This window comes from Homo sapiens, chromosome 8 (genome assembly GCF_000001405.40).
Source record: "Homo sapiens chromosome 8, GRCh38.p14 Primary Assembly".
NCBI classification, from domain to species: Eukaryota; Metazoa; Chordata; class Mammalia; order Primates; family Hominidae; genus Homo; species Homo sapiens.
The window spans coordinates 30,675,309-30,816,603 of NC_000008.11; the positions used below are offsets into that span (position 1 = coordinate 30,675,309).

The window sequence follows — 141,295 nt, forward strand, 5'->3', positions numbered from 1 at the left end:
TATACAGCAATTTTTTTTTTTTTTAGACAGAGTTTCACTCTTGTAGCCCAGGCTGGAGTGCGATGGGCCTTCTCTGCTCACTGCAACCTCCACCTCCCAGATTCAAGTGATTCTCATGCCTCAGCTTCCCGAGCAGCTGGGATTACAGGCACGCACCACCATGCCTGGCTAATTTTTGTATTTTTAGTAGAGAAGGGATTTCACCATGTTGGTCAGGCTGGTCTTGAACTCCTGACATCAGGTGATCTGCCTGCCTCAGCCTCCCAAAGTGCTGGGATTACAGGTGTGAGCCACCATGCCCAGCCAGCAATACAATAATTTATCCAATCCTTCCTTCACTGTACTTTCTACCTTCTCTGGCCTTTTCCTCTACAGCCCCCACATTTCAAATCCTACCTAACCTCCTTTGTGAACCCTTCCTCACTTTTCCCAGCAACAGTGCACTTCTGGTCCTCTGAACCTGTATCCTTTTACCTAATAATGTGTAATGAGGATGGCAATCTCCTATTTGTTTAGGACAGTACTAATCTGTACCAATTGTGTAAATTGTCAAGGACACCCCTTTCACTCTTGAAAGTGTGCCATTTTAGTCAATAAATCATATGGTCATCCTGTGCTTAATTGCTTTATTTGTATAGAAATGTTCTCATTCTAGATTATAAGATTACTTGAAAGCAAGTTACATGTCTTTCCTTCAATAAACATCTACTGTGCAAGTACAATGTGGCCCATATTTTACAACGTGCTGCCTTGTATATCTTTTTTTTTTTTTTTTTGAGACGGAGTCTCTCTCTGTCACCCAGGCTGGAGTGCAGTGGTGTGATCTTGGCTCACTGCAAGCTCCGCCTCCTGGGTTCACACCATTCTCCTGCCTCAGTCTCCCAAGTAGCTGGGACTACAGGCGCCCACCACCATGCCCGGCTAATTTTTTTGTATTTTTAGTAGAGACAGGGTTTCACCATGTTAGCCAGGATGGTCTCGATCTCATGACTTCGTGATCTGCCCACCTCGACCTCCCAAAGTGCTGGGATTGCAGGTGTGAGCCACCGCGCCCAGCATTTTTTTTTTTTTTTTTGAGATGGAGTCTCACACTATTGCCTGGGCTGGAGTGCAGTGGTGCCATCTTGGCTCACTGTGACCTGTGCCTCCTAGGTTCAAGCGATTCTCCTATCTCAGCCTCCTGAGTAGCTGGGATTACAGATGCCAGCCACCACGCCTAGCTAATTTTTGTATTTTTAGTAGAGATGGGGTTTCATCATGTTGGCCAGGCTGGTCTCGAACCCCTGACCTCAGGTGATCCACCTGTCTTGGCCTCCCAAAGTGCTGGGATTATAGGTGTGAGCTGCTATATATTTCTTGGCACTTTCAGTAATAGAGGCTGTTAAGCCACAACACCTCAAGGGCTGGGCCAGTTCAAGGACCGATGAGAATGCAGACAGGAACTCAGATAAGGGTACTGTACTTTCTTGTTGGTTTACTATGGAACCAGCACACAGGCAGGATAAATATGAGATTAAGAACACATGATGTTAAAATAGATGTGGCTACTAGGGCCTCCCATTTCCCTGACAGAGGCACACCTCAAGGCTGGGGCCTGTGCAGTGAGAAATCCACCAGCAGAATGAAGCCTAGAACCTTGGTCCACTGTCTTTTAGGCTAGGGGAAGAGGGGAGAAGTGCCTACATTAGTCCATGCCCAAGTTTGGGGATCCTATTTTCTTGTCCCACCACAATACATATAACTTCCTTGCTAATACAATATTTTTCTTTCATTGACATTGGGCCTACTTAAGAAGTCAGTGCAGGCCGGATGTGGTGGCTCACGCCTGTAATCTCAGCACTTTGGGAGGCCGAGGTGGGCAGATTACTTCTAAGGTCAGGAGTTCAAGACCAGCCTGGCCAACACGGTGAAAACCCATCTCTACTAAAAGTACAAGAATTAGCCAGGTGTGGTGGTGTGCACCTGTAGTCTCAGCTACTCAGGAGGCTGAGGCAGGAGAATCGCTTGACCCCGGGAGGCAGAGGCTGCAGTGAGCCGAGATCGTGCCACTGTACTCCAGCCTAGGCAACAGAGCCAGGCTTGGTTTCAAAAAAAAAAAAAAAAGTCAGTTCAGTAACTGGCCATCACTAACCAGAAAGACAGTCAGTAAAAGCTTAACAGAACACACAGTAAAGAATTCAGTGGGTCCAGTGCAGTGGCTCACGCCTGTAATCCCAGCACTTTGGGAGGCCAAGGCGGGCAGATCACGAGGTCAACAGATCAAGACCATCCTGGCCAACATGGTGAAACCCCATCTCTACTAAAAATACAAAAATTAGCTGGGTGTGGTGGCGCGTGCCTGTGATCCCAGCTACTCAGGAGGCTGAGGCAGGAGAACTGCTTGACCCCGGGAGGCTGCAGTGACCTGAGATCACACCACTGCACCCCAGCCTGGCGACAAAGCTAGACCCTGTCTCAAAAAAAAAAAAAAAAGTATTCAGTAACACTGGATGACTAATGAAAATCCTGGAAAAATTTAACTAGCTGGTAAAACCTAATAGAAATAAAGTGTTAAAGACCTAAGTGATTTCTAGGCTTTTCTTCCAACTCAATCATTAATCTGCTAAATGTTTCTTTTATACCTTCGATCTTTATTTTTATACGAGAACTCTCTTTTCACCCCCGTAAGCACAGGCAACTGATTCTCCAATGTGAAATATCCTTAGAAAATAAACCAATTTCCTGTGTACCAATTAAAGCTCACAGTAACAAATTTTATAAGAAGAAAAGGCTGTAATTTTATTTTCAAATTTTTGGAAGTTTTTCAGAAAAAAATAAAATGACAAGAACACATACAAATATTGAAATTATTCATTGAACTATAAACACTTAGCAGAGGAAGGGACTTTTGATGTATTTGAATCCACCTCCTTCTGAAAGCAGGAATCACTTCTAAATGTCTCTCATATCTTTCTTCAAGGAGTGGTTTTCCAGGAGGTTCCCAGCCTCCTCAAATCTTTCCCAAGTTTGATGCACTTCACCTCATAAAAATAATATATATATATATATATATTTTTTTTTTTTTTTTTTGAGACAGGGTCTTGCTCTGTTGTCCAAGATTGAGTGCAGCAGCATGATCAGGACTCACTGCAGCCTCACCTCACCCAAGCTCAAGTGATCCTCTCACCTCAGCCTCCCAAGTAGCTGAGATTACAGATGCACATCACCACACTCGGGTAATTTTTTTTACTCTCTGTAGAGATGCAGTCTTGCTATGCTGTGCATGCTGGCCTCAAACTTGTAGGCTCAAGTAATCCTCCTGCCTCGGCCTCCCAAAGTGCTAGAATTACAGGCCTGAGCCACCGTGCCTTGCCACAAACTATTTTTAATCATTAAAAAAGAAAAAAGAAAATAAGGCAGGCCGGCTTCTCACATTACATGCTTTTAGAAAAAGGTCTCATCCTTGAAGCAGCTTTGTTATATGCAGAGCACAGTACTGGCTTCAAAAAATATATAAAGGTTCTGTGCACTGGCACTGTTTACATGTGAAGAATTGCCATCAACTTCTGTGAAAATTAGCAAGCTGGCACAGTGGCTCACGCCTGTAATCTCAGCACCTCAGGAGGCCGAGGTGGGCGGATCACCTGAAGGTGGGAGTTTGAGACCAGCCTGACCAACATGGAGAAACCCCATGTCTACTAAAAATACAAAATTAGTCAGGCATGGTGGTGCGTGCCTGTAATTCCAGCTATTCGGGAGGCTAAGGCAGGAGAATCACTTGAACCCAGGAGGCAGAGGTTGTGGTGAGCTGAAATAGCACCACCGCACTCCAGCCTGGGCAATGAGAGCAAAACTCTGTCTCAAAAAAAAAAAAAAAAAAAGTAGCAAGTTCTATTCATTCAAGTACATTAAGTTAATTGTACTTCACAAAGCTTTATATTTGGGATGAGGCTAAAACAGAAAAAAAAAACTAGCACAGAGCTGTTAATAAAAAAAAAACTTGAAAATATTAATTACTGTGAGATGTGATCAAATGAAAATCAATCCTGGATAACACTACAAATTTCTAACTCCATAAATAAGTTCTATTATGTACTAAAAATTTCCACTATCAGAAGATCCTGATTAAAATAAAGAAATACATAAAACTCAAACAGTAAGTCAATGTGATTATTTGTTTCATTTCAGAAGATCTATGGGTCCCACTGCCCGCCACACGTGTCTCCTGGTTCTCAACGAAGTGTGACCAGCTCTTCTGAAGAGGTAGGGTGAATGGCGACTGTGTTGTCAAAGTCTGCCTTCGTTGCTCCCATCTTCACTGCAACAGCAAAACCCTGCAGCATTTCATCACACCCAAGTCCCTGCATATGGATCCCAACCACCTGGGAAAAGAAGAGAAACATTTTCTTTTCTTTCTTCTTTTTTTTTTTTTTTTGAGACGGAGTTTCACTCTTGTTGCCCAGGCTGGAGTGCAATGGCATGATCTCGGCTCGCTGCAACCTCCACCTCCCGGGTTCAAGTGATTCTCCTGCCTCAGCCTCCCGAGTAGCTGGGATTACAGGCGCGCACCACCACGCCTGGCTAATTTTGTATTTTTAGCAGAGAGAGGGTTTCACCATGTTGGCCAGGCTGGTCTTGAACTCCTGGGCTCAAGTGATCCACCCACCTCAGCCTCCCAAAGTGCTGGGATTACAGGGGTGAGCCACGGTGTCTGACTGATATTGTGATCTTAATTGAACTTATAAAGAGCCTCTGGTGATGGCCAGCTCTTCATATTATTCCTCTCTATATAGCAGTTCTTAGTCTTGAGAAGAATGACAAATAATGTTTATCAACTGAATGAATGATAACTGGCATGAAGAAATAACTAAGTAGGAGCCTTCATGATTCAATATCCAGAAATCATAGGCTACTGAGGAATGTTCATGGCACCACCATGCCCGGCCAATTTTTGTATTTTTAGTAGAGATGGGGTTTCACCATGCTGCCCAAGCTACTCTCAAACTCCTGAGCTCAGGCAATCCGCCTACCTTGGCCTCCCAAAGTGTTAGGATTATAGGCGTGAGCCACAGCGCCTGGCCCTGGCCTCTCCTGTTTTTTTTTTTTTTTTTTTTTTTTTTGCTTTGAGATGGAGTCTCGCTTTGTCTCCCAGGCTGGAGGGCAGTAGCATGATCTTGGCTCACTGCAACCTCCGCCTCCCAGGTTCAAGTGATTCTCCTGCCTCAGCCTCCCGAGTAGCTGGGATTACAAGCACGCACCATCATGCCTGGCTAATTTTTGTGTTTTTAGTAGAGACAGGGTTTCACCACGTTGGTCAGGCTAGTCTCAAACTCCTGACCTCAGGTGATATGCCTGCCTCGGCCTCCCAGCGTGCTGGGATTACAGGTGTGAGCCACCACGCCTGGCATCGTCTTTATTTTTTAAAAGGAGTGGAACCTCCTTCTAGATGAAATATTATGAAGAACCCCAAAATGCAGGTAAGACAGATCAAAGTGGGCCTGTCCAGTTGAATCAGAAGGCTCAACTGCTTGGTCTCCCTCCTTTCCACCCCTGCAAAATACTGCCATCCCTGTCCATTTTGCAAGGCACTATTTAGTTTGCTGGATTTTTCCTTACCTTTTCTTCCTTGTTAGCACAGACCATTTTCATCACACATTTTGTTTTCCTTTTGGTAACTGCGTGATACATCGGGGTAAAGCTCGTTGAATAGGTCTTCACATTTTCTATTCCATATTTATGAATGGCTTCATCTACAATGCACATTAAAAAAAGCATCTATCAGAAAACTAAACAATTACACTGAACTATCAAAGAGGGAGATGACCAGAAATACATAACCTCAATCAAACCACGAGGAAATATCAAACCACGCCAAAATGAGAAGTATTCTACAAAATAAATGTCAGTGTCATATAAGACAAAAGAAGGGCTGAGGAATTCTGCCTCTAGATGAAAAGAAAGGCCAGGCACAGTGGCTCATGCCTGTAATCCCTGCACTTTGAGAGGCAGAGGCAGGTGGATCGCTTGAGCCCAGGAGATTGAGACCAGCCTGGGCAACACAGTGAAACCCCATCTCTACAAAAAATTAGCCAGGCATGGTGGTGGTGCAGGCCTGGTAGTCCCAGCTATTCGGGAGGCTGAGGCAGAAGAATTGCTTGAACCCAGAGGCGGAGGTTGCAGTGAGCAGAGATCGTGCCACTGCACTCCAGCCTGGGTGACAGTGGGAGAGCTTGTCTCAAAAAGAAAAAAAAAAAGAAAATGATACTCGGTTTATGTAAGGGCCAGTTCTTAGGAAAGATAGACATGTGTGTGTGTAGAGTGAAAAAATAAAAAAGCAAAAATATTAAGGTTAGAGAGGAGTCCTTTGTATTATTTTTAGAGCTTTTCTTTAAATTTAAAATTAGTTCAAATAAAAAAGCTAAAAAAAAAAGATCAAAGAGATAGGGTGGTGTGAAGGAAAGATACTGTACACTCAAAGTAGTAGCAGGGGAGAAAACTGGAACTGTGACAAGAGAGTAACCAAAAAGCAATGTAATCTGGGGCTGAGATAGGTTTCATCAGCTGACAGAGACCTAATTTAAAGTTGGGGGCAGGGGAAAGAGGAAGGAAACCACAAATGACCTTCAGTTTTTAAATACCTACCTTCCGTGAGTCCCACTGTCCCAATAGGGGGGTGGCTGAAGACCACAGTTGGGATGTTGTTATAATCTAATTTGGAATCTTCCTTATATTCAAAAAGTCGATGGGCAAGTTTTCGGCCAGCAGCTATTGCAACTATGGAGATATTTTAAAATCAGTGTTTATCTTACTGTCTGTTTTAACATAGCTAAATTGTTCCACTAGCCATTTATCCATCTACCTTAATGCCCTAGTTCTGACAGTTTCACACCATTGTTCATTACACTATCTAGATAGTTTAATACAGCGAAGATATGTCATGCCTCAGCGAACAACTCAAAATGATTGGCTTATGAGAATCCTATACATTCTATTACAGGTTGAGCATCCCTAATCCAGAAATTCAAAATCCAAAATCCAAAATGTTGGAGCACCATGATGCCACAAGCAGAAAATTCCACACCTGACCTCATGTGAAGGGTTGCAGTCAAAAACGCAGACAAAAGTATGCCTCATGCACACATTTAAAATATCGTATAAAGTTACCTACCAACTATGTGTATAAGGTGTATGTAAAACAAATGAATTCCGTGTTTCGACTTGGGTCGCATCTGCAAAATATCTCATTATATATATGCAAATATTCCAAAATCTGAAACTGAAAACACTTCTGGTCCCAAGCATTTCAGATAAGGGATGCTCAACCTGTCTGGCCCCACTCCCAAAAGACACATTCACAAGTTCTCACTTACCTGGCAGTTAATCTACTTAATGAAGATATTAGCTTTTTAATACAATATTTATGGAACAAGCTATATTAGTTTTCAGCATCTTTAGTTCTATTTTATAACCCTAAAGTGCTGGAATTACAGGCATGAGCCACTGCGCCTAGAATCTTTATTATTATTATCATTATTATTATATTATTATTTTTTTTTTTTAGACAGAGTCTCGCTCTTGTTGCCAGGCTGGAGAGCAGTGGCGCCATCTCAGCTCGCTGCAACCTCTGCCTCCCGGGTTGAAGCAATTCTCCTGCCTCAGCCTCCCAAGTAGCTGGGACTACAGGCGTGTGCCACCACGCCCAGCTAATTTTTGTATTTTTAGCAGAGATGGGGTTTCACCATGTTGGTCAGGAAGGTCTCGATCTCTGGACCTCGTGATCTGCCCACCTCGGCCTCACAAAGTGCTGAGATTACAGGCGTGAGCCACCGTGCCCAGCTGAATCTTTATTTTTTTAATACAGACAACATCTCACTATGTTGCCCAGCCTGGTCTCAAACTACTAGACTCAAGCGATCCCCCAACTTCAGCCTCTGAAAGTGATGGGAGCCACCACACCTAGCCAAGAGCAAGAACTTTCTAAAGGAGCTAAAAGGGTTTGGGTGTGTGACTGGTGTAGGTTTTCATCCTGATATAAGGCCCTGGGACACGCTGGAATCGCTGATGAGGTTCTAGGTACAGACTGAAAGTAGATCAAGTGATCATTAATGGATAGAGATGGGACAGAGCTTGCAATGGTGCTTAGGAAGCGGGCTGAGGTGTGGGATGCCGGAGAGAAGGAAATCAGTCTTGGTTGTATCAAGACCAGTCATACAAGAATGACAATCTAGGCCATGTGTGGTGGCTCATGCCTGTAATCCTAACATTCTGGGAGGCTGAGGCAGGCAGTCTGCTTAAGCACAGGGGTTCAAGACAACATGGTAAAACCCTGTCTCTACAAAAAATGCACCTGTGATCCTAGCTACTTGGGAGTCTGAGGTGGGAGGATCACCTGAGCCCAGGAAGGTTGAAACTGCAGTGAGCCCGTGATCATGCCACTGCACTCCAGCCTGGGTAACAGAGTGTCTCCAAAAAAAAAAAAAATGCCAATCTAAATTACTTCTTCCAAATGCCACTTCCTTCCACTGCCACCAAGCACAAGTCTGCTCCTAAGAGAGTTCCGCAACGGGTGATCATATTGTCTACATGAAAACTTCAGTCTGTGCTAAGCATTTTAAGTCTTTTATTCAGATAATGTCAGGTATCCAACCAATATCTATTTCAACACATTGTACCATTTTGACAATATAAAGACACTCATCCTTTTAACTTTGCTTAAGCAGACTGCAGATTTGACAGTGAAGAGCCAGATGGATCATGTAACACGCAGACCCTCCCTCACCAAGAAGGGAAGAGACCTTACCTGGAGTAAGAAGAGCTTTTCCACATACATCCCCAACTGCATAGATGCCTTTGACGTTGGTATTCTGGAATTCGTCTACGATGATATGACCCTTGTCATCGGTTTGAATCCCCTAAAATTACAAAGAGATATCATGTAACCACTTGGCCCACCTACTAAAAAAGGTAGATCAAACCTCTGGATCTCCCTTCCTCATTTCACATGGGAACTGCAGCCAGAATCTCCAAGAAACCATGAGACTCAGCTGCAACACGAAAGGCATTTACAGCTGGCAAGTTTCAAGCTGGGTACAGTGGGCCCACACCTGTAACCCCAGAACTTTGAGAAGCCGAAGAGGGAGGATCCCTTAAGCCCAGGAGTTTGAGATCAGCTTGGGCAACACAGTGAGACCCTGCCTCTGTTAGAAATTAGAAAAAAAAAAGTTGGCAAGTTTCATATCTTGCTTAACATAAAAGGTAGTATTTTATCCACTTTTGAGATGTTTTAACAGGATTTGACATTGCAATGTACAATTCAACTGGCCAGGCAGACATGAAGAGGATCACTCAACTATCAGGTGTGCCACTTGGAATCCCTCTGGAGTCCAGCTTTTCAACTTGTCCCATGGAAGCACTGCTCCTGAGGAACACTGACTCAAGCAGTCACCAAAAGCATATCTATGTTTATTTAGTTTTTTTTTAGAGACAGGGTCTCGCTCTGTTACCCAGGCTGGAGTGCAGTGGTGTGATCATGGCTCACTGCAATCTTGACCTCCTGGGCTTAAGCAATCCTCCTGCTTAGCCTCCCGAGTAGCTAGAACTAGAGGCATGTGCCATCACACCTGGATAATTTTTTAACATACATTTATTTATTTATTTATTTATTTATTTATTTATTTATTTATTTATTTATTTATTTATTGAGATGGAGTCTCGCTCTGTCGCCCAGGCTGGCGCGATCTAGGCTCTCTGCAAGCTCTGCCTCCCAGGTTCACGCCATTCTCCTGCCTCAGCCTCCCGAGTAGCTGGGACTACAGGTGCCCGCCGCCACACCCAGCTAATTTTTTTGTATTTTTAGTAGAGACGGGGTTTCACCATGTTAGCCAGGATGGTCTTGATCTCCTGACCTCGTGATCCACCTGCCTCGGCCTCCCAGAGTGTTGGGATTACAGGCGTGAACCACCACGCCTAGCCTTTTTAACATTTTTTTATAGAATAGGTCTTGCTGTTTCCCAGGCTGACCTCAAACTTCTGGCCTCAAGTGATCCTCACGCCTAGGTCTCCCAAAGCACTGGGGTTACAGGTGTGAGCCACCATGCCTGGCCAAAAGCACATTTCTATGAAGCTTACCATTTTGTCTTTAAAAATCCAAGCAACTTTTGCACTCTACTCTAAAACATACTGATGTTTTTTTCAGACTCCCAGAAGAAAAGTAAAAGCAAAACAAAACAAAAACACATATTGATGTTTCCCTTAACCAAAAATATTTTCCTATATGTAGTCAAATTTTTGCTTTAAGAAGACATGTTATGCTTATCATGTGGCTTTGCAAATCCTAAGTATATATGAGAAGTAGAGATATGGCAGAAGTAGGAAGTAAGTAGCCACAGAGCTTAAGAGTACAACTGGCCAGGCGCAGTGGTTCAGGCCTGTAAATCCTAGCACTTCGGGAGGCCAAGGCGGGCGGATCACCTGAGGTCAGGAGTTTGAGACCAGCCTGGCCAACATGGTGAAACCCTGTCTCTACTAAAAATACTAAAAATTCGCCAGGCATGGTGGTGCATGCCCACCTACTTGGCAAGTCCCAGCTACTTGGGAAGCTGAGGCAGGAGAATCACTTGAACCCAGGGGGCGGAGATTGCAGTAAGCTGAGATGGCACCACTGACTCCAGCCTGGGCAACAGAAAGAGACTCTGCCTCAAAAAAAAAAAAAAAAAAAAAAAAAAAAGAGTACAACCTTTGGTACAGACAGACCAAAATTCAAATCCTAGCTCTGCAACTTACCGGTTATGAGACCTTGTATAACCACCTGTTTATCAACAAATATTTAAGCTTCTATTACAAATGAGACTTTGACTTCATCACTGAGAATACCATGGTAAGACAGACATTCTCCCTACACCATAGAGTTTACAGCCCAGTAAATTATCTAGTATCTCTGTGCTCCTGGCTTCCTTATACCTTGCCGGTTGTTGGCAAGATTAAATTAGATTAGTAACATGTTGACAAGACCTAGCACATAGTAATCACTCAATTTGCATTATATAAATATATCTTAATGTCAAATGAGACTGAACCTTTTTTTTTTGCCTCATTCTTCAAAAATTTAGCAAATATAGGCTGGGTGCAATGGCTCATGCCTGTAATCCCAGCACTTTGGGAAGCTGAGGTGGAAGGATCGCTTGAGCCCAGTTCAAAATTAGCCTGGGTAATACAGCGAGACCTTGTGTCTACAAAAATTTTTTTTAAAAATTAGCCAGGTGTGGTGGACCACGCCTGTAGTTCCTACTACTTGGGAGACTAAGGTAGAAGGATGGCTTGAGCCCAGGAGTTTGATGCTGCAAGGATGCAGTGAGCCATGATGGCACCACTGTACTCCAGCCTAGGTGACAGAGCAAGACCCTATCCAACCCCCCCAAAAAAAGTTAGCAAATTTAGTTGAAAACTGGACCTATCAGTGCTTACATCTGTACAATGGCAAAATATCTCTTGAAAGGTGAAAAGCTGAATGACCAGTTTTTTGTTGTTGTTGTTTTCTTTTGGTGTTTTTTTTTGGTTTTTTTTTTTTGAGACGGAGTTTTGCTTTTGTTGCCAGGGCTGGAGTGCAATGGCGTGATCTCGGCTCACTGCAACCTCAGCCTCCTGGGTTCAAGCGATTCTCCTGCCTCAGCCTCCCAAGTAGCTGGGATTACAGGCATGCGTCACCATGCCTGGCTAATTTTTGTATTATTAGTAGAGACGGCATTTCACCACGTTGCCCAGGCTGGTCTCGAACTCCTGACCTCAGGTGATCCACCCGCCTCAGCCTCCCAAAGAGCTGGGATTACAGGTGTGAGCCACGGCGCCTGGCTGACTAGTTTTGTTAATATGAAAATAGGCAATTAATTTTACTAAATGTCATTGAATAAGATTACAAACAATCAAAACATCTCCCTGAATATTTTATAAGTTAACATGCAGAAAAATGACCTTTTACAGAAACAGAAAAGGAATCCACATTACAACAGGAACTTAGTATTAGAACATAAGTCAAAAGGTATACACTGCTCAAGCAGCTCTATCAAATATATACGCCTCAGGCTGGGCGCAGTGGCTTACGCCTGTAATCCCAGCACTTTGAGAGGCCACGGTGGGTGGATCACCTGAGGTCAGGAGTTCGAGACCAGCCTGGCCAACATGGTGAAATCCTGTCTCTATTAAAAAAATACAAAAATTCGACGGGCGTGGTGGTACACGCCTGGAATCCCAGCTACTCGGGAGGCTGAGGTAGGCGAATCGCTAGAACCCAGGAGGCAGAGGTTGCAGTGAGCTAGATCACAACACTGTACTCCAGCCTGGGCAACACGGCAAGACTCTGTCTCAAAACAAACAAACAAACAAACAAACAAACAAAAAAACCCAGAACAAAATAAATATATGCACCTCAAACATAAAATATCCTATTATTACTAATAGAGTAGTATAGCATATCAGAAAAATCATCATCATTATCAATAGCAGGTGAACATTCATTGTGTTCATAATGTAAGCTAGGGTCTCAGTTATAAATTACTTTGCATGCACTTTTTCATTTACTCTTCTGTATAACCCAATGAGGCAAGAACTTTTTTCATTCCCATTGTGAATATGAACCACTTGAAGCAGAGAAATTAAGCTGCTTGCTCAAAGCCATGCAACTGTTATGTTGTAAGAACTAAGGTTCAAATTTGGGTCAAACTCTGGGAACCAAACCCCAAGCTCCCATTCTAGATTTTACTTCAACATTTAAAAGAACAAGTAAGAATGCCAACTGTCCACAAATACAGACAGCACGGGTAGAGCCAAGAGAGACAGCTTCACATCTGTTCCCATCCCTGTGTACAATGTACAAGACAGTTACCCACCCAGCAATCTGGATTACCTACTACAGATGCTAAAAGATCAGCATAGGACTTGAAAGAGACATTCACATAGCAAAAACGAAGTCTGTAAGAGGGAGGCCAATAGGAAACTAGGTTAGAGGTGGCAGGCCGGCTGGGCATGGAGGCTCATGTTTATAATCCGAGCACTTTGGGAGGCCGAGGTGGAAGGATCACTTGAGGCCAGGAGTTCAAGAGCAGCCTGGGCAACATAGTAAGACTCCATCTCTACAGAAAACTTAAAAATTAGCCAGGTGTGGTGGCACATTCCTGTAGCTCCAGCTACTTGGGAAGCTGAGGCAGAAGGATCAGTTGACCCCAGGAATTCAAGACTGCAGTGAGCTATGATCATGCCACTGTACACTAGCCTGGGTGACAAAGCAAGACCCTGTCTCAAAAAAAAAAAAAAAAAAAAGGAAAGAAAACAAAAAAGAAAAAGGCCAGACGTGGCGGCCTTTTTCTGGGACATGCTGGGACATGCCTATAGTCCCAGCACTCTGGGAGGCTGAGATGGGCGAATCGCTTGAGCCGAGGAGACCAGCCTGGGCAACATGGTGAAACCTCATCTCTAAAAAAAATAAAAATAAAAAAATTAGCTGGGCATTGTGGCACACACATAGTTCCATCTACTCCAGAAGCTGAGGTGGGTGGATCACTTGAGCCTAGGAGGTTAAGACTGCGGTGAGCTATGATCACACCACTGAACTCCAGCCTGGGTGACAGAGCAAGACCTTTCTCAAAAACAAAAAGAAAAAAACAAAAACAGAAAAGAAAGGAAAAGGAAAGAAGAGAAGAGAAAACTTTTTTTTTTAATTTCAAAGGAAGAAGCAATGAAATTTGATCACAAACTGAATACATGGGAAAAAGAGAAAAGAATCCAATGGAATCCACCCAAGTTTTGGGTGTCTGGGGGGAAAATAAAACCATAAGACTCCTAGTAGATTCACAAATGTTTCGGGCAGACCAAGCCAGCTTACCAGTTTGTTTAAACTCAGGTCCTTGGTATTCGGGACCCGCCCAATGGCCCAGAGCAGGCAGTCAACATCTGGAATCATGGTCATGACTGGTAGCCTACCGGGAACTGCAGTAACCATGCTGACTTCCAAGCCCGACAAAGTCTTTTTAACCTCCTTGACCTATTGGCAAATAAAATGTGTTACACATGTGTGGAGGCTCAGGGAGGACAGGGGAAGAAGGAAAGCAAATACAGAGGAAACTAGAATTTTTAACATTAAAGAAAATCCCTACTGAATCCCACATACAAAGATAGACATAAACTTTTACCCAAAGGCCACCAACACTTGAACTCCCTTAAACCAAGCCTGTTCCCTGGGTTGACCCAAATCTTCCAGTCAGTGGCTGGGAATGTCAGCTCATGACACCATTGTAATGCCTCACTTTAAAAACAAAGTATTTTAAAGTGTACTTCTGGAAAAATGTAATAACATTTTAAGTGGTAAACCTAAGCATAGTGCTTTGAAAGTAGGCCACGGCAGCATCACTAGGAAACTTTTCAAAACTGCACAATTAGTGCCTCTCCCTGGGTATATACGTGTGTGTGTGTATATATATATATATACACACACACATATATATATAAAATAAATATACGTATATTTATATATAAATATATTTATATATGTAAAATAAACATATGCATATTATATATAAATATATTTATATATAAATATATGTATATTATATATAAATTATATTTTTATTAAATATATGTATTTAATGTTTTTATTAAATATATGTATTAAATATATGTATATTTTTATTTATTATATATATAAATGTATATATATGTATATTTATATACATATATTATATAATACGTATATTTATATATGTATATTATATATAAATATACATATAAATAAAATATACATATATAAAATATAAATATATAAATAAAATATACATATATAAATCTATTTATATAAATATACATTTACATATAAATAAAATAATATATTTATTTATTTATTTATTTATTTATTTTTCTTTAAGAGACAGGGTCTTGCTCTGTTGCCCAGGCTGGAGTGCAGTGGCAAGATCAGCCTCCTGGACTCAAGCTCTCCTCCCACTTCAGCCTCCTGGGTAGCTAGGACAACAGGCACGTGCTACCTCATCTGGCTAATTTTTAAATTTTTCATAGAGATGGCATCTTGTTATGTTGCCCAGGCTGGTCTCTAACTCATGGCCTCAACTGATTCTCCTCCTGCCTTGGCCTTGCAAGTGCTGGGATTACAGGTGTGAGCCACTGTGCCTGGGATCTCTGTATATTCTTAATTGGAATGAAGGAAAGTAAGACTTGGGTTTGGAGAGTGGAGAAAATAAATAGTTTACTGAAGGTCCTAAGGTGGTTATGATGGTAGCCTCCTCCACCAGCCGAGCATTTTTACATTCACAATTTTATTTGATGTGGTCTATACTGAAAAGGTGAGGCTGTGTGGGGGAAGGGAAGATCATTTTTAAAAGGCTAATTCTCTAGGAAAATACTGCCTGAAATTCAAGTGATTGCTTGAGGAATAAAGCACTTTGTAATTCTTTCTAACTACAAAATTCAAAGGGTATGATTTAAAATTAGATTCTAGGCTGGACATGGTGGCTCACACCTGTAATCTCAACACTTTGGGAGGCCGAGGCTAGAGGATCACTTGAGCTCATGAGTTTGAGAACAGCCTGGGCAACATAGTGAGACTCCATGTCTACAAAAATTTTTTTTTTAATTAGCCAGGCATGGTGGCATGCACCTGTAGAAGCTAGGTGGGAGGATTGCTTGAGCCCAGGAGTTGGAGACTGCAGTGAGCAATGATCATGGAACTGCACTACAGCCTGGGCAACACAGCAAGACCTTGTGTCAAGAAAAATAATTTTAAAAATGAAAGATAGAGGCCAGGCATGGTGGCTCATGCCTGTAATCCCAGCACTTTGGGAGGGTGAGGTGGGCAGATCGCTTGAGACCAGGAGTTCAAGACCAGCCTGCCAACATGGTGAAACCCATCTGTACTAAAACAAAATACAAAAATTAGTTGGGCTTGTTGGCAGGTGCCTATATTCCCAGCTGAGGCAGGAGAATCACTTGAACCTGGGAGGTGGAGGTTGCAGTGAGCTGTGACTGTGCCACTGCACTCCAGCCTGGGTGACAGAGCAAGACCCTGTCTCAAAAACAAAACAAAACAAACAAACCAAAAAACCCAAGAAAGATAGGCTGGGCACAGTAGCTCACTCCTGTAATCCCAGCACCCTGGGAGGCTGAGGTGAGCGGATCACTTGAGGTCAGGAGTTGGAGACCAGCCTGGCCAAAATGGTGAAACCCCGTCTCTACTGAAAATACAAAAATTAGCCAGGCATGGTGGTGCGTGACTGTAATCCCAGCTACTCAGGAGGCTGAGGCAGGAGAATCCCTTGAATCTAGGAGGCAGAGGTTGCAGTGAGCCGAGATGGCACCACTGCACTCCAGCCTGAGCAACAGAGAGAAATTCTATCTCAAAAAAAAAAAAGATAAAAATTAGATTCCATAATATTTCCTAAAAAATAAATATAAATCTAAAAATATTAAGGATGTGTAATAAGACACCTGAGCACAAAAATCAAAGTTTTAAAATCCAAATTTAAAAAATCAGGGGCCGGGTGTGGTGGGTCACACCTGTAATCCTTACACTTTGGGAGGCCAAGGTGGGCAGATAGTCTCAGCTCAGGAGTTCAAGACCAGCCTGGCCAACATGGCTCAACCCTATCTTTACAAAAAATACAAAAAAATTAGCCAGGCGTGGTGGCATGTGCCTGTAGTCCCAGCTACTTGGTGGGGGCAGAGGTGGAAGGATTGCTTGAGCCCAGGAGGTTGAGGCTGCAGTGAGCTGAGATTGCACCAATGCACTCCAGCCTGGGTGACAAAGTGAGACACTGTCTCAAAAAGAAAAAAAAAAAATCAAAGTTCATCTAAATTCAACTGCCAGATTTCTAATATTTTACCCTTGACTTCAAGGCTGAATGTAAAATACAGCTTTTTTTTTTTTTTTTTTTTTTTTTGAGATGGACTCTCGCTCTTGTTGCCCAGGCTGGAATGCAATGGCACAATCTCAGCTCACCACAACCTCCACCTCCTGAGTTCAAGTGATGCTCCTGCCCCGAGTAGCTGGAATTACAGGCATGCGCCACCACGCCCAGCTAATTTTGTATTTTTGGTAGAGATGGAGTTTCTCCATGTTGGTCAGGCTGGTCTCAAACTCCCAACCTCAGGTGATCCGCCTGCCTCGACCTCCCAAAGTGCTGGGATAACAGGTGTGAGCCACCACACCCAGACTTTTTTTTTTTTTTTTTTTTTTTGAGACGGAGTCTCGCTCTTGTCGCCCAGGCTGGAGTGCAGTGGCACAATCTCGGCTCACTGCAACCTCCACCTTCTGGGTTCAAGCAATTCTCCTGCCTCAACCTCCAGAGTAGCTGGGATTACAGGTGCACACCACCACGCCCAGCTGATTTTTGTATTTTTAATAGAGAGAGGGTTTCACCATGTTGGCCAGGCTGTTCTCGAAGTCCTGACTTCAAGTGTTCCGCCCACCTCAGCCTCCCAAAGTGCTGGGATTACAAGTGTGAGCCACCGCACCTGGCTAAAATACAGCTTCTTAGGAGGAAGGAAATAATAGGGAGTACCCTAGAGGTGGAATATATGGACCGGGGTAGACATAGTGTTTGTGTTTTTAAACTAACTGGGCGAAGCCACAAGCAGAAAGTGTGATTGACTGGGGGCCGCGTGCATGCCTGGGCTTGGCACTGTACCTGGGAGAACTTCAGCACCTCCACGCCAGCGTTCTCCAGCTCCTCCGTGCAGTTGGTGCTGATCATTGAATCAAAACTTCTAAGTACCTGCATATCAACATAGGGATGGGTAATGCGAGAGGAAGAAAACTTGAGCAAAGACACACCACAAACTTGGGAGGGAAACTTCAGCATTATCTCTCCCCTAATTATTTCCTCCTTACTTATGGCCATATTGGGAGTGGAGTATTAATAAATTCCCTATTTTCCTACATCACCACCACCATCTGCAATACATATGACTTCACCAACTCCTGTCCTACAGTTAAATGGACAGCCATTGTCCACTGTCTTCTCCTCACAAAGCTTGCTTCTCTTTTCCTTAAGTCCAGGGAACAGAAATTCTCTTTCCACTTTTCGTATCTCAAGGTCTGCTTTCCCTCTGATATGATTGAAGGGAAGATTTACTAGCAAAATCTTGTCTAGCCATAAATCTCAACAGTATGGCCTTGGAGATATATCTGTGACCATCCACATGTGGAGTTCAGGTGGGAGGTCATGAGTTATTCACAGAGTAGTTCTTTTATTTTTATTTTTTTGAGAGGGAGTCTTGCTCTACCACCCAGGCTGGAGTGCAGTGGTACCATCTCAGCCCACTGCAACCTCCGCCTCCTGGATTCAAGCAATTCTCCCGCCTCATCCTCCCGAGGAGCTGGGATTACAGGCGCCCACCACCATGCCTGGCTAACTTTTCTATTTTTAGTAGAGACGGGGTTTCGCCATGTCGGCCAGGCTGGCCTCGAACTCCTGACCTCAGGTGATCCGCCCACCTAGGCCTCCCAAAGTGCTGGGATTATAGGTGTGAGCCACCATGCCCACCCACAGAGTAGCTCTAAAATGGAGTTAACACTGGGAAAAAAAGGGAGAATGAACTTGGTGCATTTGGGATGGGAGAGGGCAGGAAGCCCAAGTAGATGTGGCTCTCTGCAAAGTAGCCAATTTTACAGATGCAAGAATTACCCCCTTTATTGACAGACTGCTGCAGTTTATTTACTTATCTATATATAAATTCAAGCTAGGAACTCCTCTACCTTTCCCCATCCTTCTAATTTGCTGGATATATTCTAGCAAAATAATACTTACCTATGAAAAAATATTATTCAGGACCTCAATCTCCTGGAGCTAATTATATAACCAGTTTCAAAGCCACAGAGAAAGTTCCTTAAAGTACATACTGCCTAGGATTCTCAGAATCCCTGTCTCCCTCCATCTGCTCACATAAGAATTAGAATCATAGCATCTTGGTAGTCAGGGATCTGATAAATTCTGTCCCTGCAGAACTAGGCCCCAAAGGCATTATGTGGCTTGCCTAAGTCACAAGTTTGTTAGGGACAGTCAGCTGCCCAGGCTAGAGTGCAGTGGCACAATCTTTGCTCACTGCAGCCTTGACCTCCTGGATTCAAGTGATTCTCCTACCTCAGCCTCCCAAGTAGCTGCAACTACAGGCGTATACCACTACACCTTGCTAATTTTTTAATTTTTTGTAGTAGAGATGGGGGTCTCACTATGTTGCCCAGGTTGGTCTTGAACTCCACCTGCTACTTGGGAGGCTGAGGCAGGAGGATAGCTTGAGGCCAGGAGTTCGAGACCAGCCTGGGCAACATAGTAAGACCTCATCTCTAAAAATATATAAAAAGTAGTCAGGTGGCGCATGCCTGTAATCCCAAGCACTTTGGGAGGCCGAGGTGGGCGGATCACTTGAGCTCAGGAGTTTGAGACCAGCCTGGGCAACATGGTGAAACCTCACTGGGTGTGGTGGCATGTTCCTGTAGTCCTGGCTATTTGGGAGGCTGGGGTGGGAAGATCGCTTGAGCCCAGAAGGTTGAGGCTGCAATGAGCCATGATGTGCCACCGCACTCTAGCCTGGGCAACACAGTGAGACTCTGTCTCAAAAAAAAAAAAAAAAAAAAATTAGTCAGGGCATGGTGGCCCACACCTGTAGCCTCAGCTACTTGGAAGGCTGAGGCAGGAAAATCCTATGAGCTCAGAAGGCTGCAGTGAGCTATGATCATGCCACTGTACTGCAGACTGGGTAACATAGCAAGACTCTGTCTCTTAAAAAAAAAAAAAATTTCAAGTGTATGATCTACAAGATTCCCTTTAATGTAAGCTCGTTCGACCTGCAGCCTGCAGGCCGTGTGCGGACCAGGATGACTTTGAATGTGGCCCAACACAAATTTGTACACTTTCTTAAAATGCTATGAGATTTTTTTGCAGTTTTTTTGTTTTGTTTTGTTTTTTGTTTTGAGACAGAGTCTTGCTCTGTTGCCCAGGCTGGAGTGCAGTGGTGCAATCTTGGCTCTCTGCAACCTCTGCCTCTTGGGTTCAGGCGATTCTTATGCCTCAGCCTCCCGTGTAGCTGTGATTAGTTGCCTGCCACCATGCCTGGATAATTTTTGGATTTTTAGTAGAGATGGGGTTTCACCATGTTGGCCAGGCTGGTCTCCAACTCCTGACCTCAAGTGATCCGCCCGCCTCAGCCTCCCAAAGTGCTGGGAATTAGAGGCGTGAGCCACTGTGCCCAGTCTGCAATTTATTTTTTTATTAGCTCATCAGCTATTGTTTGTGTTAGTGTATTTTATGTGTAGTCCAAGACAATTCTACTCCTTCCAGTGTGGCTCAGGGAAGCCAAAAGATTGGACACCCCTGCTTTAATGCAAAGAATTTAGTAAATTGTTTAGAATGAGTGGTAACAATCTAACATTACTTGATCATATAAAATTGATTTCCAGAAATTAATAAATTAACCTGGCGGGGCTTGGTGGCTCACACCTGTAATCCCAGCACTTTGGGAGGTCGAGGTGGGTGGATCACCTGAGGTAGGGAGTTCGAGACCAGCCTGGCCAACATGGTGAAACCCCATCTCTACTAAAAATACAAAAATTAGTTGGGCATGGTGGTGGATACCTGTAATCCCAGCTACTTGGGAGGCTGAGGCATGAGACTCGCTTGAGCCCAGGAGGCAGAGGTTGCAGTGAGCCGAGATGGTGCCACTGCACTCCAGCCTGGACAAAAGAGTGAGACTCTGTCTCAAAAAATAAAAATAAAAAAATAAATTAACCTAACAGTCTGTTTAATTTAGCTAATAGTTATGTTTAGGCCCCACGTCTCCCTATGAGGGCATCTCATGACTATCTACCACTTAGTGATGAAATTACCAGCCAATTTGACCAACTCAAAATTATCATCATCAACCAGCAACTGGGAGGGATATAGGCCAAATTCAGGTAACTTGGATACAGCACCATATGAAACCAACCAAATGACCCCCACACCTGCTTTGCACCCTAGTATTTAACGACAACATAAGAAAAAATTCTTCATTTTTTAAATTAACATCAAGAAAAGCGAAAAGAAAAAGGTGGCATTTACCTTATCATGCCGTATCATCAGTGATGTCTTAGAACCCAGGGCTGACAGGATCCCTGCCATCTCCACAGCAATGTAACCTGCACCAACAATGACGCTGCGGCTGAGACGCGAGCAGAGGGTTAGTATTCTTAAATAAACTAATTTTGGAATAATTTCACGTTTACAGAAAAGTTGCAGAGATAGTACAGAGATTTCCCTTATTATACCCCTTGATCAGTTTTCCCTAAAGTTAATATTTTACTTAATTAGGATACCTTTGTCAAAATAAGAAATTGACATTGGTACATTACTAATGACTAAACCCTAGACTGCAGATTTTCACTTTTTCCCTTTTTTTTGAGACAGGGTCTCTGTCACCCAGGCTGGAGTGTAGTGGTGTGAACACGGCTCACTGCAGCCTCAACCTCCAGGACTCAAGCCATCCTCCAGCCTCAGCCTCCTGAGTAGCTGGGACTACAGACATTCATCGCCACACCCAGCTAAGTTTTATATTTTCTTTTGTAGAGACAGAGTCTCACCATGTTAGCCCAGGCTAGTCTTAGCTCCTGGGCTCAAGCAATGCTCTTACCTTGGCCTCCCAAAGTGCCGGCATTACAGGTGTAAGCTACCTTGCCTAGCCCAGTTTTTCTATTAATCTTTTTTTTTTTCTGTTCCAAGATCCAATCCTGGATACCACTGCAACTTTAAGTAGAAAATATTCCTTTGAGCCTGGGCAATAAAGTGAGACCCCATCTCTACAAAAACATAAAAGTAAGGCCAGGCACGGTGGCTCATGCCCATAATCCTAGCACTTTGGGAGGCTGAGGTGGGTGGATCACCTGGTCAGGAGTTCGAGACCAATCTGGCCAACATGGTGAACCCCGTCTCTACTAAAAATACAAAAAGTTAGCCAGGTGCAGTGGTGTGTGCCTGTAATCCCAGCTACTCGGGAGGCTGAGGCAGGAGAATCGCTTGCCCTTAGGAGGCAGAGGATGCAGTAAGCCAAGATTGCACCAATGCACTCCAGCCTGGGAAACAGAGCGAGACTCTGTCTCAAAAAAACAAAACAAACAAACAAACAAACAAACAAACAAAAAACCCCTAAAAGTAAAAATAAAAATTATCCAAGTATGATGGTCCATGTCTGTGGTCCCAGTTACTTGAGAGGCTGAGGCAGGAGGATAACTTGTGTCTGGGAGGTGGAGGCTGCAGTGAGCTATGACTATACCACTGCAGTCCAGCCTGGGTGACAGAGCAAAAGACCCTATCTCAAAAGAAAAGAAAAATCCCTAATATCCCGTCACAGAAGGGAAATGTATTTTTCATTGTTTTTAAAGCTCTTTAGCCTCATTTCTTCAGAGAGGAAAAAACTCTGTGCAGAGACAATATCTCCCTATGTTGCCCAGGCTGGTCTCGAACTCCTAGGCTCAAGTGATCCTCCGGCCTGAGCCTCCCAAGTAGCCAAGACTACCAGCATGTGCCAACACACCCAGCTAATTTTTGTATTTTTTTTGCAGAGATCGGGTTGTGCTGTGTTGCCTAGGCTGGTTTCAAACTCCTGGGCTCAAGAAATTCGCTCGCCTCAGGCCTCCCAAAGTGCTGAGATTACAGGCATAAGCCACTGTGCCTGGCTTCTGGAACTGATCTTTCAGGCGGCTGAATCCCTAAAAGATTTCTCTTTACCTCGTTGCAGCCCCAGGACTACTCATGCACAGTATTCCACAAGGTTCATGCTCCATCCAAACAGAAGCCCCCTCAGTGCAAAAACTAAATCATGCTATCTTCCCTACATTATTTATGTACTTGCCCAGTTATTACTTATTCACCAACACCGTAACAAAGATAAAGTAGACTTGAAGAATCACGTATCAATCGTAAATTCATTTTCTTGTGTTTCAGAGCCTTTTGTTGATGACATGCATAAATGTAAATATTTAAAATTGCTAATGAACAGCTATTTATAATGAAACTTCTTTGAGGGTGAGTCCGGAATGAAATTACATTATCCAAACATAATGAGTCATGACTGTATGTCTCACTACATCCTCACATATGTCATGTCACTCAACCCTAAAATCAAACAATGCAGGGTGGATCACAGGGAAGGAAGGCTGTTCTCTAACACATTTCTGCGACCTGATAGCAAACCAAAAAAGATTGTATGGTTTTCTTAGAACTCCTCCAAGTCAGAAGCCTGCCTGGTCTGAGGTATCTTCAAGGGACATTTTCACCATCCTATGGAACTGCAAAGCAGCTCCCTGGTCCTTTCTGAACTGCCTCGTGCTGTCTGAACTGTCCATGACTCTGGGTGAATCAAAGTGAAGATAGGCTCATGGACTATGAGTCACTCTCCCTAAAAGCCCTTCTAAAAGCATAGGATTAGGACCTCAAACTGGATTAGCACAGCCCCTGAGGGAGCAGAAGAGTTGAGCAATGCAAACTCCACAGTGAGTGCCACTCAGAAGATGAATGAAGGCCAGTCCCTGCGCCAACACATTGGGTCCCTCCACCTGTTTCCAGGCATCACCTCTTCTCACAAGTGACAGGAGCATCCCTCTAAACTAGAAAGCCTGCAATGTACAGCAACTTCAAATCAGAGAAACAAACTTCCTCATGATCTTTTTGCCCCTCTATGAATCTAAATCCATTCAGCACGGTGGCCCATGCTTGTATTCCTACTGCTTTGAGAGGCCAAGGTGGGAGGATTGCTTGAGGCCAGGAATTCTAGACCAGCCTGGACAACAGAACGAGACCCCATCTCTACAAAAATTTAAATTAAAAAGTTAACCAGGTATGGTGGTGCACGTTTGTAGTCCCAGCTACTCGGGAGGCTGAGGTGAAAGGATTGCTTGAGCCCAAGAGCTCAAGGCTACCACAAGCCATGATGGCACCACTGCACTCCTGCCTGGGCGATGGAAGAAGACCCTGTCTCTAAAAAAAAAAATGTTTGTTCATTAAAAGAAAATCTGGCCAGGTGTGGTGGCTCACATCTGTAATTCCAGCACTTTGGGAGGCTGAGGCGGGCGGATCACCTGAGGTCAGGAGTTTGAGACCAGCCTGACCAACATGGAGAAAACCCACCTCTACTAAAAATACAAAATTAGCGGGGCGTGGTGGCACTCTCTCTCTCTTTCTTTCTTTCTTGGTGTGATCTTGTCTCACTGCAACTCCGCCTTGAGAATTCAAGTGATTCTCCTGCCTCAGCTTCCCGAGTAGCTGAGACTACAGGCCCACACCACCACACCCAGCTAATTTCCATAGTTTTAGTAGAGACAGGGTTTCACCATGTTGGCCAGGCTGGTCTCGAGCTCCTGACCTCAGGTGATCTGCCCGCTTCAGCCTCCCAAAGTGCTAGGATTACAGCCATGAGCCACCACATCTGGCCAAAACCAGCTATTCTATTCTAAAATACAAGCTACTTTAGACACATTCTTAATTGATGCTGTATTAAGTTGAAGAAAGAAGACAGTTTTAGGACTTTGCTATGCAGTCTTCAAATTACCCTGCATTTGACTTTGGCCTCTGATTGAAAGCATGAAAGATTTGAGGGATCTACTGAGGAGTTCTAGGAATGAGATATACAAGGTCATGAAAAGAGAAGCTGTAAGAGGAGGGAATTCAGGAAAGGCCTACATTAAATGCTTGGGAGGAGAAGACGAAGAAAAGTTACCAGGAGACAGTAAGGAAGAATGAGTCACTGAGGTCAGGTCAGGTTGGCTTACCCGGGCAATTCTTCCAGCTGAAAAAATCCATCGCTGGTTATTCCTAAGCTGGCACCTATGTAGAAAAAGGCAACATAGATCACACAAGACTGCTCTTTCTCTTGCAAAGTAATCACAACATTTTATGCCAAAAACCAAACACTTTCACAGCCAACATAGTCTCCGTTTTGACAAGTTTTGTTAAAGTCTCTGCTTGGAAAGCTGCCAACCAAATCCTCCCTGAGTTAACATTTTTATTTTCTCTCTAGAAACAGAAGCCATGATGGCTAAATAACTTTTACATTTCTCTGAAGAATGAAGATCTCAGTGGTCATGAACAGACTCTGTTGGATCTGTTCACCCTCCCACCCCAAGGGCAGGTAGGAACCCTGGGGCTCAGCTCATTACAGGTGTGAGACACCGTTCCTGCCTGAAAAGACAAATTTCTATGTAGTTCAAAATCTATGTGGCCTGGCCAACGTGGTGAAACCCTGTCTCTACTAAAAATACAAAAATTAGCTGGGCATGGTGGCACGCACCTATAGTCCCAGCTACTTGGGAGGCTGAGGCAGGAGAATCACTTGAACCTGGGAGGTGGAGGTTGCAGTGAGCCGAGATCGTGCCACTGCACTCCAGCCTGGGAACAGAGCAAGATTTTGTCTCCAAAAAAAAAAAAAAAAAAAAAAAAAAATCGACGTGGCCCTTTCCTCTCTGCTTATTCTTTCAAAGGTTTCAACCTATATGGTGTACACATTGAATTACAAGAGGTACAACCTATATAGTGAAATATACATGTAGTGAAAAGGAGATTGAAACCTTTGGATATAGGATAGCAGGTCCTATCTTGCAGGACTTCCAGATGCATTCTTCCAGGTTTGACCTTCTCCCCAGGTTGCAGTTCCATGTTTCTAACTATCTCGCCACACAATTTTACATTGGCTTCAAACTTAGTCTATTTAGAACTGAACCTTAATTTTATCTTCCAACCCATATCTCTCTCAAGTTTACCACTTCAGTTACCACCTGCTCCCAATAATGCAGACAAAGCCTTCAGTTGTCAACTGCTGATTCCTTCTCTCTGTAGCCCCCCTACCCTCATTTCTCATCAGTTATTAAATATATTAGGCCAGGTGCAGTGGCTCACACCTATAATCCCAGCACTTTGGGAGACTAAGACAGGCAGATCGCCTGAGGTCAAATGTTCGAGACTAGCCTGGCCAACATGGTGAAACCCCGTCTCTACTAAAAATACAAAAATTAGCTGAGTGTGGTGGCGCATGCCTGTAATCCCTGCTACTCAGGAGGCTGGGGCAGGAGAATTGCTTGAACACAGGAGGCAGAGGTTGCAGTGAGCCAAGATCCTCCCATTGCACTCCAGCCTGGGTGACAAAAGCAAAACTCTGTCTCTGAACAAACAAACAAACAAAAAAATATATATGTTGCATTTTGGCCGGGTGCAGTGGCTCACACCTGTAATCCCAGCACTTTGGGAGGCCAAGGTGGGCAGATCAACTGAGGTCAGGAGTTTGAGACTGGCCTGGACAACGTGGCAAAACCCCACCTCCACTAAAAATACAAAAAAAATTAGCTGGACATGGTGGTATGTGCCTGTAGTACCAGCTACTAAGGAGGCTGAGGCAGGAGAATTGCTTAAACCCGGGAGGCAGAGGTTCCAGTGAGTGGAGATTGCGCCACTGCACTCCAGCCTGGGTGGCAGAGCAAGAATCTGTCTCACAAAAAAAAAAAAAAAAAAAAAAAAAATTCACCTTGATAATGGATCTTATGAAGCTAATCCATGGAAAATTCAAAAGATGTATAAACTATGTTCACCATCCACAAAGTCCTTATAATCTAGCTGGGAAAAAAGAAAGATATCGCTTGAGCCATCTCCCATCTAAACGTCCTGGTCAAGGCCTTAGTGAGCTGTGATCACACCACTGCACTCCAGCCTGGACAACAGAGCAAGACCCTGTCTCAAAAAAATAAAATAATATAAAATAAAATAATAGGCCGGGCACAGTGGCTCACGCCTGTAATCCCAGCACTTTGGGAGGCCGAGGTGGGCCCATGTGACCAACATGGTGAAACTCTGTCTCTACTAAAGTACATAATTAGCTGGGCGTGGTGGCGGACACCTGTAATCCCAGCTACTCGGGAGTCTGAGGCAGGAAAATCGCTTGAACCCAGGAGGTGGAGGTTGCAGTGAGCTGAGGTTGTGCCACTGCACTCCAGCCTGGGTGACAGAGCCAGACTCTGTCTCTAAATAAATAAATAAATAAATAAATAATAAAATAAAATGCAAAAGAAGTTATGACCATCTCTGAGATTCCTTACAGCTTTAATCTTCTATAAGTCTCTACTTAAAAGAGAAAAATATGCATATAAAAGCTCACTTAGCTACTCAAGCTACATCCTTACAAGATTTCTCTCTCTTGAACAAAACAATAAATTATCACGTGTCTTGTAAATAACAACCCGTCTGACAAACTGAGGCTGGAAACAATGTATGCTAAGCTAAGAAGGAAAGAATGAGGCTTTCATTGATTTCTCTCCCTCTGTTACCTGCAATATGTCTGAGCCTGGGGCCAAATGAAATCTCTTGGCTGGGCACGGTGGCCTGCAATCCCAGCACTTTGGGAGGCCAAGGTGGGTGGATCACCTGAGGTCAAGAGTTCAAGACCAGCCTGGCCAATATGATGAAACCCCATCTCTACTAAAAATACCAAAACTAGCCAAGTGTGGTGGTGGCATGCCTGTAGTCCCAGCTACTTGGGAGGCTGAGGCAGGAGAATCACTTGAACCCAGGAGGCGGAGGTAGCAGTGAGCCAAGATCGTGCCACTGCACTCCAGCCTGGGCGACTGCATCACTAGCTACCACTAAGCCAACTGGAGTTAGGTTCTGCAGAGACCTTCTCCCATGGCCTGGCTCCAAAGAGAGAACTGGTTTAGGCAGATCCCCTGGCATGGCTTTTCAGGTTGAAAGCAACAGTAAACTCCTGACTGCTGTTAATGAGTACCTGTTGTATGACTCACCGGGGATCTGGCTCTCATGAGGGGTGGAGGGCATACCACCTGTGGCGATCAGGATGTGTGGGGCGGTGTACTTTTTCCCACTGACCTCTATTGTGGGCTTGGGATCACTCGTGAAGGCTGCATGGCCACGGATGATTTCTATATGGGACTAAAGAAGGAACCATGACATTAGCCTGTTCTTAGAATAAAAACAAAGACACCTACTGCAACTTATCAGAACTTTCATTTCTCTACTGAACATTTTGATTCTTGGTTTGCTGATGCCAACACAATTCTCCGTTTTTCAAGTTTCTGTAGAACTTCTAACTGGCAACCTATACTTAGGAAAGGGGTTGCCATTAGTTGCCGGAAGTATACAGTAAGATGAAATAGGCTGGGCACAGGTGGCTTACACCTGTAATCCTAGCACTTTGGGAGGCAGAGGTGGGTGGATAGCTTGAGCTCAGGAGTTCGAGACCAGCCTGGGAAACATGTCAAAACCCAGTCTCTACTAAAAATACAAAAATTAGCCATGCATGGTGCTGCACACCTGTAGTCCCAGCTCTTTGAGGGGCTGAGGCAGGAGGATTGCTTGAATCTGGGAGGTTGAGGCTGCAGTGAGCTGAGATGGCACCACTGCACTCCAGCCTGGATGACAAAGTGAGGGGGAGGAGGAGGAGAAAGAAGAAGAAGGAAGGAGGGAAGGGGAGCAGGGGAAGGAAGAAGGAGGAGGAGGAGAAGAGGGAGGAGGAGGAGGAAGAAAGAAAGAAGTTAGAAGAAGGAAGGAAAGAAGAAAGAAGGAAGAAGGAGGAAAAAGAAGAAGAAATAAAAGTGCTAACTTGGGCCAAAACCCAGAGACAAAAAAGTATATGCAAGGCACCCCCGTAAGAAAGATGACATCTTTGCCCCCAAGAATTGAGGGCGAAAGTTCCTTATGTGCAATGTAATCACATTACAGAATGGTGTGTCTGGCCTGGGCATGGTGGCTCACATCTGTAATTCCAGCACTTTGGAAGGCCGAGGCAGGCAGATCACCTGAGGTCGGGAGTTCGAGACCAGCCTGACCAACATGGAGAAACCCCATCTCTACTAAAAATATAAAAATTAGCCAGAAGTGGTGGCGGGCACCTGTAATCCCAGCTGCTCAGGAGGCTGAGGCACGAGAATTCCTTGAACCTGGGAGGCAGAGGTTGCAGTGAGCCGAGATTACGCCACTGCACTCCATCCTGGGCGACAGAGACAAGACCCTCTCTCAAAAAGACTGGTGTGTCTGGAGGAGAGGCAGAAGGCTAAGAAAGACAACAGGATAATGGTGAAATGAACAGAGGCAAGAGCAAGAGAGGAATACTCTGGCCAAGGGAGGGAAACGCAATGCTTGTGCTTTCGTAAAATGGGAAGAATACCACAAAAGTACATGACACTGAAGTTCTACGCTGGAGACGGTGAGAACTCAGACTCTTACTTTTGGATTTGCTCTTACTGGAATCCTCTGTACCCAGGCCTTCACTTAGGGGCTGCTGGCACGCTTTCGCCAGCCATGATACATGCAGGGGCATGCAAATGTGGTCAACTTACAAGAATAATGGAACCATGTAAGCATGATTACAAAGTGGAATGCTTTAACATATTGGAACGTGCTTGATTCTGAATTGAGTTATCTTCTTCTTTCCCTGCACCCTCCAGGCCTGTTCCTGCAGGTGCCAGGCTTAATCAAGCTGAATCAAGGTCAAAGACAAAATCCACAGGCCTCCAGAACACCATTCCCTCAGGTCTTAATGACTTCATCTGCAATGCTAGACAAAAAGGAGTATGGCTCGCGTGGCGATAGGACAGACACTAGTTCAGAGGAGGAAGCAGTGAGATTTTTACTTTCAGTTTCCAGGATATTAGATAGAAAGTTTCCTTTGCAATATAGAATTTCTGGGTCAACTATAGGTAATTCCTTCCCCATAAGATCACCATAAGCTATAGTACACACCAAGATTTCTAAGTATTACAAAATGCTGGTTCCTGAATAATTTTCCTACCTCTTTTGCAAAAGTATTTCAGTCAGCTCCATTAAAAAAAAAAAAGGCCAGATGCAGTGGTTTATGCCTATAATTCCCATATTTTGGGAGGACAAGGCAGAAGGGTTGCTTGAGTCCAGGAGTTCAAGATCAGCGTGGGCAACATAGCAAGACCTCATCTCTACAAAAAAATTTTTTTTTTTGAGACAGAGTCTTGCATTTTTGCCCAGGCTGGAGTGCAGTGGTGTGATCTCAGCTCACTGCAAGCTCCGCCTCCAGGGTTCACGCCATTCTCCTGCCTCAGCCTTCCAAATAGCTGGGAATACAGGCGCCCGCCACCACACCTGGTCAATTTTTGTATTTTTTAGTAGGGCTGGGGTTTCACCGTGTTAGCCAGGATGGTCTCAATCTCCTGACCTCATGATCCACTCGCTTCGGCCTCCCAAAGTACTGGGATTACAGGTGTGAGCCACCGCGCCCGGCCTCTACAAACGTTTTTTAAAAGTAGTAGGGTGTGGTGGGACAGTGCTTATAGCCCAAGCTACTCAGGGGGCTGAGGTGGGAGGATTGCTTGAGCCTGGGAGGTTAAGGCTGCAGTGAGCTGTGATCACGACAGTGCCCTCCAGTCTGCTCAAGAGAGTGAGATCCTGACTTCAAAAAAATAAAAAATAAAAATAAAAAACTTGGTGTGTTTTAGTACTGCCAGTGTTACTCTATACTCAGCCTTAAAATCTCCTGTGCTTAAGGACTGCAGGCCTTTAAATATTTTTCCCCCTGGATTGAGGATTAAGGTTGGAAAATTCACCCTCCAAAAAATAAACCCAATGAATAAGAATATAAAACTGTACACAGTTAGCTATGTATGAAGTAACTCGTCCTAAAAATTGGTTTATAAATATGCTGCTACTGAGATCACAGTGGCCTAATTATCATCAAGAATCTACTGATCTAAGCCAGGTGTAGTGGCTGATGCCTGTAATCCCAGCATGTTGGAAGGCCAAAGCAGGAGGATCACTTGAGCCTGGGAGGTCGAGGCTGTAGTGAGCTGAGATCATGCCACTGCACTTCAGCCTGGGTGACAGAGTAAGACCCTTTTCAAAAAAAAAAAAAAAAGTTACTGATCTAAATATAACCTAAGAGGGCCAGGAGTGGTTGTTCACCCCTGTAATCCCAGCACTTTGGGAGGCTGAGGCAGGCAGATCACTTCAGGCTAGGAGTTCAAGACCAGCCTGGCCAACATGGTGAAACCCTATCTCTACTAAAAATACAAAAAAAATTAGGCAGGTGTGGGGGCACGTGCCTGTAGTCCCAGCTACTCGGGAGGCTGAGGCACAAGAATTGCTTGAACCTGGGAGGCAGAGGTCGCAGTGAGCCGAGATCACATCACTGCATTCCAGCCTGGGCGACAGAGCAAGATTCTGTTTCACAAATAAACAAACAAACAAACAAACAAACAACCGTAAGAAATCTTAGAAACAGCAAAGTGAGACCACAAAGACAAATGAAGGGTGGCGGGAAGATATTGTCAAGGAAAAGGAGAGTTAAGTGATGCACAGGTTGTCAATGTCACCTACATGGTCCTGGTGGGAAAGGTGTGACATCCCAGCACTATGGGGGAAAAGCATCAGGATAGTGAAGGATGACATACAGTTGCTGGAGGCAAACACACCTCTGCCCAGTTTTCTTGATCAGATGTCATTCATAAAAACAACCTTCTGAATCCTAATTTGGTCTCTTAAGGAGGTCTTACTCTAGGCAAATAAACAATGGTAGGTTTGGCCAGGTGCGGTAGCTCACGCCTATAATCTCAGCACTTTGGGAGGCCGAGGTGGGCAAATCACTTGAGGTCAGGAGTTCGAGACCCCTGGCCAACATGGTGAAATCCCGTTTCTAGTAAAAATACAAAAATTACCCAGGCGTGGTGGTGCACACCTCTAATCCCAGCTGCTTGGGAGGCTGAGGCAGGAGAATTGCTTGAACCTGGCGGGAGGCAGAGGTTGCACTGAGCTGAGATTGTGCATTCCAGCCTGGGTGAATAGAGAAACTCTGTCTCAAAAAACAAACAAACACACAATGGCAGGTTTTCAGCTAGATAGCACTCCTCATTTTAATTAATAAACTGGTATACTGGTGCACAAAGTCTCTCGTATGTGACTTCTGAATCTAATTGCCAGGCCAGACCTACTCAAGGTGCAGCCATTAGGTGAGGCCTGGTCTGCCAGCTCTGGCACATGCCACCCTCTCTCTGCAGAAGAGACTGGCCATCTAGGTCAGAGGCTTCTGCTCTGACAGGTCAATTTCAATAATAGAAAAAGTAAGAGGCCAGGCACAGTGGCTCATCTCTATAATCCCAACACTTTGGGAGGCTAAGGCAGGAGTTTAAAGACCAGCCTAGGCAACACAGTGAGAAATCTCTACAAAATATTTTAAAAATTAGCCAGGTGTGGTGGTGCATGCCTACAGTCCTAGTTACTAAGGAGACTGAGGTGGGAGGACTGCTTGAGCCCAGGACTTGGAGGCTACAGTGAGCTATCATTGCACCACCGTACTCCAGCCTGGCGACAGATAGAGACCTGGTCGTTAAAAATAAAATAGGGCCGGGTGCAGTGGCTCATGCCTGTAATCTCAGCACTTTGAGAGGACAAGGTGGGCAGATCACCTGAGGTCAGGAGTTCGAGACCAGCCTGGCCAACATGGTGAAACCCTGTTTCTACTAAAAAAATACAAAAATTCGATGGGTGTGGTGGCACACGCCTGTAGTCCCAGCTACTCAGGAGGCTGAGGCAGGAGAATTGCTTGAACTCAGGAGGCGGAGGTTGCAGTGAGCCGAGATTGCGCCCCTGCACTCCAGCCTGGGCGACAGAGCGAGACCCTGTCTCCAAAAAAATAATAATAAAAATAAATAAATAAATAGGGCTACAGTCTGGCAAGACTTAGCTGAGTACTCAAGAAGGGAACAGCTCTTTCTCAAAGTTAAAAACCCAGCATACACACCTTGGTGAGATTGTTTTGATAGATGGCATTCAGGCGGCTCACATAGGCATCCCGCTTTTCCTTAATAACACTGCAATGAAACCCAAGTCAGTATTCAGAAACAGGATCTTCCCCTTCTAGTTAGTAACTAAGGCATCTGTCCCTGAACACCCCGAGCAGAGAATCACTGACTGTCAACAGCAACCGCAGTGAGTGAATGTCTCCGAAGACAGTCATCCCTTCCCTGTGTCATTCTGCTGCCCCATGTGTTAAAAGCCTCTGTGCCACTCAGTGGAGAACACACTCAGTTGGCATCATCTTTCTGCGCAGAAGACAAGGAGAAATGTTTTGGCAAAGTGCCTAGAACATGATGTGCACAGGACGTGGTGGGCACTTAATAAACACTTGCTAAATAAATAAATTTGCTAAATTTCTTCAAAACTGTTAATGGCTTCAAAGGATTTACAGCAGTTCCTTAAATAGTTAAACACAAAACTACCATACGATTCGGCAATTTCACTTCTAAGTACAGACCCAAAAGAAACTGGAAGCAGAGACCTGAACAGATACCCATATACGAATGTTCATAGCAGCATTGTTCACAATAACCAAAAGGTAAAAACAGGCCGGGCGCGGTGGCTCACGCCTGTAATCCCAGCACTTTGGGAGGCTGAGGTGGGCGGATCACGAGGTCAGAAGATCGAGATCATTCTGGCTAACACAGTGAAATCCCGTCTCTACTAAAAAAAATACAAAAAATTACCCAGGCATGCTGGTGGGTGCCTGTAGTCCCAGCTACTCAGGAGGCTGAGGCAGGAGAATGGCGTGAACCCGGTAGGCGGAGCGTGCAGTGAGCCGAGATCGCACCACTGCACTCCAGCCTGGGTGACAGAGTGAGACTCCGTCTCAAAAAAAAAAAAAAAAAAGGTAAAAACAACCCAAAAATTCACTAACAAATGAATGGATAAACAAAATGTGGTTTTATCCATATGAAGAAATCTTATTCTGCCTTTAAAAGGAATGAAGGCTGGGCACAGTGGCTCACACTTGTAATCCCAGCACATTGGGAGGCTGAGGCGGGAGGATCACTTCAGCTCAGGAGTTCAAGACTAGCCTGGGCACCACAGTGAGACCTCATCTCTACTAAAAACAAAAATTAAAAAAAATAGGCAGGCATGGTGGCACGTGCCTGTAGTCCCAGCTACTCAGGAGGCTGAAGTGGGAGGATAGCTTGAGCCCAGGAGCTCAAGATAGCAGTGAGCTATGATTGCACCACTGCACTCCAGCGTGGACAACAGAGCAAGACCCTGTCTTAACAAACAAACAAAAAGGAATGAGGTTCTGATACATACTACAACATGGACAAACCGTGAAAACAAAATACACTAGACATAAAGGAACAAATATTGTATGATTCCACTTATATGAGTTCCCTAGAATTGGCAAATTCATAGAGACAGAAAGCAGAATAGAGGTTCCCAGGGGCCAGGGGGAGAAGAGAATGAGGGGTTATTGTTTAATAGAATAGTTTCTGTTTGGGATAGCAGAAAAGTTCTGGAAGTGGTAATAGTGGTGACGACTGTATAACAATGTGAATGCGCTTAATGGCACTCAATTGTATACTTAAAAATGGCTAAACTGTAAATCTCGTATTGTGAATATTTACCGCAATTCCTCCTCCATCCCTAAAAAAGTTTATGGCTCAGTTATAAAAGAAAAATATCTACACTTGGAAACTGAACCCTCTGAGTGTTGACACTTACCGCCAATTGAATTTACCCTCACAACTTGGAAAGCCATAATCAGCATGATCATGCATGAATTCAGAGTGGACAGCTGTGTTCCACATTACCTGTAAAAAAAAAAAAAAAAAAGGATCCAAAACAGCAGTAAATCAGTCCTGAGGGAAAAAAGGAATCATGAATGAATGGTAACTAGGTAACAGCAGATAAAAATACTGCCCTTTAAATTAAAAACAAACCTAGCTGGGCACGGCAGCTCACGTCTGTAATCCCAGCACTTTGGGAGCCCGAGGCAGGTGGATCACTTGAGGTCAAGAGTTCGGGACCAGCCTGGCCAACATGGCAAAACCCCATCTCTATTAAAAATACAAAAATTAGCTGGGTATGGTGGCACACACCTGTAGTCCCAGCTACTTGGGAAGCTGAGGCAGGAGAATTGCTTGAACCCTGAGGGCAGAGGTTGTAGTGAGCCAAGATCACACTGCTGCACTCCAGCCTGAGTGACAGAGTCTCTGTCTCAAAAGATAAAATAATAATAATAATAATAAATAAAATCTACTATACCTTGCTAACTTAAAACATTTTTTTTTAAAGAGATAAGGGGAAAGCTATTAAAAACAGACTAAAAAGAAACAAACACAAGGCCGGGCACAGTGGCTCATGACTATAATCCCAGCACTTTGGAAGGCAGAGGGAGGTAGATCACTTGAGGTCAGGAGTTCGAGACCATCTTGGCCAACATGGTGAAATCTCATTTCTAATAAAAATACAAAAAAAATTAGCCAGGCATGGTGATGCACGCCTGTAGTCCCAGCTACTTGTGCTGAGGCAGGAGAATCACTTGAACCTGGGAGGTGGAGATTGCAGTGAGCTGAAATCACACCACTGCATTCCGGCCTGGGCAAGAGTGAGACTCTGTCTCAAAAAAAAAAAAAAAAAAAAAAAAAAAAAAAGAAAAGAAAAAAAAGAAAAAAAAATATATAAATGAACATACATAAATGTCTACCGCATGTGATCAGAAGGAATAAGTAAATATGAGACTAAAACATTACAAAATCAGTTTACTGTGCAGTATTAGCCCAGTGGTATATTTAAAAAAAAATAAACTTGTACCAATCAACACGAAATTTACCACCATAACTGGTTTAAACTACATAAAACCACCTTATAATTAATTTATATAATTCATACAGTCATAATTGCATGGCTCCAAGTAGAACAGATTACAAAAAGTATGACTAATAGGAAAGGAAATAGTTGAGGGAAAATGTCCCAGAGAAGAAAAGTCTTCCTAAGACAGAAAGAAAAACACCTTACCTATACCACGGAAAAGACTTCAAAAAGACTTTTTGGAATTAAACTCAGGTATGCATCACTGATGAGATTAGGAGATTTGCTTATATAATACCAAAAAGATGACAAGTTAAAATGGAATGTCATTAATAAAGGTGGTAAGCTTGAGATTACAACATATGTTGAAAGTACATTCAAATGAGTGGTAAAATTCTTTGCAAGTATAAGCAAGAGGCAGCTTTACAAATAAGAGCTGCTGTTTTTTCCTCTTTGTCAAGGGTAAAAAAAATGAATTCATTCAATGTGACCTGCACCACAGATATTAACAACGAAAAAATCACTAATGTGATACAGAAAATCCATGAACCCACAGAACTTGAGAAGATTCCATTCAACAGTTTGGTTTGCTGGCTGGGTCTTTTTGCTGAGAAAAAACTATCCTGTGGTGTAGATGACCAGGCCTTGGCTGGGGTCTGTGGCTCATGCCTATAATCCCAGCATTTTGGGAGGCTGAGGTGGGCAGATCACCTGAGGTCAGGAGTTCGAGACCAGCCTGGCCAACACGGTGAAACCCCCATCTCTACTAAAAATACAAAAATCAGTCAAGTGCAGTGGCGCACGCCTGTCATCCCAGCTACTTGGGAGGCTGAGGCAAGAGAATCACTTGAACCCAGGAGGCAGAGGTTGCGGTGAGCCAAGATCGCGCCACTGTACTCTAGCCTGGGTGACAAGAACGAAACTCCGTCTCAAAAAAACAATAATAATAAAAATAAAAAGTAATTAAAAATAAATAAAAAAATTTAAAAAACACAAATCAAACAAAAACAATCCTATTGCTTAAGCTACTTTTAGTAGGGTCTAGGGGTTTTTTTTGCAGAAAGAATTTTAACTGATCTATTTGGAAACATTCTGATTTTGATTATGATTTACCAAATAGAAAAAGGATTGTAAAGGGAAAGAGAAATAAAAATTCTACCTTTTTGGGTACACATCCAACATTCACCTGGAAAAAAAAAAAAGAGACACACTTTAAGAATATTGAATTCAAACCATCAAACGAAATCTGCAAGAAATGCACGCTAAGCATCAAGCGAGGAGTCTTCCTTGGGTTCTAAGTCACAGTGTACTAAATTCTAGTTACTTTCTTTGTTACAAAAAGATAAGAACATTATTTTCCTTCTGTAATGAGGGAGAGAAGTTCATTCATCAGCATTTTTCTTGGACGGAGAAAGAACAATCAGCCCATTTGAGCTGCTGTCTAAGAGGACTTCTCGGGAAAGTACTGCAGAATACATGGATAAACACCCAAGATGGGCCAGGGCTTGGTAGTTCACACCTGTAATTCCAGCACTTTGGGAGCTGAGGCAGTTGGATTGCTTAAGCCCATGAATTCGAGACCAGCCTGGGCAACAAGCGAGACCACGTCTCTACAAAAAAAAGTAGCTGGGTGTGGTGGTGCATGCCTGTGGTCCCAGCTACTCAGGAGGCTGAGGTGGGGGGACCCTTTGAGCCTGGAAAGACAAGGCTGCAGTAAGCCATGATCATGATCATGCCACTGCACTCCAGCCTGGGTGACACTGAAAGACTCTGCCTCAAAAAAGAAACACACACACAAAGAAAGGCTGAACATTGAGATACTGGTGAATACTCACCAAAAGCACAAAAATTTAAAGTACATGGCATGGAACTTAGGATATTGATTAACCATTAGTACAGAAACTTGAGAAAACCTAAATAAATATTAGATCTCATAAAATGACTTTGATTTATAACTACTAGGCATTTGGCCTAAAGAAGTAACCAAAGATGTAGAAAAGCGAAATGCACAAATGCACAGATTATCATGTTATGTACAAATACATATTTGGTTACAATCATTTCCATTTCACTCTTAGTTAATATATAGAAATACACTTATGGAATAAAAGTAGAAAAAGCAAGACTCAGAAAACTACTTTTTTTTTTTTTTGAGACGGAGTCTCGCTTTGTTGCCCAGGCTGGAGTGCAATGGTGCGATCACAGCTTACTGCAAACTCCACCTCCCAGATTCAAGCGATTCTCCTGCCTCAGCCTCTTGAATAGTTGGGACTGTAGGTGTGCACCACCATGCCCAGCTAATTTTTGTATTTTCAGTAGAGATGGGGTTTTGCCATGTTGGCCATGCTGGTCTCGAACTACTGACCTCAGGTGATCCACCTGCCTCAGCCTCCCAAAGTGCTGGGATTACAGTCATGAGCCACTGTGCCCAGCCAGAAAACTACATTATTTTTTTGTTTGGTTGTTTTTTTTTTGAGACTGAGTCTCACTATATCGCGCAGGCTGGAGTATAGTGGCAAGATCTCAGCTCACTGCAACCTCTGCCTCCCAGGCTCAAGCAATTCTCATGCCTCAGCCTCCCGAGTAGCTGAGATTACAGGCGCCTGCCATCCTGCCTGGCTAATTTTTGTATTTTTAGTAGAGATGGGGATTCGCCTTGTTGGCCAGGCTGGTCTCGAACTCATGACCTCAAGTGATCCACACACCTTGGCCTCCCAAAGTGCTGGAATTACAGGCATGAGCCACCACGCCCAGACGAAATCTACATTTTTTAAAAGTAAAGATAAAAGATAATTTAAATAATGAAATATTTTTCATCTGTCAGATTGGCAAAAATTTTAAAGGTTGACTATAACTAGTGTTAGCAAACATATCCTGATTGGCCCAGCAATTCTACTTTTACAGTAACCTAGAAAAGTAGTCACATATTATGCTCCCGTGTCCAAAGATGCATTTATGGGGCTATTCCTTGAAGCTTGGTGATAACGGGTAACTACAGACAGGTTAAATATCCATCGGCAGGGAAGTAGTAAATAGTTATACATTGAGTCTGTGGAATATTCTGCAGCCATTTAAAAGGGCAAGGTAGATTTCTATGCACTATATGGAAAGAGTTCTAACATACACTGTTATGCATCAAAAAGAAAGTTGCAGAATAGTAGTTATGCCACAACCCAATTCGTATTCATATGCAGTATGTGTGTATGTATATATGGGTGTAAACACAGTTTGGCTATACTCCAAGCAGTCAACAGTGTTTCTCTGGAGAGGGAGAAAACTTTCACATTTTGTTCTATATGCTTTTTTTTTTTTTTTTTTTTTTTTTTTGAGACAGAGTCTTGCTCTGTCACTCAGGCTGGAGTGCCATGGTGCAATCTCAGCTCACTGCAACCTCCGCTCCCCGGGATCAAACAATTCTCCCTCCTCAGCCCCCGAGTAGCTGGGACCACAGGCGTTCACCGCCATGCCTGGTATTTTTAGTAGAGACAGAGTCGCACCATGTTGCCCAGGCTGGTCTTAAACTCCTGAGCTCAAGTGATCCACCCGCCTTGGCATCCCAAAGTGCTGGGATTACAGGCGTGAGCCATCACGCCTGGATATACTTTTTAAAAAAAAATAAAAAATATTTTTCTAAAAATATAGAGACAGGGTCTCACTATGTTGCCCAGGCTGGTCTCAAACTCCTGGGCTCAAGCAATCCTCCTAACTCGGCCTCCCAAAGTGTTGAGATTACAGGTGTGAGCTACCATACGTGGCCTGTATATGCTTTTTATTTTATTTTTTAAATAAAAATTAAAAATACTTTATAAAAATAGAGACAAGGTCTCAGTATATTGCCCAGGCTGGTCTTGAACTCCTGAGATCAAGTGATTCTCCTGCCTCAGCCTCCCAAAGTGCTGAGATTATAGGCATGAGCCACCACGCTTGGCCTGTATATGCTTTTGGAAAACAGTTTAATGATCACTCACCAAAATCCACAGGAGAATCTTAAATGTTTACAAGCAGCAATTATTCCACTATTCCTGCCAGCACTGCATCCTTCATGGCAGAGTATCACAAGTACTTCATACTAAAAATTAGAATAATTTATGGGCTGGGTGTGGTGGCTCACGCCTGTAATCCCCACGCTTTGGGAGGCCGAAAAGAAAGATGATTGCTTGAGCCCAGGAGTTAGGGACCAGCCTGGGCAACACAGTGAGACCCTGAGACCCCATCTCTGTAAAAAAATAAAAAATAAAAAATTAGTTGGGTTTGGTGGTGCATGCCCGTAGTTCCAGCTATTCAGGAGGCTGAGGCGGAAGGATCTCTTGAGCCCAGGAGTTGAAGGCTACAATAAGCTCTGATCATACCACTGCACTCCAGCCTAGGTAACAGAGCCAGACCCTACCTCTAAAAATAAATAATAATAATAAACGTATGGCTTTCTATCTAGAGTGCCCTTTCATCTGGCCAAGCTGAGGATATGCTACTTCTCAACCCCCAAGTACCTGACAACATTACTGGGATAAATAGAATAAGCCATTTCTAAGAAAGGAGGACGCACAGCAGGGGTTTCCTAATGGTAAGAGCAGAGAAAGGAGGTCGAAACTCTGTGGGAAGAACAATGCTAGCCCCATAATGGGAATGATTTTCTCATCCAACCTGCCTTTTCCAGTTATTTGGCAGGCAACGTGCTTCCCCGTGCCTTCCACCCACACCTTTATACCCTGCAGTTCACCATTTAAGTTCACTAAGTGGCTTCAACTAGGACAGACTCCAAAAGCAATTTTCCCAAAGGTAGAGATGATTTGTCTGCTACATAAATACTGCTGGTCTTCCAGTCACCATTTCTGGCTTCCCAAGAATCATCAAAAGCAATCCAAGGGTGTCATAAAGCACTCAATGTTCTAAACTACTCTCACATACCATCAGTTTGTTCCTCATGTATATTTGAAGCTACTTTAAAGTTATTTAAGGCTTCTTTTTCTAATTTTAAAAATATGTTTTTTAAAAAAGTTTTTAAAAAATATGTTTAATTTTAAAACATATTCTTTTTTTGGAATATGTTTCTTCTAAGCGCCAAGGTGGGCTTTCACTGGTGCCTGGTGTCTATAACTCTGGTTTGTTTTTTTAGAAGTTTCTGCCTTTTTTGCTTCTACGTCGTCTTAGCTTGCAGGCATTCATTCAGAGGTACTGAGTAAGCACTCACTTGTGCCAGGCATTATGCAAGGTAAGGCACTAAACAGATACAGTCCCTGCTCTTGGGGACTGTATCAGTATCTTGGCCTACAGTGCCAGCCAGAGAGAGGCTCTGAGCCTGTCCAAGATACTGACTCAAGGGGCAGCAGCAGAATCTCCACATTCCCTAAAATTGAAGAGCACTGGGCCAGAAACCAGAGGAAGAGGATGGTGGAAAATTGTGGCCTTGTTGGGCCAGAGAAGCTGCGCCCCAGCACAACACACTTTGGGGCCTGGGGCACTGGTTGAAAGGAAGCCTATGACCCTGAAATACCACTGTCCTATTTTGCCAGCTCCTGTGAACAGGCCTCCAGGGATTTCCACTGCTTTTAGAGGCCTATTTACATGCCAGCAACATGACATGACTTCAGCGCCTCTGACTTGGAAGGAACGAAAAGCACATTTAGGCTGGGAGTGGCGGCTCATGCCTATAATCCCAGCACTTTGGGAGGCCAAGGCAGGTGGATCGCTTGAGGCCAGGAGTTCAAGATGAGCCTGGGCAACAAGGTGAAACACTGTCTCTAGAAAAAATACAAAAATTAGCCAGGTGTGATAGTGAAGCCTGTAGTCCCAGCTACTGGGGAGGCTGAGGCAGGAGAATCACTTGAGCTTGGGAGGTCAAGGCTACAGTGAGCCGAGATAGCACCACTGCACTCCAGCTTGGGCAACAGAATGAGACCCTATCTCAAAAAATACACATACACTTAGTTCCAGTGAGAGCTGGGGAGGCCAGGGGTGAAAAGCTGGCATGCTCTCGCTCACCCATCCCCTCTGCTGCTCCCTTCTCTTTCCCCCCAAATTTTTTTTTTTTCAATTTCTTACAAATTAGAGACGGAGGCTGGGCATGGTGGCTTATGCCTGTAATCCCAGCACTTCGGGAGGCCGAGGCGGGCAGATCACCTGAGGTCGGTAGTTCAAGACCAGCCTGACCAACATGGAGAAACCCTGTTTCTACTAAAAATGCAAAATTAGCTGGGCGTGGTAGCACATGCCTGTAATCCCAGCTACTTGGGAGGCTGAGGCAGGAGAATCGCTTGAACCCAGGAGGTGGAGGTTGCCGTGAGCGGAGATCGTGCCATTGCACTCCAGCCTGGGCAACAAGAGCGAAACTCTATCTCAAAAGAAAAAGGAAACAAACAAACAAACACATTAGAGACAGGGTCTTACTATGTTGCGCAGGCTGGTCTCAAAATGCTGGGCTGAAGCAGTCCTCTCACGTTAGCCTCCCAAAAGTTGGAATTACAAGCATGAGCCACCGCACTCAGCCTTCTTTCCCCTTTCTCTAGCTCAGGGCTCCCTGACCGCCAGGTGCCTATTAGGAACCAGGCTGCAGCAGGAGGTGAGTGGCGGGCAAGTGAGCGAAGCTTCATATGTATTTATAGCTGCTCCCCGTCGCTAGCATTACTGCCTGAGCTCCACCCACTTCCTTTCAGATCAGTGGCGGCATTAGATTCTCATAGGAGCGTGAACCCTATTGTGAACTGTGCATGCAAGGGATGTAGGTTGCACACTCCTTATGAGAATCTAATTGCTGATGATCTGTCACTGTCTCCCATCAGCCCCAGATGGGACCAACTAGTTGCAGGAAAACAAGCTCAGGGCTCCGTCGGAGTCTAGTTTATGGTGAGTTGCATAATTATTTCATTATATATTACAACATAATAATAATAGAAATAAAGTGCACAATAAATGTGATGCAGGCTGGGCGTGGTGCCGCAAGCCTGTAATTGCAGCACTTTGGGAGGCCGAGGCGGGCAATTACCTGAGGTCAGGAGTTCAAGACCAGCCTGGCCAACATGGTGAAACCTCCGTCTCTAATAAAAATACAAAAATTAGCCAGGTGTGGTGGTGGGTGCCTGTAATCCCAGCTACTTGGAAGGCTGAGGCAGGAGAATCGCTTGAACCCAGGAGGCAGAGGCTGCAGTGAGCCGAGATCATGCCATTGCACTCCAGCCTGGGCAACAAGAGTGAAATTCTGTCTCAAAAAAATAAAAATAAATAAATAAATAAATAAATAAATAAATGTGATTCACTTGAATCCTGAATCATCCTGAAACCATACCCCACTGCTGGTCCGTGGAAAAATTGTCTTCCACAAAACTGGTTCCTGGTGCCAAAAAGGCTGGGGACTGCTGCTCTAGCTGACCTGTGCATCAGGTTGTTAGAGGGAGCACAGGCCTCAAGTCAGACAGATAGGAGTTTGACTCTCAGCTCTCCCATTTAGTGGCTAGAGGTGGGTGAGTTTCCAAATTTCTCCTAGCTCAGTTAAGGGAAGAATGCTTCCATTATGGAGATTTTGAGCAGGTCAGAGATAAGGTATATAAAGCATCTATTTCTAATCTATGATAGATGTGATGGTGACTCTGATACCTCTGAATTATTTCTGCGTCTGCTGGCTCCCCACACGCACACAAGGCATACGGAAAGGCGGAGATAAATTCCCCAGGGGCCTTCCTACCTAAAACACATCAGCTGATCACAAAGGAAGTTTGCCTCCCAGACTGGAGCATTATCAGATGAGTTCTCAGGGCTCTGGTTGCCCAGAGTTGCACATTGCTAAGACCCTCAGCATACAACACTGGCAGATTCCCCGGTTCTCCAGGTGGGCATTAATGAGGGATAAGAAACAAGTTTCTTTTTTTCTTTTTGAGACAGAGTCTCACTCTGTCGCCCAGACTGGAGTGTGCAGTGACACAATCTCAGCTCACTGCAACTTCTGCCTCCCAGGTTCCAGTGATTCTTAGCTTCCCGAGTAGCTGAGATTATAGGCACGCACCACTATGCCCTGCTAAGGTGTTTTGTTTTTTTTTTTTGCTTTGTTTTGTTTTGAGATGGAGTCTCACTCTTGTTGCCCAGCTGGAGTCCAGTGGTGCCATCTCGGTTCATCACAACCTCTGCCTCCTGAGTTCAAGCAATTCTCCAGCTTCAGCCTCCCGAGTACCTGGGATTACAGGTGCCCGCCACCACGCCCAGCTAATTTTTAAATTTTTTTTTTTTTTTTTTTTTGAGACGAGGTCTCACTCTGTCATCAGGCTGAAGTGCAGTGGTGCGATCTCGGCTCACTGCAACCTCTGCCTCCTGGGTTCAAGCAATTCTCCTGCCTCAGCCTCCCGAGTAGCTGGGACAACAGGTGTGTACTACCACACCTGGATAAATTTTTTTTTTTTTATGTATTTTTAGTAGAGACGGAGTTTCACCGTGTTAGCCAGGATGGTGTCGATCTACTGACCTCATGATCCGCCCACCTCGGCCTCCCAAAGTGCTGGGATTACTGGCCTGAGCCACCGCGCCTGGCCAATTTTTGAATTTTTAGGAGAGATGGGGTTTCACCATGTTGACCAGGCTGGTCTCAAACTCCTGGCCTCAAGTGATCCACCCACTTCAGCCTCCCAAAGTGCTGGGATAACAGGCGTGAGCCACCACACCCAGCTAAGAAACAAAATTTCACAGGCTGTTCAGTAAATACATCATCAAGGAGACTCCTGTAACTCAGCCTCCCTTTCCAAACCGATGATCCATTCCTGAGAGCTTCCTTTTCCAACCAATCTAGTGTTCAGAACCCCGATCAGTGGGCCTGCTGGCATCAATCTAGTGTTCAGAATCCCGATCAGTGGGCCGCCTGTTATCTGGTGATAACAGGTGGCAAAATTCAGAAGCTTCACCATTTTTCCTAGGGCCTGCCTCGTTACCTTCAATCCTGCCTAGCCAGGTAGAAACTTCACATTGCCCATGTTGGCAGTAAAACAAGAACTTGGTTAATCTGCAATTGCGCCTGCCAAGAACATCAACTGTGTTCAATAGTGAACTTGCGGCTGGGTGTGGTGGCTCACGCTGTAATCCCAAAACTTTGGGAGGTGAGGTGGGAGGACTGCTTGAGCCCACGAGTTAGAGACCGGCCTGAGAAACATAGTAAGGCCTCGTCTCCACAAATAAAAAATTTAAAAATTAGCCGGGTGTGGTGTTGCACGCCTGTAGTCCCAGCTACATGGGAGGCTGAGGTGGGAGGATCGTTTGAGCCCAGGAGTTTGAGGCTGCCATGAGCTATATTGCACCACTGCACTCCAGCCTGGGTGACAGAGCAAGACCCTGTCTCAAAAAAAAATTGTTAACTTCCTTCCTCTGGTTCCCCACAACCTCCCACCACAGAATTGCCTACAGTTTCCTCCCTCTGTCGTCCTTCTTTGCTGCCTAAAATCTAATTCAAGACCAGAATGAGAACTACTCAGAAAATAGACGAGTCATAATTTCCAAGGCAAAACACTATCGATTTATCAACTCAATTATTTCAGCAACTATATACTGAGTACTTGCTATGTGCAAAACACTGTTCTAGGGGCTTGGACTATACTGATGACTTAAACAGATAAAGATCCCTGTCTCTGTTGCATTTCATCAGCTTTACACCAACCATGACTAAATATAATGCTGTCTGGACATGGCCCTGTCCCTGGCACATATTCACTATTCAATATCCATGTCTCCACCTTCAAAGTCTTTTTTTTCATTTCAGATGAAGGTTAGTTCAGGGAGGCATCAAACTTGAGAAAAAGAGAAAAAAAAAAGCAGTCTGTGTAAAGCAGAATCTAAAGCAAGAAAATCAATGGATACATTTGCAAGAGATATTAACAAAGGCTGTTTTTGTTCAATTCTTAGCTAAGCAGAACATTAACCTGAACCTTCCAGTCTCAGGAAATCACCAGATTTTTAAAAAGTGTGACTGGGTGCCGTGGCTCACACACAGGTGTGTAATCCTAGCACTTTTGACGGGTCAAGACTGGAGGATCCTTTGAGCCCAGGAGTTTGAGAGGAGCCTGGACAACACAGCGAGACCCCATCACCACAAATAACAGCCTGTAGTCTCAGCCAGTTGGGAAGCTGAGGCAGGAGGATCATCTGAACCCAGGATATTGAGGCTGCAGTGAGCCATGATCGTGCCACTGCACTCCAGCCTGGGCGACAGAGTGAGACCCTGCCTCAAAAAACAAAAAAATTTAAAAAATAAAAATAATTGTTACGGGCATCCGGGGAGAAGAAGAAAGAGTTTTGTGAGACAACTCTTCTGGATGTCAGTCCCCACTATTACCTGATACCCACCATCTCCCGTCCCCCAAAAAGAAAAGGACCTAGGACCTCCACATCCTATTAGGCTGGTGCAAAAGTAACTGCAGTAATATTTAATGTTGCAACACCTAGTGAATAGAAGGTAATGAATTCTCACTGACTGGAAGCCACTTACAAATGCCAAAGTGGTCCGGGCATGGTGGTTCAGGCCTGTAATCCCAGCACTTTGGGAGGCCAAGGTGGGCGGATCACTTGAAGTCAGGAGTTTGAGACCAGCTTGGCCAACATGGCAAAACTCAGTCTCTACTAAAAATATAAAAAAATTAGCCAGGTGTGGTGGCGGGCACCTGTAATCCCAGCTACTCAGGAGGCTGAGGTAGGAGAATCACTTGAACTTGGGAGGTGGAGGTTGCCGTGAGCCAAGATCGTGCCACTGCACTCCAGCCAGGGTGACAGAGTGAGACTTCGTGTCAAGAAGAAAAAAAAAAAGCCAAAGGGTATCAGTATTTCCATATCATTCCTTTAGTTTCCCTCTATAAAAAAAGTTCTTGGATTCTTGGACAGACACGGTGGCTCATTTCTATAATCCCAGCACTTTGGAAGGCCGAGGTGGGTGGATCGGTTGAGGTCAGGAGTTCGAGACCAGCCTGGCCAACGTGGTGAAACCTCGTCTCTACAAAAAAAAAATTAGCTGGGTGTAGTGGCACACGCCTGTAGTCCCAGCTACTCAGGAGGCTGGGCAGGAGAATCGCTTGAACCCGGGAGGCAGAGGTTACAGTGAGCCAAGATGGTACCACTACATTCCAGCCTGGGTGACAGCCAGACTCTGTCTCAAAAAAAAAAAAAAGCATTCTCTGTGGTTACTTTTCAAAGTATGTTTTACAAAGAAATAGACACCCTGAAGGATTCAGAGGCAGTCTATCTTTTCCTAGCCCTGCAGATTTAGTGGGTTTTGAGGCAGATGGCAAAGCAACAGTATATGAAGACTAGTACAAAAAAAGGAAGCAGTCAACAAGGTAAGTTAAAAGCCAAATTTCAACAATAGCATTTGCTTGCTTTAACTAGCCCCACCCTTTATGGCCACTCCTTTATTTGTCACTTATGAATATGGGTGGGCCCCATTCTATGAAATTCTAAACCCAGGAGACACATTAGGGTAACCTTCTATTTCGGAGGGCTATCTGTCAATATTGCAGGAACTGATGACAGAGTTCCTTTAAACTGACCTCCTTTTAGTAAATTGCATTTAATAATGCATGTTCAGGCTGGGCACGGTGGCTCATGCCTGTAATCCCAGCACTTTGAGAGGCTAAGGTGGGAGGACTGCTTGAGCTCAGGAGTTCGAGACCAGCCTGGGCAACAAAGCAAGACCTTGTCTCTACTAAAAATTTAAAAAATCAGCCAGGGCATGGTGGTGGCCATGTGCCTGTGGTCCTGACTACTGGGGAGGCTGAGGTGGGAGGGTCACTTGAGCTTGGGAGTTCAAGGTTGCAGTGAGCTATGATCATGCCCCTGCACTCCAGCCTGGGTGACACAATGAGACCCTGTCTCAAAAAAAAAAAAAAAAAAAAAAAGCATGTCCAGTGTTCAGCTTTACCAGGGTATAGACATCATAATATCAAAGTACACAGTATCACTTCCAAATGAGGTTATGATTTACATGTTGCTGGGTAATTGTTTTCAGCCTAGATGAACAATGATTCACTGAGCAGCCTGCTGTTCACTGATCTTTCAAAGCCCCTACCTCTCTCTCCCCTAGGCCTCTCCAACTGCTGCTGTGCAGCATAGTTCACTGTGACTTGGCAATCATGAACTTTTGTCACATGATCAACCCTTACTACCCAACTCTCATTGGTAAGTACTACTCGCCAAAACCACAGGAACCTGGTTATTCTTATCACAGAATCAGTACACTCAGCAGGAACCCAGGACCGCAAGTTCCCCAGGCCCTGGGGCAAAGGGAGCAGCAATTTAGAAACAACTTTTCCTTAAGCTGACTCTCCCATCACGTGTGTAGGCAGAGAAGCGAACCACAGAGGCAAAGCTCCCAGAAGGCTCTAATTCACCTTGACTTTGGGCGATCTTTGCATTTCTCTCCAGTCTACACGAGATCATGAGATAAGCAATATACTTAACCTTTTGGAGACTTGAAATGCTGAATTCAAGCAAGGCTCAGTGGTATCTACCTGCAGAACCAGCTAGTCGGGAGGTTGAGGTGGGAGGATCGCTTGAGCCCAGGAGTTTGAGGCTACAGTGAGCTGAGATCACACCACTGCCCTCCAGCCTGGGAAACAGAGGGAGACCCTGTCTCTTAAAAATGAAACAACATGCCAGACGCGGTGGCTCATACTTGTAATCCCAGCACTTTGGGAGGCTGAGGCGGGTGGATCACTTTAGGTCAGGAGTTCGGGATCAGCCTGGCCAACATGGTGAAACCTCATCTCTACTAAAAATACAAAAAATTTGCCAGGCGTGGTGGCCTGCGCCTGTAGTCCCAGCTACTTACGAGGCTGAGGCACATGAATTCCTTGAACCCAGGAGACGGAGGTTGCAGTGAGCCGAGATCACCCCACTGCACTCCAGCCTGGGTGACAGAGCAACAAACACACACACACACACACACACACACACACACACACCCAGGTCTGCTGGGACCTAGTACAGGAGACTGGTCCAAAACAATGGCCTCCCATAAACTTTAACGGTTGAACAATTAAATGAAGGAACACTGATAAAACAATGAAAAACCAACCAATCTCACTACCTGTAAATGACCACTGCTAGACACACATTCTAATTTGAACCTTCCGTGTGAGTTCATTCACCACAACTTTAAAACTTCCCCAAGCGTTAGAAATTAATGGATTTTATTTAGGAAAGAACTCATGGGAGAACCAATCTTAAACTTCTGCCGTGCACAGTGGCTCACGCCTGTAATCCTAACACTTTCGGAGACCAAAGCAGGAGGATTGCTTGAGTCCAGGAGTTCAATACCAGCCTAGGCAATGTAGTGAGACCCTATCTCTATAAACTGAAAGGAAAAGAAAAAGAAAAAGACAGAAAGACAAACTTCTATTGGGCATCGCCAAGGGTGAGATCTCAATCCTATGGCTTACCACAAAACTACTTTCACTGAGTCACTGGTTTGCTCAAACCCACCCCTGCCCCCATAGTTCACTGTGTGTCCAGAAACTCCACATTTTTCAAACCACAACCTACCCATCAGCTTCTCATCTCTTATTTCTATTAAAGAGACACTCTGTGCTCCAAATTTGATTACACAACATATCCCGTTTTGATGCCTAGGCCTGGGACCCATCTTTTGAGGTTCCGAATGTCAAAGAATACTACCCAACCCCCCACCTTTTTTTTTTTTTTTTTTTTTTGAGACAGAGTCTCACTCTGTTGCCCACACTGGAGTGCAGAGGCATGATCTTGGCTCACTGCAACCTCTGCCTCCTGGGCTCAAGTGATTCTCATGCCTCAGCCTCCCAAGTAGCATGTGCCACCACACCCGGCTAATTTTTGTATTTTTAGTAGAGACGGAGTTTCACCGTGTTGGCCAGGCTGGTCTCGAACTCCTGACCTCAGGTGATCTGCCCACCTTGGCCTCCCAAAGTGCTGGCGTGAGCCATCACGCCCAGCCTAGATGGTTACATTCTTGTGAGGTTCTTATGAGCCTCAGTAAATCTACATTTTACATAAGATAAAGTAAAAGTGAAAAGCAGGAGTAGAGGAGATAAGGCTATGACATGGGATTGTGAAATTACAGCTGTCTGTTTGGGAACAAAAGGAAAAGCAGTATTTGTGTGATTCAGTTCCCAAGCTGAACTTTCCTTCTGGCATACTTTGGGGTTCCAATATTTTTTTCTTTCACAACCACAAAATTCCTTAAGGGAAGGGACATGTCTCACAAATGTTTATATCTATCGTTTTCTCCCTACCCACCCCCAATCCCAGCACTTAAAATACAAAAAATGGGACAGGAGTGGTGGCTGATGCCTGTAATCCCAGCATTTTGGGAGGCCAAGGCAGGCCGACTGCTTAAGCACAGGCATAAGAGACCAGTTTGGGCAACATGGCAAAACCCTGTTTCTAAAAAACAATAAATAAAATAAAAACAGGCCAGGCGTGGTGGCTCACGCCTGTAATCCCAGCACTTTGGGAGGCTGAGGTGAGCGGATCACAAGGTCAGGAGTTCAAGACCAGCCTGGCTCTACTAAAAATACAAAAGTTAGCTGGGTGTAGTGGCACCTGTAATCTCAGCAATTTGGGAGGCCGAGGCAGGAGAGTTGCTTGAACCCAGGAGGCGGAGGTTGCAGTGAGCCGAGATTGCACCACTGCACTCCAGCCTGGGTGACAGAGCAAGACTCCATATCGAAAAAAAAATAGATAAATACATTTTAAAAATAAAAAATTAGCTGGGTGTGGTGGCTCATGCTTGTAATCCAAGCACTTTGGGAGGCCAAGGTGGGTGGATTACCAGAGGTCAGGAGTTTGAGACCAGCCTGGCCAACATGGCAAAACCCCATCTCTATTAAAAGTACAAAAACTAGCCGGGCATGGTGGCATGCACCTGCATTCCCAGCTACTCGAGAGGCTGAGACGGGAGAACTGCTTGAACCTGGGAGGCAGAGGTTGCAGTGAGCCCAGATTGCACCACTGTACTCCAGCCTGGGTGACAGAGTGAGACTCCCTCTCAAAAAAAAAAAAAAAAAAAGAATTCATAACAGGAAGGTAAAGTGGGTGAACCTCTGAAGCACATTATAACATAAGTAGAGAAAGAGGAAGACAGAGAAAATGTGGAGAGCAGAACAGAAGTGAGAAGTGATCAAGTACTCTCATGAGGTGTGGGAGGGGGGCACTTAGTGGCACCCCACAATCTGCCTTCTGGAGAGACAGATTTCTAACCTTCTGTCTGGACTATGGTGTCAAAGTGCAAGTTGATAATTAACAGAGATTTTTCCTTTCTCTTCATCTCCATGTTCATCTCCAAGGCACTGAACAATGAAGTCAACCTTTTCATAACTGTCCATTTTTAGTTTCATTCATTGCACAAGTGCTTATTGAGCAAGGGATTTTAAGGTGATAAGAGACACACAAACACAGAAGCCCATCCCTGTCCTTAAAGAGCTCCCAATTTGACATAATTTAAATATTCATCTCCAAAGGAATTTAGAGAACCTATCCCAAATCCCAGGTTCCTCTTGGATACAGCATTTTAATCGTCAACACCCAAATCTTGTGATAGAAAAGGGCGGGCACACCAATAACTTGGAAACAACATTTATTTTTAGAATGAGTGCAGTGGCTCAGGCTTGTAATCCCAGCACTTTGGGAGGCTGAGGCGGGAAGATCGGTTGAGTCCAAGAGGTTGAAATCAGCAAGGGCAACATAGCGAGACCCCCATCTCTACAAAAAATAATAATAATTAACTAGGCGTGGTGATTAGCCCCCTGTAGTTCCAGCTACTCAGGAGGCCAAGGTGAGAGGATCCCTTGAGCCCGGGAGTTCGAGGCTGCAGTGAGCTATGATGGCCACTGCACTCTAGCCTAGGTGACAGGGCAAGACCCTGTCTCAAAAAACAAACACAAACAAAAACCCTTATTTTCAAAAATTATGAATTTTGTAAATCTCAGGATTTACATCCCTCTGTTTTTAGTTTTGCAATCCACATAAAACCAAGACAAAACAAAAGCTCTGAGAACTCACCTACTCAAGGTCGCCTTGGCTGCAATTCAGATCACCCGAAAATCCCAAAGCCCAGGCTGCACTTCAGACCAATTAAGTCGGGAAACATCCCAAAGCCCAAGTGCACCTCAGACCAATTAAGTCGGGAATCCAGGCACCCTCAGGTGATTCGAATGTGTAGCCAAGGTTGACAACAACCGCTATAAATCATTCTGCCCTTGAAACGGGAGAACCAGGATCTACATTTTTCAAGAACCAGGATCTATGGCACCGTCACCCTCGTCCCTACACACAGGCCACCAGCAATGTTCCCAGATGCAGTTTTGTGTTTCACGCGGTCAAGAACAGAATCCAATCCTCTCCCACTTGGACAAGTGAGGATGGAGGAAGGTTAATCTAACCCGCCCCGGCCCTGGTCAATATCGCATCCGTGCGGAAGCAGACGCTGGCTCGGCTTTGCGGGCCGCAGAGAAGCCCCCGGACGCCTCTCTCTCCTCCACCTGCTGGGTTCCTGGCTTCGGAATGGGGAGTTGCGGGGGTGGAAAAGAGGAAAGCCCAGCGCCGGGGGACAGGATCGCCATAGGAACGAGCACAGGCTGTCCCCCGAAAGACCGAGACAAAGAGGCGCCCCCCGCCCGAACAAACCGGCGGTACTCACGCAAGTGCCACCCAGCTTGTGGCTCTCCACCACGGCGGCCCTGGCACCCAGCTCGGCCGCCCTGCGCGCGCTGGCCAGCCCGCCCGAGCCGCCCCCGATCACCAGGTAGTCATAGGAGGCCACGGCGCCAGCAGCGGGCGGCGGGCCCTGCGGCTGCGGCTCCTGCCTGCAGGCCATGGCACGGGAGAGGGCGCGCGTGAGGGCCGCGGGCTCGGGCAGAAGCAGCAGGAAGCCTCGGAAGGCGCGCGCCGCCCGCCGCCAGCTCGGTCCCGCGCCGGCGCTCAGGGCTCGGGGCAGCAGGGCCATGCACGCGGAAGTGGCGCGCCAAGTGGGGCGGGCGGCCCGGGGGCGGTCCCCGGGGTAGGGGGGCGCGGGCCCCGGGCAAGCGCAGCCTCACGGTGACTAAGCATGCGCCCGCCGCTAGGCAAGACCCAGGAGGATGCCCAGAGGCGGGGCCGCCTCCCAGTTCCCCGCCCCGGTGGCGGAGCCTGAGGGGTTTCTCCGCCTCCGTTCTCACCCCGGCCCCTGGATCCCGAGCGGCGCCTGCCGCGTGTAGCCTTCTGAAGTCCGGTGGATCGAGGCGAGGAACGGTGAACGTCCTCTCGTTTCAGCTGGCTTTTCCCGAGCTGGCCCCCTGGGGAGTTGCCAGTGGCACGGCTTCTCCAGGAAGAGAAATTTGCCTCTATTCGAAGGGTTGTTTGTCCAGGTTTGTTCCAGAGACCACTTTTGTTTGTTCTTGCTTTTTCTTTGAGACTGGGTCTCACTCTCCCCCAGGCAGGGGTGCAGTGATGCGATCTCTGCTCACTGCAGCCTCCACCTACTGTGCTCAAGCAGCGATCCTCCCTCCTCAGCCTTCCCGGTAGCTGGGAACTACAGGTGCCCGCCACAGCGCCCAGCTAATTTATTTATTTATTTATTTAATTTTTTTTTTTATTTTTTTTATTATTTTTATTTTTTTTTTAGAAATAGGGTCTCACTATGTTACCAGGACTGGTAGGGAACTCTTGGCCTCAAGCGATTCTCTCACCTCGGCCTCCCAAAATGCTAGGATTATGGTATGAGGTCACCACTTCTCCTGTTGTCCTTCTCAGTTTCTCCCCAACCTCCCCTTTTCCCTAGTTTATAAGACAGGAGAAAAGGGAGAAAGCAAAAAGTTGGAAAGAAACAGAAGTAAGATAAATAGCTAGACGACCTTGGCACCACCACCTGGCCCTGGTGGCTAAGATAATAATAATATTATTAACCCCTGACCAAAACTATTGGTGTTATCTGTAAATTCCAGACATTGTATGAGAAAGCACTGTAAAACTTTTTGTTCTGTTAGCTGATGTATATAGCCCCCAGTCACGTTTCCCACGCTTACTTGATCTATTATGATTTTTTCACGTAGACCCCTTAGAGTTGTAAGCCCTTAAAAGGGCTAGGAATTTCTTTTTCGGAGAGCTCGGCTCTCAAGACGCGAGTCTGCCAACGCTCCTGGCCGAATAAAAAACCTCTTCCTGCTTTAATCTGGTGTCTGAGGAGTTTTGTCTGTGACTCATCCTGCTATATTTCTTGGTTCCCTGACTGGGAAGCGAGGTAATTGACGGACAGTCGAGGCAGCCCCTTAGGGGGCTTAGGCCTGCCCTGTGGAGCATCCCTGCGGGGAACTCCCGCCAGCTTGAGCGACGCGGATCCTGCGAGCGCTCCTGGGTAGGCAATTGCCCCGGTGGAACGCCTAGTCAGAGCAGTGCGTGGCAGGCCCCCGTGGAGTATCAACGCAGTGGCTGAACACCGGGAAGGAACAGGCACTTGGAGTCCGGACATTTGAAACTTGGTAAGACTGGTCTTCGGAACTTGCCCACTCCATTTGAGTGGAAGCATGGCCTGATCACCCACGGCGTGCCTGTACTGGCACTTTGGTTTTTGTTTTTGACTTGACTTGAATTGCTTGACACTTTGGTTTTGGTTTGACCTGGCTTGGATTACTGGATACTCTGATTTTGGTTTTGATTCTGGTTTGGTGAAAACTGAAAAAGTGCGTGTGTGCCCTTTTTACCCATTCTTTGTTTTGTGGTGTGCGTTTGGTGTGAGCTTGGTGTTTTGTCTTGAGGAAACACGGGTCAGACACAAAATAAGCCTACTCCTCTAGGAACTATGTTGAAAAATTTTAAGAAGGGATTTAATGGCGACTATGGGGTTACTATGACACCAGGGAAACTTAGAACTTTGTGTGAAATAGATTGGCCAACATTAGAAGTGGGTTGGCCATCAGAAGGAAGCCTGGACAGGTCCCTTGTTTCTAAGGTATGGCACAAGGTAACTGGTAAGTCAGGACACTCAGACCAGTTTCCATACATAGACACTTGGTTACCACAGTGGGTAAGAGGGCAGGCAGCAGCAGTGCTAGTAGCAAAGGGACAGATAGTCAAGGAAGGATCCCGCTCCACCCACCGAGGGAAATCAACTCCTGAAGTTCTGTTCGACCCAACATCAGACGATCCATTGCAGGAGATGGCAAAAGTCATCCCAGTGGTGCCCTCCCCTTACCAGGGAGAGAGGCTCCCCACTTTTGAGTCCACAGTGCTTGTGCCTCCGCAAGACAAACATATCCCTAGGCCACCCAGAGTAGACAAGAGAGGAGGTGAAGCCTCAGGAGAAACCCCTCCCTTGGCAGCTCGTTTAAGACCCAAAACGGGGATACAAATGCCCTTGAGAGAGCAGCGGTATACTGGAATAGATGAGGATGGGCACATGGCGGAGAGGCGTGTTTTTGTGTGCCAGCCCTTCACCTCTGCCGACCTTCTCAACTGGAAAAACAATACCCCGTCCTGTACTGAAAAGCCACAAGCTCTAATTGATTTGCTCCAAACTATTATCCAGACCCATAACCCCACTTGGGCTGATTGCCACCAGTTGCTCATGTTCCTCTTTAACACAGATGAAAGGCGGAGAGTGCTCCAAGCAGCAACTAAGTGGCTAGGGGAACATGCACCGGCTGATTACCAAAACCCCCAAGAGTATGTAAGGACCCAGTTACCGGGAACCGACCCCCAGTGGGACCCAAATGAAAGAGAGGATATGCAAAGGCTAAACCGATACAGGGAAGCTCTCTTAGAAGGATTAGAGGGGAGCCCAGAAGGCCACAAACGTTAATAAGTTCTCTGAGGTCATTCAGGGAAAAGAAGAAAGTCCAGCACAATTCTACGAGAGACTGTGTGAGGCCTATCACATGTATACTCCCTTTGATCCCGATAGCCCTGAAAATCAACGCATGATTAACATGGCTTTAGTTAGTCAAAGCGCAGAAGACATTAGAAGAAAACTGCAGAAACAGGCTGGGTTTGCAGGGATGAACACATCACAATTATTAGAAATAGCTAACCAGGTGTTTGTAAACAGGGATGCAGTAAGCCGTAAGGAAAACCGCAGAGAGAATGAACGTCAGGCCCGGCGAAATGCCGAGCTGTTAGCTGCAGCAATTAGAGGGATCTCCCACAAAAAGGCAAGGGAAGGGGGGCCCCGGGAAAGAAACTCAGCCTGGCTGTCAGAGCTTGCAGCGTAATCAGTGTGCTTATTGTAAAGAAATAGGACATTGGAAGAACAAATGCCCTCAGCTAAAAGGAAAACAAGGTGACTCGGAGCAGGAGGCTCCAGACAAGGAGGAAGGGGCCCTGCTCAACCTGGCAGAAGGGTTATTGGACTGAGGGGGACCGGGCTCAAGGACTCCCAAAGAGCCTATGGTCAGGATGACAGTTGGGGGTAAAGACATTGATTTTCTTATAGATACCGGTGCTGAACATTCGGTAGTAACCGGCCCAGTCGCCCCCTTATCCAAAAAGACTATTGACATCATCGGAGCCATGGGAGTTTCAGCAAAACAAGCTTTCTGCTTGCCCCGGACTTGTACTGTAGGAAGACATAAAGTGATTCATCAGTTTTTGTACATGCCTGATTATCCCTTGCCCTTGTTGAGAAGGGACTTGCTTAGCAAACTGAGAGCCACTATCTCTTTTACAGAGCACGGCTCTTTGCTGCTAAAGTTACCCGGAACGGGAGTCATTATGACCCTTACGGTCCCCCGAGAGGAGGAATGGAGACTTTTGTTAACTGAGCCGGGCCAAGAGATAAGACCAGCTCTGGCTAAGCGGTGGCCAAGAGTGTGGGCGGAAGACAACCTCCAGGGTTGGCAGTCAACGAAGCCCCCGTACTTATAGAAGTTAAGCCCGGGGCCCAGCCGGTTAGGCAAAAACAGTACCTGGTCCCCAGAGAAGCTCTTGAAGGTATCCAGGTCCATCTCAAGCACCTAAGAACCTTTGGAATTATAGTTCCTTGTCAGTCTCCATGGAACACTCCCCTCCTGCCTGTTCCCAAGCCTGGGACCAAGGACTACAGGCTGGTACAGGATTTGCGCTTGGTTAATCAGGCTACAGTGACTTTACATCCAACAGTACCTAACCCGTACATATTGCTGGGGTTGCTGCCAGCTGAGGACAGCTGGTTCACCTGCTTGGACCTGAAAGACGCTTTCTTTAGCATCAGATTAGCCCCTGAGAGGCAGAAGCTGTTTGCCTTTCAGTGGGAAGATCCGGAGTCAGGTGTCACTACTCAGTACACTTGGACCTGGCTTCCCCAAGGGTTCAAGAACTCCCCCACCATCTTCGGGGAGGCATTGGCTCGAGACCTCCAGAAGTTTCCCACCAGAGACCTAGGCTGCGTGTTGCTCCAGTACGTTGATGACCTTTTGCTGGGACACCCCACGGCAGTCGGGTGCGCCAAGAGAACAGATGCTCTACTCCGGCACCTGGAGGACTGTGGGTATAAGGTGTCCAAGAAAAAAAGCTCAGATCTGCCAACAGCAGGTACGTTACTTGGGATTTACTATCCGACGGGGAGTGCAGCCTGGGATCAGAAAGAAAGCAGGTCATTTGTAATCTACCGGAGCCTAAGACCAGAAGGCAGGTGAGAGAATTCTTAGGGGCTGTGGGGTTTTGCAGACTGTGGATCCCAAACTTTGCAGTATTAGCTAAGCCTTTGTATGAGGTCACAAAGGGGGAGGGGACCGGGAACCTTTTGAATGGGGATCCCAGCAACAGCAAGCCTTTCATGAGTTAAAGGAAAGACTTATGTCAGCCCCAGCCCTGGGGCTACCCGATCTGACAAAGCCTTTTACATTGTATGTGTCAGAGAGAGAAAAGATGGCAGTTGGGAGTTTTAACCCAAACTGTGGGGCCCTGGCCGAGGCCGGTGGCCTACCTCTCTAAACAACTAGACGGGGTTTTTAAAGGATGGCCCCCATGTTTGAGGGCCTTGGCAGCAACTGCCCTGCTAGTACAAGAAGCAGATAAGCTGACTCTTGGGCAAAACCGGAACATAAAGGCCCCCCATGCTGTGGTGACTTTAATGAATACTAAAGGACATCATTGGCTAATGAGTGCTAGACTCACTAAGTACCAAAGTTTGCTTTGTGAAAATCCCCGTATAACCATTGAAGTTTGTAACACCCTGAACCCCGCTACCTTGTTCCCAGTATCAGAGAGCCCTGTTGAGCATGACTGTGTAGAAGTGTTGGACTCAGTTTACTCTAGCAGACCTGACCTCCGGGACCAGCCTTGGGCATCAGTAGACTGGGAACTATACGTGGATGGGAGCAGCTTTATCAACCCACAAGGAGAGAGATTTGCAGGGTATGCGGTGGTAACTCTGGACACTGTTGTTGAAGCCAGATCGTTGCCCCAGGGCACTTCAGCTCAGAAAGCTGAACTCATTGCTTTAATTCGGGCCTTAGAACTCAGTGAAGGTAAGACTGTAAACATTTACACTGACTCTTGATATGCCTTTTTAACCCTTCAAGTGCATGGAGCATTATATAAAGAAAAGGGCCTATTGAACTCTGGGGGAAAAGACATAAAATATCAACAAGAAATCTTGCAATTATTAGAAGCAGTATGGAAACCCCACAAGGTGGCAGTTATACATTGCAGAGGACACCAGCGAGCTTCCACCTTGGTGGGTTTGGGGAATTCCCACGCTGACTTAGAGGCTCGAAAAGCAGCATCTGCCCCCTTCCGGGCATCAGTGACAGCCCCCCTGCTCCCTCAAGCACCTGATCTTGTACCTACTTATTCTAAAGAGGAAAAGGACTTTCTCCAGGCAGAGGGAGGACAGATGCCAGCCACCGTGCCCAGCCTTATTTTTCTTTTAAAGTCAGGGGTCTCAAACTCCTTTCCTAGGCTCAAGAGATCCTCTGGCCTCAGCCTCCCGAGTAGCTGGGATTACAGGTGTGCATGTGCCCAGCTAGGAACTACATTTTGACCAACACTGTCTCTTGCCTTCAGGTGACTCTTAAATTTGAGAAACATTGGAATAGTGGATTAATTCGGAGTAGCGGTTTTTGTGATCCACAGATGAAGCACAGAGAAAAGGATAGAGATGGAGACACAAAAACATTGATCTCCCAAGCTGTAGAGACTGGGTCTCCTTTGGGAATATCTACAACTACCAACTGCACAACAAAGTAGTAAGTGCAGCTTCGAATTTGTCTTGTGGTAGGCCACGATCCTGTGCCCACAAGGACAGTGCACAGGTCATCCGAGCACACGGCTGAGCCCGGTAGGCAAAGGAAGGAAGGTCCAGGTCACAGGGCAGCGAGGCCCAGCACAATGAAGGAGAATGGAAACACACCACACCTCAATTAGAATGGGATCCAATTCTTTTACAAAAATTTTTTTCTGATTACAAAATTTAAGGGAAAAAGGGAAAGTTCTTCCTTCCTACAGACTGACATGTAATAAATGGAGATGGAACACACAAAAATCACCATTTTGGGCTGGGTGCAGTAGCTCACACTTGTAATCCCAGCACTTTGGGAGGCTGAGGCAGGAAGACCCCTTAAGCCCACGAGTTCGAGACCAACCTGAGCAACATAGGGGAGTTCCTCATATCCACAAAAAAATTAAAAATTAGCTGGGTGTGGTGGGATACACCTGTAGTCCTGGCTACTCTGGAGGGTAAGGTGAAAGGATCACTTGAGCCCAGGAATTCAAGGTTACAGTGAGCTATGATTGCACCACTGCACTCCAGCTTGGGTGACAGAATGAGACACTATCTCTTAAAAAAAAAAAAAATTTCTTTCAAACACTAGAGGATGCCAGGCACAGTGGCTCATGCCTGTAATCCCAGCACTCTGGGAAGGGAAGCCACAGAAGGAGGATCACTGTATTCTAGGAGTTCGAGACCAGCGTACGCAACATAGTAAGACCTGGTCTCTACAAAAAAATTAAAAATTAGTCAGGTGTGGTGGTGCACACCTGTAGCCCCAGCTACTCAGGAGGCTGAGGTAGCAGATCACTTGAGCCCGGGGCGTTGAGGCTGTGGTGAAATGTGATCACACCACTGTATTCCAGCCTGAGCAACAGAGTGAGACCGTGTCTCAAAAAAAACCCCACTGGACAAACGTAGGTGATTTCTATGAAGACATTATGAAATATTTCTCAAAATAATAAACCCATAATTAATTTGTATTGAGCTAAGCACTGTGCTAAGACCTTTATATGTTATCTTCCCTCAACCCAAGAAATAAATACTGTACTGTTATTGTCTCCATTTTATAGATGTGGACACTGAGGTTCAAAGAGGTTAAATAACTTGCACAAGATTAAACAGCTGGTGACTTGTGGATGTTTTGCTAGGATCGTCAAATAAAAATTCTGTAACGATAAAAAAATTTAAAAATTAAACAGCTGGTGAATGGCAGAGCAGGAATTCAAATTCTGAAGGCCTAACTCAGAAGCCTATTAACCATTATTAGAAAGAAACCATCACTGAGTATGTCTTACAGTGAAAATAAAAGACCAGCTTAGGCAACACAGGAAAACCCCGTCTCTACTAAATACAAAAATTAGCCAGAGTGGTGGTGTGTACCTGTAGTCCCACCCACTCAGGAGGCTGAGACATGAGTCTTGAACCCTGGAGGCCATGGTTGCAGTGAGCTGAGATGGCACCACTGCACTCCAATCTGGGCAACAGAGTGTGTCTCAAAAAAACAACGCCGAGCTCAGTGGCTCACGCCTATAATCCCAGCACTTTGGGAGGCCAAGGTGGTTGGATCACTTGAAGTCAGGAATTCAAAACCAGCCTGACCAACATGGTGAAACCCTGTCTCTACTAAAAATACAAAAATTAGCCAGGCATGGTGGCATGTGCCTGTAATCCCAGCTACTCAGGAGGCTGAGGCAGGAGAATCAATTGATCCTGGGAGGCAGAAGTTGCAGTGAGCTGAGATCACACTACCGCACCCCAGCCTGGGGGACAGAGTGAGACTCCGTTTCAAAACAAATAAACAAAAAAGTCCTTTCCCACTAATAGTGACTAATTCATATTACAACTCTGTGTTGAGGTTGTAGGTCAAGAGATACTGTGTCACCCGAAAGGTGGTGATGGTACTTCTATAAACAATTTGAGAAATTTATGCAGGAAATAGTGGTACAGAAATAACTTTGCAAATACAGGTTGCTCAATAAAATTTTTCATGTTCCATGTATGAAGATAATTGCAGTCACTTAGGATAAAAATAACACAAGGAAAGGAATAATTGAACATTACTCAGTTACCCAATATCAGTGTTTAATATTGAGATGAAAGATAAACACTGAAGAGGCAGAGAACAATAACTATAACTAAACGTGGAATTAACAAAAAGCAAGTTATACAGTAAAGGGAAAGAAATTTTCAGAGGGACATAGCAAGTCTGCCTTGTTGAGAAAACTGGATACATCCTCAGAAGATAACATCTAAAGGGAAATCACACATGCACTGAGGATCTCTTTCACGCTTTTGATCTCATTTCAGTAACATATCTTGAAAGATCATGGGGGAGATCATAAAAAGTTTTGGAAATAACACTACTACTCCTATTCTGAATATAAATATGTGGTATTGTTTCTGTAACTGTTTATTTTTATTTTTACTTTTTATTTTTTTGAGACGGAGTTTCGCTCTTATCTCCCAGGCTGGAGTGCAATGGCACAATCTCGGCTCACTTCAACCTTGCCTCCTGGGTTCAAGCGATTCTCCTGCTTCAGCCTCCTGAGTAGCTGGGATATCAGGCACCCACCACCATGCCCAGATACTTTTTGTATTTTTAGTAGAGACAGGGTTTTACCGTGTTGGCCAGGCTAGTCTCAAACTCCTGACCTCAGGTGATCCACTCGCCTTGGCCTCTCAAAGTGTTGGGATTACAAGCGTGAGCCACTGCACCCAGCCCTTGTTTATTTTTGAATTGTATTTTGCAATATTTAAGATAAACAAAGTACCTGTATAAAGAATAATACAATGGCACATCCACACCTCTTAGCTTAAGAAATGTAGTACTACCACACTGTCTAGTTCTACATAGCTATCCCAGTTGCACCCTTCTCCCTGTCTCCCTCCCCCAAGAGGTAATCAATGTCTTAAATGTGGTGTTTATCATTTCCTTCATTTATCTGTTCTTGGGAATAATGTTCATCATCAAAAAATAAATATTCATATAAGGGATTAATGTTCTTTTTGTTTAATTTTCATATATTTAGAAAAATAAGAAAAAAATCATAATTGCACCAGTCTAGCATAACCATTTTTCCTTGTTGACATATTTAAAGTTGTATCTGTGGATTCCATCAACTCTGTCATTTCTGGGTCTGTTTCTGTTGATTGATTTTTTTTTCTCCTGCTTGTGTTACCTTCTGCTTTTTGGCATGATGGTGCAGTTCCAGTCCAAAGGCAGTCTGTTGGGAAATCACTCTTACTCGGGGAAGCTGTTCTTTTCTTTCTATTCAGGCCTTTAGCTGACTGGATGAGGCTCACACACATAATGGAGGGCAATCTGCTTACTCAGAGTTAAGTGATTTAAATGTTAATTTCATCCAAAAACACCATCCCAGCTGACATATAAAACTAGTCATCACACACTAGTGTACAGACTCCATGGTGTGCAAGAATCTTGTCTTATTTGTGGCTATATCTCCAGCATCTGTAACAGCACCTGGGGTGTGGTAGGTGCATCATATTTATTGTTCATTGGATGAATCAAGTCTATGTGATTTTGGTGCCTAGTCTGAGCCCAGAAGGTCAAGGCTGCAGTAAGCCGTGATCTCACCACTGCACTCCAGCCTAAGCAACAGAGCGAGACCCTGTCTCAAACAAACAAAAAAATTAGGTATGGTAGTGCACACCTGTGGTCCCAGCTACTCAGGCGGCTGAGGTGGGAGGATCACGTGGGCCTGGGAGGTGGAGGCTGCAGTGAGCCGTGATTGTACAACCACACTGCAGCCTGGGCAACACGATTGGACCCTGTTAAAACAACAACAACCAACACACACACGTAGCCATCTTATTTTTTAGGGGGGAAAAAGAGACTACTAAAAGAGCAATTTCATAAGCCTAAATGTAAAAGCTAAAATACAAAGCTTTTAGAAGAAAATATAGAGGCCGGGCACGGTGGCTCATGCCTGTTATCTCAGCACTTTGGGACGCCAAGGTGGGCAGATTGCTTAAGCTCAGGAGTTGAAGACCAGCCTGAACAATATGGTGAAACCCTGTGTCTATTTAAAAAAAAAAAAAAATAGGAGAATCTCTCGACTTCAAGAAAAGCAAAGGTTTCTTAGGACACAGAAAGCAATAATCATAAAAGAAAACTTAGATAAATTGTCATCAAAATTAAAAACTTCTCATCAAAAAGTCAGTAACAGCTGGGTGCAATGACACATTCCTGTAGTGCCAGCTACTCAGGGGGCTGAGGCAGGATTGCTTGAGCCTAGGAGTTTGAGACCAGCCTGGGAAACAGAGCAATCAAGACTCTGTCTTTTTAAAAAATAATAATAATAATAAAGGCCGTGTGCGGTGGCTCACGCCTGTAATCCCAGCACTCGGGAGGCCGAGGCGGGCGGATCACAAGGTTAGGAGCTCGAGACCATCCTGGCTAACATGGTGAAACCCCTGTCTCTACTAAAAATACAAAAAAAATTAGCCGGCATGGTGGCAGGCGCCTGTAGTCCCAGCTACTCAGGAGGCTAAGGCAGGAGAATGGCCTGAATCTGGGAGGCGGAGCTTGCAGTGAGCCGAGATCGTGCCACTGCACTCCAGCCTGGGCGACAGCCTCCGTCTCAAAAAAAAAAAAAAAAAAAAGCTAGGCACGGTGGCTCACACCTGTACTCCCAGCACTTTGGGAGGCTCAGGTGGGTGGATCACCTGAGGTCAGGATTTGAAACCTGCCTGACCAACATGGTGAAACCTCGTATCTACTAAAAATACAAAAAATTAGCCAGGCGTGGTGGCGGGCGCCTGTAATCCCAGCTACACGGGAGGCTGAGGCAGGAGAATCGCTTGAACCTGGGAGACAGGGGTTACAGTGAGCTGAGATTGTGCTATTGCACTCCAGCGTGGGCAACAAGAGTGAAACTCCATCTCAAAAAAGGCTTTTTTGTTGTTGTTGCTGCTGTATGATTCATGTATATAATATTCTTGAAATGACAAAATTAAAGAGATGGATTTTAACTCAATTATACCTCAATTAAGATGGAGGGGGAAAAAAGGAGACGGAGACCAGACGAGTGGTTTCATGGGGGTTGATGGTGGTGAGGGTAGAAAGTGAGGTGGTTTGGCTGTAGAAGGGTAGCATGAGGAATTCCTGTGATGGAACTACTCTATATCTTGACTGTAGTGTTCAGAGAAATTGACACAGGTGATAATATTGCATAGAACTAAATCACACATGGCCGGGTATGGTGGCTCACGCCTGTAATCCCAGCACTTTGGGAGGCCGAGGCGGGTGGATCACGATGTCAGGAGATCAAGACCATCCTGGCTAACACGGTGAAACCCCGTCTCTACTAAAAATACAAAAAATTAGCCGGGCGTGGTGGCGGGCGCCTGTAGTCCCAGCTACTCGGGAGGCTGAGGAAGGAGAACGGCGTGAACCTGGGAGGTGGAGTTTGCAGTAAGCCGAGATTGTGCCACTGCACTCCAGCCTGGGTGATAGAGCGAGACCCTGTCTCAAAAAATAAAAATAAAATAAAAAAACTAAATCACACACACAAATGAGTATCTGTAACTGGTAAAATCTGAATGAAGTCACTGGATTGTGTCAATATATATTTCCTGTTTATGGTATTATACTGTCCTTATGCACAATTTTAACACTGGGGGAAATGGTAAAGGATTTATGCAATCTCCGTGACCTCTTATAACAACATGTGAATTTATAATTATCTCATAAAATGTTTAAAAAAGCATACAGTGTGAACAAAGCCTTATCCAAAGAGTACATTTTGTATAATTTACAGAAGTCCTAGAAGAGGCAAAATTAACCTATGGTGGAAAAAAATCAGAGCAATGCTTGCTCTCTGTGCAATGCTTTTTGCTTTTTGTTTTGAGACATGGTCTCTCTCTGTCGCCCAGGCTGGAGTGCAGTGTCACAAACACAGCTTACTGCAGCCTCCACCTCCTGGGCTCAAGTGATCCTTCTGCCTCAGCCTCTGGAGTAGCTGTGACCACAGGTGCATGCCACCACACCCAGCTAATTAAAAAATGTGTTTTTTTGTAGAGATGGGGTCTCACCATGTTGTCCAGGCTGGTCTCAAACTCCTGGGCACCTCAGCCTCCCAAAGTGCTGGGATTACAGGCATGAGCCGCCACGGTCAGTCAGTGCTTTGTATCTTGCTTGGGATTTAGGTTGCACTGGGTATGCATACATTGGAACTCAAGGAATGGTATGCTCATGATGTGTCCATTTCATTGTGTTTAATGATATGCACGATGAAGTATGTATATCATATGAAGTATGTGAAGGAAACCAGAAGGTGCCACCCCAAGATATGCCTCTTTGAGATAAAAATTATTTTTTGGCCAAAGGCAATTAAGGAGCAGAAAACAGGCCAGGCGCGGTGGTTCACACCTGTAATCCCAGCACTTTGGGAGGCCAACGCTAGAGAATCACTTGAGACCAGGTGTTCAAGATCAGCCTGAACAATATAGTAAGACCCCATCTCCTGGAAAAAAAAAAAAAGAAAGGAAAGAAAAAATAAAAATTAGCCAGTCATGGTGGCATGTGTTTGTAGTCCCAGCTACTCAGGAGGATGAGGTGAGATGATCGCTTGAGCCCAGGGGTTCCAGGCTGCAGTGAGCTATGCTTGTGCCACTGCACTCCAGCCTGGGTGACAAGAGTGAGACCCTTTTGGTGAGAATGGAGACACCAGTAACTTACAGCTTAACAATCACCAATGAGAACTAAGAGCTCTAAATCAACCTGATTTTACTGTTCCAGGAATTCTTACTCACGAAGATAGGCTATAGGTCAATCCATACCTTCATTCTGAGCTTTAGGAACTTCCCATTTATCTGGTCTCTAAGTTGCTCATCAGGCTGCAAAGCTTCCTTCTCAGGCACTGAGAAGTTGAGCTGATCATTGAATTGGGCAAATCACCTTCCTTGTCAAAAAAGAGGGAAAATCTAACTTCAATTTCTTCACCTTGTTGGGTGTACCGTCTCAAACTATTCTACCATGAACTATGTCCAATCCCAGTGAAATCTCCATATTGAAAAGACCACCTTAAACCACTCTAACTAGACTATAGAACCCTATAAAAATCGCCCTCTGTAAGGCCGAGGCTGGCAGATTGCTCGAGCCCAGGAGTTCAAGACCAGCCTGAGCAACATGGTGAAACCCTGTCTATAGAAAAAATAAAAAAGTTAGCCAGGCATGGTGACATGTGCCTGCAGTCCCAGCTACTCTGGAGGCTGAGGCAGGAGGACTGCTTGACCCTGAGAGGTCAAGGCTACAGTGGGCTGTGATTGTGCCACTGAACTCCAGCCTGTGTGACAGAGTGAGACCCTGTCTCATAAACAAATAAAAATCACCCTTGACGTCCCCTCTGAGACACGACTAAGATTATGTCAAAGCAATGTTCTTTTTTTTTTTTTTTTTTTTGAAACTGAGTCTCACTCTATTGCCCAGGCTGGAGTACAGTGGTATGATCTCACTGCAACCTCTACCTCCTGAGTTCAAGTGATTCTGGTACCTCAGCCTCCCGAGGAGCTGTTACTACAGGTGTGAGCCACCATGCCAGGCTAATTTTTGTATTTTTCGTAGAGACAGGGTTTCACCATGTTGGCCAGGATGGTCACAAACTTGACCTCAGGTGATCCACCCACCTCGGCTTCCCAAAGTGCTGGGATTACAGGCGTGAGTCACCGCGCCCGGCCACAATGTTCTTTTCTAATGCTGTAAGAAACTCAAATTTACTTACTGACAGGTTATTCTGGTGGTCTTTGGTGGGGAGAGCTAGCAGTTGCAGTGAAGAGAGTTCACAAACAACAAAGTTTGGGAAATGCTGGCTTCCCATATGTTAAGACAAGGTAAATTTGGATTGGTTAGGAACTGCCTTTTGTAGTCCAGAGAGAGATTCAATGGCGCCATCAACAGATTAAATTAGGTAATATGGAAGACCAGGGAGGAAGAAAAAAATACAGGAGGTAGGTGGTTAAGAACTGTAGAACTTCCTTTCCTGTCTTCCTCCTTATGCATGATGAACACAAGATACAGACTGTAGAACTTTCTTTCCTGTCTTCCTCCTTATGCATGATGAACACAAGATACAGACAACTATGGGAACATCTGAACTAGTCAATATAATTAATTATTTTATGGTATGTCATGCTGTAATTTATATTACCTCACCCTTACTGATCTTCAGATTGTGCCCTAATATTTTGCACCTTTGCTTGGAGGATAAAGTTCTTAGCCTATATACAAAGGAAAGCCTCTGCGGCCCTAGCAACAATCTACCTCTAAAAGCCTTCATTCAGCTTTATTTTATTTTTAGAGACAGGGTCTCACTATATCGCCCAGGCTGGAGTGCACTGGCATGATCTCAGCTCACTGCAGACTTGACCTCCTGGGCTCAAGTGATTCTCCCACCTCAGCCTCTTGAGTAGCTGGGAGCACAGGCTACGCCATCACGCGCAGCTATTTTTTTTTTTTAGACAGGTTTAGCTATGTTGCCCAGAGGGGTCTCGAACTCCTGAGCTGAAGCAATCTGCCTCCTTCCGCCTCCCAAAGTGCTGAGAATACAGGAGTGAGCTACCGCGCCCGGCCTCAAGCTCTAAACTGCAGCAATAATCACTGGTAGTTCCTTTGCACTCAGGTTCCTAAACTTGAAATCCCACCCTTCCCGGACATCCTTGCCCAGATTCCTAACCTTTGAACACAACGTAGGCGTGACTTCCTTTTGGAAAGCCTTTTGCAAGCCTTCTGGGTATGGTTCTGCAACACCCTGTGTATATCTCTATCATAGCACTCAGGAACTGCATTATGTTTATTTGCTTACAGGGCTATCTTTCCCAGTTTTTTTTTTTCTTCTCCATAGAACCACAAAGTCGGATAAGCTGAGTTTCTTGAGGACAAATTCAGTAACTTGTAAATATTTGAATATCCAAGAGTTGTAGAGTACCAAACTGTGGAGCTCAATAAATTTCAGATGAACTAAACTGAATAGTCAGGTGGGATGCTAGATGGATGGGTCAGGAAAAAGAATTTTCTTTTTTCTTGCAAAGTGTTGGGATTACAGGCGTGAGCCACCGCGCTTAGCCAGGAAATATAATTTCTTTCTTTCTTTTTTTTTTTTTTTTGAGACGGGGTCTCATTCTGTCGCCCAGGCTGGAGTGCAGTGGTGCAAACTCGGCTCAAAGCAACCTCCGCATGCGGGTTCAAGCAATTCTCCTGCCTCAGCCTCCCGAATAGCTGGAATTACAGGCGACCGCCACCACACCCGGCTAATTTTTGTATTTTTAGTAGAGACGGGGTTTCACCATATTTGCCAGGCTGGTCTGGAACTCCTGACCTTGTGATCCGCCCGCCTCGGCCTCCCAAAGTGCTGAGATTACAGGCGTGAGCCACCGCGCCTGGCCAGGAAAGATAATTTCCAAGTACGAAATGTTGTAGATTGGGAGGACCTCAGTAGCTTGGGAGAAGTGCACAGTGGTGAGTTATAGGACGGCAATGAGGTCATGGAACTATGAAGTCAAGGTTAACAATAACGCGTGCAGGCAAAACTGAAAAGGGGCGGAACAAGGGGTAGCGGGTCTCCAGGACCTGGCATTAGGACGTGCGTGTTAGGGGGCAGGTATTTGGAGCCAGGCCCCACTTTCGAGTTGTCTTTCCGCAGGAACCAGAGACTGCGGACGGGGCCAGGAACCAGGAACCGTTAGGGAGATAAGGAAGGTGTTATAGCCCACATTCATCCTATACGGCCACAAGGCCGGGGGGCCCAGGCTGCCTCCTCACAGCATCAGCTTTTTCTTCGGCTTCATTTCCCTCTGGAAAGCGCTTTCTCACAGACGCTGCAAAGACCGAAGGGGCAGCCCCTGCCCTGCTACCCTCCAGGGAGCCACCGCTCTAGAGCCCAGGCTCCTCTGGACATCATGTGACTTGGGGGACGACTTGCCTTTCTTCTGAAACACGGCTACAGACTATAACTTTAAAACACGGGGCTTAGCTCCCCCTCAATAACGACACGGCCGTCAGTATTTACCACGTTATTGACCCTCTCCCAGCCGGCCCGCGGCAAGAAGAGTTCCACTTCCTTCCCGGAAAACGCGGCCGGAAGGGGCGGGCTTTCCGCCTGCACCAGGCGCTTCCGCCACCATGGCTTCACGTGGGGTTGTTGGCATTTTCTTCCTCTCTGCTGTCCCCCTTGTGTGTCTGGAGCTCCGGCGTGGGATCCCGGATATAGGTAAGTGTGACTTTTTCCCTTCGACAGTCACAGCTGGGTAATTTTCACAGGAATGTTGCATAGAACGACCGCCTCTTCGGCTGCGTGGCTTCGGAGCAGCTTTGACTACAACTCCCAGACTGCATCGCCCCTGCCCCCCCACTTCCGGAGCTGACTTCACTTCGAGGAACCTTTTCCCTCCAGGTGTGATGGTTTTACGTGTAAGAGGGTAGAGGCAAAGAGCACAGGGGCAATCATAGACAGTGCTTTCGCATCCTGGCGAACACTGAAAAGGAAATAAACAGGTTGATAAGATGAAGGTCTTGTGAGAATTTAGGCTGAGAAGTTTTTTGTTTTGTTTTTAGAGACAGGGTCTCACTATGTTGCCCAGGCTGGTCTCGAACTCCTGGGTTCAAGAGATCCTCCTGCCTCGGCCTCTCAAAGTGCTGGGATTACAGGCCTACGCCACTGCGCCCGGCCCTAGGTTTAAATAAGGGGCCACGCCCGTGAAAAGCCAGTGGGGGCAGGGAAGGGATGGGGGAGGGGAGGAATATTTTAGGCAAAAAGATTGTGACACGTTGGAGGAAAAGGTGAAGGCCATTGTGGCTGAATCAAGGAGAGTTGGGAGGAGGAGGAGGAGGAATTGGCTCAGGATAATGACGTTTATTGAACACCTATTATAAGCCAAACACCAGGTGCTGGTTATTATCTCATTTAATCTGCACTGCAATCAGAGGAGGGTAGGCACTATTATAATCCCCATTTTACAGTTGAGGGAACTAAAATTTAGGGAGGTTAAGTGACTTCCCTAAGTTTTAAAAAGGTCACTCGATTCTGTATGGAGAATGCTTTGGACAGAAGCTATGGTGGAAGCAGTGAGGCACATCAGGCTTTGGAAGTTGACAAGTGGTGATGATGGCCTGGACTAGAACAATAACAGGAGATGAAATGTAGACAGAATTGGGATATTGACGGAGTAGGATCAACCAACAGGCTTTGTTTATGGGTTGATGTTTGGGGCAAGGGAAAGGAAGGATTCAAGGACGACTGCCTCATGGGGGACTGAGCAAACCTAGGTATTTGGTAGTGCTACTGGTAAAGGGGAAATGGAAAGAAAAACTGTGGAGATGCTGAGAATCATGAGTTGATTTTTGGACATTTCAGTGATCAGTTTACATGTCTGTCTCCCTTTTTAAGGTCAATTCTAAAGTTAGAGACCATAATGAAACTTGGCTTTGTGTACTCCCTCTCTTTCTCCACATTTTCTCCCTGCTCACAAGGAGTCAGATGCCTAGAAATGTTGCGTGCAATAAGAAATGAAAATAAAATGCTTTAAAAAAATGTACAAAGACTGTCCTGAAGCTTCTCACTCACTCAAGCTGTGTTGGAATATAACAAGACCTTTATCCAAAGGATCAGAAATGTTGAATTCACACTCACCATTTCCGCAATTCACCTGTTCCCTTGTCTTTTCAACATCCACCCCTACTCTGCTCATTTATTATTTTTTGAGACAAGGTCTTGCTCAGTCACCCAGGCTGCAGTGCAGTGGCACGGTCATGGCTTACTGTAGCCTGGACTTCCCGGCTCAAGTGATCCTCCCACCTCAGCCTTCTGAGTAGCTAGGAATACAGGGGCCACACCACCATGCCTTGCTTATTTTTTGTATTTTTTTGCAGAGATGTGGTTTTGCCATGTTGCCCAGGCTGGTCTGGAACTCCTAGGCTCAAGCAATCCACCCACTTCGGCCACCCAGAGTGCTGGGATTATAGGTGTGAGCCACCGTGCCCAGCCAGAAATATGCTTCTTGAAGGCAGAGACCAAATGGAATTTGTTTTTGTATTCCCAGCACTTACCAGTGTCTAGTTTAATAGAACTAGGGACAAGGGTTCTATAAATTGCACCTGGGCTCCTGGCAGCATCTTTATCTAGTTCTTGAAATTTTCATGGGATTAGCTTCTTTCTCAGAATTCTGAACGAATGATTGTTTCCTTTGGATTGTTTCCTCTTTTCAGTTTTCTTTTTTTAATATATATTTTTTCCTTTTTTTTTCTGCTACCTTTGGATTCTTGATAGTGAGCTTCCAATAATTATTTCTTAACAGTATTTAAGTCTGTTTTATACATCATACTTTATACCAGCAGCAGGGCTGGTTATGCCTATACTGATATTCAGACATATATTGAAAAACTAGCCTTGTCTTTTTCTACTGTGTAAAAACCTTTATTGTCAATACATTTTACTTGTACTTAAGCTAGATTTTTTTTTTCTTTTTTTTTTTTTTGAGACGGAGTCTCACTCTGTCACCCAGGCTGGAGTGCAGTGGTGCAGTCTCAGCTCACTGCAACTTCCGCCTTCTGGGTTCCAGCGATTCTCCTGCCTTAGCCTCCTGAGTAGCTGGGACTACAGGCATGCACCACCATGCCCGACTAATTTTTTTGTATTTTTAGTAGAGGCGGGGTTTCGGTATGTTGTGCCAGGTTGGTCTCCAACTCCTGACCTTGTGATCCACCCGCCTCGGCCTCCCAAAGTGCTGGGATTACAGGCGTGAGCCACCGCGCCCTGACTAAGCTAAATATTTTAAGGCCAGTTCCTCACGTTGAAGTACACTGCTTATGGGGTCTATAGTTTAAGTACACAAAAAAATCCCAGCACTCTGGGAGGCCGAGGCAGGCGAGTCATGAGGTCAAGTAATCGAGACCATCCTGGCCAACATGGTGAAACGCTGTCTCTACTAAAAATACGAAAATTAGCGGAGCATGGTGGCGCACGCCTGTAGTCCCAGCTTCTTGGGAGGCTGAGGCAGGAGAATCGCTGGAACCCGGGAGGTGGAGGTTGCAGTGAGCCGAGATCACACCACTGCACTCCAGCCTGGCAACAGAGTGAGATTCCATCTCAAAACAAAAACAAAAACGAAAAAACCTTAAAATTTTTTTTCTTTAAAGGTATACACACAAATATAGTTCTTTCATATTCTCATGTGATGTTTGCAAATTGCTTGTTAGAACGAACAGCAGTAGTATGGAACATAAATCCCACACCTCAGTGGTGTTTTTTTTTTTTTTTTTTTTTGAGACAGAGTCTTACTCTGTTGCCCACGCAGGAGTGCAGTGGCACAATCTCTGCTCACTGCAACCTCCGCCTCCCAGGTCCAAGCCATTATCCTGCCTCAGCCTCCCAACTAGCTGGGATTACTGGTGTGCACCACTGTGCCTGGCTAATGTTTGTATTTTTAGTAGAGACGGGGTTTCACCATGTTGCCCAGGCTGGTTACAAACTCCTGAGTTCAAGTGATCCACTCACCTCAGCTTCTCAAAGTGCTGGGATTATAGACGTGAGCCACTGCGCCTGGCCTCAATGGTTTCTTTACATACCAATACTCTAGATATTAAACTACTTTTGTATTGGCCAGAGATAAAATAGATTAAATTATGTGTTGTATTGAATAACACCTGAATCAACAGTTAATACTGGCAAGTTGGAGGAGCCGTGATTTTTTTTTTAAAGTCATACTTCTTCTCTAAGCAACTTTAAATTGCTAGGGTTTTTAAAGAATATTGGGCCAAGCAAGGTGGCTCATGCCTGTAATCCCAGCACTTTGGGAGGCCAAGTTTTCTTTTTTTAATATATATTTTTTCTTTTTTTTTTTTTTTTTTTTTTTTGCTACCTTTGGATTCTTGATAGTGAGCTTCCAATAATTATTTCTTAACAGCATTTAAGTCTGATTTACACATCATACTTTATACCAGCAGCAGGGCTGGTTATGCCTGTACTAATATTCAGACATATATTGAAAAACTAGCCTTGTCTTTTTCTACTGTGTAAAAACCTTTATTGTCAATACATTTTACTTGTACTTAAGCTAAATTTTTTTTCTTTTTTTTTTTGAGATGGAGTCTCACTCTGTCACCCAGGCTGGAGCGCAGTGGTGCAGTCTCAGCTCACTGCAACTTCCGCCTTCTGGGTTCAAGTGATTCTCCTGCCTCAGCCTCCTGAGTAGCTGGGACTACAGGCATGAACCACCATGCCCAAGAAAGGAGGATCATTTGGAAAAAATATATATATATTATCTGATGGCCCACATCTGTGGTCCCAGCTACTTGGGAGGCTGACATGGGACGACTGCTTGAGCCCTGGAGGTTGTGGCTGCAGTGAGCTGTTATCAACTGCTGCACTCCAGCCTGGGCAAGAGAGTGAGAGGCCATCTGAAAGAAAAAAAAAAAAAAGGCAAGAATATACATCTATCTGTTTTCAGTTTAAAATAAAACATTTAAGTCTATATATGTTTTTTTCTTTTTTTTTGAGACAGAGTTTCACTCTGTTGCCCAGGCTAGAGTGCAATGGCATGATCTCTGCTCACTGCATCCTCTACCTCCCAGGTTCAAGTGATTCTCCTGCCTCAGCCTCCCAAGTGTCTGGTATTACAGGCACCCACCATCATGCCTGGCTAATTTTTGTATTTTGGTAGAGATGGAGGTTTCACCGTGTTGGCCAGGTTGGTCTTAAAGTCCTGACCTCAGGTGATCCACCCGCCTTGGCCTCCCAAAGTGCTGGGATTACAGGCATGAGCCATCTCGCCCGGCCTATATATATGTTTTTCTGATTCCTTCTTTAAGTTTTAGTTAATTGACTAATTACCAGCCTTGATCACGTTGGATTCCTCTGTATCTCTGCCATTTATCTTTTGAAAATTAAAAACACAAAACGAGTAAAAATTCCAAGAGGATGGAAATCATTTTTAACCCAGCTTTGTTTCCTGTCCCTCAACATTTGCCAAATTGTATTATGCAAAGTAGGTAGTTAGATTTCTGCTCAAATAATTTTCACTTTGGTTCTTAATATAACACCAAATACTGGCTGGGTGCGGTGGCTCATGCCTGTAATCCCAGCACTTTGGGAGGCTGAGGCCAGCGGATCACCTGAGGTCAGGAGTTTGAGACCAGCCTGTCCAACGTGGTGAAACCCCATCTCTACTGAAAATACAAAACTAGCCAGGCATGGTGGTGCATGCCTGTAGTCCCAGCTACCCAGGAGGCTGAGGCAGGAGAATAGCTGGAACCCAGGAGGCAGAGGTTGCAGTGAGCCAAGATTGCGCCACTGCACTCCAGCCTGAGCAACAGACTGAGGCTCCGTCTCAAAAAAAAAAAATAAAATAAATAAATAAATAAATAGACCAAATACTATATTTTTACTTTTTCCTCCGCAAGCATGTAAATCGTAATTTTACTTACAAGTGACTAAATGTCAAGAAATAAAGAAGCACACAGTTGCACAATTTGTGAGAAATAAGAATTTGGTGTTTCAGTGAGATTATCATAGAACTAGAATTTGACACGATATTTTCTTTTTTTCTTTTTTTTTTTTTTTGAGACAGAGTCTCTCTCTGTCGCCCAGGCTGGAGTGCCATGGCACGATCTTGGCTCACTGCAAGCTCTGCCTCACAGGTTCATGACATTTTCCTGCCTCAGCCTCCCAAGTAGCTGGGACTACAGGTACCCGCCACCGCGCCCAGCTAATTTTTTGTATTTTTATTAGAGACAGGGTTTCACCGTGATAGCCAGGATGGTCTGGATCTCCTGACCTCTGATCTGCCTGCCTCGGCCTCCCAAAGTGCTGGGATTACAGGTGTGAGCCACCACACCTGACCAACACGATGATATTTTCAGTTTTATTTCTAGTTATGTAATTTTCTCTATATGGGAAACTACAACTTATACATTACTGATATTCATAATATAGTGTAGCTGATCGCTCTAATTGTAACTGTATTCCCAAGATAGTGTTTATTCTAGAATTATGCTCTGTACATTTGTTCTGGAAATGACAACCATCATGAGTTTTTTAATGCCCAAAGGAGAGTACAGTAAACCCTCTGTATCCCTGAGTTCCACATTGAGCATTTAAGCACCTGTGGATTGAGACTATTCAGAAAGGGCTGGGTGTGGTGGCTCACACCTACAATCCCAGGACCTTGGGAGGCCGAGGCGAGCAGATTGCCCGTGTTCAGGAGCTCAAGACCAGCCTGGACAACATGGCGAGACCCCATCTCTACAAAAAATACAGAAATTAGCCGGGTGTGGTGGTACGTGCCTGTAGTCCCAGCTACTTGGGGGCACTAAGGCAGGAGGCCCTCCTTGAGCCCCAGGAGGTTGAGGCTGCAGTGAGCCGTGGTCTCACCATTGCACTCCAGCAGCCTGGGTGGCAGAGCAAGACCAAGAAGAGCAACACCCTGTCGGCCGGGCACGGTGGCTCACGCTTGTAATCCCAGAACTTTGGCAGGCTGAGGCGGGCGGATCATGAGGTCAGGAGATCGGGACCATCCTGGCTAACATGGTGAAACCCCGTCTCTACTAAAAAATACAAAAAATTAGCCAGGCGTGGTGGCAGGCACCTGTAGTCCCAGCTACTCGGGAGGCTGAAGCAGGAGAATGGCATGAACCTGGGAGGCAGAGCTTGCAGTGAGCCGAGATCATGCCACTGCACTCCAGCCTGGGCAACAGAGCGAGACTCTGTCTCAAAAAAAAAAAAGAAGAGCAACACCCTGTCTCTTAAAAAAAGAAGGAAAAAAAAAAAGAAAATATTCAGGAAAAAAATGGATAAATGGATGTTTGTCTGTCTGTCCCGAACATCTACAGGCTTTTTTCCCCGTCGTTAGTCCATAAACAATAAAGTATAGCAACTATTTATAGAGCCTTTACATTGTATTGGGTAGTATATGAGTCATCTATAGATGATTTAAAGTATGTGGGAGCATAGACTGTATGCAAACACTGTGCCATTTTATATCAGGGACTTGAGCATCCGTGGATTTTGGTATACTCAGGAGTCCTGGAACCAATACCCCATGAATACTGAGGGATGACTATTATATGAACAAAATCATAAGACAGTTGTATAACTTCTACTATACTTTTCCAGTACAAATAATCTTCTAATGTGTTATAATTTATTAGGAGTATCAAGAAAAATGTTTTGGGTTGGGCATGTTGGCTCATGCCTATAATCCTAGCACTTTGGGAGGCCAAGGCAGGAGGATCACGTGAGCTCAGGAGTTCGAGACCAGCCTAGTCAACATAGTGAGACCTCATCTCTTAAAAAAAAAGTTTTGAATTTTAATTTTAGTTTTTTTCCTTTATCAGGAATCAAGGATTTTCTTTTGCTTTGTGGCCGGATTTTGCTACTGCTTGCTCTTCTTACTTTAACTATTTCTGTGACTACCTCATGGCTTAACTCATTTAAATCTCCCCAAGTTTATCTGAAGGGTAAGTTTATTATTTATTCTACCCTTTTATACCATTCTACTCAAATTTATTTATTCTAGAACTTTGCACAGTAAGAGCCATTTTACTATTAATTTGTGATGTGTAGTTTCAGGGAGAGTAATCAGTACAACTTTAGTCATGATTTTTTGTGTTGGTTTTTAAACATTAGTGATGATTGTTTTGCATGGAGTATATCCCAACATTTTTATGAGAAATTGTACATTTTTCTTATATATGTGTTTTAAAGCTATATCATTTCTAAGTTGTTATATGGTAAATTCCCTAATTTTAAATTGTGTGTTTGTGCTGCTTAACTGCCATTTGATACCTACAGTTTATGAGCTGTTCTACAGAGTCAATGTATCTACCATTAAACTTTTTTTTTTTTTTTTTTGAGATGGAGTCTCACTCTGTCACCAGCTGGAGTGCAGTGGCATGATCTTGGCTCACTGCAACCTCCACCTCCTGGGTTCAAGTGATTCTCCTGCCTCAGCCTCCCGAGTATTTGGGACTACAGGCATGCACCACCATGCCAGCTAATTTTTGTATTTTTTGTAGAGACAGGGTTTCACCATGTTTACCAGGATGGTCTCGATCTCTTGACCTCGTGATCCGCCCACCTCGGCCTCCCGATGTGTTGGGATCACAGGCATGAGACACCACACCCGGCCAATCTACCATTAATCTTGAAAGGCTTTTCATCCTAATGTTTTATTCCATTCTAGCAGTTTTTACTTAGGCACCTTTGTCTTTTATATGTAAATGTTTTTAATTTTAGGAAATCATGCTTGTTTTTAGTTTTTTAATTTGAGACAGAGTCCCGCTCTGTCACCCAGGCTGGAATGCAGTGGCGTGCTTGGCTCACTGCAACCTCCTCCTCCCAGGCTCAAGTGATCCTCTCGCCTCAGCTTCCCGAGTAGTTGGGACTACAGGTGTGTACCACTGCACCTGGCTAATTTTTGTAGTTTTTATAGTTTTTGTAGAGGTGGGATTTCGCCATGTTGCCCAGGCTGGTCTCTAGCTCCTGAGCTCAAGTCCTGCCTCAGTCGCCCAAAATGCTGGGATTACAGGCTTGACCCACTTCACCCAGCCTGTTTGATTTTTGATAAGCAAAAGTTTGTGAGTCCTAGAAGCCTTTTAAAATAATATTGTACTTAGCCTCAGAATAGGTGAATCTTAAAACCAAAAACTACATATTTTCTATGCTACTAGGAAGAAGCTTGTCATTAGTGAATTTGGTACATTGTGTTTTGTTTCACTGTTTATTAAAATGTAAGTAAATAAAAGGAAAGTGACCAGTATTTAATGTATAGCCCTTTCAAATTAACTGTGAACAAAACCATAATCCTAAAAGGTTATACTATTCAACCCAAACATAAATGACAATGTGATGTGTTAGGGTCTCCCCATCATAGACTTTAGATTTTTTTCTTTCTTTTGATACATTATTTGATTGGTTGTACTTCAAATAAGATACTTGGGAAGTAAAAAGCACTTTTATGTTTTGATGTCTTAGAAGAAGAAGAAAAGAATGAGAAAAGACAAAAACTTGTGAGAAAAAAACAACAAGAAGCACAAGGAGAGAAGGTAAGGCAGAATTTTTAGAGACTTTATGCGTAGAGAAATACAAAAATCTCTGAGGCAATTAAAATTAAGGGCTGTTGCTTCTGTCTTGGTGCTAAGATTTTAAAAAATATATAATGAGGTCAAATTCACGTGACATAAATTGACCATTTTATTTTACTTATTTATTTTTGAAATGGAGTCTCGCTGTGTCACCTAGGCTGGAATGCAGTGGCGAAATCTCGGCTCACTGCAATCTCCACCTCCCAGGTTCAAGTGATTCTCCTGCCTCTGCCTCCCGAGTAGCTGGGATTACAGGTGCGCACCACCACACCCAGCTAATTTTTGTATTTTTAGTAGAGATGTTGTTTTGCTATGTTGACCAGGCTGGTCTTAAACTCCTGACCTCAGGTGATCCACCTGCCTCGGCCTCCCAAAATGCTGGGATTACAGGCATGAGCCACCATGCCCAGCCAAAACTGACCAAGCTGTTCAGTGACATTTAGTACATTCACAAGGCTGTACAACTACCACCTCTGTTCCATCTTCTGTAAAGAAAACCGTATACTCTTTAAACAGTCACTCCCCACTCTGCCCTCATCCCATCCTCTGAAAACCACCAATCTGCTTTCTGTTGGTATGGATTTACCTATTGTGGATGAATAATATTCCATTGAATAGATATACCACTTTTTTTTTTTTTTTTTTTGAGACTGGGCCTCTCTCTGTTGCCCAGGCTGGGGTGGAGTGGTACAACCATACCTCACTGTCGCCTCAAATTCCTGGGTTCATGGGATCTTCCTGCCTCAGCTTCCTGGGTAGCTGGAACTACAGGCACACACACACCACCATGCTCAGCTAATTTTTAAAAAATTTTGGGCCAGGCGTGGTGGTGCACGCCTGTAATCCCAGCACTTTGAGAGGCTGAGACGGGTGGATCACGAGGTCAAGAGATCGAGACTATCCTGGCCAACAAGGTGAAACCCTGTCTCTACTAAAAATACAAAAATTAGCTGGGCGTGGTGGCAGGCACCTGTAGTCCCAGCTACTTGGGAGACTGAGGCAGGACAATCACTTGAACCCAGGAGCCAGAGATGGCAGTGAGTGGAGACTGCACCACTGCACTCCATCCTGGGTGACAGAGTGAGACTCCATCTCAAAACAAAAACAAAAACAAAGGATGTTGGCTTCCCTCTCCAGATTTAAGATCTGAAATTCTAAAGATGGCACTTGGTTTCCCATTTGTGACAAATCCTTGGAGTTGCCATACCGGCATTCAATTTGAATCAGGATAGGAAAAGTAGATCCTCCCATTCTCTCAGGAAATGGGATTGTTCCCAGCATGAAAACCACAACCTGGTTGATACTGTCATAATCAGGCAGGTCAAAAACAAATGCCTGTCCCGCTTGCTGTCCAGCTGTCGGCACGAGCCTCCCCACAACCAAGCAGCCAAACAGGGTGGCAGTGGCTCTGTTCAGCCAGCAGGGTTCTTACTTGGTTCTTATTTACAACTTTATAGACAGTGTACATTTTTAGGAACATTAATGGATAGTAACAACACCTAATTTGTTGTTTTCAACAGGCCAGCAGATACATAGAGAATGTTTTAAAACCTCACCAGGAAATGAAATTGAGAAAACTGGAGGAGCGCTTTTATCAAATGACGGGTGAAGCCTGGAAATTAAGCAGTGGTCACAAACTTGGGGTTGGAAAATATTCTCATTTTATATTTTGAATCCTCTTACTATGTTTCCTATTACATGATTGATTTTTAATTGAAAATGATGTTAGACTGCTTTTAGGAGTTTTTATTGATAATGATTATCAGTTTTTGTTCAGCATACTTGTTTATTACATGGTTAAGGGGTTGGTCGTTTTTTTTTTTTTTTTGAGATGGAGTCTTGCTTTGTTCCCCTAGGCTGGAGTTCAGTGGCACAATCTCGGCTCACTGCAAGCTCCGCCTCCCAGGTTCATGCCATTCTCCTGCCTCAGCCTCCCGAGTAGCTGGGACTACAGGCGCCTGCCACCATGCCCAGCTAATTTTTTGTATTTTTAGTAGAGATGGGGTCTCACCGTGTTAGCCAGGATGGTCTCAATCTCCTGACCTCATGATCCGCCCGCCTCACCCTCCCAAAGTGCTGGGATTACAGGCGTGAGCCACTGAGCCCAGCTGGTCTTTGTTTTTAAAAGACAGTCTCTCTCTCTTGCCCTGGCTGGGGTGCAGTGGCACGATCATAGCTCACTGCAGCCTCAAACTCCAGGGCTCAAGGGATCCTCCTGCCTCAGCTTCTTAAGTAGCTGGGACTATAGGTGCACCCTACCATGGACTGCACCTGGCTGGTTAAGTGGTTTTTGGTGCCTAAAGAGCATATAACTTGGTTCCTTAAAAAGCTGTTGTGGTGGCTAACGCCTGTAATCCCAGCAATTTGGAAGGATGAGGCAGGCAGATTGCTTGAGACGAGGAGTTTGAGACCAGCCTGGGCAACATAGGAAGACCCTGTCTCTACAAAAAAAAAATTAAAAATTAGCCAGACGTGGTAGTGTGTGGCTGTAGTCTCAGCTACTTGGGAGGTTGAGGCAGGAGGATCACTTGAGCCCAGGAGGTCAAGAGGCTGCAGTGAGCTGTGACTGTACCACTGCACTCTAGGCTGGGAGACAGAGCAAGACCCTTTCTCCAGAAAAAAAAAAAAAAAAAAAAAGAAGACTGACTGTGACATAAGATAGTCTTTAAAACTGTCAAATAAATTGTTATTGTCTTATATGAGGACAAGAATATTCTGATCTTTCCTCAAGTCAAGATCTCCAAGGTATTAAGCTCAGGTTATATATGTTATTATATATTATATATTCTGATTTTTAAGTCAAATTAAACTTTGGTTATGTTTTCCTTCAGCATTGAATATGAATTTTGTCAGTTTCTATAGAAGTTTACAATTTTAAATTTTCTTTTTTTTTTTTTTGAGGCTGAGTCTCACTCTGTCGCCCAAGTTGGAGTGCAATGGCACCATCTCAGCTCAATGCAACCTCTGCCTCTCAGGTTCAAGCAATTCTTCTGCCTCAGCTAATTTTTGTTTTTGAGACAGAGTCTCTCTCCATCGCCCAGGCTGGAGTGCAGTGGTGCGATCTCAGCTTACTGCAACCTCCGCCTCCTAGGCTCAAGTGATTTTCCTGCCTCAGTCTCCCACGTAGCTGGGATTACAGGTAACTGCCACCGCGCCCAGCTAATTTTTGTATGTCTTTTTAGTAGAGATGGGATTTCACCATGTTGGCCAGGCTGGTCTCTAACTCCTGACCTCCTGTGATCTGCCCACCTCGGCGTTCCAAAATGCTGTGATTACAAGCGTGAGCCACCATACCCGGCCAATTTTTGCATTTTTTTAGTAGAGATTGGGTTTCACTGTGTTAGCCAGGCTGGTCTTGAACTCCTGACTTCAGGTGATCTGCCCTCCTCAGTCTCCCAAAGTGCTGGGATTACAGGTGTGAGCCATAGCACCCGGCTCAAGCCTCGTGTTTTCCTGTCCACGGAGATAATGCTTTAATTTTTTGGGTCTCATAATGGCTTGCTAATATTTTTCTACTGATATGCCATCAGGGTAAAAAAAGGAAAAAGGAAAAACAATTGTGAATAGAATAAAGTTGATAGAAAACATCTCTTTAGAAATTGTCTGTTGTGTTTGACCAGGGTGATGAAGGTACAAGTCAGACATCTTTTGAAACATCAAACAGAGAAGCAGCAAAGAGCCAGAACTTGCCTAAACCTTTAACTGAATTTCCGTCTCCTGCTGAACAGCCCACATGCAAGGAGGTAAAGTACTTCATGCCTCTCATTGAATTGTGTCTGTGTGCAGTAGGAGTATTGAACTCTGGGTGAGGTGGTATACTGGGTGAAGATCAGGACTGGCCTTTCATCCAGATGGTGTCTTCCCACTGCCTTACAAAGCAATCACCCCAGAATAGGCCGGGCATGGTGGCTGACATCTGTAATCCCAACACTTTGGGAGGCCGAGGCCGATGGAGGTTGAGGCCAGGAGTTTGAGACCAGCCTGGCCAACATGGTGAAACCCCATCTCTATTTAAAAAAAAAAAAAAAGAATAATTTTCCCTGTTCAATATTAATGATGTTCTGAATCCAACTTGGAAGCAATAAAGACAAATGATAATAGGTTTAGAAAATACTCAATTCTTAGCCAGGCACTGTGGCTCATGCCTGTAATCCCAGCACTTTGGGACATGAAGGCAGGCAGATCACCTGAGGTCAGGAGTTCAAGACCAGCCTGGCCAACATGGTGAAACCCCATCTCTACTAAAAATACAAAAAAATTAGCTGGGCGTGGTGGCAGGCACCTGTAATCCCAGCTACTGAGGAGGCTGAGACAGGAGAATCGCTTGAACCTGGGAGGTGGAGGTTGCAGTGAGCCAAGATTGCACCATTGCACTCCAGCCTGGACAACAGTAGTGAAACTCCATCTCAAAAACAAAAAACAAAAAACAAAAAGGGCTGGGCATGGTGGCTCATGCCTGTAATCCCAGTAGTTTGGGAGGCCGAGGTGGGTGGATCACGAGGTCACGAGTTCAAGACCAGCCTGGCTAAGATGGTAAAACCCCATCTCTACTAAAAATACAAAAATTAGCCAGGTGCAGTGGCAGGCGCCTGTAATCCCAGCTACTCAGGAGGCTGAAGCAGGAGAATCTCTTGAACCCAGCGGGGTGGAGGTTGCAGTGAGCCTAGATTGCGCCACTGCACTCCAGCCTGCGCGACAGAGTGAGACTCCGTCTCAAAAAAAAAAAAAAAAAAGAATTGATATTTTTTCTTTGTTTTTTTGAGACAGAGTCTCACTCTGTCGCCCAGACTGGAATACAGTGGTGAAATCTCAGCTCACTGCAGGCTCTGCCTCCTGGGTTCACACCATTCTCACCATTCTCCTGCCTCAGCCTCCCGAGTAGCTGGGACTACAGGCGCCCACCACCCCACCCAGCTAATTTTTTTGTATTTTTAGTAGAGACGGGGTTTCACCATGTTAGCCAGGATGGTCTCAATCTCCTGACCACGTGATCCGCCCGCCTTGGCCTCCCAAAGTGCTGGGATTACAGGCGTGAGCCACTGCGCCCAGCCGAAAATACTCAATTCTTTTTAAGGAATTTGATTATGTAAAAATGAAAAATATAATGCTTACGAAGGGAAGCATTCCTATTAACTTAAGAACATTATCAAGCCCTATCTTGTGAGTGGCTAATAGCTGTTATTAACATGAGTGTATAATTTTCCTTACTGGCCCTTCTAGGGAATAGATTAGCAATCAGTCACTTTGGATTAGTGCCCAGGTTTATTATACATGTTGTTCATTCAAATCTTCAATCCTTAACTAAGTTAATTCCAATTGGAGCTGGAAAAGATTAGAAATAAGAAATCTGTTTTTACTGGCCCTTAGGGAAAGCTGGGAGGCTGTCTATTCCCTGAAAATAGTTTCTAAGATATTGCTTCTCAATCTGAGATTTCCTGGTCCCATAGTGGAGATTGAGCAGGGGAATCAGATTATTGAACTATCACTGACCTTTGAAAAAGATCGATATGAACTAAACGGACTGATTAAAAATTCATGTTTGTGTTTTGTTAATGACACTGTCTTATGCTGATGGCAGATTTTACTTGACAGTCACATATGCTTTTGATACCAAAGGAAAACAAATGAGTTATTTAGCAAATGCAGGTAAGGTTAGATTAAATGTTATAAAATATACTCTATGGTATTAATAAAGAGTTCCTGGAGATGAAGTCATTGGTAACAAATGTTTTTTTTGTTTGTTTTTTTTGTTTTTTTTTTTTTTTTTGAGACGGAGTCTCGCTTTGTCACCCAGGCTGGAGTGCAGTGGCGTGATCTCGGCTCACTGCAAGCTCCTCCTCCCGGCTTCACGCCATTCTCCTGCCTCAGCCTCCCGGGTAGCTGGGACTACAGGTGCCCGCCACCACGCCCGGCTAATTTTTTGTATTTTTAGTAGAGACAGGGTTCCATCGTGTTGGCCAGGATGGTCTCGATCTCCTGACCTCATGATCTGCCCTCCTCGGCCTCCCAAAGTGCTGGGATTACAGGCGTGAGCCACCACGCCCGGCCACAAATGTCTTAATGAAAGAAAATGGTCTAAATATCTGGATTATTTTATTTTTATTTTTTTGAGACAGAGCCTCACTCTGTCACCCAGGCTGGAGTGCAGTGGCACAGTCATGGCTCACTGCAATCTCTGCCTCCTGGGTTCAAGAGATTCTCATGCCTCAACCTCCTGAGTAGCAGGATTACAGGTGTGCGCCACCACGCCTAGCTCATTTTTGTATTTTTAGTAGAGATGGGGTATCACCATGTTGGCCAGGCTGGTCTCAAACTCCTGACCTCAGGTGATCTGCCTGCCTCAGCCCCCGAAAGTTCTGGGATTACAGGCGTGAGACACCACACCCAGCCCAATATCTGGATTCTTAATAGATTAATGGAAATAGGGAAACATGAGTAAATGACAAAAGCAACCAAAGTGAATGGTTTCTGGCAGTCACCTAGGAGTGTGAGTGACAAAAAGTTCATATTCATGTTAAAATGTGTATATGGGCCGGGTGTGGTGGCTCACGCCTGTAATCCCAGGACTTTGGGAGGCTGAGGCAGGCGGATCACAAGGTCAGGAAGTCGAGACCATCTTGGCTAACACGGGGAAACCCTATCTCTACTAAAAAATACAAAAAATTAGCGGGGCATGGTGGCAGGCGCCTGTAGTCCTAGCTACTTGGGAGGCTGAGACAGGAGAATGGCCTGAACCCAGGAGGCAGAGCTTGCAGTGAGCCAAGATCGCGCCACTGCACTCCAGCCTGGGCGACAGAGTGAGACTCCGTCTCAGAAAAATAAATAAATAAAATAAAATAAAATAAAATAAAATAAAATAAAATAAAATATGTATATGTTTGAAGCAAAATAATTTTGGGGTCTTACTGAATTTTCTTTTCTTTTTTTTTTTTTTTAAGATGGAGGCTTGCTCTGTCACCCAGGCCAGAATGCAGTGGCACAACCTCAGCTCACTGCAACCTCTGCTTCATGGGTTCCAAGCGATTTTCCTGCCTCAGCCTCCCGAGTAGCTGGGATTATGGGCACCCGCCATCATGCCTGATAATTTTTGTATTTTTGTAGAGACGGGGTTTCACCATGTGAGCCACGCTGATCATGAACTCTTGACCTCAAGTGATCCACCTGCCTCGGCCTCCCAGTGTGTCGGGATTACAGGCATGAGCCACTGCGCCCAGCTGATACATGTTAACATTTATCCTGTTTTTATATGTATGTATGTGTATATGCATACACAATCATATATATATATATATATATATATTTTTTTTTTTTTTTAAAGTGACAGGGTCTTGCTTTGTTGCAATGGTTGGCCTTGAACTTCTGAGCTCAAGTGATCTTCCTGCCTCAGCCTCCTGAGTTGCTGGGATTACGGACATGAGCCACTGCATCTGGCTTGCTTTTTTACATAGTGCATTTTTATATATTAGTAATATTTTGGAACATAATAGAAGCAAAATCCTTTAAGTATGTATAGATTGGGAGCTATTATCTCAAATCCTATTTTTATGATTAATTTTTAGCACACTTGCCCAAAAATGTTTATTAATTGAACTATTTTCATTATAAACTCTTTATAGATGTATGAAGAAAAGATATAAGTAAGCTTAGATGTGTGTCTAAACTCTGTATTGAGAGGAACTCTTCTCATTGACACTTTTGCTTGTTGAACATGTTTACATTCCTCTTACCAATACTTTTCTTTAGATTCCTGATTTACCTGAAGAACCTTCTCAAACAGCAGAAGAAGTAAGTCTATTTTTCTCTTCGAAAATTAAACTTATTTTCTATTTTCTTTGCTTAACATCCATTAAATATGTCTTATCTAAACTTGGGTTTAGAAAGAAGTGATAGCATAAGTGTTCATGTGATTATACTGTAACTAGGTCTTTTTTAGAACATAGAGACAGGGTCTCACTATGTTGCCTAGGCTGGCCTTGAACTCCTGGGCTCAAGTGATCCACCCGCCTCAGCCTCCTGGGTAGCTGGGTCTTACTTGGAATGTAGTGTAGTATCAAATTCCTCAACATGAGTACTATTTTGCAAGCCTGCTGTCTGCTGAGTTGTCTTTTTTTTTTTTTGAGATGAAGTCTTGCTCTTGTCACCCAGGCTAGAGTGCAATGGCATGATCTCAGCTCACTGCAGCGTCCGCCTCCTGAGTTCAAGTGATTCTCCTGCCTCAGCCTCCCAAGTAGCTGGGATTACAGGCATCTGCCACCACATCGGGCTAGTTTTTGTATTTTTAGTAGAGACGGGGTTTTACCATGTTGGCCAGGCTGGCCTGGAACTCCTGACCTCAAGTGATCTGCCTGTCTTGACCTCCCAAAGCGCTGGGATTACACCCACCCACTGCCTCAGGCATAGGACACGTGGGCTTTTCCAGAACTTTAGGTCAGAAAATGCGTTGCTTACTAAAACAGAATCAAAATAGGCATATGTCCGAGCACTTTGGGAGGCCAAGAGGGGAGGATTACTTCAGCTTAGGAATTCAAGACCAGCCTGGGCAACATAGTGAGACGCTGTCGCTACAAAAAGGAAAAAAAAAAGGAAAAAAAACTAGGCAAATGACTTCAAATTGCAGTTCTCCTTTTCAAAGGAGAAAATGAAGAGGGCGACTACTTTGTAGATGTTTTAATTTAGGGGTGGTTTGCTGTTGGGGGCTGGGCTGGGACTGATCCCCAACTGTGTCAAGCTGTCTTCTTCCCAGTTGCTGGGTCATAGTCCGTGATGCCTTCCTGTCACTGGCCACCCAACTTATAGACACTTCCTAATGTATGGGGAGCACATACGTGTCTTGAAAGCCATTAAGTCATTTGGGCAATAAATCCAGAAGGAGAACCTACTTCTTGGGGCTCGGCAACAGTTATACTCCTTGGAAACCTTTTTTTTTTTTTTTTTAAAGAGACAGGCTTTTGCTCTGTCTCATAGGCTGGAGTGTCTTGGCACGATCATAGCTGACTGCATCTTCAACCTCTCAGGCTCAAGTGATCCTCCTACCTTAGCGTCCCAAGTAACTAGGACTGCAGGCATGTGCCACCAGCCCTGACTAATTTTTAAATTAAAAAAAAATTTTTTTTGGTAAAGATTGGGTCTCAGTGTTTTGCTCAGGCTGGTCCGACTCCTGGTCTCAAGTGATCCTCTCACCTTGGCCTCCCCAAGTGGTGGGATTATAGGTGTGAGTCACTGTGCCTGATGGGAAAGTTTTTTGTTTTTGTTTTTGTTTTTGTTTTTGAGACTGAGTCTCACCGCATTGCTCAAGCTGGAGTGCAATGGCACAATCTCGGCTCTCTGAAACCTCTGCTTCCGGGTTCAAGCCATTCTCCTGCCTCAGCCTCCTGAGTAGCTAAGACCACAGGTGTACGCCACAATGCCTGGCTAATATTTGTATTTTTAGTAGAGATGGGGTTTCACCGTGTTGGCCAGGCTGGTCACGAACTCCTGACCTCAAGTGATCCGCCCACCTTGGCCCCCCAAAGTGCTGGGATTACAGGCCTGAGCCACCGCACCTGGCCTGATTGGAAATATTTTCTAACATAGCTTTCCTGAGAGGGAGGGGTGCTGCTCTAAAACCACCACTTATGCCTAATATGATACCCACATAACTCCCAGCACAGTTAATGATCATGTTAGTCATAAAGGGTTTCTTGACAGGTGAAAAATAAACACTAATGTGTTATCTTCTCATTTTATAATGTCTTTTTTTTTTTTAAACAGAGTCTTGCTGTGTCATCCAGGCTGGGTGCAGTGGCGTGATCACAGCTTACTGTTGCCTCAGATTCCCTGGGCTCAGGCTATTCTCCCACTTCAACCTCCCAAGTAGCTGGGACTAGAGGCGTGCACCCACATCTAGCTAATTTTTCTATTTTTTATGGCGGGGGGTGTCTCAAACTCCTGGCCTCAAGTGGTCTGCCTGTCTCAGCCTCCCAAAGTCCTGGGATTACAGGCGTGAGCCACCACCATGCCCTACCTATGTCTTTTAATAATTAGCAAAGCAGTATCTAAGTCCTTTTTAGCTGCTTAGCTGTTTTATGGAATGAAAGGAATTGCAAAGAGCAATGGATCGGAGTTCTTATGTGAATATTTCTTCCTTAGGTAGTTACTGTTGCTCTCCGATGTCCCAGTGGGAATGTCCTGAGGAGAAGGTTTTTGAAGTCCTACAGCTCACAGGTAAGTGAAGGAATTCACATTTTGAGAAATATCTTTGTTGAATATGGCAGTAGTTTATTCACATGCCGTGGGGGAAGGTGTGATCACACTGTCATCTGCATCTCCCATCAGGTATGGATAAAGGACATTTCCAGGTACTCCACGTTGCAGAAATTTGGCTAACTAGGCATGCCTGCCGGATGTCTCTGAATTGTGATCTCTGCATTCACATTTTACTCATTCTTTCCCTTTGGTGTATTTTTCCTTTGTTGTTTGCTTTCATTACATTATCATAATTTGATGGGCAAGATGCTTTTAAATCCTTAGGAAGTAGCCACTATTAACTTTAGACTTTTTTTTTTCTTTTAAAAACAATACTGTGGGCTGGGTGCAGTGGCTCATGTCTGTAATCCCAACACTTTGGGAGGCCAAGGCGGGCAGATCACTTGAGGTCAGGAGTTCGAGGCCAGCCTGGCCAACATGGTTAAACCCCATCTCTACTAAAAATAAGAAAATTAGCCGGGCATGGTGGCGGATGCCTGTAATCCCACCTACTCGGGAGGCTGAGGTGGGAGAATCACTTGAACCTGGGAGGCAGAGGTTGCAATGAGCCGAGATCATGCCACTGCACTCCAGCCTGGGTGACAGAGCAAGATCCTGTCTCAAAAATACTAAATAATAAAAACAATACTGTGGTTGTTAGTGATAATTTGGAAAACATGGAAAAGTAGAGCGAGAAAAAAATTTGATCTGTAGTCTCATGCCAAAACCAGTTACTAACATTTTGGTATATTTCCGTCTCTAAGTACATTTAAACATATAATTATGTGTGCATTAAAAATATATGTAAATAATTTTCTGTCCTGTTTGTTGTATTTAACCTTCAATGACAAGAATGCTATAAACCGTAATGGAAAATACTGGATTTGACTACATAAAAATTCCGGCCAGGTGCGGTGGCTCATGCCTGTGAGTAGCTGGGACCAGGCACACACCACCGTTCCTGGCTAATTTTTTATTTTTAGTAGAAATGGGGTTTTGCCATGTTGGCCAGGCTGGTCTCAAACTCCTGGGCTCAAGTGATCCACCCACCTTGGCCTACCCAAGTGTTGGGATTACAGGCGTGACCCACCACGACCAGCCCATTTTACTATTTATGTATGATAGTTATTTTTTATAAGGAACTTAAATCAAGGAAGAGATAAACATCTCAGTAGACTGGCAGGGAAAGAAACACATGAATATCATGATTTCCCGAAGAAGACTCAGTGATAGATAAATATATGAAAAAAATGTTTGGCCTCACATAGAATCAATGAAGTACAAATAAAATGAAACAGTATTTTCTACTTAACTAGACTGTCAAAGATTAAAAAGAAATAGTACCCAGATTTGGCAAATGCGTTGGGAAAACAGGGATTCTTAAAACTTTAATAGTTTTTTGGCCGGGTACCATGGCTCACGCCTGTAATCCCAGCACTTTGGGAGGCTGAGGCAAGCGGATCATGAGGTCAAGAGATCAAGACCATCCTGGCCAACATGGTGAAACCTTGTCTCTACTAAAAATACAAAAATTAGCCGGACGTGGTGGTGCGTGCCTGTAGTCCCAGCTACTCAGGAGGCTGAGGCAGGAGAATCGCTTGAACCCAGGAGGCAGAGGTTGCAGTGAGCCAAGATCGTGCCACTGCACTCCAGTCTGGGAGACAGCAAGACTCCATCACAAAAAACAAAACAAAACAAAACCTTTAATATTTTTTATTTTTTTAAAAATAGAACAGGTCTCACTATGCTGACCAGGCCAATCTTGAACTCCTGGGTTCAAATGATTCTCCTGCCTCATCCTTCCAAAGTGCTGGGATTACAGGTGTGAGCCACTGTGCCTGGCCATCATAACTTGTTAATGTGAATGTAAATAAGATCAGTGTTCCTGACAGATAATTTACCATTATTTTTATTTATTTTTGTAAGATTGGTTCTCACTCTGTCACCAAGGCTGAAGCACAGTGGTGCAATCACAGCTCACTGAAACCTCAACCTCCCCGGACTCAGGTGATCCTTGCACCTCACCTCCTGAGTATCTGGGATTACAGGCATGCACCACCAGGCCTGGCTAATTTTTGTATTTTTTGTAGAGACTGGGTTTCGCCATCTTACCCAGGCTGGTCTCAAATTTCTGTGCCATTATATGTTTCGGGAAAAAAAATTTTATATATATATATATGTGTGTGTGTATATATATAGTTTTGAGACCGAGTCTTGCTCTGTCACCCAGGCTGGAGTGCGGTGGTGGGATCTCGGCTCACTGCAACCTCCGCCTCCTGGGTTCAAATCATTCTCCCTCCTCAGCCTCCTGAGGGCCTGGGATTACAGGTGCCCGCCACCACGCCTGGCTAATTTTTGGCTGGGCGCAGTGGCTCACGGCCATAATCCCAGCACTTCGGGAGGCCCAGGCAGGCAGATCACTTGAGGTCAGAAGTTCAAGACCAGCCTGGCCAACATGGTGGAACCCCGTCTCTACTAAAAATACAAAAATTAGCTGGGCATGGTAGTGGGCGCCTGTATAATCCAAGCTACTCTGAAGGCTGAGGCAGGAGAATCGCTTAAACCCAGGTGGTGGAGGTTTCAGTGAGCCGAGATCATGCCATCGCACTCCAGCCTGGGTGACAGAGCGAGACTCCCATCTCAAAAAAAAAAAAAAAGAATATTCCTATCTCTGAACTCATGGCAAGCTATTTTCCTTTAAGTTCTAGAAAGTTTCTTTGAAAGGTATGAAACTTCTGTCTCATTACTCCTAGGGATATGATTTTACATTGACAAAATTATAAAATGTTATGGTGGTCTAAAGGGACATGGTGTGTAAAGTATTTGATAATGACTAAGCCAAGCTTTTCATCTTCTAGGTCTTATTTGACTGGATGACGAGAATTGGGTACCACATATCTCTATACAGCCTTTCTACTTCCTTTCCCAGACGGCCTCTGGCAGTGGAGGGAGGCCAGTCGCTGGAGGACATAGGAATAACTGTGGACACTGTACTCATCCTGGAGGAGAAGGAGCAGACCAACTAGGAAAGAAGGGAGAGCTCCCTGTTTGCATGAAGTCAGTTATGCTATGACCTTCTGGCACAATAAAGGCTTCACTTTCAAATCACACTATACCTTGATTGAGCTCATGGCAGTAAACTTTGAACATTGATATCCATGGGAATAGGATTAGAAAAGGATTGCTTTCTATATATAATAATCTGTGGACTGTGCCATTTTACAGTGTACCAAATGAGAATGAGGTTGAAATGTATGCAGTAAGGTACTCAGTAATTAATTGGTATTTTTTCCCAGCTGACATGATTTCTCAGTGTTAGAAAACAAACCCTTAGAACTTTCCTTTCTGCCTCTTCAATCCATCTTACCACACAATATTTCATGATTCAAATTCTTCAAAGTCTTATACGCAGGAATGTTTATTCTGCTGTATTTCTGTGAAATTAAAAACTTGGAAGAAGCTTCAAAGCTCTTGGAGGCTTTAAAGTTCTTTCTGTTGGGTGTGCATTACAGTTTACTTAACTGATGTTTGCGATTTATATAATTTTGCCTTGTATTAAATGTTACAAAGTTCCAAATGAATCAGTATTTTAAAAAATAAAACTATGAAAGCATTAAAATATAGGTGAATTTTTAAAACTGTATCTATCTCATCATTTCCCTCTCTTGCTTATAAGCCTATAATGATAAAGTCATGCACTGTAACACCAAGTTCAGACACCAAATGTGGTATAAAAGGCTTTTAACTTTGTTCTACTCACTCCTTTTTTTTCTCATGCTCTGTTTTAAAAGTCTGCTCAGGCCGGGTGTGGTGGCTCACGCCTGTAATCCCAGCACTTTGAGAGGCCGAGGCGGGCAGATCTTGAGGTGAAGAGATTGAGACCAGGCAGGGCACAGTGGCTCACGCCCATTATCCCAGCACTTTGGGAGGCCAAGGCGGGTGGGCCATGAGGTCAGGAGTTCAACACCAGCCTGGCCAAGATGGTGAAATCCCATCTCTACTAAAAATACAAAAATTAGCCAGGTTGAGTAGCAGGTGCCTGTAATTCCCAACTACTTGGGAGACTGAGGCAGGAGAATCGCTTGAACTCGGCCAGCAGAGGTTTCAGTGAGCTTAGATCATGCCACTGCACTCCAGATGGCGACAGAGTGAGACTGTGTCTCAAAAAAAAGAAAAAAAAAAAGAGTTCAAGACCACCCTGACCAACATGGTGAAACCCCATCTCTACTAAAAATACAAAAATTGGCTGGGCGCAGTGGCTCACGCCTGTAATCCCAGCACTTTTGGGAGGCCAAGGCGGGCAGATCACGAGGTCAGGAAATTGAGACCATCCTGGCTAACACAGTGAAACCCCGTCTCTACTAAAAATACAAAAAATTAGCTGGGCATGGTGGCGGGCACCTGTAGTCCCAGCTACTCATGAGGCTGAGGCAGGAGAATGGCGTGAACCCGGGAGGCGGAGCTTGCAGTGAGCCGAGATCGCGCCACTGCACTCCAGCCTGGGCGACAGAGCAAGACTCTGTCTCAGAAAAAAAAAGAAAATACAAAAATTAGCTTGGAGTGGCAGCGTGCGCCTGTAATCCCAGCTACTCGGGATGCTGAGGCAGGAGAATCGCTTAAACCCAGGAGGCAGAGATTGCATTGAGCCTAGATCACGCCACTGCACTCCAGCCTGGCGACAGAGCGAGACTCATCTCAAAAAAAAAAAAAAAAAAAAAAAAAAGGTCTGCTCATCTGGCTCTCCTGGGCATTCCCTTTATACCCTTCTGTAGAATTCATCACACTGTATTATAGCTATGTCTTGTTTTCTCAATAGGCAATTCCTCAAAGGCAGGGACTGTCTTTTTTGCCCCCAGAAGTACCTACTGTATGTTAGATACTTAATACTTCTTTGAAAATAAACAGTAAGTTGTCTCAACCTTAAATTAGGGGTGGGAGGGCAGGTTGGTTCTAGAATATCTCACACCAAAAAAAATGAGGCCAAGCGTGGTGCTTATGCCTGTAACCCCAGCACTTTGGGAGGGCAAGATGGGCAGATTGCTTGAGCCTAGGAGTTCAAGACCAGCCTGGGCAACATGGTGAAACCGTGTCTCTACAAAGAATACAAAATACAAAAATTATAGAATACAAAAATTAGCCAGGCATGGTGGCACATGCCTGTAGTCCCAGCTACTAGGGAGGCTAAGGTGGGAGGATCACTTGAGTCTCAAAAAAAAAAAAAAAAGTGGTAGTACATCACTTCTGAGATTAGGTTATAATAGACCATGGCTGTCCTGGTGGTCTCTCTTGGGTCCCTCGCTCTAGGGGAAGAAGTCCTGTTAGTGGCCCCATGGAGAGGCCCACACAGCAAGGAACTGAAGCTTCCTGCCCACAGCAACGAGAGAAAGCTTAGAGGTAGCCCTCAGGTCCCAGCCAAGTCTTCAGAGCCGGCCACTCTGGCCAACAGCTTGAGTACAACTGCACGCAAGCCGCAAGCCGGAACCACTGGGCTAGGATGCTCCCAGATTCTGAGCTCTGAGGATTTGTGAGGTAATTTGTGAGGCAGCTAAGTTTTGAGTTCATTTGTAATGGAGCAATATATAACAGATTTGTGTATCTGTTAGCAAGGTGCTGCCATAACAAAACCCTCCAATGCAGGAGTGGCTTTGGAATCAGGCAGTGGGCTTTGAGGAGAGTGCTGCTGAAAGCCCACAGTGCTTTGAAACTGTGGATAAAAGTTTCAAAGTTGGAAGCGGCCATGGTGGTCCACATCTGTAGTCCCAGCTACTCAGGAGGCTAACGCAGGAGGATTGCTTGGTCCAGGAATTTGAGGACACACTGGGCAACATAGCAACACCCCTATCTCTAAAAAATATTTTTTTTGTTTAGGCATGGTGGCTCATGCCTATAATCTCAGCACTTCAGAAGGCCAAGGCAGACAGATCACCCGAGGCCAGGAGTTCGAGACCACTCTGGCCAACATGGCAAAACCCAATCTCTACTAAAAATACAAAAATTAGCTGGGTGTGATGGCAGGTTCCTGTAGTCCTAGCTACTTCGGAGGCTGAGGCATGAGAATTACTTGAACCCGGGAGTATTCCCGGGAGCTGGAGAAAGGGAAGTCCTGGTGAGAGGCAGTAAGTTCAGCAACGCTGTCACCCACAGTTGTGTGGAAAGTGGAAAATACAGCTAGCTAATGAATGAGTGATCTAGCTAAATCTGTTTCCAACTAGAGTGAAAATGCCATTGGTTTCTTCTTGCCTCTTTAATAAAATAAGACAGGAATGAAATAAGCTAAAGAAAGAACTGTTAAAAAAGAAACCAGGGCTCACTGGTTTAGAAGATGCACAGCTTCTCCAGGTGGCAAATGATTACACTAACATTTAGAAGTGACTTCAGAGCAAAGATTAAATTCAGAACACTCAGGAAAATATGGTTTAAAGATTAAAGTGAGGGTGTAACTATAAAATCCTTTGTTAAAACTGGAGAAGACAAAGGTGGGCCAGGCACAGTGGCTCACGCCTGTAATCCTAACACTTTGTGAGGCCGAAGTGGGAGGATTGCTTGAGTGCAGGAGTTTGAGACCAGCATGGGCAAGATGGTAAGACCCCATTTCTGCAAAAAATAATTAGCCCGGCACAATGGCATGTGCCTGTAGTCCCAGCTGCTTGGGAAGCTAAGGTGGGAGTTTTGCTGGGGCCCAGAGATTGAAGCTGCAGTGAGCCAAGACCATGCCACTGCACTCCAGCCCGGGCAACAGAACAAGACCTTGTCTCTAAAAGAAAAAAGAAAAATCAAAGTTGATGCCTCAATACGACTCATAGAAGACAAAGTTTAAAAAATAATTACATCGGGCCAGGCACGGTGGCTCACGCCTGTAATCCCAGCACTTTGGGAGGTCGAGGTGGGCAGATCACGAGGTGAGGAGATCGAGACCATCCTGGCTAACATGGTGAAACCCTGTCTCTACTAAAAATACAAAAAATTAGCCGGGCGAGGTGGCGGGCACCTGTAGTCCCAGCTACTCAGGAGGCTGAGGCAGGAGAATGGCATGAACCCCGGGAGGCGGAGCCTGCAGTGAGCCGAGATCACGCCACTGCACTCCAGCCTGGGCGACAGCAAGACTCCGTCTCAAAAAAAATAATAATAATAATAAAATAATTACATCAGCAGTAAGCTGGTCAACTTGAACTGAAAGAGACAAAGTAAAAAAAAAACAGGCCTTGAGATTTCTAAGATTCTACAGGCAGGAAACAACGTGAGAAAAATGGTTTGCTGTAAATCCACACCACCTTTCATGTAAAAGTATGACTCCTAAGATGAAATCAAGTCCTCCCAGGGCAGAGTCAAACAGTCTGGAAAGTCATTTCCTGGCAGGAGTATCACTGGGTTCCAGTGCTTACCCAGCTGAATTTCAGAACTGCTTATGGACCAGCAGTGTGTGTGCCTTTCATTTGCAGCCTTTCTGAACAGGAGCATCTGGGCATCATGTAACTGTCCCACCATTGCATGCTGGGTGTTTGGAGGGTGATAACTTGTCTAGTTCTCAGCCTTGCAGATCAGGAAGAACTGTCTTAGAGCTGTACCTGAGAACCCTAGGGTCGTCATCCGCCCCTGGACCTAACATAGATAAGATGAACTCTTCAGCTGATGCTGTGAGCTGATGGGACTGTCTTGTTCCTTGGGAGGGGGTGAATGTACTTACATGTGGGAGGACTGTGGATTTTTGGGGGATAGAGAGCAGAGTGGGAGCCAGCCTCCAAGACAGACCTCAACGATCCCTCTCTCCCGATATTCAGACCTTGTGCCGTCATCTGTTCCCACTGTGCCATGGTTGATCTATAAGACCAATAGAATTGGCCAGGCACGGTGGTTCACACCTGTAATCCCAGCACTTTGGGAGGCCAAGGCAGGCGGATCATGAGGTCAAGAGATCAAGACCATCCTGGCCAACAAGGTGAAACCCCATCTCTACTAAAAACACAAAAATTAGCTGGGTGTGGTGGTGCGCACCTGTAGTCTCAGCTACTTGGGAGGCTGAGGCAGAATTATTTGAACCTAGGAGTCAGAGGTTGCAGTGAGCCAAGATCGCGCCACTGCACTCCACCCTGGCTACAGAGCAAGACTCCGTCTCAAAAAAATAAAAAAAATAAAAAAAACCAACGCAAACCAAACCAAAATGAAAAACACCAACAGAATTAACCAGAAGTCATGGTATGTCTCTTCCTAGGTTAGATGATAAAGGACTGCACTTGTTTTGGTTCTCTATCCCTGTCTTCTGTCTTGCTCTAGCTGAAACCATGTTAGTGCACCAGGGAGGACCACGTGCCAAGGAACTGGAGCCTCATTGCCAGTAGCTCCATGAGCCAGCTGGGAGTGAATCCTGCAGCCTCATGACAGACCTCGAGCCAGAACCATTCAGCTGAGCTGCTCCTGGAGCCCAGACCCACAGAAACTAGGGGAGATAATGAATGCTGTTTTGTAATTGCCCAGTGGCTTTCTCCTGCTGTCAGCACAAACAAAAATCAATTCACTGAGGCCATAGCTTTGCAGCAAAGGGAGTGTAACTGATGTGAGGCCGACCACGCAGAAGAGGGAGTTAATACTCAAGGATAGTTTGGTGGGCAGAGGGCTAGGAAATAGGGAATGTTGATCGGTTGGGGATGGACTCATAGGGGTGTGGAAAACAGTCCTGGTGGCTGAGTCCCCCTCTGGGTGGGGCCACAGGGCCTGTTGAGTCACAAGTTGCAAGCCCAGGTGTGGTCAGTCAGTTGCCTGAATGCAAAAGTCTGCTAAAACGTCTCAAAAGACCAATCTTAGGTTCTACAATAGTGATGTTAATTACAGGGGCAACTGTGGAGGTTGCAAATCTTGTGACCTCAGAACAATGGCTGGTTACCATTTAATAACTCCATATTAGCAGAATTCAGGCCACTCTCATAATCCTAACCTCGTGGGCTTTCATTAGTTTTATGAAGGCAGTTTAGTTTTGGGAAGGGCTAGTATCACCCTTGCTTAAATAAACTAAACTCCTCCCAAGATTAACTTGGCCTATGCCAGGAATGACCAAGGACAGCTTGGAGGTTACAAGCAAGATGAAGTCAACTATGTCAGATTTCTCTTACTGTCTTAATTTTGCAAAGGCAGTTTCTCTTTAAGCTGTTATGTTTTGGGAACATGTGTTATGGCAATAGATAATTCTTTATAGGAAGTATTCAGGGCATTTTCCCCAACAATATGAAAAGGCCCTTAGGAACGACATTTACTTTTCTGGGTAGATGGTTTCTTTTCTCTAGCTGTTGATATCTCTTAATATCTCTCTCTTTTTTTTGTTTTGAGACAGGGTCTCGCTCTGTCACCTTGGCTGAAGTGCAGTGGTACAATCACAGCTCACCACGGCCTTGGCTCCTGGGCTCAAACGAACCTCCGGCCTTAGCCTCCTGAGTAGCTGGGACTGCAAGCACATGCCACCTTGCCCAGCTAAGTTTTTAATTTTTTTTGTGGAGACAAGGTTTCGCCATCTTGCCCAGGCTGCTATCAAACTGCCTGTCTTGACCCTCTCAAAGTGCTGGGATCACAGGTGTGAGCCACTGCACCTGGCCCACAGACTTCCATAGGCTCTATTTTTTTTTTCCTTATAGATATATTTGTCTCTCTCTCTCTCCATATATATATATATTTATTTATTTCAATGGTTTGTGGTGTTTGATTACATGAATAAGTTTGTTTTGAGACAGAGTTTTGCTCTTGTTGCCCAGGCTGGAGTGCAATGGCACGATCTCAGCTCACTGCTACCTCTGCCTCCTGGGTTCAAGTGGTTTTCCTGCCTCGGCCTCCTGAGTAGCTGGGATTACTGGCATACGCCACCATGCCTGGCTAATTTTTGTATTTTTAGTAGAGATGGGGTTTCACCATATTGGTCAGGCTGGTCTTAAACTCCTGACCTCAGGTGATCCGCTTGCCTTGGCCTCCTGAAGTGCTGGGATTACAGGTGTGAGCCACCATGCCCGGCCAAATAAGTTCTTTAGTGGTGATTTCTGAGATTTTGGTGTACGCATCACCTGAGCAGTGTACACTGTACCCAATGTGTAGTCTTTTGTGCCTCAACCCCCTCCCACCTTTTCCCTGGAGACCCCAAAGTCCATTGTATCATTCGTATGATAGGCTCTATTTTCCATTGTCCCTCCACATCCGTTTTCAAGGATTTTGAGTACAGAAAATGATTATCACCTAAAAAGTGGTCTTTTATACAGCAAAAATTTCAGTAAATAATTCGTAACATTTGTGGAATGGTTCTCCTCTGCCCCTTCTCCCCAGTTCTTAACATAAAAATCATTAGAGCCATTTCTTGGCATGGTAATGCAGATATTTTTCTTCAACAGAAAGGACAAACATCAGTTGCATGTATAACTAAAGGGCTAAAAATTGAGATGCTTAATTGTTTCCTTAGTTAGAAAAGCAGCATTCTTCCTCTGGATTTAGGGAAAGGAAGTACTGATGCTTTAAGTCTTTAGGTTCTTGGTTAATTACACTTTGTGTGTGTGTGTGTTTGCTGTAGCCCTCTTGCAATGAGATGGAAAAATTAGAAACATATGATTAAGGCCAGACATGGTGGCTCACACCTGTGATCCCAACACTTTGGGAGGCTGAGGCAGAAGGATCGCTTGAGCCCAGAAGTTTGAGACCAGTCTGGGCTACTGTATTAGTCCATTTTCATACTGCTATAAAGATACTACCCGAGGCTGGGTAATTTATAAAAAGGTTTAATTGACTCACAGTTCCGCAGGGCTGGGAGGCCTCAGGAAACTTACAATCATGGTGGAAGGGGCAGCAAACATGTTCTTCACAGGTGACAGGAGACAGAAAATTGAGGAGGGAAGGGGAAAGGGCCCCTTATAGAAACATCAGATCTTGTGAGAATTCACTATCACAAGAACAGCATGGGGAAACCGCCCCCATAATCCAATCACTTACCTTCCTCCACATATGGGGATTACAGGTCCCTCCCTCCACACACAGGGATTACAATTCAAGATGAGATTTGGGTGGGAACACAGCCAAACCATATTAGCAACCAGGTGAGACCCCATCTCTACAATTTTTTTTTTTAATTAGCCAGGCGTGATTGCCTGCACCTGTAGTCTCAGCTACTCTGGAGACTGAGGTGGGAGGATCACTGGAGCCCCACAGGTTGAGGTTGCAGTGAGCCATGATCTCACCTCTGTGCTCCAGCCTGGGTGACAGAGTGAGATCATGTCTCAATCATCATCATCATCGTCTGGGGCAGCACATGCAGATACAGATGAGTAAATATTAAAGCTAAGGGAGTACCTGGGCGTGGTAGCTCACATCTGTATTCCCAACACTTTGGGAGGCCGAGGCGGGCAGATCACCTGAGGTCAGGAGTTCGAGACCAGCCTGGCCAACATGGTGAAACCCATCTCTACTAAAAACACAAAAATTAGCTGGGCGTGGTGGTGGGCACCTGTAATCCCAGCTATTTGGGAGGCTGAGGCAGGAGAATCGGTTGAACTTGGGAGGTGGAGGTTGCAGTGAGCCGAGATCACACCATTGCACTCCAGCCTGGAAGACAAGAGTAAGACTCCATCTCAAAAGATCTAAGGGACAGGTACATGAGGATATTTTATACTTTTCTACTTCTGTATAATATTTAATGATTAAATGTTAAAAAGTATCAGCAGGCTGAAGATTAGAAAGGCTGACTTGTAAATTTGTCAAGTGCTCTATGAGAAAGCTCTGACTTTAAAAAGCTTTAGTTTTTGTTGGTTTTTTTTTTTGAGACAGTGCCTGTCACCTGGGCTGAAGCGCAGTGGCACAATCACAGCTCACTGCAGCTTCAACCTCCCCAGGCTCAAGCCATCCTCCCACGTCAGCCTCCCGAGTAGCTGGGACTTTTACCTGATAGAGTTGTTAAGGTTCTTGGCGTGTTGAACAGAGAATTGAACAAAATGCACGAAGTAACAAAAGAACGAAACAAGGGAAGACAAAACAACAGAAGAAGAGTAGGGAAAACAGACTTATTGAAGACAATTCACAGAGTGAGAGTGAGCTCGAACAAGCGGCTCAAGAGCCTCCTTAATTAGGATTTTTATCAAGCCCAAGGAACCTGGCAACACCCCACGGTGCCCTAGAGAGGCCTCCAATTGGCTACACCCCATGAAGGATTGGCCTGCAACCCAGCAGAGGCTGAAGTGCCTTGTTATGATGGGAGGGAGGATGTGGCCTATATGCTGCACCTGCCGCTCTCCTGCTTATAGGAGCTGGCTGCACCTGCTGTTCTTTTGCTTATGAGAACTGGCTGCACCTGCCGAACCCCCGTTATCCTAATTCTCTATTCGCCTGCCACAGGACCACAGGTGTGTGCCATCACGCCTGGCTATTTATTTATTTATTTATTTTCAGATAGCGTCTCACCCTGTGGCCCAGGCTGTAGTGCAATGGCACGATCTCGGCTCACTGCACCCTCCGCCTCCTGGGTTCAAGCAATTCTCCTGACTCAGCCTCCACAACCTAGTTGATTTCTCTCATGTAAAAGCTTACAGGAGCTGGGTGGTGACTCACGCCTGTAATCCCAGCACTTTGGGAGGCTGAGGTGGACAGATCACTCGAGGTCAGGAGTTCGAGACCAGGCTGGTTAACATGGCGAAACCCCATCTCTGCTAAAAAAAGAAAAAAAAAAAAACACGAACACAAACAGCCGGGCATGGTGGCTTGCGCCTATAATCCCAGCTACTTGGGAGGTGGAGATACCGGAATCGCTTGAACTTGGGAGATGGGGGTTGCAGTGAGCTGACATCGCGCCACTGCACTCCAGCCTGGGTGACAAAGTGAGACTCCATCTCAAAACAAACAAACAAAAAATAAAAATCTGATAAGGACATTGTCTCAGTTCATGGCTTTCATCTTCAAGGTCACCTGGTATTCAAAACTGGATGCTAGGATTCCAGCTATCCTGTCCACACTCCAAGAAGCAGAGAAGAGGAGGCCTCTTTAGAGAGCTTTGGGAGCTTCCACTCACATCTTGTTGCCAAGCTTAGTCCTGTGGCCAGCTGTCATCTTTGAAGGGGGCATATTGCTATTCCTTGCAAAATAGGCCTTGTACCTTGATCTTAGTTAACTGGCCTCAGTTCAGACCTTGTTTCCAACATGACAAAACCCGATGGCCCAGGAGAGGTGGAGGAGGCTGAGACCAGGAGGAGAAGGGCCTTGGGACTATGCTCCCAATGACATTACCGGCAACCCCAGTGCCCCCGCGAGGTGCGGCCCTCAGGAGTGACCCCACACTGGTGCAGGCTGCACCACCCAGGACCCTCCACTGCTGCTGATCTGCCTCCCATGCCTGGATAATTTTTATTTTATTTATTTTTCATTTTTTATCTTTAGCTTTTTTTTTCATTACAAAACCTCAAAGTACCAATGCCTGACTAATTTTTAAATATTTTTGTAGAGACAGGGTCTCACTATGTTGCCCAGGCTGGAATACAGTGGCCCGATCTCAGCTCATTGGAGCCTCGACCTCCTGGGCTCAATTGATCCTCCTGCTTCAGCCTCCTGAGTAGCTGAGGACTGACCACAGGTGCGTGCTACCATGCCCAGCTAATTATTTTTTATTTTTGTAGAGATCGGGTCTCACTATGTTGCCCAGGCTGGTCTCTAACTCCTGGACTCAGGTGATCCTACCGCCTCGGCCTCCAAAAGTGCTGAGATAACAGGCGTGAGATACCACACTTGGTCCTACATGGTCTTATTTAGAGAATTTGCCCTCATTTTATTACTCTTCATCTCTGTATTTCACTTTGTAAACGCTCTTCCTCACTATCATGGATTGATATGGGAGCTCTGCTCATTTGAGCTTAATTATACAGTAGCTATTATCAAAAGACAATATAAAGTCATTCTAGGTTGTTCTACTGTGACCGTGACACTAAGGGGTTTTGTTGTTGTGGGGATAAAAGAAAATAAAGTGACATTTTTCTGAAGGAAATATTTAAATTAAAAAGTGTGAAATTTCCCTTTAAAGGGAGGGAAAAAGCTTTAGTCAGGTAATTGCTCTGCTAGCTGAAATTGAGATTCTAAAAATAACAAGCTCTAAATCATATGGCTTATTTAGACTTCCACTTAGGACACAGAGATCTGTAAAGAATGCTGCTCTCACCCTAGCAACAAGAAACAGCTGGATCTAGCTGGGTGCATGGTGCCTGCATGCCTGTGGTCCCAGCTACTTGGGAGGCTGAGGTGGGGGGATCACTGAGCCTAGGAGTTCAAGACTAGCCTCGGCAATATACTGAGACCTTGTCTCAAGAAAAAAAAAGAAAAGGAAAAGAAACAGCTGGATGATACACAAAATCATAACATTTTTGAGCCCACAGTGAGCTGAGGCTGCAAAGCAATTATGTAAACTGAATTCCAAAAAGAGATAACCCTCTCCAAGGAGAGACGGGACACAGAAACTGTCTTCCCTTTGGCAAAACACGGGAGAAAAGGCAGCTGCTATACAAGCTAAGATTTTGATGTTCGTAAAGGTCACGCATGGGCTACTGCATCAGTTTGGAACCAGACGGGCTATTTAATTTGTGGGCCTTAGTGCAAAATGAAAATGTGGGAACCCTTACTCAAAAGTGAAGAAGTTCAAGATGGCGATAGGCGACAGCAATGCAGTAAACCAAACATGAAGCCCTTCTAAGTGTGGGGCCCTGCACAGGTACCATGCCATGAAGCCAGTCCTGGCTGGGGGCTTCAGACACAAAGGGAGTGCCCATTCTCTAGAAAGTTCTTCCTCCTCACCCTTCACTAGGTGTTCAGGAGGACTGAGACAGGGCAGGAGACCAGAGAAAGCCAACCTCAGAGCAAACAATGAGTGACTGGCGGCTGTAGGGGAACAAGCGCAAAGCTCCACTGGCTTCCCCAGACCCTCCTCTCCTACCAAGCCAAGGTCTTAACCTGCTGGGGAAAGTACAGCAAGTACTATGGCCTGCCAGGAACTGGCAGATCTATTGTCTCTGGAGAAGGAACAGAGGCAGACAAAACAAAACAAAACCAAAACAAAACCCATCTGCTTCTCCCAGGACTCAGGCAAAGATTATTGCTGCTGGCAGAAGGTCGAGGCAAAAATTCTCTACCTTGGAGGGAAGGGTGGATACAGATATCAAACAGATGTCTAGTCTTGCTAGGAATGGGGCCGAAAACTCCCACCCTACGCCAACCATGGACACAAGGAGAAGTTTGGCAGCCACAGGTAGAAGGAGCAAGAATGCTTAGAAAAACCTCACCTTGAAAACCAAAGCACAGGCTGGGTGCGGTGGCTCATGCCTGTAATCATGGCACTTTGGGAGGTTGAGGCGGGTGGATCACCTGAGGTCAGGAGTTTGTGACCAGCCTGGCCAACACGGTGAAACCCAGTCTCTACTAAAAACACAAAAATTAGCTAGGCATGGTGGCGCGCGCCTGTAATCCCAGCAACTCGGGAGGCTGAGGCAGGAGAATTGCTTGAACCCGGAGGTTTCATGCGGAGGTTGCAGTGAGCCGAGATTGCGCCACTGCATTCCAGCCTGGGTGACAGAGCAAGACTCCATCTCAAAAGAGAAAAACAAAAACATAGCACAAAGAGCCAGCCCAAGATTGAGGCTGAATTGGGACAACAGAGAACCTCACCTGCTCCTACCATGAGCCCAGCACTGAGTGATACACAGCAGCAGTCTCCAACTGGGGAAGGGGTGAGGGCATGGAGAAGGACCTCCCTCGTATGCAGGCGTGAAAGGATTGCTGAATGGGGAGCAGGAGCGCCCGAGAAAAACCCAGCACCTAAGCACAAGGTGACAGCAGTCAAGCTTAAATTAGTGGAATTGCAGGCTAATGGGCTGTGATTCCATGGGTAATGATAGAATTCTATACCTAGTAAAATGATCTTTAAAAAAAATTTTTTTTTTTTGAGTCAGAGTTGCCCAGGCTGGGGTGCAGTGGTGTGATCTCAGCTCATTGCAACCTCTGCCTCCTGGGTTCAAGTGATTCTTGTGCCTCAGCCTCCCAGTAGCTGGGTTTAGCAGGCCACCATGCCCGGCTAATTTTTATATTTTTAGTAGAGACAGGTTTTCACCATGTTGGCCCAGCTGGTCTTGAACTCCTGGCCTCAAGTGATCAGCCTGCCTCTGCCTCCCAAGATGTTTGGATTACAGGTATAAGCCATTGCGCTCGGCCTATACCTAGTAAAATGATCTTTCCCACATGAACATGAAAGAAATACTTTTAAAGACATACAAAAGCTGAAAAAATTCATCACCATCAAACTTGCACTACAAAAAATGTTAGTCTTAAGGCAGAAGAAAAACTATACCAGATGGAAATACAAAACTACACAAAGCAATGAAGAACACTAGAAATAACACAGATTTATATGAGTAAATAAACTTTTTTCTTGTTACTAAATCCCTTTAAGTGATATTTTAGTGATGATAATATAATAGCAATGTTGCATGGGGCTTATAATACATATAAAACCAAAATTTATGACAATAGCACAGTTAGGGATATATATTACAAGATTCTGATACTCTATGTGAAGTGGTGTAATGCCACTTGATGGCAGATGGAACAAAGTTAAAGATGTATACCACAAATCCTAAAGCAACCACTAAAGGAACAAAACAAAAAGGTATAGCTAATAAGCCACACAAAAGAGATACATAGAATAAAAAATATTCAATTAATCCAAAAGAATTCAGAAAAAGAGGAAATAAATGGGACAAATAGAAAACAAATAGCACGATGACAGACTTAAACCTAACAATACCAATAATCGTATTAAATATAAACAATCTAAATATCCCCAAATGAAAAGTAGAGAGTATTAGCCGGGTGCAGTGGCTCACACCTATAATCCCAGCACTTTGGGAGGTGGGCAGATCACTTGAGGTCAGGAGTTCAAGACCAGCCTGGCCAACATGGCGAAACCCCGTCTCTACAAAAAACAAAACAAAACAAAGAAATAAAAATTAGCCGGGCTTGGTAGTGCACAACTGTAATCCCAGCTACGCAGGAGGCTGAGGCATGACAGTCACTTGAGCCTGGGAGGCGGAGGTTGGTTACAGTGAGCCGAGATCGCCCCCACTGCACTCCAGCCTGTGTGACAAAGCATGTCTCAAAAACAACAACAACAAAAAGTAGAGAATATTAGATTAGAATTAAAACAACAACAAAAAATGCTGCCTACAAGAAACAGTGGTAAGGAATAAATACCTCCAAAAACCCCTACCCACGAACATGAAATACTAGTTGTCCTAATCAAAGCAATATGAAACATATACAAAAAGTCATAGAGATTAGAAAAGAAGAAAAAAGCTTTGTATTCACTGACTATGTGACTTTGTAATTTAAAAAAATCCAAAGTAATTGCTGATAAATACAGGTTGAGCATCCCTAATCCAAAAATCTGAAATACAATATGCTCCAAAATCCAAAACTTTTTGAGCAGGTACTTGATGCTCAAAGGAAATGTTCATTGGAGCATTTCAGATTTGTGGAATAGGGATGTTCAACCAGATATCTATATGCAAATATTCTAAAATCAGAAAAAATCCTAAATCTGAAACACTTCTGGTCCCATGCATTTTGAATAAGGGATACTCAACTTATATAAGAACTAAGTGCATTTAGTATAGCTACTGAAGAAAATATTTTGGGCAGGTGTGGTGGCTCACGCCTGTAATCCCAGCACTTTGGGAGGCAGAGGTGGGTGGACCACCTTAGGTCAGGAATTCGAGACCAGCCCGACCAAGATGGTGAAACCCCATCTCTACTAAAAATACAAAAATTAGCTGGGCGTGGTGGTAGGTGCTTGTAATCCCGGCTACTCCAGAGGAGAATCGCTTGAACCTGGGAAGTGGGGGTTGCAGTGAGCAGAGATTGCGCCATTGCCCTCTAGCATGGGCAACAGTAAGACTCCGTCTCAAAAAAAAGAGGTTGCATTGAGCAGAGATCGCGCCATTGCACTCCAGTCTGGGCGACAGAGTGAGACTCCATCTCAAAAAAAAAAAAAAAAAAAAAGAAGATATTTTAAAAGATCGCTTTTATTTCAATTTATCATCATTAAACAATCACAAAATAGAAAGGTATTACCCACGACAGCATTTTAAAATCAAATGTTGCCAGGTGCAGTGGCTCACGCCTGTAATCCCAGCACTTTGGGAGGCCGAGGCGGGTGGATCACGAGGTCAGGAGATCGAGACCATCCTGGCTAACACGGTGAAACCCCGTCTCTACTAAAAATACAACAACAACAAAAAAAATTAGCCGGGCGTGGTGGCGGGCACCTGTAGTCCCAGCTACTTGGGAGGCTGAGGCAGGAGAATGGCATGAACCCGGGAGGCGGAGCTTGCAGTGAGCTGAGGTCATGCCACTGCACTCCAGCCTGGGCGACACAGCAAGACTCCGTCTCAAAAAAAAAAAAAAAAAAAAATCAAATGTTACGGTTAGATGGCAAGACATTTATACCAAATATTATATTGTTGAGAGAAATTGAGGACTTGATGAAAGAGGTATTTTATACCATCTCCATGGACTAGAAGGCTCAATAATGTAAAATGACCTATTCTTCCTAAACTGATAGAGGTTCAGTATAATCCCCAAATCCCAGCAGAATTTATTGTATCCCTATGTGTGTAAATATAACAAGCCGATTCTAAATTGTGTTTTTTTTTGGAGACAGAGTTTTCCTCTGTCGCCCAGGCTGGAGTGCAATGGCGCGATCTTGGCTCACTGCAACCTCCGCCTCCCGGGTTCAAGCTATTCTCCTGTCTCAGCCTCCCAAGTAGCTGGGATTACAGGCATGTGCCACTATGCCCGGCCAATTTTTGTATTTTTAGTAGAGACAGGGTTTCACCATGTTGGCCGGGCTGGTCTCGAACTCCTGACCTCAGGTGATCCACCCGCCTCGGCCTCCAAAAGTGCTGGGATTACAGGCATGAACCACTGCACCCAGCCCTAAATTGTTTATTGTGGTACTATATATATGACATAAAATTTAATCATTTTAAAATACACAATTCAGTGCCATTAAGTATACTCATGTTGTGTGATCTTCACCACCATTCATTTCCATAACTTTCTAATCATCTGAAACTCTACAGCCATTAAAGTAACTCCTCAATCCTTTCTCCTTCCAGCCCCTGGCAATCTCTATTCTACTTTTTGTGTCTATGAATTTGCCTATATTCTAGGTACCCTCATATAAGTGAAAACATACAATTGTGTTTTTGTGTCTTGCTCATTTCACTAAGCATGTTCTGAAGGTGCTCCGTGTTGCAGCATGTGTCAGAATTTGATTCCTTTCCAATGGCTGAACAATATTCCATTGTATGGATATACCACATTTTTTTTTTTTTTTTTTTTGAGACAGAGTTTCACTTTGTTACTCAGGCTGGAGTACAGTGATCTCCGCTCACTGCAACCTCCACCTCCTGGGTTCAAGTGATTCTCCTATCTCAGCCTCCTGAGTAGCTGGGATTACAGGCGTGTGCCACCACACCTGGCTAATTTTTGTCTTTTTAGTAGAGATGGGGTTTCGCCATGTTGGCCAGGCTAGTCTCGAACTCCTGACCTCAAGTGATCCACCCACTGGTCTCCCAAAGTGCTGGAATTACAAGTGTGAGCCACCGCACCTGGCCCACACTTTGTTTATCCATTAATCTGTTGATGGAATTTGGCTTGTTTCCACCTTTTTTGGCTATGGAATACTGCTATAAACTTTGGTACCTAGTGTATTCTTTATAAGACGTAAATGCGTGATTCAATTGGTTTAATATTAGTGACAGAATTAGACTATATTTGAGTCAGTTTGATAAATTTTCTAGTAATTTACTTCTGTAACTTCTTGTTTTCAAATGTACTGGCAAATGCTATTCATAGTATCCTCAACTTTTTTGTTGTTTTTGAGACAGGGTCTCACTCTCATCTCGGCTGGAGTGCAGTGGCAAGATCATGGCTCAAGGCAGCCTTGACCTCCACAGGCTTAGGTGATTCTCCCCTCTTAACCTCCCGAGTAGCTGGGACTACAGGTATCTGCCACCACGCCTGGCTAATTTTTTGGTATTTTTTGAGGTTAGGTTTTACCATGTTGCCCCAGGCTGGCCTTGAACTTTGGGACTCAAGTCATCCTCTTACCTCAGCCTCCCGAAGCGCTGGGATTACAAACATGACCCACTGTGCCCAGCCTATCCTCAATTTTTTATCACTTTTGTTACCTTTTATTTTGCAAATTCATGCTTTTATTTGTGCCTTCTGTATGTTTGTGGTTTTTTTGTAATATTTGTTTTATTAGTCTTTTCAAGTAAGTTTGTGGTTCTGTTGATCTTTTGATTTTTGCGCTTAATCTGTTAACTTTTACATGATAAACACCTAGCTAATTACTTTTCAGCTTTTGTTCTGTTACAAGCATTTAGTTATAAATTTTCCTCTAAAGACTGCTCTGGTGGTATTGCACAAGTCTTTTTTGAGGGTCTTGCTCTGTTGCCCAGGCTGGAGTGCAGTGGCATGATCATAGATCATTGTAGCCTCAAATCCCTAGTAGCTGGGACCACAGGTGTGTGCCACCACACCCAACTAATTTTATTATTATTTTTTTTGAGACGGGGTCTTGCTATGTGGCCCATGCTGGTCTCAAACTCCTGGGGTCAAGTGATCCTCTTGCCTTGGCCTCCCAAAGTGCTGGGATTACAGGCAGAAGCCAGCGTGCCCAGCCCATCTCTTTCTTTTTAAAGACAGCTTCATTGAGGTATATTTTACAAATCATAAAATTTTCCCATTTCAAGGGTTCAATTTAAAGATTCTTGGTAAATTTACCAAATTGAGCAACCATGACAATAATTACTTTAATAACTAAAAATTGGAAATAGCCTAAATGTTTCAAATGGACACATCAACTGATGAATGCATAGAGAGAAATGTGTTATATTCACACCATGGCAAGCTGCTTAGGAATAAAAGAATGAACTGTTAAATACGACATGGAGGAACTTCAGGACACGCTAGTGAAAAACCTGCACAAAAACAATTTATGTGATTCCACTGATATGAGCTGTCCAGAAGTAGTAAATCTGTAGACAGAAGTAGATTAGTGGTTGCCTGGGGCTGGTTGGTGGCAATGAAAATCAACACAGGTCAAGAGAGAGACTGAAATCATGAAAATATTCTAAAACTGATTTATTGTCAAGGCTGCAGTGAGTTGTGATTGGGCCATTGCACTCCAGCCTGGGGCAACCCAAAGTGAGACCCTGTCCCCCCAAAAAAAAAAAAAAAAAAAAAATATATATATATATATATATATATACACACACACATATATATATACATATATATACACATATATATACATATATACGTATACATATATATGTATGTATATATTACATATGTTTTTGAAAGTTTCTTCCCAGTTATATTCTAGTTTTAGTATATAATCCATAGCTGTACTTAAAAATGTGACATTAATATAAATTACCTACTAAAATTTTTCGACTGGCTTTTTTTTATGGTCTAAAAGTTATCAGCTATTTGAATTTCTTCTGAAAGTAAGTCCTGTAACAAAGAATATTACAATAAAATTTCCTCAACACAAATGTTTATTTCAAGTTTAGAGATTAAAAATTTTTTTAAAAAAAATACAGAGATGGAGTCTCACTGTGTTGCCCAGGCAGGTCTCAACCTCCTGAGCTCAAGCAATCCTCTTTTCTCAGCCTCCCAAAGCAATGGGATTACAGGCATGAGCCACCATGCCCAGCCTATTTTTTATTTTTTAGAGATGACATCTTGCTATGTTGCCCAGGCTGCCCTCAAGCTCTTGGGTTCAAGCCATCCTCCACCTCAGCCTCCTGAGTAGCTGGGACTATAGCCATGTCCCATTGCCCTGCTTTGAAAGATTTTATGTCGTTTCAAGATAGCAGGCCAGGTGTGATGGCACACATCTATAATCTCAAGAATTTGGCAGGGCCACTTGAGGCCAGGAGTTCAAGACCAGCCTGGGCAACATAACAAGATCCCGTCTCTACAAAATATTTTACAAATTAGCTGGGTGTGGTGGTATGTTGAGTGTAGTCCCAGCTACTCAGGAGGCTGAGGGAGGAGAATGGCTTGGGCTCAGGAGTTCAAGGTTGAAGTGAGCTATGACTGTGCCACTGCACTCCAGCCCAGATGACAGAGCAAGACCTGGTCTAGAAAAAATAAAGTTTTCATTTAATGCACAACACAATAAATGAATGTTTTTGTTTAAAATGAAAAGTTTATTTGCTGAGTACACCAAATAGGATGCAAGCACTGTCATGACAAATATACAGAAATATGCAGATCAACATAAAACAGTAATTTAGTTTAAATGAAGGGAAATCTCTTTAAATGTTATGACAACATACTCCCAAGAAGAACCTTTTCTTCAGTTAAGTTAATTATACATTTCAATAAAATAAAGGATAATGGATTAGTGGAAGTTAGCTTGTGAATTTTTCTTAAAAATAAAACTCCAACTCTATTAATCCATGCCAGTTAAACACTATAACTAAAATTTCCAAATAAGCGCAAAAGGAGATGAAGCAGTTAGTTACCTTTTTTGCTTGAACAGTCCAAAGGAAAATGGTTACTATAAATACAGCAGGCAAACTGTTAGACTGACCTAGAACATAGTGTACTAAATTTCAGTCTCAAATTGTGCTAAATGCTCATCATTAGTATGGCACATTTGGTCCATGATGTGGTTTAATGCCAAGACAGATCCCAATTTGTTACAGAAACACATAGATTACTGTTGCTTTTTGTTTTTAAATACATATATTTTAAAAAGCCAGGTATACTTCCACATACAAAGGCAGGTTTCCCAGGAGAAATTTATAGGAAGTAGTCTGGGGTGCGCCGTGTAACATGAGGCTCACCACGACGAGGCGCTGGGTCAAATTGAAGGCTGTAAATGGCAAAAAAGGAAGCAAATAAAGGATCTGACTTTGCAAAGAAAACAAATGAATAAAGAACAAGACACTGTAGTAGAAACAGCAGTCCTGCTTTCCCACCATGACTACATCACTTACGGCTGGAATGGCCATGGGCAAATCACTGCAGATGCTCCCATTCCAACTAACTGCTTCATAGGGCTATGGTGAAAATTTAAGAAGACAGAATGTCTGGTTTGGTGCCTGGCATAACAATTTCTAAATGTTATTATTATTTAAAAGCTTAAATAATTAAAGATTAAATAATATCAAGTTTAAATAATTAAACAATAATTGTTTAATATTATTTAATAATAATAATAATATCACTTTTTTTTTTTTTTTTTTTGAGGCAGAGTCTTGCTCTGTCGCCCAGGCTGGAGTGCACTGGCACGATCTCGGCTTATTGCAAGCTCCGCCTCCTGGGTTCATACCATTCTCCTGCCTCAGCCTCCTGAGTAGCTGGGACTACAGGAACCCATTACCATGCCCGGCTAATTTTCTTATTTTTTTTTAGTAGAGACGGGGTTTCACCGTGTTAGCCAGGATGGTCTCATCTCCTGACCTCATGATCCACCCGCTTCGGCCTCCCAAAGTGCTGGGATTACAGGCGTGAGCCACCGCGCCAGGCCTAATATCACTATTTTCTTGAGTGTTTCTGGCTAGTGGATTTTTCCAATTATTTTTGTGCCTCTATTGAGATGATCATGTGTTTTTTAATCCCTTAATATTAATATGGTTTATTATATTGATTTTCATGTTTTGAACCAACCTAGCATTCCTGGGATAAATCCCACTTGCTCATGGTGTATAATCTTTTTACATATTGCTAGATCCAGGTTGCTGGTACGTATGTTGGAAAATTTTATATCTGTATTCGTAACAAATGCTGGTCTGTTTTTGCCTTTGTCTACTTTTGGTATCAAGGATAATAGTGCAGGTGTGACAGAATGAATGCAGTAGTCCTCCTCTTCTGTTTTTTGGAAGTGTTTGTGAAGGATTGGCATTAACTCGTTTTTATTTTTGAGACAGGGTCTCACTCTGTTGCCCAAGCTGGAGTGCAGTGGTGTGATCATGGCTCACTGTAGCCTCAACCTCCCTGGGCTCAGGTGATCCTCCCACTTCAGCTTCCTGAGTAGCTGAGACTATAGGCTGAGCCACCACACCAGGTTAATTTTTGTATTCTTTGTAGATACAGGGTTTTACCATGTTACCCAGGCTGATCTTGAATCCTGGGCTCAATCTGCCTGCCTTGGCTTCCCAAAGTGCTAGGATTACTGGTTAGAGCCACCGCACCTGGCCAATTCCTTTCTTTAAACATTTGGTGGACTTCATCAATGAAGCCAATTGGGCTTGGCCTTTTATTTGTGGGGAGTTTTAACTTTTTCACTCATTTATTTATATTCTTTTAAATTAAATAGGGACAAGGTCCTGCTATGTTGTCCAGGCTGGTCTCAAACTCCTAGTCTCAAGCAATCCTCTCAGCTTGGCCTCCCAAAGCTGGGATTTATAGGTGTGAGCCACCATGCTGGCTCAATATTTTCACATTTGAAAGGTCATTCAGATTTCATATTTCTTGAGTCAGTTTCAGTAGTTTCTTTTTAGGAATTAGTACGTTTTATCAAAGTTACTGAATTTGCTGGCATATAGTTATTTATTGTATTCCCTTATAATCCTTTTTATTTCAGTAAGGTCTCTAGTGATTTGGTAATGTGAGTCTTTACTCCTTTTTTTCTTGGCCAGTCTAGTTAAGGCTTTTCAAAGCATCAACTTTGGGTTTTGTTGATTTTTCTGTAATGATTTTCTACTGTTTGTTTATTTCTACTCTAAACCTCGTTTCATAAGCTTACATCAGGTTTAGTTTACTCTGCTTTTTCTAGGTCCTCAAGTATAAAGATAGGTTACTGATTTCAAATCTTCTTGTTTTTTTTTTTGTTTTTTTCTTTCTGAGACAGGGTCTTTGCTCTGTTGCCTAGGCTGTAGTGTAGTGCTGTGATCATAGCTCATTGCAGCCTTGATCAACTGGGCTCAAGTGATCCTCCATCTCAGCCTCCCATACAGCTGAGACTACAGGTGCTTGGCACCATACCTGGCTAATTTTTAAATTTTTTTGTAGAGACGGGGTCTCCCTATGTTGCCCAGGCTGGCCTCAAGTGATCCTCCTACTTTGGCTTCCCAAAGTGTTGGGATTACTTGTGTGAGCCACAGCATCCAGCCATGTTAATGATTTCTAATTTCATTTCCTTGTGTTTGGAGAATATCCTTTTAAGAATCTAATCTTCTTAAATTGCCTGAGGCATGTTTTACAGTCTAGCATATGACTATGTTTCATGTTTACTTGAGAGGAAAGTATTCTGCTGTTGTTGGGTGTTGTTTTACAGACATGAGGTATACAGTCAGTTTACAGTGTTGCTCAAGTCTTCTCCTGCCTTCATCTCCTGCCTAGTTGTTCTATCCAAGAGAAACAGTTTCTGTTGCTTAGTTTTTTCCTGTGTAGAGGTCACACTTCCTTGTTCTTTCCATGTCTTATAATCTGTGGTTGAAAAATTGGACATTATAGATAACATATTGCAGTAGCTCTGGAATTCATGTCCTTGGGGACTGATCTTGTCTTTTTGGTGGTTTATTATTTTTGTTTAGTGACTTAGCTGAACTAACTGTAAAGTCTACTTCCCCCATAGTGTGCAGCCCCTGTGGCCCTGCTCGGATGTTTTTACTTTTTTTTTTTTTTTTTGAGTTTCACTTTTGTTGCCCAGGCTGGACTGCAATGGCGTGATCGCCGCCGCCTCCCAGGTTCAAGCGATTCTCCTGCCTCAGCCTCCTGAGTAGCTGGGATTACAGGCATGCGCCACCACACCCAACTAATTTTGTATTTTTAATAGAGACTGGGTTTCTCCATGTTGGTCAGGCTGGTCTTGAACTCCCGACCTCAGGTGATCCGCCCACCTCGGCTTCCCAAAGTGCTGGGATTACAGGCATGAGCCACCGTGCCTGACCGTTTTTACTTCTTTTAATCTTTCACAGCCTGGCTACTGAGGGGCTGTCTCTGGGTAGGCATAAGCCACTTACTGATCAAAGATTGTACTTAAGCCCCCTTGGCCAGTTAGATCTTAAAGCTCACCCTAATGGCCACCGGAAATGTTATGTGACTTGCAGATTGCTATCAAAGCTGAAGGAGTTTATATTTTGGCTTCCCATTCAGCCAGGGACTAATAGTTGGATCTTCATACTGCACTCAGTCCAGAGAGGGTATAACCTTGGGCATGCACATATTCTGCCAGACTGTCAGGGATGAGTGTGATTTTATTTTAAAGCCTGACTACCTAGGAGGTGCTCCTGGATCAGAGTAACTGAATGTCGTTCAGTCAATGATGAGAGGTTGTGTTTAAGCCTCACATACTAGTGATGGTTACACCATTTGTTGATCAATCTACTTATCCATTTCCTGGGGCTGCCGTAACAAATTACCGAACTGTATAGCTTATACAACGGGGATTTATCCTCTCACAGTTCTGGAGGCTACAAGTCTGAAAGCAAGATGCTGGGAGGACCACGCTCTCTCTGAAGGCTCTAGGAAAAATCCTTCCTAGCCTCTCCCTAGCTTCTGATGGCTCTGGCAATCCTTAGCTGGTAGATGCATCACTTGAATCTCTGGCTTCACACAGCATTCTCCCCTGTGTGTGTTTCTTTTCCTCTTACTAAAATCCCATTCGAATTGGATTTAGGCCCACCCTAATCCAGTACAATCTCATCTTTAATAATTATATCTGTAAAGATCCTATTTCCAAATAACATCACATTTTGAGGTTCTGGGTGGACATGAATTTTTTTGGGGGGACATTATTCAACTCAGTACAATCTATGTGTGGCTTGAAAATATTATATGAATACCCCACATCCTACTCTTGACTGCTCCTGAGTGGGTATGGCTAGTGCATGTGCACAGCCTTCTTGTCCCCCAGGGCTGACTGTGATCCCAGAAGGGCTCTTCTTGGCTTTTTCCCTGGTGCTATTTGTTGAACAACATGTTGCTCTGCTCTTTTGTATGTTGCTCCTAGTATCATGGGAGCTATTACAGCCCTCTTAATTGGTCTCCACCATGACATCTACTGCTTTCCACAAAGCACTCAGATTTGGAATTCTCCATCACCTAAGTAAGATAAGTCCTCTGAGGCAGAGCTGAGGAACTTCTGTGACCTGCCTTTCCTCCTGAGCAGAACTTCTGTGCCAGTGCAGGCTCAGTGATACCACCTGGTTTATAAGCAGGTGCTGGGGTAACAGCATTGGGAAACCCAGCATTCTCATCTGCCATGCATGCCTGGAGCAGAGCTTCTGCCCCAGGAGCTGGGGCAGGGAAGGGGGCCTCAGCCTGCTTGACTGTGTCTACCAGGAGTAGAGCTTTTGTAACTCCAGACTAGGAGAGGTGAGATATGCTGGCATCTGATCTCTGGGAGTGAACCCACAGCCCCAGCCCTGGGAGCTGATGAAGAGGGGGAATCCCTTAGCCTCCTGACTATACCAACCCAGCGTAGAGCGCCTGTAGTCGTTTCTGTGAGAGGGATCTGGGAGGAGTTGGAGGGGGCAAGTCATAGCTCAAATGCCACAGACTACGGCTATTATTACTGAGATTTAGTAGGTTTTCTTGAATTAACTGTTTCTCCACCTGCTGTATGCCCTTAGGACAATTTCCAAAAGCTTTGAAAAATTATTTTTTAAAAATAATGTTCTCCAGCTAATGGTTATTTTTGCTGGAGAGGGGCTTTGCTATACTCCTCATCCAATTTCAGAAACAGAAATCTTCTATTTTTAACATTTAAAATTTTCCTTCTGAAAGTATATACAATTAAAATTTACAGTTACTCACAAGGAATATTTTAAAGTGTCATCTAATTCCATGATAGCAGCCTGGTTCCCACAACGATAACAGTAATTGGGTGCACTGAAAATGGTAACCACATTCCGATCATGACACCAATTGTATCCCTGCAGGATAAAAACAAATTCATTATTTCATTATAATATTATGATTTTGACACAGACACATTTAAAAAAAACTAAACTCAAAAACTACAGGTACTCTCTGTGGAAATGTAGTCGTCTATATTACTATATAAGGTCTCCATCTTTAATAGTTTGTGTACCTGTAAAGAATACTGTGCAATTCGTGGGCCTAGGAGTCTGTTAAATGCAGCTCGCTAATTGTTGTTTTGCCGTATCTATGCTTGAAATCTTGGCAAGGATGTGTACTGAATTTCTCCCACAATCATAATTAATTTCTCAATTTTCCCTCATGAATTATGCCAATTTTTTCTTTATATATTTTGAAGCTATTACTAGGTAAATACAAATTTAGAATACTTTCTTCCTAGAGAACTGGGCCAGTTTTCATCAATAATCTCTTTATTTCTAATAATACCTTTTATTAGAGCCTATCTCATTCATATTATTAGCTATAGTATTATATATAGTGTGTATACATACATGCTAATTAATGTATGTGTATATACATATGTATATATACGTGTATATATGTATATATGTGTGTGCATATATGTATACATGTGTATATACATGTGTATATACATACACGTATATATGTATGTATACATGTATGTGTGCGCATATATGTATACGTGTGTATATGTGTATATATACGTGTGCATATATGTATACACACATACATGTGTGTATATATGTATACATATATATACATACATTAGTGTATGTATGTGTGTATATACACACACACACACATCCTGTGTTGCCCAGGCTGGAGTGCAGTGGTGCGATCTAGACTCACTGCAACCTCCAACTCCTGGGTTCAAGCAATTCTCCTGCCTCAGCCCCGAGTAGTTGGGACTACAGGTGCGTGCCACCACACCAGGTTAATTTTTTGTATTTTAGTAGAGACAGGATCTCACCATGTTGCCCAGGCTGGTCTCGAACTCCTGAGCTCCAGCAATCCGCTTGCCTCAGCCTCCCAAAGTGCTGGGAATAGAGGCACGAGCCACCACGCCAGCTCATTAGCTATATTTTTGATATTTTGATTAATTACTTGATATACCAATATACCATTTTCCAACTCTTACCTCTAGTTTGTGGTGTCTTTTTCTTTTTCCTCGTTTTTTTGAGACAAGGTCTCACCCTTTTGCCCAGGCTGGAGTGCAGCGGTACGATCATAGCTCACTGCAGCCTCAACCTCCTGGCCTCAAGTGACCCTCTCACCTCAGCCTCCTGAGTAGCTGGGACAATAGACATATGCCACCATGCCCAGCTAACTTTTTGACTTTTTTTTTTTTTTTATATAGAGATGAGGTCTCACTATGTTGCCCAGGCTGGTCTGAAACTCCAAGACTCAAGAGATCCTCCCACCTCGGCCTCCCAAAGTGCTGGGATTATAGGCATGAGCCACTTTGTCCAGCCAATCATTTATGTTTTAGGTACATCCCAAATAACAGCTAAATTTTGATTATTTATCCAATCTAAGAGTCTCTTTCAGGCTAAAATTTTAGTCTCTTTCTTATAATCACTGATATAATTAAATTTATTTTTACTATGTAAATTTGTGTTTTTTTTATCATGCTCCCTTGTTTCTACTGGGCTGGCGAAGTTTTCTCTAAACATCTTGAAGCCACTCCCTACTGGTCTGCAGGGATTATGTTGTTTATGTTCCCTTAGTAGTTGTATAACAGTTAATATTATAGTGGAGAAATCTGGCAGACATCATCTTAACTAAGCAATTAAAGTTGCCACCACCAGCATTGAGACAAGCAGATTTTAGGACCACTTGATACAATGCACGGAGGAGGACACACCATCTTTCTATGTCATGACTGCCAAAAATGCATACATTGAATCCCTAACTGCAAGGAAAACATCAGGCAAACCCCAACTGAGGGATATTTCTGTAAGATAAAATGCTCCTACTCTTCCAAAATGTCAAGAATGTGGAAAACAATGAAAATCGGAGGATTTCCACATCAAAGTAGAATGAATACAACCTAATCTTTGGATTCGACTATGCACATACAGTATGCACAAAAAATTAAATTTTGCTATTAAAGACATTAGTGAGACAATTAGCAAAATTTGAATAAAGTGTTCATATTAAATAACAGTACTATATGAACACAAATTTCCCAACTGTGATAACTATACGGTGGTTATGTGACAGTGTGTCCTTAATTTTACAAAATACACATAGAAAGTTGGTAGTAAAGGAGTATCTGTCTGCAACAGATATTCAAATGGTTCAGAAGAAAGTGTGAGGGGTGAAGAGGAAGAGAGACACAAAATGATAAAGCAAATATAGTAAAATATTTACAGTCAGGAATCTGAATGAAGCATACAGGGAATTATGGGGTACTATTTTTGTAACTTTTTTCTAAGTCTCAATTTCAAAAATGAGTTATAATTCTGCTCTGGTCTACTAGTGCTTTCCCTACTTGCTAAAACCAGCAAGTTTTTCCTCTTTTCACCTAGGTAATAAATGGTGAGGAATGTTTCTTAGTTAAGTCATAATGCCTTATTACAGAAGTATATACTAATCTGAAATAAAGATCATTCTGTCAGGAAAGTACATACCTCCATTACAAGCTGGTGGGCACGAGAAACCAGTGTGAGACCATTGGCATGGTTAAAGGTTTCAGAAATGTCTTGTCCAAATGTGTAGCCAGCACCACGTGGTGAAATACCCCATCCACCACGATCATCTGGATCTGACCATAACAGATCACACATTGGGCCCTGGCCAAGAAAAATAAGTACATGTTACAAATTATTATCAGTCATACTTTATCATCCTCAAAATGTGGTTATATTTTCTTTTCCTTTCTTCTTCTTTTTTAAATTAAGTTTACCTCATGTGGAACTTCCTGTAAACGATCCAGGGCTCTTATATGATCCAGTGTGTCTATGGATGGAGAGAGGCCACCATGGAGGCAGAATATCTATGTATGAATTAACAAAAGAGAATGTATTTGTTTTACTAACTCCAAACAGTTAACAAAGAGTAAATAATGGTTAAAAGTGTCAGTCCAAATAGTGCCAACATTTAAACATATTTTGTCCATCATTTTTTCTTCTTTACCCCTTCTCTGGTCAATGGTATCCCCATCCTTGGGGACCCACCATTAAATTTCTTTTTTTTTTTTTCCCCTCCCTCCCTCCCTTCCTTTTCTCTGGTCAATGGTATCCCCATCCTTGGTACCTACCATTAAATTTCTTTCTTTCTTTTTTTTCTCCCTCCCCACTTCCCTCCTTTCTTTTCTTTCTGTAGAGATGGAGTCTTGCTGTGCTGCTGAGGATGGAGAGCAGTAGCTATTCACAGCCTTGATCACTGCGCAATGCAGCCATGAACTCCTGGGCCCAAGCAATCCTCCTGCCTCAGCCTCCTGGGAAGCTAGGATTACAGGTGCATGCCACTGTACCCAGCTGTCATTACAGCTTCTGTTGGTTATTGCTGATATATACAATTTTTTGTTTCTCTTACAGCAAACACTCTGATTCCTGTTACTGGCTACAATAAATTTTCAGTTCCTTCATATTTTCTAAGTACATAATCAAGTCATTTGCAAAACTATTTTTGTTTTTTCTTCTCAATGTTTATACGTTTTAATTCTTTTTATTGCTTAGTGCATTGGCCAGGACTTCTAAAATAAAATGGAATAATACAAATGTTTTCTGTTTTGTTTTTTGTAAACTACCTAGTTTCAAGTCCATGCTCTAGGTATTCTGAATCAGAGAGAATAACGTAAGTTTTAACAAGCATTTTCTTTCTGATTTTGATTTTTTTTTTTTTTTTTTTTGAGACGGAGTTTCGCTCTTGTTGCCCAGTGCAATGGCGTGATCTCGGCTCACCGCAACCTCCGCCTTCCGGGTTCAAGCAATTCTCCTGCCTGAGCCTCCTGAGTAGCTGGGTTTACAGACATGTGCCACCATGCCTGGCTAATTTTGTATTTTTAGTAGAGACAGGGTTTCTCCATGTTGGCCAGGCTGGTCTTGAACTCCCAACCTCAGGTGATCCGCCCGCCTTGGCCTCCCAAAGTGCTGGGATTACAGGCATGAGCCACCTCACCTGGCCTGATGAGAAGGTTTCTAATGTTTAGCTGATAGTACAACTGGCGTTTCTTTATCCACTTAATATTATTATTTTATAAAATAACTGAGTTTTGAATCATAAATATAGGAATTTTTTTTCCAAATGACTTTGGTCTGATTTTATTTTTCTGTGCGTGCCACGTCTGGTTTGGCATTGAGGTTATACTAGGCATACGGTGTGAGTTTTGAACTCTCCATCTTTTCCCAAGTTCTAGAACACAGAAATTATATGTTCCTTAAAGGTTTGGTAGAATTAGCCTATAAAACTATTTACACCTGGTTGCTATTGGTTGTTTACTTATATTGGACGAATTTCTGCAAGCCAATTTTAATAACTGGTATTTTACTATAGTAAGCTTCATTCAGCTTTTCAAACTTAGTGCACTAAAGCTGCACCTGTTCTTGTGATACACGAGCTCCTGCATAGTTATAATTATGCCTTATTTCATTCCTAGTGTTTTATGTGCCTTCCATCTTTTCTTCTAGATCAGTTTTGTTCACTATTATTTCTTTTCTAGTAACTTTTCAGAAAGAAAGGAAGGAAGGAGGAAGGGAAAAATATATAAAAGCTCTACTAACGCACCCATTTTAAAAACTAGATACTTCATTAAAACTGATAGGCTGTCTTTTAAAAATCATTCTGTCCAGCAATTTTATTATTAATGAAGACTATGTTGCTTCAAAACAATTAAAAACAACCTTAATTAAAATTTAACATCTTTTAAATTCACATTTTCTTTTAACAAGTCCAGGCAAAGTATCGTCCTTTCAAATTAATCACGGCAGTGTCCAAAATCATGGCTGAGAAAAAAGACTGTCAGGATTACACAGGGAAAGTTATAACCAAATTATATTCCCACGAGCAGTCTAAGAGAGAATTTATTACATTCTTGACAACTCTGGGCTTTCATAATTTAAGAATTATGGAGTTTTATTATATGTTTTATATTTATTTATTTTATTTTTTGAGATGGAGTCTCACTTTGTCACCCAAGCTGGAGTGCCGTGATACGATCTTGGCTCACTGCAACCTCTGTCTCTCTCAGGTTCAAGTGATTCTCCTGCCTCAGCCTCTCAAGTAGCTGGGACTGGGACTACAGGCATGCAATGCCATCCCCGGCTAATTTTTGTATTTTTAGTAGAGATGGGGTTTCACCATGTTGGCCAGGCTGGTCTCGAACTCCCTACCTCAGGTGATCCACCCACCTTGGCCTCCTAAAGTGCTGGGATTACAGGTAGGAGCCAACTTGCCCGGCTTTTGTTTTATATTTAAATTTAAATCAGTTCATGCTTACAGTGATTATCTCTAGAAATTGAAATAGGAAATTTGCATAATTTCTTCTTATACTTTTGAATGTTTCATGACATGTCTGCACTACTTGTTACAGCAAATGCAGAAATAGCATTTGCTTCTATTTTCTTTTTTTGTTCTTTGAGATGGGGTTTTGCTGTTGCCCAGGCTGAAGCCCAGGCTGGATCACGGCTCACTGCAGCCTTAACTTCCTGGGCTGAAGAGATCCTCTCACCTCTAGCTTCCTGAGTAGCTAGACCACAAGCACGCGCCACTATGCCTAGCTAATTTTTAAATTTTTTTTTTTGTAGAGACAGGGTCTTACTACATTGCCCAGGCTGGTCTTGAACCCCTGAACTCAAGCGGTCCTCTTGCCTTGGCCTCCCAAAGTACTAGCCACTGTGCCCAGCCAAGCATTCACTTCTCAGGGAAGGTGTAATACACAATATAACATTTGCAGTTACCATGAAAATAGAAATGAAAAGTTATTCATGGTAACCAGCAGACACTGCATGTATATGCAGAGATAGTTTTAAATAACATCTTGCTTTGCTAGTACTATACATCAGTGTCTTAAACATTTATTTATAATGTTTATCGATATCTTAAAAAGCACAGCATATTCTTTGGTTAAAAGATTTACATACATATCTGAGAACAACAGGAAAATTTGCTGGTCCAAATGTATGTGAAACTTATCCACTTCCCTGCTTTGAAATTTTAAGTATAAGGGAAGGAGGAGGAAAAGGCCGAGGAGATGCAGAAACACAGGTCATATGAATCTAGACCCCAGCTTACCAATAGTCAATCTCTGCTTCCATTTACCTCCTCCCAAGATGTAAGCACACATATACATACCTGTCCATCTACTAAAGCTGTAAGTGGAAGATAATCAAAGAGATCTGTAAAATATTTCCAAACGTTGGCATTCCCATACTTTCGCAGACATTCATCATAAAAGCCATATACTTGGGTAATTTGTCGGCTTTCGTGATTTCCTCTCAATATTGTAATGCGTTCTGGATAACGCACCTGGAAGAAAAGGAGTAAAACCCATAGTAAAATCACATTTTTACTAGTGTCATGTGAAGTACACCAGTCTCTGACCCATTTTTAAACACGGCGCTTTTGGCCACCAGTATATTAAATGTTAATTTCAGTTTCAAAATAAAAAACTTGCTTATTCATAACCAGGTCTTACTGGTTAACATTTGACGTGTTTATTATAATCATCCTTTTTCATCAGGTTTCGACAACCCTCATCAGAACCTTTAACTAATACTTATATTACTATAATAAACTTGTATCTGATACTTTGCTTCTATTATCTTCATCATCAAATTATTACTACTTTCCTAAATCTTTCTAGAACACTATGACTTCTTACTGCTGAATGAGTAGTGAAAATCACAGGTTTGAAGCTGAGACAAACTCTACAGATTAACTTCTTCCCTTTTCAATTTTTATTTCCCACAGGAAGATTGGATTTGCCAATAATAACACAAAAACAGGCCCTTGACAAAACTGGGCAAGATTTCAAATGTATTAATAGTTTCCTTTCTATTAAAAAACATAAGCGACTATTTAGTTAGGAATGCATCTGATAAGAAATACGAAAAAGCACTGGATTCTGCAAATTAAGCTAAAAGCTGCAAGTATGTACTTCAATTCATACATATTTTACTAAGCATCCGTTATGTGTCTAACGTAAGTTTGGTGCTATAAAGCCAGATGCCAGATCTACACAAGTACAGTCATGTGCTGGGCAGCATTTTTGTTAACAGATTACATGTACGATGTTGGCTGGAGCAAGAGACTATACCATTACAGCCTTTGTGTGCAGTAGGCTATACCACCTAGGTTTGTGTAAGTTCCAAAGATGACAAAATCACCTAATGGCACATTTCTCAGAATGTATGCCTGCAGTTAAGTGACCCATGACCATGTAATATATGGCTTCTGCTGTTGAGGGACTAACCTCACTAAGGACATATGTAAAATAATAAGTAATAGAAGGCAATAAGCCACTTTTGCAGCATAAATAAGGGCTGGGAGAATAAGTTTCCTCATAGTAATTTAGAGCAGAAGGAATAAGGCTAAAATGGTTGAAGGTTACATGGAGGAAGTGAGACCTGAGCTGAGTCTTGGCAGAAAGGTAAGAAATCAGGGACAGGATAACCTCGTGGGGGAAATCGACTATGGAAATAAACAGAGTCCAGAGCACTGAATAAGAAGAAACTTTGATTTGAGCCAGAGTTTATGCTACCAACCGCTGGCAGGCAAAAATTCAGACTAGACTATAGAAGGCCAGGCAAGGAGTTTGAATTTGATTCTATAGGCAACAGGCAATCAACAGGAAGTAACAATATAAAAGGGTTAAATAAGAGATTTCATCGGCCAGCGTATGCCAGGTGGATTTGGGGGGGATCAGATCTTGGAGGCAGAAATATTAGTTACTAAGCTATTGTAACAATCGAATTGTGAAGTGATAAACTGTGTGAAAATAGAAAGAGACAGGAACAACAGACTTTTCAAAGCAAGGATTTAAAAAGACTTGTCTACTGACTCAATATAACGGATAAGTGATAAAGTCAAATATGATTCCAAGACTTCAGCTATGGACTACTCGAGAGAATGATACATTTATCGGGAATACACAGAAGTTATCCTTTTCACCTCTCCTTTAAAAAGATGTAAAACCAATTATTATTTTAAGGGGCTATAAACTGAACAGACCATAAAACAGATGATATGCAATACTGTCATTCTTGCCTTTTGCCTGGTTTAAATCTTGAAAAAAAAATTGAATTTCAATAATCATACCTTTAATGCTACAAGAAGAGTCACAGTCTCCACTGAATAATATCCTCTGTCTACATAGTCACCCATGAATAAGTAGTTTGTATCCGGTGATTTTCCACCAATTCTAAAGAGTTCCATAAGATCATGAAATTGACCATGCACATCTCCACAGACAGTAACAGGGCAACGAACCTCTTGCACATTTGATTCTTTTGTTAAAATTTCCTTTGCCTGTTAGAAAAGTGAAATCAACAATTACAAAGTTAAAACTATCATTTCTTATCTATTAAAAGAAAATTTGGGGAAAAAAACACTTGAAAAGTGCCTTATAAAAGCGTATGTGAAAACCAAACCACGAGATAACACTTTCATTAGAAAGGCTATAATAAAAAAGACAGTTAATAAGTGTTGCAAACATGTGGATAAACTGGAACCCTCATACACTGCTGGTGGAAATGCAAAATGGTGCAGCTGCTGTGGAAAACTGTCTGGCAGTTCCTCCAAAGTTAAACCTAAAATTACCATGTAATCCAGCAGTTCCACTCCTAGGTATATACTCAAGAGAAATGAAATCCAGTTTATACATGTTCATGGCAGCATTATTAATAACAGCCAAAAAGTAGAAACCACCAGATATTGATCAACCGATGAATGGACATAACATATTCATACAATGGAATAGTCACTCAGCTATGAAGAAATGAAGTACTGATACATGCTACAACTTTGAAGACATTATGGTAAGTGCAAGAAGTCAGTCACAAATGATCACATAATGTACAATTCCATTTACATGAAATGTCCAGAATAGGCAAATCTTCAAGGCAGAAGGTCTGTGTTTTAAAAAGAATAATCTTATTATTCACAAGTTTAAAAAGGTCAATGAAAGAAAAAAGTCACAAATTATGCAAATTCTTGTGTGAACAAACATTCTTACACCAATTCATAGGCCAACCTTGAATTTCTTTATTCCAATTATTTTATATTTATAGAATTAAGTTAGAAAATACCATTAGGTGGCCCTGAAGTACAGAATTTATGCTTAAACACTGGCAAATGAAATGTTCTGACTAAATCGAAGTTCACTAATGGCTCATCGATCTGGCCTCTCTGCCTAATAGCAAAAGATCCCAGAATCAGGAAGAAAAATTTAAAAGCCTCTGAAGTAACAAAACAGACATCATAAAAATGTATCTAACCCACCAGAAGAGACTCTCAGGCCTTATTCTGGGCCTACTGTTATCTACAAAATTCCAACAAGCTATTTACCGAGTTTCCAGGTCCATGAGAAATTAGAAACAGAAAACCACGAAAGCTAAGAGATGAGAACTGGGACTAATACAGAATGCAAACCGAGAGGAAGAAACAACCGGATGGCTAGCATAGCTAAAACACAGGGCAGCCTGGCGCGGTGGCTCATGCCTGTAATTCCAGCACTTTGGGAGGCCGAGGGGGGAGGATAGCTTGAATCCAGGAGTTTGAGACCAGGCTGGGCAACATAGTGAGACCTCTGGTCTCTATAAAAAATTTAAAAAATAGCTGGGCATGGTGGTGTGTGCCTATAGTCCCAGCTACTTAGGAGGGTGGGGTGGGGTGGGAAGACAGCTTGAGCTGGGGAGTTCAAGGCTGCAGTGAGCCATGGTCGCACCACTTTGCAGTTAACCCCGGGTGAGAGTGAGACAAAAGAAAAAAAAGGCAACAACACAGCACAGTGAAAGTCAAACAGGGCCGGGCACGGTGGCTCATGCCTGTAATCCCAGCACTTTGGGAGGCTGAGGCAGGTGGATCACGAGGTCAGGAGATTGAGACCATCCTGGCTAACACAGTGAAACCCCATCTCTACTAAAAATACAAAAAATTAGCCCGGCATGGTGGCGGGCGCCTGTAGCCCCAGCTACTCAGGAGGCTGAGGCAGGAGAATATGACATGAACCTGGGAGGCGGAGCTTGCAGTGAGCCAAGATCGTGCCACTGCACTCCAGCCTGGGCGACAGAGCAAAACTCAGTCACAGAAAAAAAAAAAAAAAGTCAAACAGGATGAAGCTTAAAGTAAAAGCAGATGACAGCTTAGACTGGTGGGGGAGAGAGCACAATTTTAGGGACAGACAGTTCTCTGCCTCTTCAGTGATTTGATAATCTGAAGAGTATTTAAAACATGGATTTTGAGTTTCACTGTATTTCCTGCTACTCTGCATTTTTGTCAACAGACTTTAACACTAGTTGAGGGATACTCAACCTGTAGCGATTTTCAAAACACACAATAGTTTGTACACACACTGTAGGAATCACAAAGTTACTCTAGCCCCAGATTACTTTATGCCAACTAGATGCGCCCAGCCCAGACTCTTAATTTGAAGCAACTCTAAAGAGCAGGGACAATGGCAAGTTCTATTCCAACAGAAGTGTTCTCTCTAGTGTTCTAAATCATTTCTAAGGTATGATTCTGACTGCACCTCTAACCTCCCTTAATTTCTGCAAAATGCTCATGCTTGGTTCTCCAGCTTTTCTTTTGATTCTAGGCTACCATGTATTCTTCTACAAATGCCTTTTCTGCTTATAGCCTGGTAGGATTCCCAAGAGTTATGGACAATGTAGCCCATACTTTCTTCTCCTTGCTTGTAATTAATTAGAATGAGATTATATGCAATGAAGTCTTCCAGAAAACATGGGTTCTCTTCAGTTTTAATCTAATTGTGTAATCTTAAGGCCTTTATACCCTTCAGTTTCTTTTCCTGAGATCACAAATTAAACAATAATTTTACCAGAAGCCAAGTTTATTCCACAAAACAGCTCCCAATACACCACAAACATTCTGCACACCACATATTTTTTGCATATGAAGAACATGGCTGAGGAGATTATATACAGAAACATAATGGTTGTCTGGGAGGTAGGAGGGCAGGGGACAGGAATGGTGGGTAGAGTGCATTTGCTTTCCTTGCTACCTTTCTGAGGTGCTTGCACAAATTTTCTTTGAGACAGGGTCTCGCTCTGTTGCCCAGGCTGGAGTGCAGTGGTGTGAACGTAGCTCACTGCAGCCTCAAACTCCTGGGCTCAAGCAGTCCTCCCACTCAGCCTCCTAAAGTGCTGAGATTGCAGGTCTGAGCCACCGTGACTGGCCAATGCTCGAAATTTTAAAAAACAAATTCTGTATTACTTTTTCAAACGGAAAAAACCTGGCTTCTTAAACTTCAAAACAAATTCCAGATGGCAGTAATTATAAAATATCCACACAATGGAATTTTATTCAGCCATAAAAAGGAACGAAGTCCAGATACATGCTACAATATGGAGGAATCTTGGATATATTATGCTAAAAGAGAGAAGCCAAACACACAAGACATAACCCTGGAAATGAAATTCAAATCAAAAGTACACGGAAGAACCGACTGTGGGAATGCTGACAATGCTGCTGTTGGAGAGACTCCAAATATGCAGCCAGGAACTTAGCAACACGCAGAAACTTAGTGACATAAAGAAGTGAAAATCCAAACTTATTGCATAAATGAGGAAAATTGTTTTGGAAGAAGTGATGCTAGCAAAAATCTCTTTCTGTATTTGTCAGGAAAGATCACTTTTACTTCGGCTCCTAAATAAATCAGACGAACAGTTCCTAGGACTTTATAGGTATATTTAAGATTATCTCTTGTATCTCACTAGCTTTTGTTTTTTTTTAAGACATGGTCTTAATCTTCTTGACAAATACAGGTATTTCATGACACTGAAAGCACAAAGGAGGCCGGGGGCAGTGGCTCACACCTGTAATCCCAGCACTTTTGGAGGCCGAGGCAGAAGGATCACTTGAGTCCAGGAGTTCAAGATCACCTTGGACAACATGAGGAGACCCTGTCTCTACAAAAAAATGAGTAAAAAAAGCCAGGTGTGGTTGTGTATTCCTGTAGTCTCAGCTACTCAGGAGACTGAGGCGTGAAGATGGCTTGAGTCCAGGAGTACAAGGCTGCAGTGAACTATGATCATGTTACTGTACTCCAGCCTAGGCGACAGTAAGATCCTGCCTTTAAAAAAAAAAAAAGCAGCTTCCTGGACCTGCCCAAGACATGTCAATCAGTCTCTGGAATGGAGTCAAGGAACATGAATTTCCTATTTCTTTCCCAAGTGATTCTCATGTGCGCTTAAAGTTTATGGAAAAGATGGACAATCAGACTATACAAAAATGCTAAAACTTGCACAGTAAAAATTATACACACATATCACAAAGTAGAAAATAAGACCTTAAACATTTTTAAATGGCTAACTTTTGGAGAATTTATACAACCAAGAAAAGACAAAATACAATTTTTTTTTTTTTTTGAGACGGAGTCCTGCTCTGTCGTCCAGGCTGGAGTGCAGTGGCGCGATCTCCATCTCAGCTCACTGCAACCTCCGCCTCCTGGATTCAAGTGATTCTCCTGCCTTAGCCTCCCAAGTAGCTGGGATTACAGGCGCGTGCCACCACACCCAGCTAATTTCTGTATTTTTAGTAGAGATGGGGTTTCACCACGTTGGCCAGACTGGTCTCAAACCCCTGACCTCGTGATCCGCCCGCCTCGGCCTCCTAAAGTGCTGAGATTACAGGCATAAGCCACTGTGCCCAGTTGACAAAATACAAACTTAAAACAAAAAAAGAATATGCCAACTCAACTGGAAAAATCCCTCACATTGCACACACTCCACAATTCTGATAAATCTAGCCTTGTTTTCTTCATGTATTTTGGTATTGCCATTTATTATTATTAAGGTTCTCGTCCCTCAGAATTTGCTATGGAATAAAAATCTGTATAGTGAAGAATTAACCTCACCCGAGGAGAGGTCTGGCCTTTGCCCCTGGAATTTCCTGCTTGGTAAAGAGATCTCTGCCTGGGGGCTCTGACCTGCGGACCATTAACAATGTGACTCACGATGCGGACTTTGGATGATCCCACTATCAGTTTGGTCTCTGGAGGACTGGACACTACAGATGTCAGCCCCTCTTGTACTCTGCCCTTATGAGTCTTTTCCCTTGGCTTACTTTAAATTGTATTCATTCCCTGTAATAAACCATAATCATCAGTGTAACAGCTTAAAGTGAGTTCTGTGAGTCATTCCTGTGAATCACTGAACCTAAGAGTGGTTTTCGGAACCCACTGAACTAGTATATTGGTGCCAAAACTGAGGCAGTCCTGGGCAGTGTTCCCTGTAATTTATAGTTCACTGAACTTTATTTTTTGTCTGCTGTTCTGAAGGTACATCATGACTAAACTTTTGAAGATGGTGTCAGAGGTGAGAACAGTGTTAGGGACTGTGCCTTCTAACTCTCGCAAAATCCTTTTTAATTACAAAAGTAAACCACATTATAAAGAATTTGGAAGGTTTTCTATGACCACCCTATTAAAAAAAAAAGAGTCTCTTGAATTCAAGCCCATCACTGTCCCCATCTTCTGCTTTTTCTTGCCAGCAAGAATCAATGCCTGGTGTTCATTAATCGTGTCCCCTCTTCACAGCTGAATCTCTAGCACTTTGAACAGTCTGGTACATAGTGGTTCAACTAAAATCTGTTGAATGTACGGGATAACTACACAGTGGCAGCATTCTGTCAACCAATCCTCTCCTTTCTTCTTCACTGCCCACAGGAACAAGCGCCTCTTTTGCTACTCAAGCCAAGTCGAGAATACACTGAACCAATTCTGAGCTCTCATCATCCAGGACATAAATATCATGCGGAACTCTTTTAAACGAAGATGAAAATTATTTCCCTCTCTATAAGATGGGATTTTGAGCTGGGCGCAGTGGCTCACGCCTGCAATCCCAGCACTTTGGGAGGCTGAGGCAGGCAGGTCACAAGGTCAGGAGATCCGAGACCATCCTGGCTCACATGGTGAAACTCCATCTCTATTAAAAACACAAAAAATTAGCCGGGAGTGGTGGCAGGCACCTGTAGTCCCAGCTACTCGGGAGGCTGGGGCAGGTGAATGGCATGAACCCGGTAGGCGGAGCTTGCAGTGAACCGAGATGGCACCACTGCACTCCAGCCTGGATGACAGAGAGAGAGACTCCATCACAAAAAAACAAAAAAAAAGAGATTTTGAGCAAAATTAAACTACAGCCTACACACCGTATCCTGCATATTAAAAAAAATCCAACTATGCTAAAAAGTTAATTCAAATAAGCTTTTTTCTAAGATTGAATAGGTGAGAACACTTAAATTCACCACTGTATCCCAGTCTCAACATAAAAACGATTGTCTTTGTATAAAATATTCACTTAATAGATCTCCAATGGAGTCTTCCACATTTTTGGTGTAACATGATGCTATTATAACGCAAGTCAGGAATCTCAGGTTGCACCTCAGGATTGTCTTTTAATTCATTTGATCACAAAAGTATCTCAGTCAAAAAACAGTTTACAAGGAATGATGATAAATATTTCTAAATTACAAAGGACACAACAGCAAACCAGTTCTAAGCTTGAGTGCTTGAGCTCTCCCATTCTCTGGAAAGGAAACGGAATCTGTAATACACAGAACTCCTTCCCAGGGTTAATATGATTTTTTTTTTTTTTTTTTTGAGATGGAGTCTCCCTCTGTCACCCAGGCTGGAATGCAGTGGCGCGATCTCGGCTCACTGCAAGCTCTGCCTCCTGGGTTCACGCCATCCTCTTGCCTCAGCCTCCCGAGTAGCTGGGCCTACAGGCGCCTGCCACCACGCCTGGCTGATTTTTTTTTTTTTGTATTTTTAGTGGAGACGGGGTTTCACCATGTTAGCCAGGATGGTCTGGATCTCCTGACCTCATGATCCGCCTGCCTTGGCCTCCCAAAGTGCTGGGATTACAGGCGCGAACCACCATGCCCGGCCGTTAATATGATTATTAATGAAATTTAGAGTTGAAAAGTAACGTACAGGAACTATTAGATCACATTTGGTCATTAAGGAAGAAAAGATGTCTTCATACAAGTTTCTTTAAACAATCTGGATTAGGTTTACATTTCATTACATTTACTTGAAGGAAATCAGTTCAAAACAATAAAAAATTTCTATTTAACACAGACTCAGATTTCTTATACAGATTACTTCTGTAACTTTAATATCATTCTTCTTAGAAAAAACTACATTCAGAAAACAATCTAGGAAAATTAATTAAGCATTAATTCCATCTTCAATTTCTGGCATTTTCATTTCCTTTTACCAAGGAAGGGCTTCATTCACCAAGTCTTTTATAACATTCGTACTGAAGAGAAAAGACTGTGAAGAAAAAATTTCTGCAAGATCTTCAAATAAGAATAAAAGGCACACACGGCAATAAAAGCAGGCAATGAAAAGAAATTTTACATTGCAAATATCTTCACTTTATCTACTTAGGTAAATATCTTATGGCAAGGGTATATTATTGTTAAAGGGCAGTATTAAGTATTAAATATATTTACCTAGTCATATATATTTGACACGTCATATATAAAGTAGAGAAATGTAACAAAGTCCACTTTCCCGCCATTAGCAATAGTTCATGCTAGTCTAGTTTGGTTTAATTTCTTTACCTGTCCACTAAGAGGCTGGCTTAGCAAGGAAAACAATGATTTGTTCAGTCACTAGAATTGGGTCTTGACCCTCTATTTCACTGTAATCATGCCATTCTTCATTATACTAAGAAAGGAGCTATTTTATCACTGCATTTTAGATTTTATCAATGGACCACCAAAGCTGGCACTAATTTTTGTTCGAGGGAAATTAAAAATGGAAGTACCAGTTAGGCATTTTGCCTGTCAAGACCACTATTTTTATTTTTTAAGCTGTAATCAATCACAGAAAGTAATCTAAAAAAATTTTCTCAATTCACAAAAATCACTCATTTTTACCAGAATCTAATCTTCATTAAGATGGTTTTGGGTATTCAGGAACAAGCATACTATTTCACATTAGGAATGAAGTCATATCCTAAAGTTATTTCTGCTTATTTCAAGGCTAACGCCAGGACTTAGAAACATTTCCATCAGTTCAATATAAAATTTACATATTTATACTTCTACACAAGCCTCGACATTTTTCTCAATACGTACTTTATAATCATCAGAATAAAGATCTGCCAGCACACACATTGGCTGAATTTCCCTCCCCACCTAAAGAATCATCACCAAGGTTCTTCAGTTATAAAATTTAACAGGTCAAAGAGCTTAAAATTTTTACTCTTTCTGAGACAACAGTTAAATATAGTTCTAGTCACAGAGTGTCCTGAGCAGTGCCAGCCTGGCTCTCTTGGCACACAATCTTCTAAAATAACTGCATACTGCTGATGCAGGAATGAATCACAGAAGCAATTTCTCTGCACACACAAGAGGAGTCAAATTCACAATTAGCTTCAAAAGCTGGATTGCTAATTTAAGCTAGTGTTAAGAGCTAGTCTTCTCAGAAGACATGCCTTGCTATTTTATGCAAACAATTTTTCACTAGGCAGAAATTAACCTTGGAAGCCAGACACACCATACCATTCATACTCTTTATTTTTTGTAGTCATTCACCCACTGGCACTAGGATAGATTTTATTTTTGCAACTACCTCAAAATAGGCCTTTACTAGTACTACTCTGGTCTTGATTTCAGTGGACTCCTTCAGCTTTCTTTTTTTGGAGACAGAGTCTCACTCTGTCGCCCAGGCTGGAATGCAGTGGCGATCTCGGCTCACTGCAACTTCTGCCTCCTGGGTTCAAGCAATTCTCCTGCCTCAGCCTCCCGAGTAGCTGGGACTACAGGCACACACCGCCATGCCCGGCTAATTTTTTGTATTTTAGTAGAGATAGGGTTTTACCATGTTGCCCGTGCTGGTCTCGAACTCCTGAGCTCAGACAATCCGCCCACCTCGACCTCCCAAAGTGCTAGGATTACAGGGGTGAGCCACCATGACCAGCCGACTCCTTCAGTTTTTAGGCAATCTGAATTAGAATAGAAATTTAAGGAAAAACCACCATCATACGATGTAACTTCCTATAGAATAGTATTTCCAATAGAATAAAAAAAGGTATTTTTAAAAAACCCAAAAATTGAATCACAAGGATTAAAGATAGTTTATATAATTAGGTTTGACTCTTTATTTTTCTCATATTTTCTTTCTACATGCCTGCTACTCTTGCCCTAGAAAGGTAGGGCAAGTATTAAGTAGACCAAGTCAGGAGTAAAGATACTTCACACAACTGCTATTAATTCCAGTACTGTGTGGTTCACATAACAGGCACCACTACTTTTCAGGGTTCTATAGCCACTATATAAAAAAAACTCCTTTGAAGTATATTTACCAAAGAAAAGGCATATTGGCACATCTATTCATTTTGCATTTCTTACAAAAGAAAATGGGTGACACTTATGATTAAAACTTTCAGCCTTCCTTTAGTTAACATTCACTGCGTGCTTACTTCTCATTAGGACTTTACATGGCCTTTTTTTTTTTTTTTTTTTTTTGAGAAAACTGCATTCTGTCACCCAGGCTGGAGTGCAGCGGTATGATCACTGCTCACTGTAACCTCTGCCTCCTAGGGATTCTTGTGTCTCAGCCTCCCAAGTAGCTGGGAGTGCAACACTACGCCCAGCTAATTTTTTTTTTTTTTTTTAGTAGAGGCAGAGTTTTGCCATGTTGGCCAGGCTGGTCTTGAACTCCTGGCCTCAAGTGATCTACCTGCATCGGCCTCCCAAAATGCTGGGATTACAGGCGTGAGCCACTGTGCCCGGCCAATGAATATATATCTTAGCACTCACAACCAACCCGGGAGGATTGGTACATATTATCTCTGTCATAAGGAATCAGAGGTGCAGAAAGACTGACAGCTAGCAAGCTGTGAAGCAGGACTGGAACTCAGACAGGATGAATGCTACACTTGTTATGTATCAACAAGGAGGATGGGGTAGGGATATAAAACGGAACTAGAAACTAAGGTCAGAAAACATATATATGTATATATACTCATACATACACAAACCACAAAGCTAGGTCATAGCTGCCAGAAGAGGGCTGCAAAACTAAGCACGGCTCAAAAAGAGTAGAGAGAAATGAGTATTATCACACTTTTCCAACCCATTGGCAACTCCATCAATGGGGGTAGAGAACAAAGATGAATGAATTTCACTAACAAATTCATGCTTTGTGGGTAAGGACAAATATTCAAAGAAAAAAAAATGGGCTAGGAGTGGTGGCTCACTCCCGCAATCCCTGCACTTTGGGAGGCCAAGGCGGGAGGATCACTTGAGCCCGAGAGTTCGAGACCAGCCTGGGCAACACGGTGAGACCCCATAAAAAAAATAAAAAAATTATCCCGGTGTGGTGACACATGCCTGTGGTCCCAGCTACTTGAGAGGCTGAAGTGGGAGGGTCCCTTATGCCCCAGAAGTTGAGGTTGCAGTGAGCGGTGATTGCCCCACTGCACTCCAGCCTGACTGACACACCAAGACTGCGTCCCCCCCCCGCCCCCAAAAAAGGCTAGTAAGATACAAGAGATAATCTTAAATATACCTGTGAAGTCCTAGGAACTGTTAGTCTGATTTATTTAGGAGCCGAAGTAAAAATAATCTCTTTTGACAAATACAGAAAGCTTCCTCAAGTGATCGTTGACACTCCGGTGTGATTATTTCAAAGTACAGCAGTGGTACAATATTCTTCTCTAGAAGTTCATCTTAAAATTATTAGAAAGTCAATAGGGGCTGTGCACGAGGCTCGCGCCTGTAATCCCAGCACTTTGGAAGGCTGAGGGATCACTTCAGGCCAGGAGTTCTAGACCAGCCTGGCCAGCATGGCAAAACCCCATCTCTACTAGAAATACAAAAATTAGCAGTGCATGGCTGCATGCACCTGTAATCCCAGTTACTCGGGAGGCTGAGGCAGGAGGATCCCTCGAACCCCGGAGGTGGAGGTTGCAGTGAACAGAGACGGCACCACTGCGCTCCAGTCTGGGCGACAGACTGAGCCTCTGTCTCAAAACAAAAATAAAACAAAAAAAGGAAGTCAATGGGAAAAACTGATTCAACTAACACTTTACCCATAACTTCAAGTCTGTATTCTGATGCTCATAGTCAGGTTAACTGACTCAGATCATTTCAAACCTGTACATTTCACTTCGCATTAGAGCTGGAGAGAGATGTTTAAGGCATAAATTTTAAGACTCATGAAATTACAGGTTATCACAATAAAAATGAATGTCAACTGAAGCCACAAGTAAGCAGTTTGTTTCAGAAAGAGAAAAATACCACTTGCTTGGCACTTCTATTTACAAAAATAAATCCTCCTGTGTTAACAAATAGTTACTTAATACACAAAGGCCCCGACCAACATTACACCCGTTAAAAATATTGTAACTTAACACCATCTATTAGTGCTCCTTTTCTAAGTAAATTTCATGATCTTAAGAGTACCCTAAAATCAGACTAACAAAATCTTTCCTTCTCCAGTGCACTTCTGCCACATCATGACTTCTAAACATTACGGTTAAGAAAATTTTATAGATTACGTTTTAAAATAACATCGTTACTTCTTCATGCACTTCAAGTGAGAATTTTTAACCTAAAAATACATGAAAATTATTTAGTCCACCTTGTAAAGGATGAATGTGGACAACTCTAGACTTCAAAGATGGAGAGATCGAAATAATTTCAGGGGTTAAGAAAACAATGGATACAGAATTTACAAAGTGAAGATCACACACTCACGATGTACAAGAACGAACTGATCACCCGCATGTTTTATTATTCTTTGGAAAAAAACTTTATATATATTAAAAACAAAAATAACTTTCTGCAAAGTGCTATCGTGCATGAAAACACACATCCCACTTATCATTTCCAGCAAACACTGTTCCCAAACTTAAGATCGGCTCTCGTTTCTGAAAATCAACACTTTACTTCCAAGAGCCACTCAACACAAAGACCAGTCACCATCTGTTTCCACCAAAGTCAACCTCTATTTTAAAAATCACAGTTGGCCATCACGCCTACCTCTCCGCAAACAAACGCTTGGCACATTCAAGAATCAGCGATTTTTTTTTTTTTTTTTTTGCTGTCGCCCAGGCTGGAGTGCAGTGGCGCGATCTCGACTCACTGCAACCAGCCTCCACCTCCTGGGCTCAAGCGATCCTCCCGCCTCAGCCTCCCGAATAGCTGGGATTACAGGCACCCGCCGTCACACCCTGCTAATTAAAAAAAATTTTTTGTGTGTGGAGACGGGGCCTCACTATGTTGCCCAGGCTGGTCTCTAACTCCTGGGCTCAAGCAATCCTCCCGCTTCAGCCTCCCGAGTAGCTGTGGCCACAGGCGTGAGCCACCACGCCCGGCTTGAGTTAGTGATTTCTGAGGTGCCCCGTTCACCTGACAAAAATTCTGCATTTATTAACAAGTTCATTAATACGCACGACATTCTGGTTAATTTTAGTTGCATTTTCAGAAACTGGTCTGAAAATGGTCCTTTTCGGACGTCGCTCTCGCTAGTCCACTCGGGAAATGCTAGAGTGGCAGGAACTCCCCAGTGGAGCGCAGGCGACCCCGACCAACCTCCTGCTTGGCTCAGGGGGCTACGTTTCCCCGCCCGTCCGCACCCGAGCCCCCCACGCCCGGGATCTGGGCAGCCGGCCGGGGGCGTGAGGCGGAGGTGGAAGGGGCAGGCGAGGGCAGCCCAACGCCCCGGGCCCTGAACCGATGGGCCGGCCGCCTAGGTGGACGCCGGAGCCGGACCCACAGCCCCGCAGGCCCCCGGTGGGCCGCGCCGGGCCAGGGGCGGACGGGACCGGGGCGGGCAGGAAAGCGGCGGCCCGTCCCAGCCCCGCGCTCCCGCACTCGCCCCCGCGGCGCCCTCACCTTCTCGCACAGCGTCCGCACTTGGTTCTCGTTCAGCTGCTTACACTCGTTCAGCTGCTCGACCCACTGGTCCAGCTCCTTGGTGAACGCCTTGTCGTCCATGGCGGCCCGATCCCGATGCGGATCCCGAGCCCCAGCCCGGCCGCCGCCCTCCCCCCTCCCCACCCGCCCCCGGCCCCGGCCCGGGCGCCGCTCCCCTCTCCCTCCGCCGCCGTCGCCAGGTCCCACAGGGGGAGGACTGAGCCGGGTAGGGCGGCCGCGGGCCCCGCGCCCCGCCCAAGCCCAGCAGGCGGCTCCGAGCGCGCAGCCTGGAGGAGACCCCCGCCCGCCCTTCCCCGCCCGGCCGCGCGCCGCGGGAGTCGGTGAAGGACGCGGTGAGGTGCCGGGGAGCGCGGCGCGGGTCCTCGGCCTAGCTCTCGCCGGACGAAGGCCGCCCGCTGCCGCTTCAGGCCCGCCTCACGCCTACCGGCCTCTCCCGACTTGTCTTTCCCCTTCTCTCGCTCTTTCTCTCCCCTCCCTCCGGGTTTCCGTCATCGCTCGGGCATTTCCGCCGGGAAAAGGCGAGCAGGCGGCGCCGCCGGGACACGGCGCCCTAGGAGCAGAACAGCGCCCTCGCGTGGCTTGGCGGAGAAACGGTCCGAGGAGGCCAGGGTCCCTCTTTTCCCCACCCTGCCCCAGACCAAGCTCTGCTGGTTCTCCCTTTAAATATCCTGATCTCTGGGAACTTTGTCCTCACTTTAGCTTCCTGCAGTACTTTGCAGCGCTCTGGACAGGGAGTTGGAAAACTTGGGCTTCCCTTAACATTGTCTCCCCAGAGTCTAGCACTCAATAGCAGGCATTCAATATTGATGGAGTAAATTAATTATTTCCAGCCTCACCTGTAGCCCCTAACATCTCGAATCCTCCCTTTCGACATTAGAAAAGTGAAATGATTGTTCTGTAGGATAATCTGTGGCCCTTCCAGCTCCAGAGCTCTTGGCTATATTTTCTGCAATGTGTACTGAGTTGTAATGATTTGTTCATTCAACAAATATTTATTGAGAGACAGAACAGGGACCCCTCTTAGGGGCCATCTAGGCACCCCCCTCCCCAAGCATGGAAATAAAGGAAAATCTTGAGTTCCCTGAAGGGACATTCCAGGCACCTAACTTCCTCAATAAGTCAATGAGCAACCTGATAAGCAAGAAGGTAATAATAGCTTAAGACAGTAGCCAAGGACGTTAGATTCACAAAATGTTTGCTTCCCTATAGAAACTAAAGACGACATATGTCCCTGAGTTGTTTTTCAGAAACCTGGACCTCACCAAATGGAAAATGGTGTCCACTGGCATGGAGATCTCAAACTACCTATCTTTGTTCTAAATTTCTTCCTGAGGAGCCTGGAAGAATTCACAAAGCTTTGCCTCCTTAACCAATTGCAAATCAGAAAATCTTTGAATCCATCTATGACCTGTGGGTCCCTGCTTCAGATATCCTGGCTTTTTAGATCAAACCCACGTATAGCCTCCATGTATTGATTTATGACTTTGCCTGTAACCTCTGCCTCCCTGCCTTTAAAAATCCTTACCTGGGCTGGGCGCAGTGGCTCATGCCTGTAATCCCAGCACTTTGGGAGGCCGAGGCCAGGAGTTGGAGACCAGCCTGCCAACATGGTGAAACCCCTTCTCTACTAAAAATACAAAAACTAGCTGGGCATGGTGGTGGGCGCCTGTAATCCCGGCTACTTGGGAGGCTGAGGCAGATGAATCACTTGAAATCGGGAGGTGGAGGTTGCAGTGAGCCGAAATCTCGCCATTGCACTCCAGCATGGGTGACAAGAGTGAAACTCTGTTTCAAAAAAAAAAAAAAAAGCACACAAAAAACCCCTTACCTGTAAACCATCAGGGAGTTGGGGTCTTAAGCATGAGCTGCCTGATTCTTCTTGCTTGGTGCAATGCAATAAATGCCTCACTTTCACTACAAACCCCAATGTCAGTGTTTGGCTTTGCCGTACTTGAGGGAGGACCTAAATTCAGTTAGGTAACATGAGCAGCTGCTAGCTGCCAGATACCTTGAATAGCATGTGCTAAATGATCATACTGTGTCTATTAAAGGTACATACTACTGCGGCTGAACCCAAGTGGAAGGTAACATCCTGTATCAGAAAGCAAGGGTTCTTGTGTTTGCTAACCCCCTAGCTATGTCCTTGGGCAATCATCAAACCTCCGTAAGCCTCAAATTCTTCATCTGTTAAAATCAATAAAAGGCCTACCTTTGTGAAGATTAAGTTTTAAAAGTGCCTGCCCAATAGTACGGTATGGGAGCGATATGTTAGTTGCCTTACCCCTCCTAGGGAACAATTACAGAAAGCTTTAGAAAAGCGGTAATTGAACTGAATTTTCAACCTTCTCTCAAGGCAAAAGCTTGAAGTTGCCTGGAGAAGAGGAAAGAAGGTCTAAGGAATTTTTTTGTGCGTGTGCCAGTAGACAAATGAGTGAAAGACCATTCATTGTCTGTTTGGAAAGCTATAAATTCTCCTAGCAACAGAAATAGATTATATTGTTGGAAATAAGGCTGGAAGAGCTCCTGCTCTCAACAGCTTGTAAATAGCAGCAAACCAGTTGAACAAAACACAAAAGGTGATGAAACAATACTGGTGAGATATCATTGCAATAGATATTACATTCTCTGAGGAGGTTAGTCTATAAGGCTTTAAAGGAGGCTGGGCCAGGTGCAGTGGCTCACACCTGTAATCCTAGCCCTTAGGAGGCTGAGGTGGGAGGATCACTTGAGCTCAGGAGTTCAAGACCAGCCTGGGCAATATGGTGAAACCCTGTCTCTACGGAAAATTAGCCGGGCATGGTGGCGCATGCCTGTAGTCCCAGCTACTCAGGAGGCTGAGGTGGGAGGATCATTTGAGCCCAGGAGGCGGAAGTTGCAGTGAGCCAAGATTGCACCACCGTAACTCCAGCCTGGGCAACAAGTGAGATCCTGTCTCAATACATACATAAAAAAGGAAGCTGATTTTCGGCTAAGCTTGGAAAGCTCGGAACAAAAGTGAGAATGAGAATATGTTCAGGGTTCCTAGAGAAGATGGACTGAAAACAAAATATACCCTGAGGGCAAGTGGGAACTGTGGATGGTAGTTAGGGAGGGAGGTCCTTGAAATAGAAGCAAATGTGTTTGAAATGAATGTGAGAGAATATTCTTAGAGGTGAGTAGGTGTTTGTGAAAATAGTACTTCTAAGAAGTTTAGTCAAGTAGTGATGTAGAACAAAGAAGAATACTTTCTTTGAGTAGTTCCTATATACTAATGTTTTTACATGTAGCTTCTCATTTAATGCTCCAGTAACCTCATGAGGCTGGTGTTATTATACTTTCCATATTACAGATGAAAAGAAAGACAGGTAGAGGTTTAAATACATGTTCAAGTCACACAGATAGTACTGGTGGGGTACAGATTAACACTCACATATGAGTTCTACTCCATGCTTTATGTTCTATGGTCCCTGCAGTGTGGATGGGAACATGGAAAGCCCAAGAATGGTAGATTGGCCAAGGGGCTTGATGACTTACAATATCAGTTTTTGCTATTTTGGTTGTGACGGTCTCTTAATTATAAATAAGAACAATAATTCTTTTTTTTTTTTTTTTTTGAGATAGGGTCTCACTCTGCCACCCAGACTGGAGCACAGTGGTACGATCTTGGCTCACTGCAACCTCCACCTCCCAGGCTCAAGCGATTCTCCTGCCTCAGCCTCCCAAGTAGCTGGGATTACAGGTGCATGCCACTACCACCCGGCTAATTTTTGTATTTTTAGTAAAGACAGGGTTTCAACATGTGGGCCAGTCTGGAAGAACAATAATTCTTAAACTTATTTCTTTTTTGCTTTCTGCTTCTGTCAGACGTGTGTGTTTGTGTGTGTGTCTGTGTGTGTGTGTTCTCCTTCAGAACATAACCATCAACCTCCAATCCTTGCTAAATTACTTGTCATGCCAAACTGCATTTAATCTTAGGTTTATAGGCCAGATCTAATTTTCTTTTTTGACCTAGAGGTTTTCTTATTGTTATTCTGTTTACCTCTCTCCTTTTGGTTAAATAATTAAAAAGAAATCTTCCACAGATTATTTGCCTTAAAAGTACATGTGAGATTTTCTTCCTACTTAATTGACTAGGCTCTTTTAAAATATATAAACATTGATATTTTTCCTAATGTATTATATACCATTTAAAATATGAAATATGAATCATTTATATCTTGTAATGTATCCACATAATTATATGCTACAATTATACATTGTATG

General features: G+C 44.0%; 3 protein-coding genes, 2 long non-coding RNA genes and 1 pseudogene across 14 annotated transcripts, besides 13 other annotated features; 2 read left to right on the forward strand and 4 right to left on the reverse strand.

Moving 5' to 3' along the window:
* GSR (glutathione-disulfide reductase) lies at positions 2,758-52,538 on the reverse strand. 6 transcript variants are annotated; one of them, NM_000637.5, is made up of 13 exons: positions 52,222-52,538; positions 36,754-36,780; positions 34,506-34,594; positions 32,764-32,833; positions 27,785-27,932; positions 24,773-24,827; positions 21,072-21,171; positions 17,661-17,747; positions 13,853-14,011; positions 8,780-8,891; positions 6,622-6,753; positions 5,596-5,729; positions 2,758-4,361 (listed from the first exon to the last, which is right to left on the reverse strand). In NM_000637.5, the coding sequence occupies exons 1-13, from the start codon at positions 52,525-52,527 to the stop codon at positions 4,212-4,214; spliced, it is 1,569 nt and encodes a 522-aa protein (NP_000628.2). In that variant the 5' UTR covers positions 52,528-52,538; the 3' UTR covers positions 2,758-4,211. The 6 variants fall into 6 exon arrangements, with proteins under 6 accessions (NP_000628.2, XP_047277683.1, NP_001182031.1 ...); XM_047421727.1 differs by lacking the exon at positions 52,222-52,538 and adding an exon at positions 51,585-51,713; NM_001195102.3 differs by lacking the exon at positions 17,661-17,747.
* Positions 27,510-28,056: an enhancer, noted in NCBI's record as "NANOG hESC enhancer chr8:30560335-30560881 (GRCh37/hg19 assembly coordinates)". NCBI's record gives its function as "activates a minimal SCP1, AML or CMV promoter by ChIP-STARR-seq in primed H9 embryonic stem cells {active_cell/tissue: H9 hESC(primed)}" and the evidence as "EXISTENCE:reporter gene assay evidence [ECO:0000049][PMID:30033119]".
* Positions 48,995-49,054: a silencer, noted in NCBI's record as "silent region_19082". NCBI's record gives its function as "represses an Ori minimal core promoter by ATAC-STARR-seq in GM12878 lymphoblastoid cells {active_cell/tissue: GM12878}" and the evidence as "EXISTENCE:reporter gene assay evidence [ECO:0000049][PMID:35858748]".
* Positions 51,436-52,123: an enhancer, noted in NCBI's record as "NANOG-H3K27ac-H3K4me1 hESC enhancer chr8:30584261-30584948 (GRCh37/hg19 assembly coordinates)". NCBI's record gives its function as "activates a minimal SCP1, AML or CMV promoter by ChIP-STARR-seq in primed H9 embryonic stem cells {active_cell/tissue: H9 hESC(primed)}" and the evidence as "EXISTENCE:reporter gene assay evidence [ECO:0000049][PMID:30033119]".
* Positions 52,199-52,638: a silencer, noted in NCBI's record as "silent region_19083". NCBI's record gives its function as "represses an Ori minimal core promoter by ATAC-STARR-seq in GM12878 lymphoblastoid cells {active_cell/tissue: GM12878}" and the evidence as "EXISTENCE:reporter gene assay evidence [ECO:0000049][PMID:35858748]".
* Positions 52,709-52,798: a silencer, noted in NCBI's record as "silent region_19084". NCBI's record gives its function as "represses an Ori minimal core promoter by ATAC-STARR-seq in GM12878 lymphoblastoid cells {active_cell/tissue: GM12878}" and the evidence as "EXISTENCE:reporter gene assay evidence [ECO:0000049][PMID:35858748]".
* UBXN8 (UBX domain protein 8) lies at positions 53,827-91,698 on the forward strand. Of its 4 annotated transcripts, XM_011544655.3 has the most exons (10): positions 53,827-54,037; positions 56,221-57,062; positions 69,020-69,152; positions 76,088-76,210; positions 77,727-77,797; positions 79,357-79,479; positions 81,457-81,579; positions 85,580-85,621; positions 87,965-88,039; positions 90,919-91,698. In XM_011544655.3, the coding sequence occupies exons 2-10, from the start codon at positions 56,937-56,939 to the stop codon at positions 91,084-91,086; spliced, it is 984 nt and encodes a 327-aa protein (XP_011542957.1). In that variant the 5' UTR covers positions 53,827-54,037; positions 56,221-56,936; the 3' UTR covers positions 91,087-91,698. The 4 variants fall into 4 exon arrangements, with proteins under 4 accessions (XP_011542957.1, NP_005662.2, NP_001269118.1 ...); NM_005671.4 differs by lacking the exons at positions 53,827-54,037; positions 56,221-57,062; positions 69,020-69,152 and adding an exon at positions 68,856-68,969; NM_001282189.2 differs by lacking the exons at positions 53,827-54,037; positions 56,221-57,062; positions 69,020-69,152 and adding an exon at positions 68,856-68,969 and having other exon boundaries at positions 76,199-76,210.
* Positions 53,886-54,410: an enhancer, noted in NCBI's record as "H3K4me1 hESC enhancer chr8:30586711-30587235 (GRCh37/hg19 assembly coordinates)". NCBI's record gives its function as "activates a minimal SCP1, AML or CMV promoter by ChIP-STARR-seq in primed H9 embryonic stem cells {active_cell/tissue: H9 hESC(primed)}" and the evidence as "EXISTENCE:reporter gene assay evidence [ECO:0000049][PMID:30033119]".
* Positions 57,197-68,764, forward strand: LOC105379356 (uncharacterized). 2 transcript variants are annotated; one of them, XR_005646968.2, is made up of 2 exons: positions 57,197-58,000; positions 58,539-59,016. It is a non-coding gene; the product is annotated as an uncharacterized LOC105379356 (long non-coding RNA). The 2 variants fall into 2 exon arrangements; XR_005646967.2 differs by lacking the exon at positions 58,539-59,016 and adding an exon at positions 68,403-68,764 and having other exon boundaries at positions 57,220-58,000.
* LOC105379355 (uncharacterized) lies at positions 65,475-68,369 on the reverse strand. Its single transcript, XR_949634.2, has 2 exons — positions 67,437-68,369; positions 65,475-65,666 (listed from the first exon to the last, which is right to left on the reverse strand). It is a non-coding gene; the product is annotated as an uncharacterized LOC105379355 (long non-coding RNA).
* Positions 68,365-68,504: an enhancer, noted in NCBI's record as "active region_27214". NCBI's record gives its function as "activates an Ori minimal core promoter by ATAC-STARR-seq in GM12878 lymphoblastoid cells {active_cell/tissue: GM12878}" and the evidence as "EXISTENCE:reporter gene assay evidence [ECO:0000049][PMID:35858748]".
* Positions 68,539-69,507: an enhancer, noted in NCBI's record as "H3K27ac-H3K4me1 hESC enhancer chr8:30601364-30602332 (GRCh37/hg19 assembly coordinates)". NCBI's record gives its function as "activates a minimal SCP1, AML or CMV promoter by ChIP-STARR-seq in primed H9 embryonic stem cells {active_cell/tissue: H9 hESC(primed)}" and the evidence as "EXISTENCE:reporter gene assay evidence [ECO:0000049][PMID:30033119]".
* Positions 68,745-68,824: an enhancer, noted in NCBI's record as "active region_27215". NCBI's record gives its function as "activates an Ori minimal core promoter by ATAC-STARR-seq in GM12878 lymphoblastoid cells {active_cell/tissue: GM12878}" and the evidence as "EXISTENCE:reporter gene assay evidence [ECO:0000049][PMID:35858748]".
* On the reverse strand, positions 78,949-79,231 carry HIKESHIP3 (HIKESHI pseudogene 3; annotated as a pseudogene).
* Positions 110,308-137,510, reverse strand: PPP2CB (protein phosphatase 2 catalytic subunit beta). Its single transcript, NM_001009552.2, has 7 exons — positions 137,012-137,510; positions 124,238-124,447; positions 122,273-122,446; positions 118,884-118,973; positions 118,609-118,770; positions 115,889-116,007; positions 110,308-110,999 (listed from the first exon to the last, which is right to left on the reverse strand). The coding sequence occupies exons 1-7, from the start codon at positions 137,111-137,113 to the stop codon at positions 110,927-110,929; spliced, it is 930 nt and encodes a 309-aa protein (NP_001009552.1). The 5' UTR covers positions 137,114-137,510; the 3' UTR covers positions 110,308-110,926.
* Positions 136,764-136,823: a silencer, noted in NCBI's record as "silent region_19085". NCBI's record gives its function as "represses an Ori minimal core promoter by ATAC-STARR-seq in GM12878 lymphoblastoid cells {active_cell/tissue: GM12878}" and the evidence as "EXISTENCE:reporter gene assay evidence [ECO:0000049][PMID:35858748]".
* Positions 136,884-136,993: a silencer, noted in NCBI's record as "silent region_19086". NCBI's record gives its function as "represses an Ori minimal core promoter by ATAC-STARR-seq in GM12878 lymphoblastoid cells {active_cell/tissue: GM12878}" and the evidence as "EXISTENCE:reporter gene assay evidence [ECO:0000049][PMID:35858748]".
* Positions 137,074-137,133: a silencer, noted in NCBI's record as "silent region_19087". NCBI's record gives its function as "represses an Ori minimal core promoter by ATAC-STARR-seq in GM12878 lymphoblastoid cells {active_cell/tissue: GM12878}" and the evidence as "EXISTENCE:reporter gene assay evidence [ECO:0000049][PMID:35858748]".
* Positions 137,164-137,383: a silencer, noted in NCBI's record as "silent region_19088". NCBI's record gives its function as "represses an Ori minimal core promoter by ATAC-STARR-seq in GM12878 lymphoblastoid cells {active_cell/tissue: GM12878}" and the evidence as "EXISTENCE:reporter gene assay evidence [ECO:0000049][PMID:35858748]".
* Positions 137,511-141,295: the final 3,785 nt, after the last annotated feature.

What these genes read in the sequence shown, in the direction of transcription:
- GSR (NM_000637.5), bottom strand. Translation starts at nt 52,527, where the DNA reads ATGGCCCTGCTGCCCCGAGCCCTGAGCGCCGGCGCGGGACCGAGCTGG. An exon ending in ACAAGCTGGGTGGCACTTGC is followed by an intron (nt 36,781 to 52,221) that starts GTGAGTACCGCC and finishes TTTTTTTTCCAG; the next exon opens with GTGAATGTTGGATGTGTACC. An exon ending in TTGGATGTGTACCCAAAAAG is followed by an intron (nt 34,595 to 36,753) that starts GTAGAATTTTTA and finishes TTTTTTTTACAG; the next exon opens with GTAATGTGGAACACAGCTGT.
- UBXN8 (XM_011544655.3), top strand. Translation starts at nt 56,937, where the DNA reads ATGACCTTTTGCTGGGACACCCCACGGCAGTCGGGTGCGCCAAGAGAA. An exon ending in CTTCTCAAACAGCAGAAGAA is followed by an intron (nt 85,622 to 87,964) that starts GTAAGTCTATTT and finishes TTTCTTCCTTAG; the next exon opens with GTAGTTACTGTTGCTCTCCG. An exon ending in TGAAGTCCTACAGCTCACAG is followed by an intron (nt 88,040 to 90,918) that starts GTAAGTGAAGGA and finishes TTCATCTTCTAG; the next exon opens with GTCTTATTTGACTGGATGAC.
- PPP2CB (NM_001009552.2), bottom strand. Translation starts at nt 137,113, where the DNA reads ATGGACGACAAGGCGTTCACCAAGGAGCTGGACCAGTGGGTCGAGCAG. An exon ending in CTCTTCTTGTAGCATTAAAG is followed by an intron (nt 122,447 to 124,237) that starts GTATGATTATTG and finishes CTTTTCTTCCAG; the next exon opens with GTGCGTTATCCAGAACGCAT. An exon ending in TACAGGAAGTTCCACATGAG is followed by an intron (nt 118,771 to 118,883) that starts GTAAACTTAATT and finishes TTTCTTGGCCAG; the next exon opens with GGCCCAATGTGTGATCTGTT.